At 46.0% G+C, this 142,760-nt stretch overlaps 1 protein-coding gene and 1 long non-coding RNA gene across 4 annotated transcripts in view; both read left to right on the forward strand.

Annotated features, from left to right (window-relative positions):
- EIF4E3 (eukaryotic translation initiation factor 4E family member 3) overlaps window positions 1–451 on the forward strand; it is an 18,533-nt gene extending 18,082 nt beyond the window's left edge. For both annotated transcript variants that reach the window (XM_086470311.1, XM_086470312.1), the window contains one exon: window positions 405–451. In XM_086470311.1, coding sequence (XP_086326437.1) covers window positions 405–451 — 47 coding nt within the window. The remainder of the gene's footprint in view (window positions 1–404) is intronic.
- A 33,068-nt stretch (window positions 452–33,519) lies between these two features.
- On the forward strand, window positions 33,520–100,110 carry LOC147414831 (uncharacterized). 2 transcript variants are annotated; one of them, XR_015183769.1, is made up of 3 exons: window positions 33,520–33,560; window positions 79,835–79,962; window positions 99,925–100,110. It is a non-coding gene; the product is annotated as an uncharacterized LOC147414831 (long non-coding RNA). The 2 variants fall into 2 exon arrangements; XR_015183770.1 differs by lacking the exon at window positions 99,925–100,110 and adding an exon at window positions 99,341–99,429.
- Window positions 100,111–142,760: the final 42,650 nt, after the last annotated feature.

Genomic DNA, 142,760 nt, shown 5'->3' on the forward strand with positions numbered 1-142,760 from the left:
GAAATGTAGCATCTCTCGTTGCATTAAGGTTATGGCCCTTCAATGGAAAAGTTGGATACCACTGAAAATATAAGATATTTTTAGTTTAATTGTAGAATGTATTTGGTTTCACGTTTAATATGCCTGATTTGTGAAATGAGTGAGGGCAGTCTCCTGATAACTCTCAAGACTACATGCTGTTCAATTTAAGTATCCATTTAGAGGAACCATTTGCAATCAGAATGTTAAGGCACCTCTTATTTCGGGCTCTGTATAAATGTATTATCAGAATTGTGTATTCCCAGAGATCGTTTGTTGGCCTGTTGTGCCTTCCTTGACTGCTTTATACTTTGTTGTCTTTTTTTAATCTTTTCAACCCCTTGACAGAGTTTACGTCTTATTTTTGTCCTTCTCTTTTTCCTTAGCACACAGGGAGCATCATGCTTTTGAAGGCCGACGGGGGAAACATTAAGAGCAGCCTGTGCCGAGCTCCTTTGCTGGTTTTTTGGTGTTTTGAAGTGGTCTGGACAAGGAGAAGGATGGTTGGAAGCCCTGCAGATGCACTATATGCAGTGGCCCTTCTGAGTTTCTAACACTTCAAACCGGGAAAATGAGGAAAAACCGGTTGCCTTGACTGCTAGATGGGCAATTCAGTACTTCTGGTTTGGTTGGGGTTTTTTAAATTTTTCATTGTTTCTTTGAAAAGATATTTTGGCCACTGGTTTTTTTTTTTTTCAGTCGGACTACATTTGAAAACGTTTCATTAAGGTAGCAGGCTTTCATTTCTTCTGTACTGTACGTAGGTAAATGCGAAGGTGCACGAAGGCGGTATGCTGCTTTTCCTAGGTGTGCTGTGCGTAGAGGAATAATGGCTTGGCGAAATGTGTTTTCAATTTTAAAACATTCCTGTCATGTTAGGATTTACTCACTGGTTTTGTCCCAAGAGAGAAGGAAGTTGCACTGTGTTTATTCTAGTATTCAGTGTAATCTGGTCTTGCACTGGCAACGGCACACGTCCTGTAAAAAGTAAAGTGTTCGCTGAAGGCGCGACTAAAGAGAACACGTTTATGTTGGGACTAACCCCCTGTGGGACGATGCTAACGAGCGTTTTAATTGTAGCGATTTCAAAAGAGCCCTTGTTCAGACCAGAATGAGACATCTTTCCGTCGGAAACCCTGCAAACTCCTCTCTTATTTAAGAGGGGAATAGGGTTTTTTAATGTTTTTATATTGTATGCTTGCTTCTGATGTTTTCCTGTACATTCATGAAAAAGGGGCCCGAATCATTGCTAATGTTCTGTTAGATCAGACTAACTGGATCCATCCCTCACGCTTCTGTGAGTATTTTAGGCCGGTGCCTGTACCCGCAAAGGTCAGTATCAGACTGGAAGAGATCCCATCCTATGGAGTTCCAGTTCCATCATGACTTCCTAAGTGACCTTTTTAAAAGAAAAAAAAAAAACCAAAACAGAAAAGGATTTTGTGTTGCAGTGTGAATATGAATACAACCAGTTATGAATATAAACAGCGTTAATCTTTAAATGTTTGTCTAGATTAATTCTTTGAGGTGTTGGTTTGTTTTAATACACTACCAAAGATTGCTGTAGTTCCTTTTACAAGAAGAAGCTACGAGGCAGAGGTGAACATGCACTCCACTGAGCATCACTTCATTGTTAAGAGGTTTTTGTTTGGCAACTGTTCAAGTTGCACTGATTTTCATGTCTTTAGTATATGGAGGCAGACATTAAAATCAAATAAATTTAAAAATAAGAATTGCACGTTTGAATTTTTTTTACAGCTTTCTCTGTATTTATGAATTAAAACTATGCAGTTAATGAGCATTATTAATTAAACAGATTTTCTAAAATCCAAATGTCTTGCTTGTGTAACTGCTTTCCGAGATTAAATGTTACCGGTCCTGTTTTTTTAAATCTTTGTGTTTTACTGAAAAACTTACTCTCCTGGAAGCTGTTTTGTTCATAGATTAAAAACATTTTTAAATCAAGGTGGTTTTTTGTCAAGTCAGAAAGGAGGCCTGAAGCTTATTAAGCGTATCTCTTGTATGTATTCAGTTAATGCTTGAGGTATTTTGAAGTTGCAGTTAGATTCAGGTTTCAAAATAAAAAGCATAGATACTGTTACCAGTTTAATTATGAAGTGTTTTTTTTATATATATATATATATATACACATACATACACTGCAGTGACAGTATATGGAACACTCCAGCTAGCCTTGCTTAGGTTAATTGTTACCACTGTGACTTTCCAAGACACATCTAATGCTGCAAGGATTTATTTTAATAATATTATCAATCCCTTTGGATTACCTCTAAAATTGTCTGAGATCTGTTTATCTGTTTGGGATTTTTTTTAAAAAAAAAAATAAAGTTTAACTACAAACATGGTTTCTCTTGTAGGTACATCCTCACCCATCGACTCCCATGCGGAGATACCCAGCCTCCCTGAGAAATAAAGGAATGTAGGAAGGTGCTTTCCCTGCAAGGTGAAATGAACTTGCTGCTGTGGCCCTCGCTTTTATCTGCGATTGGGGGGTGGGGTGTCCCCTTTTTCCGAGGAATGGGCAGAGGGAAGAGGGAGGCCTCAGCACACCGGCGACCCGTGACGGGCTAGCTGATATCTGCAGGCGTGACGTGTACAAGCAGCCTCCAGGTCTGCGTGGCAGAGTCAAAAAGTGAGGGAGAGGTGAGGGGGAGAAAACTTCTGAGAAAAATGTTTTCAACAGCTTGATAAGCGAGATTTCTCACTTGAAATACTTTCCTGTCTTTGGAGGCAATGCGGCTGGAATACTAATGGGGAATTAATTGCGTACCTCGCTCTTTTACTTTTGGAATCAAGCCAGAGCCTCTTCCCTCTCTTCAAGGTGCATTTTGAGCCCAGACGTTGCCTTCAGTAGAGCTGGATCTGCTGGTTTAGTGGCCCATCTGGTGATATCCCTGGAACTTGGGAATTTAAGATACTACTTTATTCATCCTATTGAAGGAAATTGTTTTTACGTAGTTTCCTTGCATGACACTTGTATTCAAGACCACTCTGCTTGAGCATTGGATAGAGATTGAGAGAGACTTTATCCTAGCCGTAGACAGGATAGCTGCGTGTTGACCACCAGAGCCCCCATCATGAACTGTTGTCAAGTTTTCATGGCTCTAAATCCCTAATCTATAAAACTAAGGATTTTTTTCTCTATGGCTTAATTCTGATAATTGTTATTATTACTTAGAATCTGGGTTGATGGATAGCTTCTGACTAAAACTCAGCATATCGTATGCCACAATCCAAAATGAGGTTTGAATCAAAATGGGTGATGCAAATTTACAGGAACATGACAAATTGCACATTGGAATTTTGCAACCATTAATTTAAAGACTTTGTCGACTTTTTGAACTGTCCTTTCATCCCTACTGATCTCTATAGCACAGATATATTTATACCAAAAGATGTTGAACAGTTAGGTTTTTTTAGTCTTTTAAATATTTGTCATTTTCACCTGGAGATCTGCTTTGTTGAACTTGAGTAAATGAACCGCCCACTACTTCAGAATCATCTAAAGTGTTTAAATGCGTATCAAAGAAGAGCCTATAACTTCCTATCAGAATGGATTTCTGTTGGCATTTCAACATAAAACTACAACATTTAACTTCTATGGTGACAGACAGCAAAGAAATTCCAGATTTTGCTGCATGAGCTGAGGTAGAGAAACCTCCTTCCCTCTTGGGGTGGTAAGGAGCCCTGGCTGATAACCTGCCTGCCCTGGGACCGTGCCCTTGGGCTTTGTCTGGTGCCGGCTGGCATGACAGGTCCCACCGAAGCCTTTCATGTAGCTGGAGCACTTGTCTGCTTTACCCAGGCTGTTTTGATCCGTTCTGTAGGAACTTCATATCCTGGATACACCTGCCCTGCCACCCAGGTCTGCGGGGTGCGGAGTTACTGTCGCAGGGGGATTGTCCTCTGTCCCGGGAAGCCAGGTGAGATGAGAGGTGGGAGGAGAGCTCTGGCTGGCTGCAGAAATGTTCGTAGCACCTTGTAAAAGGTGCTCACAGCATCTTCCTGGGGAAAGCTTTGATGTTACATGGTGGTGAGTGGAGGAGGGGGGTGAGCTGGCTGAAGGAGAGCTGCTGGCCTCTTACAGGGCCTGGGCAGAGGGAAGGAGGGAGCACGGGGATGCAGCGGGGGCACCAGTCCCGGGGCAGAGGAGGTGCTGGCAGGGCTGTGGCTGAAGCTGCTGGAGCAAATGGAGCTGGGAGGACAGCTCAGGAATGGTAAAGGGAATGAATAGCTTTTTACTTCTGAATTTTACATTTCTTGTGCTGGTTTGCGCCTTCCCAGGGCTGAAGATGGCTGCTGGCAGCAGGCGGGGGTCAAGCTCTGATTGTTCCCAGTGACTTCGGGGGCATCTCTAGTAGCTCTGGCTCCCCAGGCTGTGGCACGATTGCAGCTGGAGGGATTAGTTGGGAATTTCACTTAACGGGGATGAAGGGCTGCCTTCTGGGGCTGGCTAATTAACAGGATTCTGCTCTGGTAATTAAATAGCAGTTTGTTGCACACAGTTGATGAAATCTGTGGAAAACATAACAATTAGCAGGCAAGGAATGGCAGCTTTGCCTCAAAAGCCTGTCCCCGACCAGTTGCTGGTATGGTTTTAACCTTTCATTCTCCAGCAACGATGGTATTGACTGGTTTTGCTGCTGTCATTGGACAGCTTGTTCTCTCTCTGCGGTGGGAGAAGCTCGTTCCTCTGGGGCTTCACCTCAGCTGCAGGGGCTCGAGGTGTTCCACGTGTTGCCTTTTCAGAAGACCCTCTGGTGCTGCCGCCTTAAAAGCCAACGCTGGAGGACAGGAGTGGCTGCCGCTCCAAGAATAAACCCTTTGCCCTCCCGCTGCAGCGGCGCTGCTGGGGCTGCCGGCTCAGCTGGACGTGCCTTTGCACAACCCAATCGTGCCTCCTCTGCAGGGAGGAGGGTTTCCACCGTGGTTACTCCACGCGCAGCAGCACCTCCCTCCCCTCTGAGCTCCGTGGGTTGGAGAGAGCGCGCGAAGCACCTGGGGTTTCCTCACCAGGCGCTTGCACCGTTCGCGTGCACCGAAATGAGCTGCAGCTGCATGTTAAGGCTTCTCTCCGCTGGGCTCTCTCCCTTGGTCCCGTTGGGGTTTTTTTTTAACTGCTTTTGCAAAGGGCTCCTGGAAATGAGAGACCTACCAGAATGAATTCTTCCGGTCCGTGGTTTGTTTGCACCGTGGAGATGCTTGTGGAGGTTTGTTTCGGAGAGTAGTGTTGAAAAAGGGGGGAGCAGGGGCAAGTGGAAGGAGAAAGTGCTTTTACGTTGTGTGGCGTGCCTTAGCAATGCTGCTTGGCCGCTGCAGAGGGGCGCATCAAAGCGGCTTCGATTTAAAGCCGTTTCATGCTATGGGCTTTGCTCCGTCTGCGGTGTGCTTTTATTTTAGCGTGGCAGGTTCAGGACAGGTTGGCATGCTCTCCTCAGTAATAATTAACTAACTTGATACTTCAGAGCGAGGAACACAAAAGCTCCGCGGGTCAGAAGGGGCTCAGTCAATGCTCTGCCTTTGCCAGCGGATGGGAGTACAAAAGAAATCACTTTTTATATTCTTCCGAGGGTAGGATTGACCAGAGGGGATGAAGCTTAAGCGTTGTCTTAAAACACAAACAGGACTGTGACAGAGGAAAATTACTGATCCCGAGCAGCTTATAGAAACCTCCTCACCTGCACCCGCACATGGGAGGGAGGTGCTTTCAGGTGGAAACATTTCACATCTTCATCTCTCTACTTCTCCCTCTCTGTGATTCTCATAGGACAACGACAATGAGGAAATTAGATTAGACAAACACTGGGAGATCCCACGGCTTCCTGTAAAAGCCATCTCCGATCTTCACTACACTTTGACAGCTCTCAATTTCCTAATTTGACAAGTTAATGAAGACTGGATTATTTCCAAAGCTGTACATACCGCACCGCCGGGGAAAGCGGGGCTGTGCTCTGCACCGGGACTAACCCCCTCCCAGCACCTTCCTCCCACCCAGGCTGCAAAATCCTCATCCCTGCGAGGGAGGCACCGTGTACTGGAGCCCCGGGGCCAGGAGCCAGCGTTTGTGGCTGCGGTGTTAGTGCAGGGGTCTGCGAGGTGCTCCCACGCCAGGAGACAAGTGGACTTGTCTCGGTGGGGGGGTGCGTGTGTCACCTCTGAGAAGCCATCCTGTGGCGTTTGACCGGCTGGTGTTGGCCTCACTGGCCGGTATGTTGTTTCTTCCCACTTTCCCTGAGGTATGGGCTGCTTGAGGCAGCCAAGCTAAATACAGCAGGAGAGGTCTCGCTCGCACTTGCCAGGCACAGCATCCCTGGAGCGGGCAGGTGGGCATCCGTGCGCCCTCCTGGCCCTGCGTCCAGCCTGGTGCTCTACTCCGAGACGTGGGGTGGGAGAAAGGGCTTTAAATGTGGTGGAGAAACTACCAGCTGTTGGGAAGAGGGTCAGGGGGAAGCGCAGCAGTTCTGGAGAGGTGTCTTTGCACGGCGGTGAGGCCAGGAGCAGAGTTTTGGTTATTACTGCTCCCCCTCCAAACTGCCTGTTGGAAGCCCAGTGCCCACAATGTGCTCTGTCTCATGGAGAAACTGGGAGAGAAGGGTTTCTGTTAGTCCAGGAGGCTCCATAAATAAGCAAATCGGAGCAGGCTGGAAGCGAGGAGCGAAGTAGGTACCATTCATCATGCAAGAGAGCCTGGACTATGTTCCAGCTCGTAATGCGTAAGGGAGAGCAGTGTTATGAATAGGCATGGGATGAATCCCCTTCTTTTTGGATCACGGTTCTGTGTAATAAACATGCAAGACAATTTGTATAAAACAGTGAGGATTCTTTCCTAGAGAAGTCATTTAAAGCTATATTTGCACATCGGGGAGCAGTTCGTAGGAACAGTTTGTAGTTAACGTTTCCATACCAGTGTGCAAAGAGAAAACAACGTGGTCAGGGAGTGATGGATGGTGCGTGTAAACCCGGGCAGTGCTGTGCTCTCCCCGGGCTGGTAATGGTGTTGCGCGGCCTCCCGTCATACCGGGGAAGCCTCCAGCCTGGCACCCCGCACCCTGCCTCCCGCCTCCCCCCGCTGCAGCCGTCAGAGGCGTGGGGTGGATCGCATCATAAATGCAGTCTAAGACAAAAGGGACTTTTTCCTGCGTGCCTTTTGGTCACAAACAGCGGGGTTTTTTTTGAGTAGGAAAATCCTGACCTAAATGCATTCGCGCTGCAGGCTCTTGGCAACCTTTAAAAATAATATTTGCCTGTAAAAGGAGAAGGTGACCTGCCAGGTACAATGCGAAAGGGTCCCGCAACGGGTGGTGCAGGCATGGTCTGCGCAGAAAGTTTAGTGGCTTTTTTTTTTTTTTTTTTTTTTGCCTTTGGGATAATTTTGTGGGGACTTTTTTGTTTTGTTTTGCTTTCAGTATTTCCCAACTAGCTCGTTACTCACTCCCCACACCCTCCTGCAGCAGCAGCTGCGCCGCTCTTCTGGCTTCGTGTCTCGGATCCCCCACCCTCTCGCTGCGGCTGTGTGGCAAGGGGTTCCTGGGTGGCTCTCCCAGAGTTTCTCCCAGCAGAACACTTGACTGGAGGGCCCCGGGGCAGCCCCTCCTCTCTGTTTTTGGAGGCAATCAGGGTGATGTTTCTTCCCCCTGGAGCCAAGCTGGTGACAAAAGGTGATGTGAGCATCCTCATCGCCCTCACCTTCATCCTTCTTGCTCCTTTTTCACCCTTTCTAGCAGCTCACAGCCTTCATCCCCCTGAGCATGCCTCTCCCTCTTTCATGCGTTTCTGGAATCCGCCCGAGGTCTGCAGGGAACGCAGCTGCTGCTCCTCCCTTGCTCCTTGCAGCATCTTCATCACCTAAAACAAGGGAGCGACAAACCCTCTGCTGATGACTGCACCACCCTGCCGTGCTTCCAGGAGACCTCTCGGCTTGTTTTGGAGATCCAAATCCTACCGGACCCGCAGTCTTGAGATGGTCAAACCCAACCCAAAAGGATGGATGTGGCCCTGGGGGCCAAGCCCTTCCTCTGCAGTGTGGAAAACACCTAGCTGGGAACCACGCGGGCGGGCAGGGTGCTGCACCTCTTCCTCTGTGGTTGTTTTCCCTAATTGTTTTCATCGGGCATAGACTCTGGGTTTTCCCAAGCAGGGAGCTGTTGACCTGGCCCTGGCGTGGAGACCAACAGACCCCCTGCGGTGCTGACGGCCCATCTCCCACCCTGGCATTGACCTTCGCAAACAGGGTCCTGAGCTGGTTGGAAACAACATCTGGTTTTCTTGGGTTTTGCCCACTCAAGCGGGATCCCCTCCAAGCTGGTGGTGTGTGTGCTGCTGCTCCAAGGTGCAGAAAGCTTCCCTCCAGCGCTCACATCCAGACCTGAATCTTGAGGATTAGGCCTCCCTCTGATCCTCCTGTGAGCACAGGATGAGCCGAAGCCTTGAAGAATAGGTCTTTTCCAAGCGTGCCTTTCCCGGCACACCTACTCAGCTCACCAGCACGCCACGAGACAGGGAGCAGCGTTTAGTTTCGGTGGCTGCTCGTTCTGCTTCTCCTCTTCTGCAAAAGAACCGTCCCCAGCTGGGTGGAGGTGCTCCCGCTGCACACCCAAGGGTGGCGGACGGACCAGGCGTTGCTCTTGGTGTTTGGCATCCCCTGGGCTTTTACTGCTGGAAACTTCTCAGAGCTGTGAGGAGGTGGAAGTTCAACATTTGCAATGGTTTGTTTGAAGCCTGCAATGGCTTCCAGATTTAATTATAGTTTTTATCTTCTTTTTTTTTTTTTTTTTCTCTCTACTGAAATAAAGGAGCCATTAGAGATGGTCCGTAATATGGAAGACACATGTTTGTATAGTGTTACCATTTATATAGCAGCAGTCTGGATTGGAAAGCTGATCAGCTTCCAAGAAAATAAATTATCTCTGCTGCTTCTGCTCCATCCTGGAGCTTCCTTTGAAGGCTCCCAAGTTTTGGACATAGAGCTTTTGCTAATTAAACAGTTATTTAATCTTTAGGTTTGTGGGTTGGGTTTTTTTTGTTGGTTTTTTTGGGTTTTTTTTGGGCGGGGGGGAGTCATAAATCTAAAACCTTAACAGCTCAACAAGAAAATACCTGCAAAGGAGTTGGAAGAAAATGGGTCTCCTGTGAGAGGCCGGCCCTGGAGCTGCCGTAAGATGGCACTGCAACATAAAGCATGGAGCGAGCCTGGGCTGAGCCGCCTCCATCCCGCCGGGCTGGGCAGGGAAGCACCCTTCCTGGGGGGAGACATGCCAAGGGAGAGAAGGGACTTATGCAAGGATAATTCTGCTGTTAGTCAGGGGGAGCTGTCATGGAGCCGTGTCTGGACTGGACTTTTCCCGCTTACACAAAGCGCATAATGCTGTAGGAATTCGTGTATAAACAGTGCAAAGAAGAGGGGGGAGGCTATCCGAAGTGTGAGTGGGGCTAAGGAAATGGATTTTCTTTAGCTGTTGCTGGTAAATTCACAAACTCTTTGATTTTGGAGGGTTTCTGAGCATGACTGCCCATCAAGAATAGCCATGGTATAACTTTCTGCTGGACTTGTGTCTTTCCCTTTCTTTGAACGCACCTAAAGCTTAAAGCGAGCTGTAGGAACAGGGGAGAAGCTGTGGTGGCGGGGCGGGTTTGCAGCTGAGGAGGGGGCTGGCTGTGCCACCCAGGCGTTGTTCCTTGGGGATGGGGCAGGGTGCCTTCCCGGAGGTCTGCGCTCCTGGTCGAACAGGGGGAAAGCACTTTGTGTCCACACCAGGGCAAAACAGCGTCTTCATCATTAAGTCACGTATCGTGGTTGGTGATGTATTGGTGATGTCTCTGACACCACAAATTAAACACTTTTGAAAAAAAAACATTTTGCCCACTGTTTTGGCCAAAGCCAGACAGAAAGCGTGGGGTGGAGCATGCCACGATGTGTAATTAAATGTAATTAGAAATCCTAAACCATGGAGGGGGCCTCTATGTACTGGGAAGTGGCTTCTTCGCTCTCTTGAGCTGAACTGAATAGCTGCTTTTCCTCCTCCCCATCTAGGAATATGTCTTTTTGTGCTCAGACGGGGCCTTGGCTGGGTCTAACTCTTGGAAAGTAAAACCCAGCGCATCAAATGCATTTCTGCAGTCAGAAACTAAGAGTGCGCTGCATCTCCGCAGCTTCCCTGCGGCACTGACAAGGTCAGGAGCAACTCTGGGCAAAACTGGCAAAACTCATACCCGTGAGTGGGCTGTCGGGGGGGGGGGGGGGGGGCATGTGATGCCCTTTTCCTGCCCCACAGCACGAGGAGGGTTTGGTGACCGGGGCCAGCAGTGGGATTTTCCCGCTGCTGACGTGTTAAACCACCTTCGTGAGCTGGTGGGGTTAATACCCTGCGGTGCTGCCTGGGCGCTCGCCCGGCACGGGTGCCCCTGGCAGCGGTGGTGCCAGGGCGTTGGCGGTGCTGGGGGGCAGCCAGCTGTGTTACATGAGCATTTTTGGACGTGGTTACCACTCCAGCGTTCCCCCCCCCCGGCTGCTGCTTGCCCCACGGCGCTGGGCAGAGCGCAGCCATGCACACCCCGAAACACAGAGCACCCCGGGGACGTGCCTTTTCCTGGGCTCCCAATAGGAAAAGGGCTTTGGTAATGGGTAGCCTGGCACTGGGGCGACCTTGTCAGCGGAGAAGCTATTTCGTGGCTGTAACAGGTTACAGAAATCCAACCTGAGCTCAGAGACGTCGTTGCTGCGACTGCTGATTGAGGTCTGGTTTTCCCAGGCACTGTGTCCTGTGTTATCCCTGCCTGTTACATAAAATACACCAAATAAAAGCAGCCTCTTGTACATGACCCACATTTCTCCGAGGTCCCTTTTTTTAGCCTTCAATACCTACGTTTTAGTCCCCACAAGGAGCAGAGGCGGGACATCTCTCCTTCCCGCATCACTCAGAGCACAGCTGTGCTGAGCCCTCCAGGCACTACTCTGATGAGCAGCCAGCTACCACATAGGCAGGAGCGCTGGGTTTTGGTTGTTTTTTGTGTTTTTTTTTCTCCAAAGGCACAAAACTTAGTTTTTAAGGGTGTTTTTCAAATGGGACTTTGGGGAATAATTACCCTTTATGCTGCTTCAAAGAAGTCCCCAGCACGCTTAGCGCTACCCTCAGAGGACCAGGCCTGTTAGGAAAATATGCTGGCTTAAGCATCCTGTAAGTAATACGAACTTTAACTGATGGTACTTAGTGCAAATGGGCCAACACTCACATGGCTGAGTCTCCTAATGCCATTCAGGGTATTTTTGCACCAATTGCAGCCTATTCATCAAAATAAAATGCCAATAAGTAAAGCATTACAATGCTTTCAGAGGGGAGTGTGCAAAAGAAAGTAGGTGAATTCTGCCCCCAAATGGATATTCAATCTTATAACAAGTATTGTGTATTAAAAGAAGGGAGCACCTTGGCTCCTCGCCATGCTGCGGTCGCAGGGCTAATGCTTCATCTCCATCATCTTTCAGCTGCACTCCTGCCTCGGTTGCATGCGGACGCTGAAACGAAGTAACTCATGGCCAGCTAATCAGGATCTATTTCATTAGGTTGTCCTCTGAAAATCATTGCCTGTGTCCAGTGCCCCGGTAAGAGCAGGGCAGGATTCTGCAAAGACAGGAGCTGGGGCTGGAAGGGCTGAGGGAACACCCCGGGGCAACTGAATTTCCCTGGAAGGTGGTTTGCCTTCGATATTTTTATTCAGGGATTGTAAGGAGCAGGGTGGGAGAAGCTGAAGGTGCACGGGGAGTACCTCCTGCTTGCACGGCTGTGAGCAGCATCGCCCAGCCCGGTCCTCCCCTGCTCAGCCCCCCCCCTGGTGAATGGTTTAACTGAATATTTCTCCCTTCCTTTCCATACAAACAGCCAGCCACGGTCCTGGCCTGGGCTTGCGGTGTTTGCTTGTGCAGTGCATCCTGAGATGTCTGGTGGGGCCACCTGATGCTGCAGGGAGCGAGGGTGTCACCTGAGGGGGAGGGGACCCACAGCTCAGACCTGGTACAGCCAGCCCCCCCATAGCACATCATTTTTAAGAGAGCGGGTTTTTTTTTTTTACTGTCTACATCCTGAGCTCCTGAGTTCACGTTTTCCAGCTTTTTCTCCATGACTCCAAGGATCCAGCAGGTACCCCTCCTATTTGCACCACCCCTCCCCAAGTCTTTTTAAGGGGAAGCCAAGAGCCTCGGCTGTCTGACCCCAGGACGTGGTGCTTTAAAGAAGCCAGTTACCTGCAGCGAAGTCTGTGGGAGCTGGCAGCACCGTGGTGGCGAGTCGTGGGGCTGGGATTCACCCGCAGGGAGCAATTGCTGCGTGCGGGAGAGCTTTGGCTTTGGAGCCCGGCTGCCTGCAGGTACCTGGCAGCAACGTTCCAGAAGTCAGCATGGGGATTTCTGGCTGCTGTGGTCATCCCGTGGAGGAGCTTACAGCGCGGTACAAAGGACAAGTGTTGAAGGGCCACCAGGAGGATAGGTCTGGCGTGGTGGGGGGCGCAGACACCCACAGGTGCCCACGGCAGGGAGGCGTCTTGCAGCCCGTGGTTGCAGGGATGTGTGGGAGACACCAAAATCAAAGCCCACAAGGCTTTTGGATGGGAGGGCAGGAGTGCAGAGGAGCTCTCCCCTGCTCCAAGCCGTTTCCATCCCAGTCAGTCCTGTCCCTGCTGCCGCCACCACCTCAGCAGGGCTCTGGCTCATCGCACCCGTATCGGTGTGTATGTTTTTTTGTTTAAACCATTACAAATGTAAATGATCCTTCTCAATTACAAACGCCTGCACGAACTGGCATCTTTAAAGGAAACTCTGAAAGAGCTCCTGGCACGGCTCTTCTTCAAATATTTGGAAGCTTTGCTAAGTCTCCTGAAACAAAGGCAGGCACAACCTCCTGCTCCTCCACTGCCCTCCCTCCCGCCAAGCCGAGCACACCGAGAGGCTGCCGCTGCTGGAAGAGTAACTGGGTGACACAGGGGGTGGCAAGGGACAGCAAAGCCACAAGCCTGGGACAACAGCAAGGGCTGTGGTGGCCCCGCTGCAGCCCATCTCCTGGCTGCCCTGCTCGCGCAGCGCTGCAGAGCGGCACGTTCTGAAACATCTTCCTTGCTTCAGCGCCTGAGCTTCCCCCCCCCGATTTTCATGCTTTTGCCCTGCTGCAGTGGCCTAAAAGTTTGTGGGTTGTTTTTTTTTTTTTCCCCTTATTCTCCAACACAGCCTCTCCGAGGTAGCTGATGCTGCACGGAAGGTGCCCTGGGGTTGTGCCGCTCCTCTCCGCTCCGGCTGCGCTGCACGTGCGGACAGCACATCGCCCGGCCAGGCTGGGCCAGATGGAAGTGAAATGAATGGTTAAAGAAATGTGGTGGCCGCCTGTACGCAAGGTGATGGTACTTCCAAAACAATGAAACACGTTATTTCGGGTGTGATATCTGCTGTCAATTGAGATTGAAGGTATCGATCCGGGCTGATTGCTGGGGACAATCAGAAAGTGGAAGGGTAATTGACTGTCGTGGCCCTCATCGATCGGGCACCGCAGTTCGCGGCAGCCCACGTTATTTTCAAGTGCTTTGCAGCATCTCCTCTAATAAAGAAATACAGACTTTAAGTAACAGTGACTTACATGTGCTGCCGTTTAGAGCGTGGGTGAGGCTGCCCTTAGCCAACATGTCATTGCCTTAATCAGACTGAAAGGTTGTCAGCAGGAGAGTGCCAGGACAGGAAAACACAGATTTATGTTTGCACTTGTGTCACTGTGAGCCAACAAGGTGCTGCAGGACCTTCTCACTCCTTGCTGCTCGGCTGCAGCAGATATTAAAGGAGGGCCTCCAAGACAACAAAGGCACTGCACATGGGCCACGTGCCAGGAGAGTGTGACCTCCTCTCTCTAGGTTGTTTAAAATATTAAAGCAACAAATATTTTATACCGTGTATTCCACCAGGGCTCGCTAGCAGCTGATCCAGAAAAACTGTCCTGGGAGAGCAGCAAATTGGGAAACATCCCAAGTTGCTGCAATCAAATCCACCAAAAGATCATATAAAATTTTTACATACAATCAGAAGGATGGAAAAATTACCTTATTCCCTGCTGTGCACTTCAGATTAATATAGCCAAACATTATTCAATCCTAATACTTACGGTGACCATGAAACATCTTCTTGTACTTACTAGGAACAGGCAAATAAAATGGCTTTTCTCCTAGAGAACATGTATCTGCTGTTAGTTTTTAATAATCTGCTGTATGTGCTGTTGGTTTTTAATAATCTCTACTACCTGACATTACTGCTCCTCACCTACAAGCTCTTTCAGGTAGCGACTGCTCCCTGCAAGCAAGGGTCCAGTGAAATCCATGAGATTTAGTTGTTCAGTGAGATTCTTGTGCCTAAATACCTCAGTGAACCTGACTGTGGAGTTGGATAAAGGTCCTAATTTTGACTCCACAAAACCCCAAGGCTTGGAGCACCTCATCCTCCCCAGCTGGGATGCAGAGGGATGTCCCAGGCGATGCTTGTCCTGGACGTGCTGTGCAGCTTCTTCAGGGACACCCTCTCCAAAAACCCAAGCCTTGGCCGAGCCCAAGCCCTGAAGCAGGACTCGCTGGGAGCATCTCTAACTAGCAGTGACGGGTACAGTACCAACGCCAGGCATTGCTGGGCCCTTGGGCTCCCTTTGCTCCGGCAGCACAGCCAGATGTGCACGGCACAGGGGCTGCTGAGGTTTCTATCACAAAAGCCACGTTTTGCTGGTCCATAACGTTCAGCTCACGTGGCTGCTGTCTCCCACAACAGCCCAGCACAGCTCCCGGCACCACAGGTGTCCAAGCCCATCCCAGAAGTGGTTGCATTTCAGTTGTGGCTAAAGCAAAGCAGGCTGCAGAGCGGAGGGTTACTGTACATGCAGGTTTCCCCAGACATTTTCCACCTGAACATTGTGTACAGGCAGATTTGGAGGCTTTCGTGAGTTTGTCTCAGATTTCCTAATGTCTGGCAGCCTGTTGGGAGCTGCCAGATGTCCAGAGACGCTGACCTCGCCCACTAAGCATGCACGAACTCTTCCACAGCAGGCTCAGAGCAAGCCCAGTGCCTCCAGCACCACGGGGCCAGCCATGCACATGCTGTCTGGTCCTTTTAAGTGCGTGTAGGAAGCCCAGGAGATGCCAGGGTTTCTGCCTACACACCGTGCCAGTGGCACAGCCGGCTTCAGTCGGTGTGATGCAGCCTGAAGTCCTTGTCCTGGTGTGGCACTATTGGTCCAAGTCATTTTAGCAGTGTTTCAGGACCAACGTGTTGGTGTAAAACCATAGGCAGGACGAAGCCAATGGGTTTTGTGCACACGCATAAAGCATTGCCTCCGAGATCCGTGTCAGTGCGTAGCCTCTGCTCCTCGAGCACTTGCTCTAAGCCCTAAGGTCGGCTTCTTGCTTGTATGGACTTCTTGGACTTAATGAGCTGCCCTTGACTGTACCCAGCGTTCTGATTTCCTCCCCAGCTTTCAGATGGTTCAACTCCATTTCCGTGAGTTTTGGGCGCTTCTCACCCGCTGCAGTTGCGAAGCTGAGCCGAGCTCGCCTTGGGTTTCGGTCTGTTAAACAGCTCAGCCCAACCTGCTTTTGATTTGCTTCATCTTGACTTTTTGGCGCTGCTGGCGAACCGAAACACCCATCGCTCGCTCGCCTCTCGGGGCGCAGGCAGGGCTGCCCGGGGGAAGGCGGCTGAGCCACCGAACTTTCACAGCGATGGGCGGCAGCCCCGTGGGCATCGCTCGTGAGTCAGCTGCCGCCGCCGCGCTGGGCAGCGAGGGCGCCTGAAGAGGTTTCTCATCCCACCCAAGTTTCCGTTCCTGGGAAGCGAGGTGGCTGCGCTGGGGCGCGTGGGCTGCGCGAGCTCCTGGGGAGTCAAACCCAAACTGAGCTGACGGAAGAGCTGTAGCCTCAAGCACCCGGAGCAAAAACCTCCTGTGTTGGAGGCTTAAAATGCTGATTAAACAGAGCTGGCTGGCCCGAGGTCACCGACAAGGCGCTGGCTCAGACCATGGTGAAATGTGCAAGAGAAACAGAAAAAGTGCTGTACGAGATTGGGTCAATGGATCAGTCACTTGAGAGTGAGGTAAATCCTACAAACCTTACCCGTTTGCTGCTTCCCATCCCCCAAATTTTGCTGCTAATCCCAACAGTCCCATACTGGTGGGTTTATGGAAACGTAAGACTGTGATCTCCTCTGACTCCTCTTACAACAACTTCTACAAGGGCTCCATACATACTTCTGAGTGAAGAGCAACTGCACTCCTCCATTACATCTGCTGGAGAGAGGATGAAGAGAAGGAGGAAGGCGGCGGCTGGCAGAATGGGCAATTAGCACTTAAGGACAAAAAAATTCAAAAATCAAAATGTCGCCGCATTAACCTACACAAAATAGGAGGCATTTCTCCTTAGCGAGTGGATATATTGCAGGAATATATTGCAGAACAAGCAGGGCAAACGCACGCCACAGCTTAGTGAAACAAGAGTTAAACAACATCAAATCATTCCCTGTGATGGATCATTAAGAATGTGGAGTCTAAACGTGCGGTGAGATTACAGCATCGTGCAGATGTTCCTATACAGGCAGCTTATTTTGCATATTGCAAAGTACATTGGTAATTCCTGGTAGCAAAGGCACAGCAAAGTCTAGCCCGTCCTCTGGTGAATGCACGTTTGGATTGTTCTACCAGGTGAATTTTGTGGGGTGGAAAGGACTGATCTATACTGCTGCTTGGGATTACAGCTGTCTTTAGCCAGCAGCGGGACGTGTCTGCCTGCGACCTCTCCACCTTCGCCCAGGCGCGGTTTACAGGAGGGACAGATGAACAGGGAGTGAGATGGGTTAAATAAACAAAAGAGGGGGATTTCTGGGGGGTTTTTACATGTATATATTGTAAGAATATTTAAGGCAACATTCCTGCTGCTAATTAGTGTTTCCACGGCACTGCAAAAACTACAGCTGTAGGAAGAATTCAGGAAAAGTAATCAGCAGCACAATTAAGCAATCTGCCATAATGACAGAACACAACATTAGGGTAGAATAATCAGAAACATATATTTTTCCTTCTTGATTTTCATTTCCCACCCAATGATTTGCTTTTGCATGGTGTATATAAGGTGATGCCTGATAGAAATATTCGTATTGGTTTGCTACAGCTTGTCGATCTTGCTCCAGTGAGGATGCCCATGTAAATGTTTGCCAGTCACTTGCATCTAATGCTATTTTCGCCGTGGTTTTTGAAAACCCGATGTTTGACCTGCTTTCATCCTCATTTTGCCACCCTGTCTGTCTCACGTAAACTCCTTCAACTTAAAAAGTCCAACTCCTTTAACTGGAAGGTGTCAGTCCAGACAAGAGGTCCCTGGGTTTCTGCCAGCCATCCCACCCTAGGAAGCAGAGCAGGGAGGTGGTTCACGCAGTGTTTCTGCAACCTCCAGTTCCTGCTCAGGGGAGGAAAATGCCAACACCTGGGAGCAGACAAGAGGGAAGGGGCCTGACCTGCTTCACCTGCACAAGCTGTTCTCCCAGAAGTCCCCAAGGCTATAAGAACCCGCGAGGAAGGTAAGCTCCTCTCTAAGGAGGTGGTTTGGGAGGGGGAAGGGAGTCCCATACATTTCAGCTTTCTGCCAGTTATGCATCAAGGCTGCTTGGACTGAAGATAAGGGAGAGAGGGAAGATCTTGTGTTGCTGTGGGGAGGTAGGTCTTCTCCTTGGGCTCTGCTCAGGGGGGTTTGCTGGCTGCTGGGAGGGTGCTGCCATGAACAACTGGGGGAGAAGCAGTTTTGGTAGAGCCAGGAGTGTGCCCTGGGAGACTGCAGGGCTTATGGTGGGACTTTCGTGGTGGGAATCCCCAGGTGGCTGGGTGTTGTGGTGGTGCTACTGGAAAAGACTGTCAGGCCTCCCCTGCGAGGTGGGAGCACTGTGGTGATGTTGCAGGGCCCTGGAGATCTGCTCCATGGGTGTCAGGGGCTTGTGGCTAGGGGAGGGAGCCTGTCGTTTCGGAGAGGTAAAGCACGTGGGGTTGGTGCTGAAGGAGTGCTCAGCACGTGCTTTGTTCAGCAGGTCGTGTTGATGCCCTGCTACCTCCCACAGTTGTGTTTCCTCCCTCTCATTCACGGATGGAGCTTTCGCTTATTAGTGCCCCTTATGGAAAAAGTTTGTTGGCCCTAGGGGTTCTTGTGAGAAGCGGCTCAAGTTTGTAACCTCCGGTGCAAGGGAGGGCGTTAGGTGTTTGAACTTACATGTGGCTGCTCGAAACTTGGCTTCCATCAGAAATAAGCTTGAAAATGTAAATATGTTCCACTGATGAATCTTTATAAAGACAGTGCTCTGGTTTGCATTCTACATAACATAATGAAATGACAACTATAAAGTTATGGATTTTGAGAATTAAAATCTCATGACAATGGGATAAGAGCAGCTGGGACCATAGTACCTTTATAACCTAAAATACTTGTTTTGCCTTAAGGAAAAAGCTTAGGATAAAAACTGAGGAGCCCAAGAGCCCTTGATATGCAGGAAGATGCAGGTTCCAGCTCCTTTAGGCACTACTGAGAAGTCCTAGTGTCACTTAAATCAGTCCCTGATATTTGCTTTTGCATGGCCAGTACAGATCAGGTGTCTTGGGGGCCAGATTCTGCTGTGACTCAAGCTGGTGAGAAGCCACAACACCACTACCCCTTCCAGAAGAGCTCTTGTGAGTTCAGAGCTGCTATTATCCTGCATATTCGTTTTTCACTTGGGAGGCTGTCTTGCCAACATGCATGCGTGCACACACGGAGATGTTCTTCCTTCTCCCGCGTGCCCATGTAAGCAGAAATCATAAAGAGCATCAGATCCAGGTAGCAGAGATGCGTCTGCAAAATTTGCCCACGAAATCCCAAACCATGGAGGAATGCTGGGTTAGTTTTTCATCTGAGTATCAGCTGAAAGTAATGTACACACCAAATTAATACAGACAATGCCTAGTCAGGTCTGCAGGCCTTCTGTATCTTTTAATTCTTTTCTACGAAAACACAATAAAAACATGGGGGTGGAAGGTGCTGCTGGGAATTTGCTTTTTGTTCTGCTTAAGTGCTGTATTTCTCAGCAGTCTTCAAGTTTCTCAGCATGAAGATATTGTTACATCAGAACTACTGTGGGTTTAACACAATTCTCAATTTGCAGGCAAATGGATGTATTGTGTTGGGGCTTATCCACAGAGGACTGTGAAGCTACAAATTATAACCCAGCTGCATTCTCTTATCTGGATTTCCCCCCCCCCCCTCTGCCCCATGTGCCTGTTCACAAGTGGAAACTTGAGGAGACACTTGAGTGAGAAAGAGACACAGGCCCAAAGTCAAAAGGGACCCTGACAGTGCAGAGGATCCTGTCCATGTCTGTAGATGGTGTGTTTGGATGGGATGGGGTGGCTGGTGCCTTTTTTTGGGCTGGATGGAGTTACAGTGTTTTTCGCTAGCAGAGGATGTGGTGCCTCTGGATTTAGCGTTTTTGTGATTGCCTGGAGACTTCGTATCTGTAGGTCTCCTTAGAAAACCAAGGCAGCTGGGGTGATAGTCAACACATCTACTGAAGGTTTCTCCACCAAGGAGGAAGGAGAAAGGGGCTACCTTTTCTCTCGGACTACTAGATATGGCAGTAAAACAGGGGATCTGCCCATTTAACTTTCTCAGTTGTTCTTCATCCTCATTCCTTCTCCTTGAAGGGATTGATAACCCCCCAACAGATCCCTACTGGAGAGGCAGGGGGCACTTGCACTTCACAGTGGTTTGAGGCAAGGCTTTACCACCTCTTGCTAGCCTGGGACAGATCTTGCCTACCTTGTCACAGTTATGCTACTGAGGCCACACGATGTACCAGAGCCCTGTGCCTGCAAGCGTGGACACCTGGCTTGGAGACAGCACTGGACAAACCAAGTCTGTCTGGACAGAGGTGCTGTGCCACTGATAGCTGGGACGTGCTCTTGGCCTCCATTCTTTAAAGCAAAGGGCTGTATCACCTGATTTTGGTGATGCTCTGGACACCTGCTAGGCAGTAATAGGGTGAAAACTCAATGACCGCATGGTAACATGGTTATGTTTATTTGCTTCCTTCCAAATGGCCGTGGATACGCAGGATGCTGACAAATGGGACCTGAACTCGTGCGTTTAGCTGACCAGGAAATAAATATATTAGAGTGACAGTACTTCTTCGGAGTCTTCTGAGACTTGGGAGTTGCTGGCCATTCTGTTTGCTGGCTCAGTTTAAGCAGCAGAAATGTCCATGTGTTCTGTCAAAGCACTTTACTTGTGACAGGCAAAGTGCTGCCCTGAACTGGAAAACCATTCAGAGCAAATAAATGCATTAGTTCAACGTAGAGTATCTTATATTTGATACACACCACTTCCTAATCACTTTACTGAACATCTGGATTGCCTTGAAATGAAACCAGTGCTGGTGTCATCTTCAATTTGGACTTGGGGTCCATTTCTGAAACCTTTTTTTCCAGGGGGGTGCCTCTTGGATCTCAGTATCAGTCAGGTTGGGTCCTACAGGTCTAATCTGGAGTAAATAAAATTAAGGGTTGCTTCAGTACTGAAGGAGGATAAAGTAGTACACAGGAGCCAGCTGAGCCCTGTGGTACTTGTAGTCCAAATTGTAGAATCATGCTAAAAAGTATGGAGTGGGGATTTTTCATGTGTCTGAAACAGGCTCTGTGCCTCTTTCTTTTAGGGAAGTACCCAGTACAGGTGTGATCTTGCAGAATAAATGAGAATAATTAACTGTGACTGTTAACGTGGTGTACAAGAGACTGAAATTAAACCCATTGTGTTGGTAAAAGACGTGAAAGAACACACAGCGTGCAAAGACACTGGCTGCTCTGTGTGAGCGAGTGAAAAGCGAGAGCAAAGGGGATGACATAATGAACGAGAGATGCGTTCGCATCGCTGCAATTTGGGCTCGGCTGAACAACAGCAAGAACTATTTGCAACATCTTTTTGTCAACATCTGTTTGTCTTTGAGTTCATGAAAGTGGAACAAATCTCATTAATTTTTTTTTTGTGTTGAAATTTTGCATGATTGTTTCTGTTATTTTGGCAGCCAAAATGATGCTGGAATGTTTCACCTTCTTTTTCCAAGTTTTTGAGCTGAGTTGTTCAGTTGAGGTTTGTCACATAAATCATGAGGTTTTACTTCTGCTGCTAGCCAAATCATAATCCTTGTATCACAAGCCTTTTGCTGTTGGTTTTTTTTTTTTCTTTAAAGCTCCAGCTTCTGGAATCATGAGAATGCATGAAAATATCTACTTCTGCTTTCTGTCATGTGTTTGTTTTTCCTTGAGTTTCTAGCACTGCGAACTGTGGAGAAACTTTTGGGTGTCATCTGAAAGATGAAAAAAATGGAATTCATTAAATGTTTCTCTTTTTTTATATACCAGTTAGATAATTTTTGGAAACTATGACTCATAATTTTGAATGTTTAGATTTGGCAATACTGTAGTTCTCTGTGCCGCTCCCCCGTGACCAGGACTGTTGGAAGAAGCCATACGGGGCTTGTCTCCACGGACAAGTTCCAGCACAGAGAGCCAGGGTGTGAATTCGCAGTGCCCTAGTTCCACGGCACAGATTCCCCACGTGGATGCAAAGTGTGCAGTACTTGCCCTTTGGAAGCGTTCTCAGGGCATGCCTCTCCGTGAGTAACGTACGGCACGTGGTTCGGAAGCCCTAGAGCTGATGGCAACGCGCTCCAGCTCGTGGACCAAAGGCAGCATGGCCATATCGTGCCTCGAACCACTCTTACTAGCACGGGCACAGCTCTGAGGTGATGCCGCTGCACAGATAGTGAGAACCTCCTGGCTGTGCTGCGCCATGCGGCTGTGGTGGGTGGGATGCCTTCTGGGTGCTCCGAGTGATGCTGAGCCTCCTCCAAGGGCTGGCTTCTCCTCATAGCACCCATCCCCTATATCTCAAGGGGGAGCTGGATGGTTGGTCCATTCTCTAAGCCTGTTGGAGGGGCAGAGGGTGAGGACCTGTGGCTCTGAAGCTGGCCCTTCTGCTCAGTGGAGAGGCAGGCGTGCTTGGCACTACCTGAGGGCCACGTAGAGAAAGCAATGACACCCGTGTGACCTCTGGAGGACTCCCCAAGGCTTGGGCGACTTGGTTTAACATTGAAACTTGCTTGTGGGTTCCCCATCTCAGGTAGCTGATTGCCATGAGCATGTCGCAGCTCCTTGGAGCCATAGGGTAGGCATCGGTGGGATGGGGAAACTCTCAGGTGCCCAGTGGGAAACATATTGGATGAGCTTGGGACAACCTTGGTGGAGCAGTTTCAAGCCCCTTCTGGCTGCGCCAACCACGAAGAGAAAAGGGAAAACGAGCCATTGGGGTGGACCTGGAAAGGGGGACAAGGTGGGGAAAAAAGCCACTTGGGAATAATTCAGCCCATGACCAAGAAAGCTGTGCTAGCTGTGGGGTACTTGCTGCATCCAAGGTCAAGTTCTAGCACCTGGCCAGGATGAGCAGCTGTTGGGGTAACACGCAGGAGAGGGTGCTGGTGCTGCTAGAGCAGCTCCTCTGGCCAGCCCAGGCGGGAGGGAAGGAGCTGCAGCAGCATGGAGCCCCCTGGGAAGGGGGTTCTGCCATGGGGAAACCAGGATGTTGCAGGGTCCACTGGGATGGAGGGTGGCTGGGAGCGGGCTGAGGTCTCTGCCCCTCAGGAAGCTGTAAGGGATTTGTGTGTTTTCCAAGGCAGCAGAGACAGGATGCTGAGGGGTGGGAGAGAGACAGATTTCCTTCTGCTGTGAATAGACTGGGGGTGGGGGACGGCAGCTCCGATTTAACCCTTGCCTGTTCTTTCATCTCCAAAACGAAATGATGTCTTAGGAAACCATTCCAAGGAACTGCTGAAATTAGAGGCACAAAAAGTACAGGGTTGTTGGCATCGGTGTGATGCCATGAATTTTTATTATCCCAGTTCTCTCACCCCCAGGCATGTCTCCCTGGCTTTGGCATTGTTTTCTTTACTTTGAAGTTTGTTTGTTCAGTGGCATTGCTATGACCAAAATGAACGCTGGCGAAGCCAAGGGAGGGGCTTATGGGACAGTACCTTGTGTCAGATAGAAGCAGCTTGTGGGGGAGAGCTGCAGGTTTGGGTGCTGTAAGAGATTTCCCTCAGAAGCCTGAAAAAGATGAGATTTCATATGTCTCTTGCATCAAGGGTGGGGAAAAAAATTTTAGGACTAACTCCTGAAATGGGTCCCACTCTTGTTCAATGGTGAAGGCTCTTCTGCATCTCTTGTAAAGTCATTAACAGGACAGGCTAGAGGAAGCAGAGGAAAACTCAACTCCCACCACCGCTACCCAGTCTGAGACCTTGGAAATGCTGCGGAAACAGGGCCTGGGTGAAGACCTTTAGGGTGTGAGTATGTAAAGACATTTGGGAGAGTTACCTGGTATGAGGGAAGCCAGGGAAAACGACTTTGTTTACTGCATCGGAGTCTCCCAGAGCAGTGGAGAGTCCACATGGCTGAAAGTTGGCAGCCGGGCTGCAGGTGTGGTGAAAGAGCCGTGTTTTCTAAACACACTAAATACTTATTGCTCTGGTCTTTTGTAGATAAAGATCAGCTTTGACTTTAAAAGAAATTATAGCAAAAGTGCTTGTATCTGGGAGGATGAATACCTGCTTCCAGGTTGGGCTTTGTAGAATTGAACTTCATAAACAAATTATTTGATGTGATTAACCAAGTCAGAGGGTTGATGGAAATGTGCCTCCGACTCTCACAGTATCGGGGTGGAAGCTGTAATGTGTTGGCCAGAGAACTACCCTGCGCAGGAATAAACAGCCAGGAGGTTCTTGGGTGTGAGGTTTCCCATTGAAATGTTTTCTCCTCTCTGAAAAACCCACAGACATAATAGCCCTCCTCAAAGTCTGAAATTTTGCTGAGATTCAAAACACTGTCTTTACTCTGCAGACGTTTGATGCGTAAGGATGGCAGAGAGTGGTTGTGAACCACCGTGAGCCGAAGAATTTGCAGCAAAACATCTTGTCTCTAGGCCAACCAGATAAAGAAAGCTTTCGGTAGCTCTGATAATGTTTCTGCCCTATGATTGTGCTAATTTCACGAGGAAAAACAGTCCCTCTACTGACCTCGTTCAGTTGTACGAAGTTTGAAGGTTGGAATACAGAGATACCGGCCTACTTGTCCCTATGGTAAATGTGACTTAAAAAAGCAACAGCTTAAAAATAAAACAACGACGAAAAGAAGTGTTGATTATAATGTAGGCAAAAAATACCAAAATGGGAAACATTTAAAGTCTGAAATGTAGTGGATGGCAAGGCAAGCTGACCTTCTTGGGGGCCGCTCCAAGAGCTGAAAACTCTTCTTTGTGCCAAGTGTGCTCTGTCTGAGCTGAGCTTGCTTGGTCTCAAGTGGATGACGGTGGCTTTTGCCAAAAATAATGCAAAGGGGAAGATGATTCTGTATGAGGAGAAATTATCTTTCTCTCTTTTTTTTTTTTTCCTTCCAACTGGAATATCTGGTCCCTGCCTGGTATTGGAGTTCATTCACAAACTGGGCAAGGCTAGACAAGCCATTTCACCCAGGAAGAAAATCCTACCACAGCTGGGGTGTGCAAGTGACGAATGAAACGCTGGGTTTTGCTGTTTGGAAATTGTTTGCTTGGGGAAAAAATTGTATGTTTAGGGGGAAATTTGGCCTCCCCGGACGGGATTAGCTATGCTTTGGGGCTCCCAGAGGCTGACAAGGAAGCAATGATGGGAGAACATGAAATATGCTGTCGCCTAAAGGCAGAAGGGTGGGTGAAAGCCTTGCAGGCAGACTTCTGCCTGCAGTGCTCTTGGTTTTGTCCGCAGCAGGAGAAGCTGGATGTGCTCTGTCTGTCCTCCAGAAGCTGGGTAGCACGGTGCTGAGGTCTCAGCAGCCAGCTCGCATTGCATGGCCCCCGTGAGCTGACAGCATGGGCAGAAGCAATGCCATGTAGAAATACTCTGGAGGTGGGCGTGGGGGAGATGGAGGGTGTGGGGCACCCCCTTGGCACAGCTTATGGGCTGCGCAGAGAGCGCAAGGGGTGCGTGGGACCATCCGTCCTGGTGACATGCCTCCCTCTAAGGACTGTCCATCCCATCTGCTCCAGCCTCTGCTCCCAGCCAAAGTTCCTGCCCCATCCAATTGCTCCAATTAGTGCTGTGGTTTGGTTTTCTTTATTAAGAAGTTTGCTTTGAGACCTGCTTGTTTTTGAGCCCAGCTCCCTTTAATCTGTCCCTACCATCATTGAGGTTAACTGAGTTTCCTGCCCAGCAGCTGCTTTGGCAAATTAGAGACAACCAGCGAGACACTGCCCATAAGCTTCACACCGTATAGATTTTGTCCAGTGGAGCCCGAATAAATTAGGTCATGCTGCCATATGTAATCCCTGCACTTGAGGTTTGACCTAGCTCCTGTGAAAACTAGTGGGCAGGGCCGTGGCTGGAAGCTGGACTGGAGCTATGGCTGAGACAGCTGAATTTTGAAAGAGCTGGGGTGGAGCTGTGCCCTTCAGTTTTGTGGACCAGTTTCATTTGTACGGGAAGAAGATAGATGTCTTCTCGCGGGAGCTTTTGTCTGTGCTGGAGTGTGTCTTGAACAACATTGCCAAGAGAGCTCAGGGCTGGGCTAGGTAATTGTTTTGCGATCAGATGCTGGAATCAAATAAGTTAATCACTTTACACGTTCAGAAGAAAACACATTTATTTCATCTGAAACTTCTTCACAACGGCTATGCACAACTCTGTCAGCTTTGGCGTGACATTGGGCTAAGGTCTCACTATTTCCCACCAAATGACTCCCTGGCTTCCCGTGGCCCTGGTGATGTGAAGTCACCTGTTCAGGAGGGGGCAGGATGGTTCTGCTTAGCTCTTTTGGGCAGTCGGATGTCGACCCTGCAAGTGGTGGTGACGGGCCAACGCAGCTACCGCCATATCACAATTCATACTCGCAGTACAGAAAAGATCAGTGTACTAACAGGGGAGACTTCTCTTTTGAAAAGAGGCTTTAAATGATGTCAAGAACCACCACAATGATATGGTTTTTACATAAATAATAATTAATTACATGTAAATCAGACTTTTCCCCACCCCTTCCATTAGTATCGTCTTTGCTAAGCTCTCTGTCTTGTTTCTGTCTGCTCACTTTGACTACTTGAATGGCAGCAGACATCATTTGCAATGCTAACGTCAGATACGGGTCAAAATGGACAAGGAAAACACAACCCGGGGTTTTATCAATGCAATAACAACCAATTCTGTCTAGAGATGGCAGTGTACTGGGGTTTAACCTCTTCACTGCCACATAGCAAGAAGAAGTAGGAATTTACTTTTCTAGTTTCCTCTTCTGCTATTTCTAACTTACTTTCAGTCCTTTCCTTCTCCTGGCCGCTCTTCCCACACCCACCCCACCCCCCTCCCCTTGCTGGTGTTTACTAGAGCATCTGGTAGTGTTTATCTCCCAAGACACAGGAGACTGCTGTTTTCATAGATATGTAACTAGAGTAAAAGCTTTAATCTTTGTTGATGTTGGACTTCTGGATTAAAAAAGAGTCATAACAGTAGAAAAATCAAGATGAAATAATATTTCACCATAGTACACTTTTGAGACAGCATCAACACCAGCTTTCAGAGGAAAAAGCTGCAATTACTGCATCTCCTTTGCAGGAGATACTTAACTCATGGTGAGAGTGGGGCAGCGAGCAAGGACACCATCTTGCTGAGGTGGGACTGGTTGTCCCACTAGAAGCTGAAAGCGTGGCATGTCCTTGCGGGGATTTCTGCGTGTGCTCCACAGCAGGAGATTGATCAGTCCCAGAAATGCCAACAAGAAGCAAGAAAGCCATTTCCATCTCTGCTTGCTTCCAATACTCCCTTCCGGGAAGGGCAGGGAAGGAAGCTGCTCTGACCTTCAGCAGAGTCAAACTATGTATGACCTGGGTTTTGATGCCCCTATGGAATAAAGGCTGTCCTGGAAGTCAGAGGAGGAGACGGTGTTTTGAATTTGGTCTCTTGCTTTAGAGAAGTAAATCGGTTTTCTGTGGAAGCCTCAAAGATGCTGAGACTGGGTTAATTAGAAGTTGTCAAGGTACAGCAAGAAGCAGTGCTGACATCAGAGAGATGCAGAAAGTGCTGCAGAACTCTGGTAGCAAAAGGCAGGTGGGTGTCTGTTAGCTGCAGAAGCAAATGCAGGTCTAGGGTGCTCACAGCGAAGATTACTTTTTTTTTTTTGGCCTTCCCTGTGGACTAGGCATGTCCCAAACCTGCAGCAAAGTCAGCTAGGCTGGAAGCAGACCCGCAAAATCCCGATGGCTGCTGGTTTCATAGCAAGAATATATTCAGTTGTTAATACTGTAAATGCTTTGTGGTAATTTTCTAAAGCAATAGCATTTTATGTAACTCAGATTTTGAACTAAATACCTTATTTCAGGTGCTATATGCTCCAATTTCCACCCCCGCCCTCCTGCTAGGTAAGGCATAAACCTGCCTGAAAGGTCTCCAAACTTCTCAGAAGAAGACGCTTACTGAAACCCCTCACTTTTGGGAAGGCGGCGAGCTGATGAAAGGGAGCTCAGCCTGCGGCTTGGTTAAGGCTGTAATGAACCAGGCTAATAAATTACCGAACGTCACCTTGGAATAGGTCCGTGGCCGCCTGTCAAACAGCAGCACATCAAGCCAGATGCACGGCGGGTCCCTCCGAACCTTTGTGCCTCCTCCCGCTAACCAGGGAACTAGTTCTGGGAAAGACCAGGCCTGCCAAGTCCTGCAAACCCATCAGTAAAATATCAATAAGCCAGAGAGCTGTCGGGAAGGCTCTGTCGCAGCACAGCCATCGGGGGAGAGGGCTCCTGGCCTCTGCACAAAGGGAACAGCAAACAGGGCTGCTTGTGCAGAAAACTTTGCCGAACCATTTTTTTTTTTGCGTGCAAAAATGCAGATTCAGCAGCACCAAAACGGTCTGTGCACACATGCCAAACTTGTCATTTATAAAAACTCAAAAAAGCTCTGACAAATGCTGAAGCTGTTAGTTTTGACACTTCTGACATGAAACACTTTGATTTTTCATTTTGAAACTACTTTGTGTTCAAAATGTCCTTTAATTTTATTTTCAAGCAAGGGGGTGTGTGTCTTTTTTCTTATTCCCCCAAAAAATCAAAATTGAAATGAAATCTTCGGATTGACTCATAATGAAATTGTTCTTGGATTTTTGGTTTCACCAGGTTTTTATCTTAGATGTTTGTGTTTGGCTTTGAGTCATTTTTTTTTTTTCCCCAAAAAATTTGCCAGTTGTTTTATCAAGAGCTGCAGTGAATGTCAGCCCCTTCAAAGGGGCACAGCTGGCACAATAGAATATTTTTTGGTGGCTGTCAGTTTGCAAAATAATAATAATAATACAAAAGGAGCCTTGCTTTTGCTTTCCAGGAGACTGAGTTAATTTTCTGTCTGGGATAAATAATAAACAGTAATTTTTTTTTTTTTTGCTGTGAAGGATTTTGTTACGTTATCTGTTTAAACATTCCGTTAGGTTTCAGTAATGTGAATAATGGTTATTCCTGTGCTTCTTGGCTCCGGTGCTGGAGGTTCAGGAGACACCTGGCATTGTTGACAGAGCGCTGAACTTGAACGCCTCTCACTGTGACAGGGCAAGCCCAAATATTTTGGGAAGAGTCCTTGTTATGTTACGACAGGGGTTGGTAGCACTGATGCCGGGGACGGGTTTTGCTTCGATACGGAGATGATTACTGCTTTATTACGGGAGGAACAGCATGAACTTTGGCAGGCAGCTGCTGGGAGGAAGGAGGATTGGACTTGGGCATTTCTTACTTGTAGGATGTGCTGAAGGTCTTCCAAAAGATGCCGGGTCTCAAAAGAGGCCAGGAATAGGAGGCCCTGAAAGATGTTTTTCTGTGGGTGAGGAAGTGAAAAAACAAAGCTGTTTTGCCAGAGAGTACAAATGTTTACTGTAGTCCCTATCTGTAGACAAATACCTGGGGAAGAGCTTGTATTAAAATACCTTTTTAATCACATTTTCCATGCCTAAAGGCATTGTTTGCTTCCCGCGGTGTACATCTTCCCTCTTTCATTGGCTTCCTCTCCAGCCCACCTCCTCCCCTGAAGTCAGGCTGCATCTTGGTAGTGCTTTGTGCATCTTCAGTACTGCACGAGTGTCCAACTTGTGGTGTTTAATTGATCATAGACTTTCAACAAGATTGGATGTCTTGTGGTGTTTGCCAATTCACGTACGGCATATAATCATATTCAGGAAGCAATAGGAACTAAATGACATTAATTCCCATGAATATTCATTTAAGAATCTACCAAATTCAGGCACATTAATAGTCCAATGCTAATACAATGGCTATTCATTGCCCCCACAGGAAAAGGAAATATGTATTGCCTGGCAGCTCAGGACAAATGAAAAGTGCTACAGCAAAGTTATCTCTGGGTGGCTTCTGATACAGGGATGGTTGGAAGGACACCTCGAGGAGTAAAGAGGGTTTGGGGAGCCTTTCCCATCTGCTGAGGAATGGGGTGAGTCCGAAACTTGTATCTCTGCGCTACCAATGCAAATCCAAAGCAACTCTGACAGCAGCGGCGCTCCCCTGGACTCACGAAACAGCCAAATGCCGTTTATTTTGTGCCTGACCCCCGCTGCCCCGCGCACGAAGCCAGCCTCTGGCCTGCTCTCCCCGAACCGTGCTGCTGCAGGCTAGAACAGCAACTTCTCTTCCCTGTGAGCAGCACTAAGCAGGCTGTGCTGCTCTCTGCCTCCTCCGCCGCTGGCCCTCGGGGTGGCTGCAGGGCAGCCCTGTCCTGCCAGGCGCTGCCGGCCTCCCAGCGGCTTGGTTCTGCTCCAGCTTGTCCGCTCGGCGCAGGCCAGGACACAGCTTCCACCGCGACCAGGGAAATCAAGAAAGTCAAGTAACACAGGCAGATGGAGGGTGCAACTGCGTTTGCAAAGCAGGCAGCAGAGCTTGGGGTGCTGAAAAAACCCCTATTTTTTTCATAGAGATGATATAAACCAATATTTAATTTTAAAAACAATCTATTTCTGGTGACAGTCCTCATTTGGGACAACTTATTAGGCATTTCCTTTTGTCGGACAAGCCAACTTGAGACTTCAGCTGTGTCACACCTGCATCTTTTTGCGGGATTTCCCCCATTGGAGAACGGATCCCGCTTCCACCAAAGTTGGCGCAAGCGTTGCCAACAGCGCTGGGCTCAGCCTCCAAGCTCCAAACTTCCCCCTCGTTGCCAAGTCAACCCTTCCCACCCTTAAAGTTATCTGAGCAAAAGAAACGTCCGGCATGTGTACCATGCGATGGGCAGAGCTGCATCTTCTCCTCTGTTGAAGGGCATCTACTGCTGGACTGACCCACCTCGCCCCCAGCTCAGCACAAAGCGAGGGGCAGGGGCAAACACAACTCCTGACTTCCCCTGAATGGGTTTTGCTGTGAGCTGCGGCACAAAGGTACTCGCGGGCTCTCTTCTGCTAAGCACCGTGAAATTATTTGGCTTGTTTGAAACACAGTCAGAAAATCATAAAACCAGGCTGGGGAACCAATGTCCATTTCTCTTTAATACGTCCACCAACTTTTTGGGGCAGTACATAGTATATATCTGAACTTTTCACGCCTGATGTAAAAGGCAGAATAATAGTTAAGCACCCGCACGGGCTTTGCACCTACGCAGGAGCACAAAGTGGCCAGGAACCAGCCGTGCAGCCTGGTGATGTGTTCTGCAAAGCCTCGTAAACCAGTGACTAAAGCGGAAAGGACTCCAAGGCCTGGCTCCTGGGACATAGGAGGTGTGGCATTACAGTAGCTTGGAAAACATTCTGACTTTAATATAAGTAACACCTATAATTATGGAGGCGTCATCACCTTCATAATTTTTTTTTTTTTTAGCTAACAAGCTGTAGTCGTAGACTCTGTACACCCTTGCCAAAATCTGCCAAGCTATTGCTCTTGGGATGGTTCTGCTGGTGGTGGGAATATCAAGCATCTTTCTCCAGGCACATGTAAAACAATACAGCAGTAAACAATTCAAGTACAATTAGCAGCTACATTGGTGGAGGGGGAGGGAGAAATCCCACCGCTAGTATTGTCTATGGAATTAATCATGTTTTACGGAGTTGATGTACTGGTTTGGATTTGTGAAGTTAAAAACAGGAGATGAAGACGTTTCCAAGAAACGTTTATTCCAGGATGAAATGTAAACCAAATATTTTGTAGAACAGCAAAGGGTGGTGGTGGGGGGGTGTGTGTGTTTAAAAAATGCTCTTTTAATAGGTTCATCTCTTTTTCTTCCTACCGAACCAAAAAATCTAAACAGATGCTTAAAATGACAAGTAGGGTTTTGGTGCTAAAGCTGGTGGTCCCTCTCAGCCACACCAATCCCAGTGTCACCCGGCGTAGCCTGGCTGGGAGGACCGGCTTGCCCAAGCACCCCCTTCCAGGCGCTTTTTCGCTGCCTCCCACCTTTCCCGCAGCCCGCGGTACCACCGGAGCGCTCCCCCGACGGTCTGCGAAGCCGAGAGTGCGGCGCAAACATCATCTTCGCAAATATTTATTTGCAGCGATTTTCCCTCTCTTAATTATTTAAAATATAATGAATTAGGCGTAAGTACTTTGCCATTACTGTAATTTAAGGTGTTAATTGCTACCGGAGCGGCTTCCCGCGCCCATGGAGCGCTGCTGCCAAGAGGTGGCGCCGCGGTCCCGGTCCTGCTCGCCGGAGCCTCCGGGGCGGCCGGGCCGGCGCCGGGCGGGGCGGGACGGGGACGGGCCCGGCGCAGGGTGCGCGGGGCTGCGCGGAGGCGCGGTGCTCCCCGCGGGAGCGGTTGGCTGCCCGTTATCACTTCTGATGGTGCTGAAAACCAGCTATCCCCCTGCGGCCCGGGAGCTCCGCGGCAGTCCTGCGGGAAGGCAAAGGCGATCGCCAAAAAAACAAAAGGGGGGGGGGGGGGGGGGAATTAAAAATAATTGGGTTCTCGCGAGCGGAAGAAAAGAGGGTTTTTTTCATCCGAACAAAGTCGGTCGCTCAGTAACTCCGCGGCCGCCCCTAACTCCTGGTCCCGGGCAGGGAGGGCTCGATCCCCGCTGGGCGCCCGCCGACGGTCCGGCCCCGGCTCCTCTTCCCCGCCGCGGTCCCGCCTGGCTGCAGCGGGCCGGGATGCCGGAGATGGGCAGGATGCTGCCCGGCACGGCCCGCTCCCGCCCGCGCAACCTCCGCGCTGTTCGGCCGCCGCCGAGGGAGCCCCCGCGGCCGCCGTTGGCTCCTTATCCGGGCCGAGGCCGCCGGTGATGTTCAAACTTTCCGGTGCCCGAATGCCGGAGCCGCGGGGCTGAGTGGAGCCGGGATTCTCGCCCCGGCTCGACCTCTCCCCGCGGGAGCTGCCACCGGCCCCTCCGCGGGAGCCCCGACGGCGCGGCCGGGAGCGCTGCCGCTCCGCGGGGCCGCTGTGCGCACCCACCGGGATGGGGACCCGCGGCCCCGCGCTGCGGTCCGGGGCAGCCCCCCGCGGAGCGGTGCCGCGCTCAGCCCGGTCCCCAGGTCGGTCACTCCCGCTCAGCGGCCGGTGCGCGCCGCTGCGCACCCGCGCAGTGTTTCTAAAGCGGGGTTTGCGCCAACAGCGCCGTGCGCTGAGACGGGGAACGCAGGCAGCGCCCGCCTCGCCGCTCCGCGCAGGTAAGGCGGGCTCCGCGGACACCCGCGGAAGGCCCTGCGAGGTCTTCCGCGCCCCGCAGCATGCCGAGGCCGCGGGGGGGCGGCTGCGGAAAAGTTGCTCGGGGAGGGGGTGGCGCGGAGCTGCCCTCCACCCGACGGGGCGGCCCCAGCGCCCCCCTGCCCCCGCGCTGAACTCTCCCCGGCGGCGCGCAGGGGCGCGCAGCGCGCTCCGCGGCCACTTTCGCTTCCCCACGGGGCTGCCCCGCCTCCCCCGGCCCGCCCCCCCCCCCCCCCCCGGCCGTCCTCCGCGGAGATCCGCGCCGGCGGAGCTGCCACCCTTCAGCCCCCCCTCCCCGGCGCCGCGCCCCCCCCCGCTTTTATTATTTTTTCTTTTTTTCTTATTATTTTTCCCTTGAACCGAGCCTTGTTTACCCAGCAGGTGGATGTGACGTCAGAGACTGACAACAGCAAAAAATAACAACATCTCCCTCCGCGGGGGTGTCGCGGGCCGCCCCCGGCCCGCCCGCGCGGGCGGCGGCGCGGGGCTACGCGGGGCGGGGAGGGAGGGGGGCGCGGGCGGGCGGCGCGGGGCGGGGGCGCGGCGGGGCGGCGTGCGGGGCCCCGCGGGCGCGGCGCCGAGCGGAGGGCTCTATTGTTATTTACCGAGCGGCGGAGCACGCCGCCGCGCCGCCCGGGCTCGGCGTGCCGGAGGGACGGGAGGGAGGGACGGGACGGAGAGGCAGCCCGCGCCGCTCCGCGCCGCCGCCCGCCCCGCGCCGGGGCCGCGCCGTGCTGGGCAGCGGCAGGCCGAGTCCTGCGGGTGAGTCCGGCGCCCCCCGACACTTTCCCCGCTCCTCCGGGGCTGTTGCACTTTTCCCCCCGCCGGCCCCACGTGTCCGACCGCCCCCCCCCCCCCCCCCTTCTCCCCGACCGCCGCCGGCGCGGTAGTGTGTGTGTGTGTGTGGTGGGGGGGGGAGGTCGGCGGTGCGCGGGTGCGGACCCCCCCGTCCCCGGGCTGCGGAGGCGCCCGCACCCCCTACCCGCCCACTTTGGAAACTTCCCCCCTCCTCCTCCCCCCCCCCCCCCCCCGCCCCGCTCTGCGCGCACCCTCCGCGGGGAGTGGGATGCGGCGCCTCCAGCCCCCGCCCTCCCCCCCCCCCCCCCCCCTCCGCGGTTTCCTCGTGTTTTCCGCCGGGTCCCCCCCGCGCCGCCGCGCAAGGGGCGCGCACGCCCCAACTTAAGCACTCGGGGCAAAGAAGTTGCGGCGGGGCCGCGTCCCCCCCCCACCCCCTCCGCGCCGGGCCCGGCTGCTCCGTTTGCCCCTTCCCTCGGCACCTGTTGCGGCTTTACGCCCGCGCAGTCCCTTCCGCAGGCGCGGAGCTCCGCGCTGCGCATCCTCCCCCACCCCAGGTCCCTAGGGCCCCCTGCGCCCATCCCCTCCCCCCTCCTTTTTTTTTTTTTTTTTTTTTTCTTGGAGACTGTTTGAATAAACATCCGCGCCTCCCCAGCCCGGCGCAACTTCTCGCTGCGCGGGTGCGGACCGCGCATCCCTCACGTGTGTGTCGTTGCCCCCCCTCCCCTCCGCGCAGACCCGCGGTGCGGAGCACTCGGGACGGAACCGCGGCTCGCTACGCGCCGCGGAGCCGGGGTCGGCCGCCGGCGCCCGGTAAGTAGGGCCGCGCCGCGCTGCGCCCCTCGCACCTGCCGCCCCGCGCAGCTCCGCGTAGCGCCGCGCATCCCGCCTGCGCCGGGCAGCGGGAAGGTGCGCGCTGCAGGCGGCGTCCGAGCAGCGTGTCCGCGCCTTTCTCCTCCTCCCCCCCCCCCCCCCCCCCCCCCCCCGCGGGTTTTGGGGTTTGTGTGTGTGTGTGTTGGGTTGGTTTTTTGTTTTTTTTTTCCTATTAAAAAAAATAAAAAGCAAGCCAGCCCAGCGGCGGGCCGCGGGTAGGGCTGCGCGGGGCGCAGCGGTGGCCCCCTCCCCACCACCGCGCAACTATTAATTATCCGGCGGCCCCGGCGCGGAGAGCATCGCCGGGCTGGCTGCGGAGCGCCTCGGGTTTAGCGAGCCTTCCTTCTGCCACTTCGCTGTAATGATTTTAATTGTGTGGTTTTGCTTTTGAGTGAACTAAACCGGGCGAGATTACTTCCCCCCCCCCTCCTCTTTTTCTTCTTTTTCCCCCCCGATTTCCCCCAAAGGCTGGCAGCAGCAGCAGCGCTCAGACCTCCCGTCCCTACCCGAGGTATCTGCCGCCTGCCAGCGCTCCCAGCGCCGCTTCTCTAGAGAAGCTGGAGCCCAACTTCTGTGCTCAGAAGTTTAAGGTTTCATTTTTAGTAACTGTTCTTTGAGTGAGTAGTATGTGTATTGCTTGTAGCGCGTCGTCTACGCAATGTAGCCTGCTGATTTCTAGGGCGCTGGGTGGTTACAAATATTAAAGCAATTCTCTAAACTGCGTTTCCTTTCCATGTAGTTTTTCTAAACTTGTGTTTTACCTGCTTTGGCCAAATGTTGGGGTCACTAATGACAGCTGCTTAATTAGACAAAGTTTCAAGAACGTCGTCGAAGAAACTTGCTGCTCGTGCTGTTCATCCACGGTTTGCTTTAATATTTCGGCGGAGGGAAAATAGGCATTTCACTCGGTTTAGTATTATTTTTACAGTTTCTGTTACTGCTGAGAAGCTGCTACTTTTCTGTAAGTTGGAGCGAGCCTGAAATAATTCAAGTTGTTAGAGAAGCGACTGTAGGCAAGGAGGTACTGTGCGTCTTTGCAACTAGATTTGGGGGAAGAGAGAGGAATCGGGGCTACTGGTTTCAATTTCTCTGCTCTCAATCTTTTCCCCTGCACATTTTATTTGAAGTATTTCACAACCATATTGAATGGACCAGGGCACTGGGGGAGGAAGCTCTTCACTAGTTACCATTCAAAAGGTGCTAAAATCGCATTGCAAAAAGGTATTGTAGCTTTAACGTCTTGCATTGGCAGCATTCTTCCCCCTTAGTCTTTGGATTAGTCATTGTATGAGAGACAGAAAAAAAAAATCACTTTTTTCTTTTTTTTTTTTTTTCTGGAAAAAGTAAAGTAAACAGCCTCCAACAAGTGAACCTTGACAACCCAGATTAAGGAAGGCAGGAGAGATCAAACAAAGCTGCTGCTGGGCTGTTGTCAGGAGCTGCCTCACTGAAAGCTCTGGACTATTCGATCAGGCAGCAAGGCTATATGTTCACTTATGCAGAAATGGACCATTACAAATGCTGATCTTTGTTGTGAAACCAAAGGATATCTTTGAGAAAAATAACTACTATTTCAAACAAAGCTTTCTGTTGCTTACGATTTTGATTGCAAAGTTAGGGGGTTTTTGTGCATGGGCTGGGGTTTGGGTTTGGTGGGGGTTTTTTGTTGGTGGGTTTTTTTTTTTTTCAGTTATAGTGGTTTGGAGTGCGTTGTATAGACTTTCAGAGAGACTTAGGATTTGATTTTATTTATGCTGTCTAAAGCTGCAGGGAAGGCGGCGTTTCAGTAGTGTATAATGTTGAAAACCATAAAAGTTTTGTGGAATTCAGCTTTTATTTCTGGATCTCTGAATTGTAAGGAAACATGGATTATTTTTTTTTTCTTTGTGTGTAAGTGCTGTGCTGATGTATAATAGAGGAGTTTGGTTGTGATTAGGCATTGTATGTTGTATGTCTGCATTCCTAGAGTTTAGAAAACTTGCGATAGCTTTCCTTCAGATCTATTACCAACCAGTCAGTATGGGACTTTATTTTTGATATGCCAGGATTTTGCAAAACTGTGTGTAACTTGTCTTCATGGCTCTATTAGAGAGACTCTGTTACCGTGTAGTTTTTTGGTGGAAATAGTAGGAGAGAGTATTACAGATACTTGATTTTACTTCAGCAAACATTTATTAATCAAACTTAACCGGTGGGAGTTAGGTTATTTTTGTTGCTTGACACTTTTCATGTTTGTTTTCAAACACTTCACTGCAAACTCTACAAATATGCCCCCTCTTTCAGTTCTTTAAAGTATTCCAAAACAATGTAAATACCTATTAAAAAAAAAAAAAATCTGAGGAAAAGGCTGTTACCCTAATGTATATTAATCAGGAGGCAGACCAAGTGCACATCTACTGAAGAATTAAGAAATCCAAAACCTTTTTGCCTAAGTATTTCTTTAATTAGCAATGCAGATCACACAATAAGTACTTTATACTTTTTATAAGGTAAGGTTTCATAACCATCCTGCATAACTTATTATAAAGCCTGTAGATTTTTATGGTATGTACTTTAATTAGACAATAAAAAGTATGTGTGTTAAACATGCACATGTATGCTATTAAGCCATTTTGGGTAATGTGTAGTGTTTTTTAACATCTATAAACATTTTCTGCTTAAATCAGTTCCACCGGTAATCACAACGCAGTGAGTTTTTGTACTGGTACAAGAAGGAGCAGGGAAGTTGGGCAGAGAATTATGCCTTGGACACTATTGCACAGCATATGCTGCAATATGCTTTTCCTTGGAGTGGATCACCTTTTTTTAAGAGCTAAAATTTGCATTATTATCCTTGGTATGATATACTGTAAACGTTTGTAGCTCCAGAATTATTCCTGTTTCATGGCATTGTAAAAATTAGGAAAAAGGCTGGTAATAAAAAGGCAAATTTATGGAATGCAGCTTTGCATTTAGTATTTGTACCGCTTGTGGTCATTTATATTGAGAGATTGAACCAGATAATGTAATTCCTTTTGTGAAATATCTGTTGAGCGTGTATTTGTATATCAAATGAAATAACATATGCACACACATATGTAGGATATGTATGTAAAATACAGTTATTTCTGCAAGGCTGTCCAGTTATTTATAGGGCATAATGATACTTCTGTCATCTTAAATTTTCTCCGAGAAGCTTTAATAAATTTAAATAGATTATATGCTGTCAGAAAATAGTATAAATTTTGTTTACGATTCACTTGCTTTAAGGTACTTATACTAAAGAAGCTCATTTAACCCCAAGACTGAGTAGCATTAAGTGGTGAGAGGAGTCTGCTGAAGAGCTGCTACTGCCCTTTGCTCTCGTGATAATCTTAAATTACTACAATTTAATTGCAACTTCAAGGCACTGGGCTGAAATATTTTTATGCAGCTGAGACAGGGCTGGAGAAGATGTAGCGAGGTTTTTGCAGGTAGCTGGGTTTCTCTTTGGAAGCGCAGGCGTTTGCTCAGGCCTCTCCTGTCTTTCGGAGTGAATCCGGCACAGCTTCGTGTGTGCGCATGGACACGGCCCCAGCATCCCGGGAGGCAGCTTGGCCGGGGGACTCCCACTTCGGTGGGAGCAGGATCGGGCCCTGCAGTCGTCAGGCAGCTCGGGTGCACGAGCGTTTTGGTCGCTGTTAGTATTTAAGCTTCCTTCCGAATTAGATAGCGCATCATAATTATTCCTCAAATGAGCCTCGCTAGCAAGTTGCTTCCCAGAGCTTTTTCCCGCTGGGGAGGCAGGGTGGGAAGGGGCTGCTGGCAGCTGGAGGCAAAGACCAGGGGGCGATCGGCAGTGCGGGGGGCACGGGTGGCACCCTGCTCCGAAAATGCAGCCCGCTGGCTTGTGGCTATGGCACGGTCCCTGTGTCCCCGAAGGCGAGTTCAGGGTGCAGTCAGCCGCCCTGGCTGCCCAGGGCCTGATCCAAGGCACGCTGCCATCAACAGGGGCTTCTGCTGCCTTTGGGTTTGGCTTTTGGGCTGTGTCACTAGCTCCTATCGCCGAAACTTTTTCTCGCACCCCCCCCCCCCCCCCGCCCTCCCCCCCAAGTGTAGTAGCATGTTTTCACACCTGGCGAGCGGTTCAGCGGAGATAAGATATGCAACAGGAGCCAGAAAGCATTTGCTAAGTGGAATTTATAGACGTGGTGCACTAGAGATCAGCAGCGTCTTTGCGACGGGTCTTAGAGGTCCTGGCAACCAAACTTGACTGAAATGCTTAGAAAGGTATGGCCGGGCTCGGAGTCCTTGACTTCACGCCATTGAGGACACGCGTCAGTGCTTGGCCGTGCTAAAGCACAGCGGTGTGTAAACCGTGAGTCTGATTGTTTTTCTGTTGGCCAAATCCTTGTAAAATGTCTCGTTGCAGTCAGAAACGAAGAAGGTCTTGTGTTTGCTGGAACTGCTTGCTTGTGCAGTGACAAAAACGCTGCTCGCAGCCTGCTGCTCTCACAAAGTACCGCGCCGTTCGGTTCCCGCAGCTCGCGGTGTGTTGGGAATTGCAGCTACCGTAGGTAACAAGGTGATGCCACTGTATATAGAGGGGGGGGGGAAAAAAGTACGATGGAATAAATCACGGAGTCATTAGAAGGAAAACTTAATTGTGGGAGCTCTGTAGTTTTTTTAATTTAAAAAAAAAATATATATATATTTTGGGCTGTAGAGGCATCAGCTGTTCTATTTTTAGGAGATCAGATATTTGTTGGTGGGGATGTCTGGAGTGTTTTAACATGTGCTCTTTTTTTCTTACTTCAGCACTGGAGCTACCAAGTCAGAGAAGCTGCTGGCTCTGTTCGCGTGCAGTCTTCTTTGCAAATATGCTCTAGGGTTTTGTCTTTCTATTCTCCTGGCACCGATCTCTTCCATGCATGCAAGTGAACAGGCTTATGTCTAATGGCTGTTTGCATGTGGCAAGTATCCAGAATAATCTTGATAACTTTTTGTTCAGCGCCATCCTGAAAATGAAGATAGTATTCTATGGAAAATGAGCAAAGAGAAGAGCATGGGCAAAATCAATTTCTCTCGCAGGAAGGATCTGGTACCTGAGGACGACTAAATAATTTTTCTCCTCTCGTTGACCCTCCCTGTGCTGTTTTTAAAACATCTCCATTTTAGTGCCTTGAAATTGCAATTAAGTTGTAGTAATTTAAGATTATTGCAAGAGTGCAAAGGGCAGTAGAAGCTCTTTAGAAGTCTTCTCTCAACACTTAATGCTACTCAGTCAGGGGGTTAAATGAGTTTCCTCAATGTGAGTACTTAAAGTAACTAAATCGTAAACAAAATTTATACTATATTCTGACAACTAATAATCTATTTAAATTACATTAAAGTATGTGTGTGAAAATTTAATTAAAGACAGAAATACTGTCAAGCTCTGTAAATATATTGACAGATCTGCTGAAATGGAACCCATATCGTAAAATATTTACATATATCTGATAGGCTACAGCGTTTCTGGGAGTGCTATTCTGAAACTTAATTGTGGGCTTTTTTCCTCCCGGTTTCCCGTTCGGTTGCGTTGGTCTCGGAAAGCAACACAAATAAATACCCAGAACGTTTTATTCGGATGATTCTCCAGTGTATTGTTTACTGCTAATCGCTTTCTCTGTACAATACTTGTCACTGTTGTGTTTTTATTAGAAGTGCCTATTTCCTCCAGAAGTTAGTTTAGCGCTGCTGGTAATTCAGAGGTGCACTGAGAACGGAGGCTCCTCGTGCAGCGGGATCATGTGTAGCATTTGCAGCGTGGCAGCGCTGGATGGGCAATCTGTAAGTCAACTTTTATCCTGGATATCTGGCCCAGAGCACGGTGCTGCAGGGTCTCTTGCACTGTTGTGTCTGTTGACTTAATTGATTTTTCAGGTAGAAAGCGCTTATGAGCTTTTTTTTCCAAATTTTTGAAATACATGTGGAAGTGTTTCCTGGAGCGCTGGTGTGTGCGCTCGCTGCACAGGACCCTTCTTGCCGGCGCAACCGCAGTGTGTCCTCTTTGTGGCACGTGGTCCAGGCTGCTCTCAAGATGAGGAACGTTTTGATCTGGATAGAACTGGGTCTGGCTGGAACTTCAGCTGAACTTTGGTCCTTCTTAGAACCCACCCACTTGGATTCTGCACATGGCCAGAGGAAGGAGATTTTGCTGGGACAGTGCAGGATGAGCCCTGCTTTCTCTTATCACCCAGTCATGGTTTGAGGCAAACTCCTAGCCCGTCTTGGCTGGGGTGTCCATCCCTGGAGCCGCAGGGTTGCGGGAGGAGGGTGAGGATTTGGGCATGGAGAGAAGGATGGGGGTGGGAGCATGGCGCTGTGGGTGCTGGGGAGCCCTGGCTGGGCCGGGTGCTCGGGCGCTGAGCACCGCCAGCCCGACAGAAGGTGGCATAGTTCGGCAGGTTGGCTGGAGCCTCTAACGGCATCGTTAGTTTTCCCCTCTTCGCCAGACATTTCCTTTCATGTTGGATCCGAGTTTTAGCTGTACTTCCCGATCAGTCTTGTCATCTTGTTGCTAACAATTAGGGTCAAGTGTCTTTCCTTGGGCTCTCCGCAGTCTTCATGTTGGTGTCCCTCCCCCCAGCTCCTAGCCTAAGCTGTTTGTTCATTAATTAGTAGATCGGGCATATTAACACATCAGTAAACTGGAGTAGTCAGGCTTCCCAGACTTCATCTCGGGGAAACCCTCTCCCGTTTTATGTGACCGGACATGCACTGTTGCTGATTTAGATAGCAGAGCCGATGATGCCAAAGTGTTGTTAAGAGAGAGATAAATAGAGAGAGCCCAGCAGTAAGCAGAATGTCATGTCTCTATTAAAAAGCTTGTGATAAAGGAAGATAAAATGGTGAAGGGGGATTGCTGGTGTGTTCAGAGCAGCCGCTAAACATCTGATCACAAAAAATCGATGCCGAATTCCCCTTCCTGTAAAAACACTTGCCCGTGGAATTAATGTCAGCCTGGGTTTGATTGCAGCGAGCGATGGAGCCCTGAAAGGACTTTTGTTCTTGCCAAAAAGGCGGCTGGGGGTTCTGAGGGATTCAGGAGCTGTCTGAGCTGGGATACAAACATCCCTCCCTGGTTCCCTTTGAAGCGGCTGCCCCTCTTCTGCAGCCACGCAGTGTTCCCAGGATGCTGATGAAGTTGTTCCAGGCTCGCGCCGGGGCTGGTTGCTCCGTGCTGCCTCGTACCTTGATTTCCCTGGCGCCGTGGCCACCTGTCTGTCTGTTGGTTCCCGTCTGGAGGTCAGTCCTTGGCTTCGTGGCAGAATAACAACAATGCAGATTTTTGTATAGTTGAGTCTGTTTTTCGGCCGGGTGCAGAGGCTGCTGCTCTGCAGAAGTGAAAAATGTAACTGATTCTAAAGAAGTGAGTGGTCGCAGCAGAGGAGAGGGGAGTGGTATTAATTTTACCGGTTCTGTAATGAAACGTGCAGTAAAACGTTAAGTCATCACAGCCTTGTTTGCTGAAGGGATGGTAATCCTTCCATTAAAAAGGCTCAAGTAATTAACTGATATTTCTTTAGGAACCACTGTTGGTTTTAAAAAGCATCTTCCTAGTGTCGCACAGCGAGGGCAAAGTTTATGTTTCGCTTTCTGCTGCCGGAGAGCTGGGCGATGAGCACGAGTGGGACACCTCTTCCCAAGGAACTTCTGGGAATGCCAAGGCAGCAGAAATAGTTGTGTGGGTGGTTTTTTTGGTTTTTTTTTTTTTTTTTTTGTTTTGCAAGTAATAGTCTTTTGATTGCAAGGTGGTCTTTTATGACTTTTGTCAGCCAGGCCTGTTGCAAGCCTTATTTTGGGAGTAGTCTGTTTGGGATTAAGAAGTTAAAACCTTCTTGAAGTGTTCGTCTCGGTGCTTGCATTTTTATTTTAGTTATTTATTTATTTTTTTAATAATAGCTTCTGTGTTGTAATAGCAAGCTTGCTGACAGTGAGTCATGAACTCTGTCTTCCATGAACCTCATGACAAATTTTTGCTAGCTGGTCAGGCAGCTCGCTTAGCTCGTCCAGCCCAGCTCCCATGTTTTACACTTGCCCTGGAAAGAAAATTTCCATTAAAACCGATGGTGTAAATCGTCCTTTCCTCCTGTGGCAGAAATCCCGTTAAAAGCAGTGGCAGTGCAGGGGTGCCGTGGGGCATGACGGAGCAGCTCGCGGCGTTGGGCTGTTTGGAGGATGTCGAAGCCGGATTCGTCTGGGAACGGCCAAGTGCAGGGGAGGATGTGGCCAGTAAGGCTTTTGATGGGTGCTGATGCTCGATGAGGTCGAAAGTGCGCTGTGGCGAGGGTGCACATGCAGATGGAGGAGCAGGTGGGCAGGGAAGAACAATGACAATATTTTTCACCGGTTCGTTTTTGAAGGATCAGATGGAAGCCCTCAGACGGCAAGAGGTGCAGGGGCTGGGGAAGCATCTGTGTTAGCGCTTCTGCATCCTGCGCTCCCGAGCTCGCTGCCGTTCTTCCGCGGCTTGATCCGTTTTTTGCCTCGATGGAGATCATGGGATTTGGCATTAACCTCATCAAATTGCTGCCGTTTCTCATATAATGGCCCCAACTTCTAATATTGCGGGTAGTGATACTGAAACTATACCCAAAGTGAAATTTTGAGTGATGTGAATTCTGCCTGGCAAATAGCACAATACAGTGGCACCAATTGTGTTAGTATTGATACTTTCTGCTTTCATAACTGCTCTGCTCCTCAAATAGGGCTCCTTCAGACAGTGTCATGCGAACTCTGTTGATCAATGTAGTGCAAATTATTCCTCCCCCTCAGGTGAAATTTCATAAATAGGTGTATTTCCATGTGTAGTGTATAAAACAGTCAGATTTTCTTTTGGTTATGTGGCCTAAGCCCCAGATACCTCTGTTGAAATCACAGGAGCTGCTCTGGGTGGACTGAGTTAAAAAAAAAAAACAAAAAAAAAAACAAAAAAAAAGGTAAGATTGGCTCAGAGAATAAAATCTTTGAATATTCATGCATGTATCATGTAGTAAGAATCTATCTGGATGTTTGTACAGACCATTATAGCCTATATCTACCTTAGCAGGTTTAAAGGAGAGATTTTTCTCAGTAAGTTTTGCGATAGTAATAACGCGTTAACAACTTTGGTGATTTCATTTTAATCAGAGAGTTGTGTCAGGGGCCTCATCCTGTTTTGGTTGAATTAAATGAGTGCTGAGAGAAGGAGGCTCTGAAATAGCTTGTAGGAAATTGTTTTTGTTAGTTTTAAATGATGTGCCTGTGCATCGATGTTCGGACAATGTATATGAGCCGTGTAAAGCTCCCGAGTTGTACGTTTGGAAAAGTGAAAAAATATTTTTCAGTGATACATTACTTGAGACTTAAGAGGCTTTGAAAGAGGAATGTCCAAAGTATGCAGTGTAATTATTGTTTGTACAAGTATTTGATCGTTACTTTCTGGCTAACCCATCTGAGTTTTCTATAGGCCAGTAGCGTAAGGAATGGTCGTCTTATTCAGGAAACCTTTCTAATTCATCGTTTCGGTTACAGGATTTAACTGAGAATGGGAGAAACTCATCTTGGTATATTTTAGCTGATGTCGTGCCGTGTACATTTGTTCTGATCCCCCCCCCCCCCCCCCTTCACTGCTGTAAAGCAGTATCAACAGCACTCAAAAAATACTGTTTCATAAAAGTTGAAATGGAACATTACCTGTGAATTAAACTAAAATATCTTAAAGCTATCCAGCGTATTCCTAGCGTTGAACAGTCAGAGAAGACTAGGTATTTCCTATTTATTTTTTCAGTTTGGCTGGAATATGGCCTTTCCGGAAAAGGGTCCTTGGCCGGTTGAAAGCGAAATCGGATTTTTCAGCGAGTGCTTTGTATTTGCTGAGGAATTCTGATCGTGCAGAAGCGTGTTGCATGGAAATGGAAACTTATTAACTAGGATTTTTAGGGATTATAATAGATGCTGTTAGGTAGAGGCACGCTCCTAGAGAGGTAAACTAGTAAATCTGAACAAACTGAAAAATAGTGGCTATAGGCGTCTGTCTCTGTTATCAAACTTGCTGCATAAGCCAGAGTTTATGCACTGTGATAATGCTAATGACCAGCAGAGCCAATGATGCATGACTGGAGGAAATCGGTGGTATAATCGGAGAAAGTTATCAGGTTTTTGTCATTAAATATTAGTGATAAATAACACACTTCATTTTGAGTAGATAGGACGTATTTAATTCTGATGTGGAGAGTTTCAATTTAATAAGGGGCATTGCTGAGTAAAATGATAATCTTTTGTAATTTACAGGGAAAAATAAAAACGCATTTGTTTCAGCATAATCTCCTGGCAGCTGCCATCCACTGCTGTTTGTCTTCGCTGGTGTCTGATAGCGAGGGATAACTTTCCAGCTAGTTGAGACGGCTGTTTATAGCAGGGTGTTTTATCGAGGTTACTCGTTTGTGCAACACAGAGCTAATTACACGAGACCACAATCAAAGGGGATCTGTTTAGTATAACCTAGGTATCTTCTTTCATTTTCTGCCTAAAAATGTGAATATTGAGGCAAATCTAAACTGTGTGCTCCATGCAGTGGTTCCCCTGGAAAACAGTCCGCCTGTCCAGGCAGTGACAGGAGGGAAGGGATGAGGACAAAAGATAGATAAATTAGATCCCATTTTACAAGTTATCTTTTAAGTCAGTGGGAGAACAAGGAAGAGAAGTATAGCTTAAACTGAAGTAAGGAGGGATATTAATAGTCTCTATAAAGGACAGTTTGCACCAGGAAAAAAATCTGGTTGGCTTTTTTTAGCGAAACAGGCTAACACCCAGTGTAAATCTGTGTCATTAACAGAAGCAGTGCGTGATTTTTAGAGCATCGCTTTTCCTCTTATAAGCTTTTGCCTGCGGAGGCTCATCCCCTGGGCTAGAGGCTGACGTGGTACGGTATCTACTGTAGGGAGACTTCGCTTGCCAGCTGCAGGACCTCTGCCTGTGTCAGCCCGCAGCCCTCTTTAAGCAGATACCACCAGTTTTGCCCAACGAGTGGCTTTGTAACGTGGCCAGGATCTTCCCACCACCCCTCGGAGTCGTGCTCGAGCGCAGAATCTCAGCTCAAGTTTCCAGAATTAGATGGCACAGTGAGTAAACACAGCGTACTTGCCAGTTCTCACATCCTCTTTTGCAGCGAGTATTGCAGCAAATCCTGCAGGTTTGACTCATCTCTGAAGTTCTTCGCTGATTTGAAGCAGATCTGATCTGCCTTTTAAGAAAAAGCTGGAAGTCTGGCTGCAGCTCCTGAGCGCACAGGCCTTCTGGACATGAAGGCAGGATGCTTGAGTCAGCCTCTGCATAAACTTGGGCAGCTCAGAGTAACTTTATCTGGAGTTATGTGCCTGTATCTGAGGGTAAAATTTGGCCTGCAGTCATCCTTTATTGAAAGCTTTATGGAAATACTTTGTTCTCGCTACGCACAAATATTTACATTCTGGTGGGAAGATTTTTTCCCCCTCCATTTCTTTGGGTGTTTTGTTTTTTGAGTTTTTTTTTTTTTTTTTTTTTTTTTTCCTGCACTATGCCATAAGCACAAGGAGGGGGTGGAAGATATTATGCATAATGCCCTGCCAGTTAAAAAATAATATTCAGGTTTTCAACTGGTATTTCTCATAGGTCCAAAAGAAAAAAAAAATACCTGCCTGTATTGGAAGCACTGTCTACTTGTCTGATTGCAGCAAGCCGTAGGATGGGGATTCTTCTTCACACTGTGGGTAAATTGGAAGGGGAAGGGCAAACAGAGCAGAAAACTTTTCTGGGTAAATAAAAGTAGTGTCAGGTACAGCCCCCAGTTTAGGAACAGCATGTGTTAATGTTTCTGTGCATCGGCGTTGAATCACCTCCCGCTTGTCAACCTCTGCCTGGTGGATGCTCTTAGCAGATTGAGGAGGAGGACACATTGCTCTGCAAGTGCATTACAATGGTCCACACGTGTGCTGTGACTCAAGTGCGCTCACAACTTCATGACATGTATCAAAGGAGAATTGTTTCCTTGGAAAGCCTTTATTTCCTTTGGGTTTTTTTTCTCAGATGAAGGCTGACACTGCTTTCACAGCCTATTTGACAGGGTGCTTGGTGCTGTATGGGATGAGGGCTTGGTTCACGTTGCAGCTAAGTACATATAGATCTGTCCGCTTGTCCCTGGGCCCTTCCCATCACCACCTCTGCGCTTCAGCTGACTCTGCCTGACCCAGAGGGTGAGACCATGGGGGAAGCTGGACCAGCAGAAAAGTAACTTAAGCAGGAAAAGAATGTTTTCTGCCAGTTGAGCATCCTCATTGGACTCTTTGGAGGTCAGAGGAGGGTCCACGGGGGTCAGGGCCACCCCCTTGATAAACCTCTGGCCTCTTGGGTCTCTTCACTTCAACCTGGGCTGAAGGCTTTGTGTCTGGACGTGCTACTTCTCCCTCTGGGCAAAGGAGCCTTCCTTGCCCAGCTGCCCTGGGGCATCCTCCCCGGAGTGCCTGCTGGTGGGACCACTCTGCCAAAGCTAACGCAGGTACGGGTTTTCATTTAATTGTTCCTTTCACGGTGCTCCCAGGTACTTTTTAAGGTTGACCTGTTAACAAGTCGTTAACGTTTTCTGTGGCATTATGTTTTCTCTGGGTTTTCTTGTTCCCTGTTAGCAGCAGATGATGAGCTGGTCCAGAGGCTGGTTATTTTTGATAAGGGCACTGAGAGCTCCCCCGGTGACTTGCTGCTGTTGTTTCTTGTTGGTTTTAGACTACTTACCTGTGCGATAAGCAACACAGGACTCGGGTAAAACTCTGCCCAGCCTGCTCGTTAACTTTCGGGTTGAAGAACATGAGGAAATACATGGCGGGGGCTCTGTGACGTCACGCGGGTTTACACCGAAAAAGCCTGACCTGTAACCTCTGTTCACTCGGTGTCGTCCCAGAGGCACATGTCGGGTCTGTCGCGGCCCGGGCCCTGCCCGTGCGGGGTCAGCCCTGTGCGGGGCGGCCTGCGGGGCCCAGGTGTTGGCGTTGGGACGGTCGTTAGCGCGGCCCAGGGCTCGCTCAGGCTTATATTGGGGGTTTGAGCACAGCTTTAAAGGCGGTTCGTGCCTTTATTGCTTCTGAAATGGGTGCAGGTGCATGTGAGCGGGAAGTGAAACTGGAGGAGCCCTGAGGGAGCCTGGCGGGAGCCGTGCCGAGCAGGTACGGCCTACGGCCGTTACCCCCTCGTTGGGGCTCTGGCATGGCGTCGGCGGGCACACGCGGCACGGGGGTTGAGGCGGGGGGAAGCCATGTCGCCGGTTTGCCAGGGACTTCAGCCCTCTGCCAGGCGGTACGGGCGGGCGGCGTGCTCGGGGCCGGTCTCCCTCCCCGTGCAGGGGCATCTGCTCGGCCGCCCCGACGGGAGGGGACGGGTAGGGCGGTTTGGGAAGGGGTCTTCACCGCAGAGCCGCATGGCGGGACATCCCCGCGTAACCGCCTGCTGCTGATGAGGCGGGGCGAGGCCGCTCCGTGCCCCACGTGTATTTTTATGGGTTTTTTTTTTTTCTTCAGAGCCGACCGGTAATTTTGAGGAAGGCTGGAAACAAGAAATGGCGGCGGTGGGAGGTATAGGCCGCCGGACGGGGCTGCGCTGTGGGTGGCGACCGGCCCCGCACGGCCGGGGAAGCGAGAGCGACCGGCCCCCAGCTGCCTGCCCCGGGGCCTCGCTGGTGCTGCACAAAGTCGTCCGCGTTCTTCAGCTGATGGCCCGTTAACTACCCATTTTTGCATTGTCTTGTTGAGGAATTTGAATGTGCGGTCTGTGAAGCGAGGCATCAAAGCATTAACGCTTTTAATTATTGCCTTTATTTTTGGAAAGGAGTAGCAGTGAGAATAAAATACTTTGTAGGAATAAAACACCACCTTTGCTTCTTGGTTTGTGCCCGACTGGAGTGGCCTGGTCTCCCCAGGGGTGGCTGATGTGCAGGTGAGCAGAGCTGCAGTCCTGAAACACTCCTGTCCTCACCCCATCCCTTCACTGAGGGCTGAGGTTTCATACTCTGCATATGCAATTATACATAGTCCTAAATATTGCTCACCTCGTGTTAGGGTTATTCACTGTTTGTTCTTATGTGTCAACACCGTGTCTGATCGGAGCCTTAATTGCTCTCTGTGCTTCTATATTTTTCCCTCTCCTCCTGGACCAGTTGGAGGATTTGTTGAAGGGAGAGCCCAAGGCAGCACAGTGCTACCAGGGTATGGGCTCTCCCGCTTACGAGGCTGCACATACAGCCAGTGCCTGGAAAAGTGCCCCTCCAAGTCATGACAAATTAAGTGTCGCAGAGATGAAGCTCTGAGGAGGTCTGTGACTTGATCCAAGAATTGTGTGATGTGCAAAGATAGAGAGAAAAGCAAACTTCTCATCCAAGACAAGGAGACTGTGGTGCTCCTGCCCCGGGGTGCTTCAGTGCAGCCATCTGAAGGCTGCTGAGATCTCCACCATCCCACCCATGCCCCAGCCAGCGCCTGTCGCTACAGTGCCGTAGCCAGGAGACCCCATGCAAGCCGTGGTTGGTGGTGGTGAAGTTGCCCATGGTTGTTAGCAGCTGAAGCTGACTGTATGAGCCGTGAATTTCCCAGGAACTAGCTAGCAAGAAAATATTGTGGATCTGCGCACATTCCGCACACCTGGGTATGCCATGTTTGTTACCACCAAGGTGAGTGAGGTAAACCCCATTTTTCTCTAGTATGGCAGAACGCTCTTTATGAGTGAACTCGATTTTACTCCGTTTTCCAAAGCAAGCCAGCAGCAGGACCTCTGAAGGTGTAGCTGCCGGTGCCAGCTACTGGTGCCAGCCACCACAGGGCTGATGGGTTAGAGGGTCTTTGGTAGATGGCTTGGAGCTCTGCTGTGCAGCAGTGGCAGCGAGTCGCTGCCCGCCCACCCTGTGTACTGTGCCAGCGTGCCTGCATCCCGATGAGAGTTATTTCATGGTACCCCATCAGTAAAAGACACACTTTGGAGACCCCGAGCACCCTGCCCCTTGCCCTGCTGTCCTGGTTGGGGACTGACTGTGCATTGTATGCCGCTGAGTATATGTTACATGGGTGGGAATGTGCAGGAGGAGGGCGAGACTTCTGAATGGCAGGTATTAGTCTGAGGAGGAGAAATGAACAGGAGTAGGCAAGTGCAGAAATTTTGCGTTCACATGGCTTGTTATCCAAACCCACTGTCATGGCAAAGAAATGGCAGGAACCTCCATCGGCAGCCAGGATGTCCAATGCTAACAGTGTAGGGTACATCTTCCAGTCTGCACTGAAAAAAAAAAAAGCAAACCCCTAAAATTAGGCAGTGGTTGATTACCTCTTGGTTTTAAGTAAGTGTAGTATTGAGTGCAAATTAAAAACAACCTTGAAACTGCACAGATTCATAAAACTGTACACTGGGATTTTAAAAATTGCCTCCATTGGAATCCTGGAAGCATCTGTTACATAATTAATGCACTTAAAAATATATTCTATTTATGATTAATCCAGGACTATAGTGTGTGCTAGTTAAATGTCTGGATCCCAGGGTGCAATGCGAGGAAAGAAATGCAGTTGTAATCTATTTGATGGTTATAGCAAAGGACGTTTGCTACAAATAAATACGTTTTCCTTAGTCTTTTTATTTGTCAGGGCCAAGCTTATGTCTGTTGTGCTGAGTTTGTTGACTGGTAAATGTTTTGAGATTTATGCTGATAATTTCGTAGATCTACTGGAAAAAATAACTCAAGAATAATTAGGGAGATTGACCATGCAGTAATGTACCACATGTGTGACAGCATTACTGGGTTGATGATCTTGGATATGGTATATGTAATTAAAAGTGCTAAGGCTCAGTACCATGACGCTTTTCAGACACTCTCTGAGATGCACAAGTGCTTTAGGGGGTGCATGTTTCCCAAAGGATAACTTGCCAGAGTTACTGGATGCCTTGGGTCTCCTCTCCAGAGAAGTTTTTCGGGCTGAGACCTCCTGGGTGAGAGTGGTGGAACAGGCACAGCAAGCAAAAGTACGACTTGGCAAACCTCAGTCTGCACAGGGTTTTTTTGTCAAGAAGTCTTTGGGGACTCTGTGTAGCCTTATTTTTTTGGAGGCTTTTGAGTTGGCATCCCGCCACTGGGTCCTGGAACAGTTTCTGGCATTGAATTTCCTTTGATAGATTTTTCTCTCTGCCCTCTGTTTCTGTCCGTGGTGTGTTTTGTGGTGGTTGGTTTTTTTTTTTTTTTCTTTCCTCCCCCTTCATGTGACCACTGTCTTGTCAGGTTGGTGCAGAATCATGCCATGTAAAGACTCTTTCCTTTTTCCTTCTTATTTTCATTACTGTTTCGTAAAAGCCAGCAAGCTGTAACGATTGTCCATCGCCCTGTTGCGTTCCAGGGTGGTGTTTGCACGTTGTGATGGGCTGTGGGTGGCTGTGGGTCCCGTGCTTCTGTGCCCACCTTGGGCTGGCTGAGCATCCTGGCTGCAGCAGCGAGAGCTGCATGGTGCTGTGGAAGTCTGTAAAAAAGTCCCTTTCCAAGTGATATTTTTGGGTTTTTTTAAGCGAACAATCGAGTGTGTTGGCTCAGGGAGTATTTTGAGATCGAGTGCTGCAGGTCCCATTGCACCTGGTCTATCCTGTATCGCTGCTGGATTATGAAAGGGGTTACCTGTATTGAAGCCATACGTGCTCTTTGATGTCCCTGCCTGCCCTGCAGCCACCGGCATGCCGGGACATGACATGGTGTGGAGGTTAGCACCTCTGTCTGTTGGGCTCTGCCCTACCACCCAAGACGTGCAGTGGAGACAAGATGGGGAGGGAAAAGCAGTTGTCTCCTCTTTGCTTTTGATGGTTCCGTGCTCGGCCATGTGGTCTTTCGGCGCCGTACCCAGTACAGATGCTGGAGGCATCATTGCAGGTTGTCCGTCGCAGGGATGCGCGAGGTGTACGGCAGCCTGGCTCTGCTCCGGTGTTCTCTCCCCAAGGCTGTCTGCAACGCCACTACTGGAAGCGAGTTACTAATGAAATCAGGTTTCCACTTATAATCGGTTGTCTTTAATTGTTTCTGCACTTCAGAGAGCCTGGTGTCCCTTCAAAATGTAATGAGGGAGGAGCGAGCCTGGGTTTGTGAGACAGAGATGCTGTAGCCTGTGTCAAGAAAACTCTTACCTGTGGACCATGCTCTTGGCTCTTCCTCATTAATCTTGATGGAAACATTACTTTTGACTTTTCCCACTGTATAATGCAAACCCTTGTTATCTTTGCAGTATGAAAGTGTACTCAGCGTGGGCTTTTCCTTTAGTCCTGAAGAGAGATGGATGTTGAGATACAAGTGTGCCAGACTGTTTCTCTAGCAAATTGGGACCAAAAAAAAATTGATTACTATTGGTAACTTAATTTCCTGCAAACTAAAGAGCCCCAAAGAGAAACCCACTTCAAAAGCTCTTTGTTTCTTCTTTTTTTTTTTTTTTTAAACAAAGGGTACGTTCTAGCTGTATTTCAGTGGTCTAGGGTTTCAGCCACTTTCTTTGATACCGATTTGTGTGAAAGCAGTTGTGTCAGACAGAAGGAAATGATAAAATCTACGAATTAAGGCAAAGGATGAGAAGGGCAGTGGGTAGTATGAAATGGAGATGTGTTTGTATCTAATGAGTGTTTCTGTGCATGGACCCCGATTCCTCTGCTCGTTACGGGTCAGGTTGGTGATGTTTGGCAAGTTTAATGGATTGGGGTGGGTGGCTGATAAAATCAATAAGATTTTTGGGGAAAAGCAGAATCTGGTGACTACAGTAGTACGAATTTATTTTTAGAACTCGATTGCATTTGAGTCGCTAGCATTAGAAAAACTTCTTAGCTTACATTATACTACGAATTTCTTTAATTTATTTTTAAAGTGGAAATTTTGCAAGCTGACGTTTTGCAGCATGCGTAGTACGATTTGGCTGACAGCATTGTCTGGCAAAAGAAATAACCAAATTATTATTCAGTCATGGGTTTTTAACAGCCGCAAAGCAAGTGGATGTTAACTAAATGATGCAATTTATTCCCTTCCTGCTTATTGCCAGCTTGCCTATTACAGAGAGACTGCCAGCTTTAAATAAGTGGTACCCAGATGGTAGTCGCATGACGCCCACTTGGTTACAGAGCCTAAGCAGGGAATAACTCGGCAGCCACTACAAGCTGTGGGTCAATTGAGGGGGAATGCCTGTTGCTTCACAGTTTTGCATATGTAAATCTGTTAATGTTATGTCAGTATTGTGCGGTCTAAACACAAGCATTGCCTTTCTCTGGGGCCCAGATGAACTTGGATCGCCGCCCAGTTAATGAGGAGCCGAGTGCGGAGCGGCAGTCGGAGGCTGCCGCCGCCGTTCGCTTCCTCGGCGTGAACTCCCGCATCCCGGATGCTCTGCCCGGGGTTGGCGAGGCCGGCCGGAGCAGCGGGGCGAACGCCCCCTCTATTTTTAGCCCCGACGTGGAAGAGGGTTGGCTTGGCCCGGCTGACGTTTTCTTTTCTGTCTGCCGCACTTCTGCGCTCGCCTTCATTGACTGCAGATGTGGCGCGCAGCCGCCTCCGAGAAGTCATGAACTGTGTCGTCTGCGCCCTTTAACAGCCAACATCTGCTGCGGCCGCCTGATGGAAGCGGCATGGAAACAATTTTGGGGAGAGTGCTGAAGTTTGGCCCTATGGATGATTACTTTATATTAATTGCATCGAGATAGTTACTGTACGAGTGGGGTTTGAAGGCCCCCCCCTCCCCTTTTTATTATGGTTTTAAAAGCAGTAGTTAAAATTGTTTGACATGGGAATGCTTTTTATTGTTGATGATTTCTGGTTCGGAAAAGTTTATTACAATGGGTGAAAACAACAACCAAAAAAACCCATAAAAAGCTGGGGTTGTAATATGCTTAAAGGCTAAAAAAGTACCAATAGTGTTGATTTAACCAACGAAAATGTTCCTGGAGGTATTGTAAATTTTATGTGCCAGATGAAAAGCATTAAGTATGTTATTTTTCACGAAGGAAAAACATTCTGAATTTTAACCATTTTGTAAATTATATTAATGCTGTAATACGGCTTAAAAAGTCTTGGGCCTGTTCCAGGAGCGCTTGCCCCGTCAGCAGGTCCCACGGGGGTGCGGGTCGGGGGCCCTGCCTGGAGCTGGGTTGGGTGCAGGGACTCAGCGCTTGTGTTTTTCCCTTGTCGTCTTTTTTTGGAAGTTGCAAGAGAGTATTTTAAATGCAGCAAGAGTAAAACTGAGGGAGCAAATAAGCTGCTTTGGAATGTAGCGGAAAGCTGAGATGCTTCAGTATTTTATCTTTATTTTGCTAATTATTTGTCATGGAGATCTGAGTTGATTCCCTGAGATTTCTTTTAAGCCTCTTAAGAGTAATTTTTTTGCCTAATGGTAATTTTCCTCCGCTTGATGTTTCCCAGCTAGAGTGTTGTGGTGCTGCTTGCTGGCACGGCCGGGGAAATAAGCTCAAGGTTCAGAATGTGGACCAGCAAGGGGGAAAAGTGATCAGGAAAAGGCAAAGAGCCTGTAAGCACCGTAGGGATTGCGTGGAGGGTTTGTAACTTAGAGGCAAGTCTGTCATCCCCATCGCTTCAGCTGTGATGGGAATTTGTCTAGCAGTTGTCTTTTTTGATGGAAAATTAGTTAGCAGTTGTTGAAGAGCCTGTAGCAAATTCTTATACAATAAAGGTAGATCAAGCTAGGCGTGGGTTTATGTGCGATTTTTTTCAGTTCCCTATATTAGTGTGAGAACTATAGCTTACCCTACTGAAAACTTAAATTAGGCAAACAGAATGCTATGTTAGCAGACACTTACAAACCCAATGTGCTCAGGACTAGATTCAAATAAGTTAATAAGAGTTATATTAGGTGTTTCTAATGGTACTTTACATTTTTTAAAATAAATGCTGTCTTTGGTAATAAGGCACCCACACCTTTTTGGCTAATAGTTTAATTGAAAGGCTTGATTGTGTCCGTTTAGTCGCAGAGGATCCCTTCTGCTCTGTGGTATGTTAATGCAGGTGTCTTCATACCTCTTATATTTCGATGCCAGATGTAAAGCCTCTATAGGAGAAAACTGGGATGGGAGAAGGGAAAAATCTGTTGTGGAGTATGCTCAGAAGAGCCAGCAGACGAGAGCAGAACAAATCTTCAAAGTTAGTGTGGGTGTAGGGGTGCGTGCATGTTTGTATGTAATGTATTTAAAATGCCAATAGCTTATGCCTTTTGAAGGCTCCAAATCATAGCTGTCATATTAGTTATACCATTTCCAAAAATAATGCCAGGAACAGACTGATACTGATTGTTCAGAAAAGCATCATTATTCTGTGATACTTTTTTGGGGCTTCTAACATCCCCACTTAAAACAGATGTTTCTATGCAGTTCCTCAAAAATTGTTTGCTGAAAGGATTTTGATTCCAAACTGAAGATATTTTCTTAGGTTTCTTTTCCTCCTAGAAGACAGAATGACAAGAGAAAAGGGGAGGAAACTTCTTATTTTCTCTCTTACTCATTTCAGCAAATAAATTTTTGGACACAGGACACTAATTGAAAGCCTGTAAATTTTAACTGCCAGTCAAAAGTTTGGGACCTTGTTATTCCATACCTGATGTTACACCATTTCCTCCATATCTGTGTGATTCTGTGGGAATGGGGAAAAGTTGCTGTGTTAAGTGGCTGCTGGAGGATTTAAATAATGCTTGTGAAGTGCTGAGGTCATCTAATTTAGGGCATTTTTGATGATAAGAAGTGTCAGTGTCTTCAGCCAGTCTCAGCCTCAACATGACCGCTCTGTTGGTACGATGCAGTGGGTCTGCGTTGTTTCTTAACAGTGATTTTGTACCATTCTAGCTGAACACGGCTGGTTTTGTGCCACCAAACAGAATTGCCAGTGGTTGCAGACTTCAGAAAATTTCTTCAGCCTCGGTAAAGCAGCATTTATTTGTTGCGGTGTTGATACAGATGATGGCATGTGTGCCTCCTTAACATTTATCATAGGCTGATGTTTACATGTGGTGGGCTCAGTAAAAGTGTGTGTCTGTGTTGGGTATGGCAACCTTTTTTGGCAAAGAGAGCAGAGCCTGGTTACCGATAAGGATAGTCTTGCCAAGAAATGAGTGGTACAGCAGTGTGCAAAAAAAAAAAAAAAAAAAGAGGAGAATGCTGTAAAAATGCTGTTAGTTTGTCATCATTTTACCCCATCCCTAAACAATGGAAACCTTCAGTGCTCAGAGCAGAGCTTGAGAGGTCCTTTCAAAGCAGGGGGATTCCCTGAGAGAAGATCAGATAAGATAGCAAGTGGAGGATTCAGGCGGAAAAGTGGTTTGGAATTGCAAATCAGTGGTTTGCCCGTAAGTGCTTTGGGTTGTCTGCGGTGTTTTCTGATCATATATATATATATATATTTTTTTTTTTAAAGATCTCAAGTCATTTTTCAGCCATCTTTAAGCTCGCTCAAAAGGGTCCTGATTTTCAAAGGCTGAGGATGGTTGTTCACTCCAGAGCTCTGTGGGCTGATGTGAAATTGCTGCTTGTTCTCTGAAGGCTCCTGATCTCTGTCTCTGATAGAGCTTCTCGCTTTCAAATGCTTTAGCATAATGCATTGCTTTCTTGAACATTGTAGGAGGTTGAATAAATATGATTTCTACAGTATGTATGTATACATAGATATATGTATGTATATATAAAGCAAAGAAACTTGGACATGCTGGGTGTTAAGCAACTCGCCAAAAGCAACAGGAGGAACGAATGTCAGAACAGGACTTAAATTTATCTGTTGCTCACTGGTGATCCCACAGCTGGGCAGGATCCAGCTCAGCAAACTGTGATGTGGTGGCTGTTCCGCCTCTTCCCACACAATGTACTTATATTGTAAAATATATATTAAAATATTTAGGGAGTTGGACGTATTTCATCTAATGGCTGGAGGATGATAGCTTTTAGTGCATTACGTGGATCAAGCCTTCTAGACCTTGGGCAGTTCTTTCCTGATGTGAAATGTAAAGCCTCCATCTAGGAGGAAAAAAAAATAAAATTTATAAGTGTAATAAACTACCAACACCTGGCTGCAAAGAGAGGTAAGTGGGTTTTGGGGAGTTTTGTTGTTCTTACCTATTTGTTTAGCTTGAAAGAAGCAGGAGCAGGATGTCTGGGTGGCACGGGGCCGTGTCCATCTGCACCACTGATGGCAACGTGTGAGGGCAGGCACAGGCAGGTCCCAGCTGCCTGGCCATCTGCATGGGCTCTGTGGGGCTGGCTGCCTTGGGGGACATGGCAGGTCACCGCAGCAAAAGCGGTTGAAGCTGCATAAAATGCCCTGTTGATGCTCAGGTCTGTAGGAGCCTTGTCTGATTGTTCTGGCACCTTGTCACCTTCAGCTTGTCTCTGAGTCTGGTCCTCTCTCTCTTTGCACCTTCACTGCTCTGCGTTCAGAGAAGCAATCATCTGAGCAAAGCTTGGGCTGTGCTTTCTGCCCCAGGTAGGAATTGTGTGGTTTTGCAGGCAGCACCAGTATCCAGCTGATGTGCTCGTCCTGCATCCCCAAATCACCTTCAACGCCTCCTGTCCTCTTTCTACTGGCCTAAAACCTACAGCTTCATTTCATCCATGAGGCAGGCGAGCTATCTCAAAGCACTGGCACTCTCAAGACTGAAGATACTGTTGGCATAACACAAGTATAATTACTGTCAGTACAAGGTTTACTGGATTGATTTCTCTCTCTTTTCTTTCTCTCTCTTTTTTTTTTTTTTCTTTCCCCGTCAGATGTAGAAGAAACCCCAAACTTGCATAAGAGTACAAAACTTGGTAGAGTTCCCCATTGCTGGAGGCATCCTTCTGAGCTGGAGCTCAGTTTCCCCTGGGAGACGTAGGATCTTGCATGCCATCAGTCTAGATTATGGGTACAGCGTTGCCAAACCATAGGTATAATTAAAAGGAAAAGATGACATTGATCACACCGTCCTGTCCAACAGGATGCTTCTGCAGTGGTATGTGATGTGTCGGCTGGGGAGCCTGCTGCCTCCCCTGTGGCAGGCAGAGAGCTGCTGGTGCATGGGAGCAGAGAGAGGGAGCATCAGCAGCAAGGAGGGTGCTGTGAAATGGTGATAGTGATCTGGAGCTTGGGAGATGGTTCTCTTGAATCCTCCCTTGATGTTAACTTCACTGCAGTTAAAAGCTCAAGAAGGTTTGGTCTCCTTGCTGATTTGGGTGAGGGTGAAAATGGCTTTAATCTTTTTGGCTAGAGTCTGAAATGAAGGTATAACCTTCTTAATGCACCTGGCAAAGAAACATGTTTCTTACAGGTGCAGCTTTGTTTTCTTTTGTCCTGTGTTCACTTGCAAATGAGCATCTCTTTCTTTTTTTCTTTTTTAACATGCATATGCCTTCTTTTGGAAGTTCTCGTTTCCACACAGGCACCTGCATTTCAAATCTATGTCATGCAGATTAATTTTTCTCTTTAGACATGTGCCATGCTGACAGGCCTAAGGCTAGAACATGCTTTTTATCTGTGAAGACTTTTTCTTGCACTTTCACTTAGAGTAGGTGATACTTCGAGGTGAAGGCGAGGGGCTGTGCCATGCTGTTGAGAGCCAAGACCTGGGCTGCTGCTCTGGGTTGAAAGTCAGACTGTTCTGGACTTGTGACTTGGGTTTGGGAGTACTAAAAGGTTTGCATGTCGGAATGAAAGGAAAAGAGGTGTGGATTTGGAAAAAGCCTGCTTGAAGAGAGACTTTTGAGCTTAATTTCTGTATTTAATTTATCAAAATGCACAAAATCTCAAGAGAAAGGCTGAATTTCAGGGGCTGTGTCCTCATAGCCCGTCTTCTGGCTTTTTTTTTTTTTTTATGCTGGGCTAATAGACAGGCAGTGATCCTGAACATCACAGGAATCCAGATGAGAAGAGCAGCCTAAAAATCATTGGTTATGCAGGCACCGAAGTTGCATCAAAAGTTCTTTTTGAGAAATATGGCCTTTTTATTGAATCCTTATGGTGCAGGCGCTATGCCTTGCCGTCTTCTGGACTGCCCCGGGAGCATGTTCGTTAACTCCCACTGTCTTCTGCATTAGCATTGGCTTCTGTGCTCCATTTAGATTTTCTTTAAAGCATTACATAAACAACTATCGTGTAAATACAAGAGTTTGTAATGATGCCTTTAAATTAAAAAGACTTTTGGATTCATGCAAGTAGACACATGCTTGCACAAAATAACTTTTGGCTTCCCCCTAATGCTTTTCAGAATAATTTAAAGGAAGAAAAGATTTGCAAACAGTTATAAAAGAGCCATAAAAAACTGTCAAATACCAGACCTTCAGCTAATTGTAAACTGTTTTGCTCTTGGAAGTAATACAACATTGATCTCATAGCAGCTTCATTAAGAAGGTGCTTCTCTGTAGCACGGGAGCTGCTTGCTCAGGTAGCCATGAGCAAAACCAGCAAGAGATGCTGGGCTTCTGCTATGAATGCCCAGTGTAAACTAGAATAGCTGCAGGCAACTGAAGTATTCTGTACCGAAAAGGAAGGCAAGCATTGCAGGGAGCTGAACAGGAGAATGCTGCAGGGCTGAAAACTTTTTTTCCTCTTCTCTCAACTGCTTCACCCTAGAAAAGGCACATCTCTGCAGGCATGGCAGAGGTGGGGCATGTTTTGGGAGGACCCACTGGCACCAGAGGATGCAGCTATGGGTGAATGGTGCAGTAGCGCCTGTAGGCTTGCTTTCTGACTGACTGTCCTTATGGAATATGTTCTAATCTTCAATTTTCAAAGGGAGACATGAAAAAAATGTTTCCTGGACAGAGAATTGGCTGACATCCTCAACCAGCTGGGTAGTTGCATCTTTTTTTTTTGCAGTGTAGCAGGGAAGACAAGCACTCCTGGGTTGGGATAAAAAAAAAAAGTCAGTAGTCCACTAGACTAGATTGGTGGAAAAACTTTCCTCTGAACTCAGCTTTAATTCTGCAGGTGGGTGATGTTTTGCTTGAAGAACATGCCTAGCTTTTTGAATTGTGTCTTCCTGATGGTGCAAATTGGGGTGTCAGGGAAATATTAATAGCAACCTATGGGGTCTGATCTCTAGTGTGTTCAGTCTCAGTCTCTCTCCTTTAACCAGTTTCTAAAGCTGTGACAGTGAATCTCTTTAAGAAAAGAAATTCTTGCCTTTGTGTACCTTCTCTGTGTCAGAGAGATGAAGCTGAAGTCAAAGGGACTTTATTTCAGGCTTCTCGCCCTCCTCTGCATTAGCTGTGGAGTGCATTCTCTTCCCATCTCTTCCTAAACCAGAAACCTCCTGTTTAACAAGAGGGAGGACTGGGGATTTTATCTGGCCCGGCCATTTCCTTCTTGATTTCCTAATTTCCTTCCCCTGCAGCAATCCTGTGCTGATCCCTCACCTCCCTTTTGTAAGGATTCTTCCAGCTGCTAAACAAGGGGAGGGAAACCAGAGTGTCGTTGCCCACCCCTGGTGAATTTGGGCATCACCCATACATGCCCTGTTGCTGTACGTCCAAGTCCATACTAGCAGCTGAATGTCTTTGTTTGCGAGTGTTGACGTGTTACTTGGAAGGTTAAAATCCTGCGTGTGCTTCTAAAAAAGCGTCAGCTTTTCTCTGAAAAACTCATGTGTGAGTTACATGACAGCAGGTCTCTGTGCTTGCAAAGTCTGACTTGGGTGCACTCATTAGCGCGAGGTGCGCATACAAGGCTGTTCAGACCTCTTTCAGTAGAGGATATATGTTGGGTAATTCAGCCTAAGCATACAGGCAATATGGTGTTTTCCCCCACCCCAGAAGTAACTGCGAGTAGGGATTGAGTTGCCAAACCTTAGTCAGGGTTGGTTTGCAGATTATTTAGTATCTACTAGGTACTGAATTCCTGGCTGAGAGACATTATAGGGTAGCAGAGTCTTCCAGAGAGTGGATTGCTTTGCTGGTCAGAACTGGACTTAAAGATAGCTTTCAGGAAAACCTGTTAACCTCAGTTTTGTTGGTGAGTAGGTGTGAGCCAGGCTGCAGGCTTCTGGATTTTGAAGTGTGCTGGTACCCTGGTGGCATGTTTAGCTGGAAAGGATGAGCCCAGAGAGAGGGACCTGGGAGAGGATGGGATGGACAGGAGGTGGCCTACAGCGCTACCGTTGCAGTGCACAGCAAATGGTCAGGGAATAGGCCGGCACTTAATAATTCAAGAAGAAATTCCTGAACATACAAATGAGAAAAAAACAAATGAAAAAAACCAACAGCCTTGAAAATCATCTGTGTGCCCAGATTCATACCACGTACCATCACCGATGCGATGGTTTGGTGGTCTGATGCGCTGCTGTCCTTGCTAGCTTAGGTGTGACTTACTTTTCTGATCTCATTCACGTTCCTCATCAGAGGCACGTCAGAGAGGCATTGAAGCATCCAGTAGATTTTGGCCTGGCTGACTGTAATAACTCTCCACTTTGTATTTTTATCTGTGGTATGCTTAAATGGTTTTGAAAGCATTAGGAAAGGAAGAAGAGCCTATGCGTTGTACAGCTTGGTCAAGGAAGCCCTGGTGAACAATTACCCCGTGACTCTGTGGGTGGTAAGAGCAGTCGCTGGCCCCTGCTTGATGTCTTACAATCCTGCCCTTCCCTGACTCAACTGGTGCTAAAAGTGAATTTTCTTGCATCTTCTTGCCTTTTTTATCTTTCTTGTTGTGTGTGTGTGTCTTCTAGTGCTTTCCCCATCACAAGGACCATTGGGGGTGGGGATGCTAAGCACCGCTTTGCCTTGGGAATGTTTCTGCATCCCTTCATGGCTTTGTTCTCCCTTGCAGTGGCATACAAAGTTTATCCCTACTTTCCCAGCCCTCCTCAATTTTGCCCCATTTTAACCACCTTCCCGTATCCTGGAGTCATCGGTACCTCTTCACTGCATCAGCGCAGCAAAGTTCAAACAGTCCTTGTCTCCCAGTAGCTTGGCTGCTTGTTTCCCGATTACTGCCCTCTCTCAGTGAGAGAATGTGTCATACTTCTGTAAGTCATCTTCATCCCAGACCCGGGTGGGCAGAGGTACAGGGAGACGTGCGGCTTGGCAGAAAGTCCGTGAAGGAGTGGAAAACGGAGCGTGGACCTCTCGATGAAATCTCCAGCTGGTGGCTGAACTCCAGAACTGGTTTTCCCCACGGTGGCAGCCTTAATTGGTTGGTCTCCAGGTGCTGCCACAATATGAATGTTCGGTGCCAATAAGATATGCACAATATCATAAGCCTTGCCAGGGTGAGGATCTTGAGGGCTCGGTGAACTTTGTTACAGCATTACTCAGTTGTAGGGGCACGGCTGATGCAGCAATTGATTTCTCGGTTCAGGCTTCACCTTCTTTTGAGCAGAGTTCATCCCTGTTTGCTTTTCATAATAGTGTTATTACACCTCGCTGGCAGCAGGACAAGAGAAGCAGCCGTGCAGCTTTTCATTCCTCGTGTACTCCTGTGCAGTAATCAAAGGTGGTGATCGTATGTCTGTCAGGCTTGAATTTTGCATATCTTCTACGTTATCAGCTGGCTATCGTGGTATTAACTCTAATGTAAAAGACTCCTGTTTTAACTCAGAATTTTCCAACAGCTACAGAGCAAAGGCCCAAAGAGTTTCAATATTAAAGATAAAAGCAAAGGCGGGGGGGGGGGGGGGGGGAAGGCAAAGCTATGCTGCAGTAGCAAGAATAGAAAAAAAAAATAAATGCATCTTTAAACTTTTTTTTCCTCTCCTGATCTACTTTCTGTATGACTCACGAGCCAGGCTCTGAAATGGCCTCCAAACATGCATGCATAATTTTGCACATCCAAGTGTCTGCATATGCAGTGCTCTTAAATATCCCCATCCCCGAGGCGTTGGCTTTGCTGCTGCCGTGGTGTGGGGAAGGGGTGAAGGAGTTCATCCCCAAAAGGGACCGAACTTGGGTTAGCATTGCTTCCCTCGTGGCCTTACCCCAGCTTTTGGTGGGCACCCGTCACCACCAGCATCCCACCAGCATCCCTGCAACCTGTTCTTCTCCACAGGTTTATGCTGGGCTAGTTAGCTTGGAGAAGTCTTGTCTTTCTATGTGTTTTGGATTTTTTTTTTTTTGTCTTTTTTTGTTCCTCTCCTCTTATGAAAGCCTGTGAAAGAAGACATGGGCTTTCTGAATACCGGCTGTTTACCAGGACTAGGCAAGGGAGGGTGAAGGAGAGCCAGGCTTTCTCCAAAGTTACGTGTGAAGCTATAGCAGTGTGGCTGAGACTACCTTTGGGCTGATGGTGTTGCTCTTTAGTTTGGTGGGACCTGCCTCCACTGCTCATGGAATCCACAAATAAATAGGCTAAAAGTGAAATCTACCCACCTAGGTTTTTTTTTTTCTTTCAGTGGTTCCTGACAGGACTGCCTGCATGCCTCTTTGTGCTTGCCATAGCTTTTGTAAAATAATTAAGAGCTCTTAAATGAAAAGAGGTGGCTCTTTTAACGGCTTATTATACTATATCCCAATTTTAGGGGTTTAATGTACAGATTGCATCCCCTTTTCTCAAAGTGGCTTGTGTGTGCAGTGATACTCGGCACGTGTTTTGGGTCCTTTCTGTCAGTCAGAGTAGGGTGAGCGTACCTGACATAGCAGAAAGGTGTTGGTTTGATTAAAATCTGGCTCTATTGTCTGGCAGAAGCCCTGAATCCCCCTTTCACCCTCTCTGCAAGCAGAAAGAAGTGCAATTTTCATTCAGCATCGATGTTTCCCTTTCATCCCTGAAGCTAATTTTTTTTTTTTTTTTCCTGCAGCAGTTTTGGTGAAATTATGTATCGCTTGTGATAATTCATTTTAAAAATTCCTGAGCTGTGTGGCGTACTTTCATGAAAATTCATTTAGATAAAATTAGATATTATTGTTTAATGAGGTGGCATTTCAATTTAGACCTTGCATCATGCATATACCAAGAGTTTTTTATGGAATAGTTAGGTTCATTTGAGTAATAAAGGCTGAATCATGGGGGCTTTAATTCTTAATCGCTGTGAGGATTGTTATCTGTGGGATGTGAGCTGTCTTAGTGGTATTCAATCAAGTGTCCACTTAGCCGTGACCAGAAGTAATTGCTCCCAAGTGGGTTGCACAATGACCTGTTAATACTTGCTTTGACCCTCTGACCTTGTCTGCCCTATTGTTTAGGATTTTATAGTGAGCGAGTCTGCATTTCTGTGGGGTCAAGTAGATATCTGAGGTCAAACATTTTCTGATTACTCCATAGTGTACACTGTAAGTCTGCGGAGTCGTTGCATAGCAATAGTCACCGCTTCAGAGCAGGACGCGAAGGGTTGGGAAATTGTCTTCCTGAATGCATGTAAACAGTTTAATATTTTACTGAAAGAAGTTCATCTTGTAAATTAGGTATGAATAATACATTTGTAATTACTACTCATGTCTTTAAACACTTGTGTCTTAATTGGCTTGGGTATTTTTTTAATGTATTTGCATTTTGTCAGGGAAGTTAATTTTAACTTGCAGAGATGGAAGGCGAGTTGCGTGGACTGGGGATGGCTTCGTCCTGCATCCCTTCAGCGCCTGGGCTTGTGTCAGTGCTTCTAGGTGAGTTCAAGTGGGGATTGCTTCATGCCTGCCTCGGGCTGCTGCTGTAGACTATTTTATGTGCCTCTCACAGCCTTCCAAAATTAATTTGACCTACTTGTCAAGGACTGCGACCTGCAGATGGTTGGGATGTCCTGTATTAATTTATTGGCCACGTTTAAACGTTGCTGAAAGCGTGGTCGTATTGTGCACTGGTTTGCAGGGGGACTTGCTGTGTTGTGTAACTGAAATGCGGTATTTTCTTAGGAGTGTATCTGGCAAAATAGCACCGTTGTACAAACAGAGCCCCGGTATTGTTTGTAGCACTAGTCCCTCTTTTCATGTTGTGTTTACCGAGTCCACTAGCCAAAACACTTCTGCGCACTCTTCAGCCTTGTAGGTCAGCTTTGCTCTAAAATAACATCTATGCCCATCTCTCGGGATGGCATCCTAGGGAAAATATTTTGATCGTCGTTGCCTGAGCGGGGCTGGTGGGATGACACAAAGCAGCTGGATCACGATACAGTTTGGGGACAAACACAGTTAGCATTCCTGTGAGAGAGGCAGACTATAGTCAACTGAGTAAGCAAGAAACGGGTGCTAGAGAGAAAACTATATAGCATATGTGGGGGAGGAAAACAAAACAGTGACTCTTTCCACTGCCAGAATATTTAAAAACAAACAAACAAGAAAGCAAAGCAAAGCAAAGCACGGCTTGCAGTGAAGCTGTGGATTTTTCTTACTATGCGTGAGGCCGTGTGTGGATTTCCTCTTGCTAGAATGTCCTCGGGGAGGTGAGACCACGCCATGGTTGGTGTAGGACCTCATAAGGCCACACGTGGGTTGGCCATAGAGGCTCTTGAGTGCTCCTTATTGATTTGAATCTTCGTCTTTAAAACTGTGGCCTCTTGTGCCAAATCGTCTCTGAAGCCTTCTCTGTTGTAAGGGTCTGGGCATGGCTGGATTTGTGGAGACTCCTTTCTTCGCAGATGTTGGTATTTCATCACCCAGCACAGTCCTGTTGTCCTTCATGGGCTGATGACATGTCAGTGTCACCTGACGTAGGCGTGCTGTGGTCTCATTTCTACCTCAGGCTGTGATCTGGAGGCACTCCTGACCTAAACCAGCCCTGGACATTGTCACTGTCTTTCTCTGGGCTGTCTACCTCTGTCTCCCCACCGCAGCTTGGCTTAGGAGGGAACGTCTGCTCAAATCTCCTCATCCGCTCTGCAAGTTTAGGAGAGCGTGTGGGAGATGAAGGGATTTTCACCTCATGTTGCTCAAGGTCTGGTTGCTTCAGTGGATGGAGCAATCCCTTCTTCTGGGGGCCTGCAGAGACCCCAGGTAAGGTGGATCAGGAATTGGGAGCTTTAGCCTCCTGGCGCCGCAGAGCGAGAAGGGTGGTGAGGCTGAGGGGGGGAGGCACCAGAAATGCAGAAGTTCTTGCCAGGTGCATGTTTGAGGGTTGATGGTAGTGAAACAAGTGTATGATCCTTCTCTCTTACCAATTAGTCAGGACTGGGGCATTTCTCATAAAGACCCTGTGACTAATGTTACTGTGGGAAATCCAGGAGGCTTCATGAGCTTGATTTTGAGGTTTTCACTGTGTTGAGATAAAGTTTTCACCAGAAAACGGTGTGCTTTTGACTCCCCTTTCTGAAAATGTGCAGCTTGAGAAACTGAGCACGCAGCATCTCTCAACATGGTACCCCTTGCTTCTTACCAAGCCTGGGCTCTTCTCTACTGGCGGTATCTGCAGCACAGCACTAGGAGGAACTTGCTTTTGGTGGAAAGATCTTGTGCCGAGTCCAGAGTAAACAGTATTTCTTAACTTTCCAAAGGAATGTGAGCGGATGCCACGGAAATGAAAGATCCTGTTTAACACGGATACTGCAACCTTGATCTATTTTTTATTTTTTTTATTTTTTTTTAAATTGAAATGTGGGAACGCATCTAAGATGTTGCAGAGGGTTTTTGGAAAGCCTGCGTTTCCCACATGCTCGGGTCTGTGCAGTGCCTTTGTAGGTGGTGTGTGGTTTGTGTCAATCATCAGTCAGGTGCTAATGGTGATGGAGCCGCGTTCAGCCTCTGAACCCGAGGCCGAGCGCATTGATCTTTGCAGACACATTTATACAAGCTGCAGGAACTGCAGGCTTGTAGCCACAGTTTTCAGCCATCTCTGGAGTTTCCTTCTGTAGCTTGGGAGGAGGCAGAATAATACCACTTCTGTAAGAGTCTTGGACGTTGCTGCGACGAGCCCTCCCTTTGCCTTGGTATCAATTTAGCCACTTCATCTTTTCCTCAGCAGACTAAGCAGCAGCACAGATTGGCCGTTGTAATTAATTTTGTACAGGAAGCAAGAGCTGAATGTTCCAGCATCTCCTGGTTTTCACTCTGGTTGAAGTGGGCACCCTTTGTACTTGCTACTCATCCAGTTACAGTCCTTTCAAGGAAAGTATGACACTTTTCATGGGACGGGGTGTGGTGATGAAGTTTTAGGGGATGAGTGTAGCATCCTCATTGGATGCAGATTGGGGCAGCTGTTGATCCAAGTGAACAAGAGGATTAAAAAAAAATAAAAAATTACTTTTGTCGGGGCAATTTGTGCCTGTGGCCTTTTGAGCTCTTCCTGTTATGACCGGTTGCTCTTGCTGCTTTTCTGAACCCACTACCAAGAGCGCATCGTAAGAAAGTGAAACTCCAATGTCAGCCCAGTCACGTCAGCATGTGATAATGGTGCCGTGCCCTCTCGGGGCCGTATGCCTTTTCCAATTAGTTTCTTTTTTGAAAAGGACTTTTTTCAGAATTACTATGTCCCTATTAGCGTGGTCCTAGGACGTCTTGCAGAGCTGCTCCTGCCAAGTACCGAACAGCCCTAAGAGTTGTTAAAGCTTTAAATGAGAAGCAGAAGCGCTCAGCAATTCTCGGGAGCACTCGGCACCTTCCAGGATAGAGCAATTTAAAAAAGAAAAAAAAAAAAAAAAAAAAAAGAAAAAAACCACACAACAAAAAACATGAGATGTAGTTATGCAAATTATGACCTTTAAATGCATTTTATATTTGGATTGAAGTTGCTAACGCATTCTTTCCAAGTTCTGTTTTTCCTGCGCGGTTCTACTTTGGGTGCATCTCTTTGTATCGGTGGAGCAGAGTGGTGCTGGCCCCGCAGGGGGAGCACGGGACACGATGACTCGGAAAAGGAGCCACTGCGTTCTGGGATGGGCAGTGCATCGGTTAGTGAGGAGCCTAAATAGGTGGATTTTAATTTCTCTGGAGGCTCTGAACACGTTAACTAGATGGCAGATTCCTCATTAGCGAGATGGATTAAAATTTGTATCATGGCTGATGCCCATCCTGACTAATATGTAGAAGTAACAGCTCGTTCTACTAGAGCTATTGGACGTGGCTTGGGTGGAGGAGAGGAATTGGCTTCTGCGGAGGATATTTGCAGAAAGTCACATTTCCACCATATGTTAGCAGGAGTCTCTTTGGATGCAGGTTTTGGATGAAGTCCTCTGTGTTGCTGTAATCTGGTTTGTCCTTTTTCCACCACTAGTTCTGAATCATACCAACTACTTGGACCCTTCTGCGTGTTTCTTGAAGGACAGTGGGAACATTTCTGCTGGCTCAGCTGCCTTTCACTTCTTACTTCATCTCGATGAAGTAGTAAGGTCGGGGGAACGGAAGGAGAAATTTTGTGTCAGTCAGGAGTGAGAAGGGCTGCAAAAAAAGCTGAAAATTCTGCCAAATTTTAAAAAAAGAAAAAAAAGAAGGGTACCATGAACCTCATCAATCCTGATTTAGGTTTGGCTTGTGGCAAATTATTATGTAGGAAGGGAAATAACCCTTTAATTTTTAATAGCTTTGCAGTGAAGTTTTATTAGGCAATAATCTGGTTTCTGAGTGGATAAAAGATAAGGTTGAGGGCAGTTGGGAAAGGGAAAGAAGGGTCATGGCGAGACAGCTGTCTTCTGAAGCTCGAAACAGCATCCCTCTCTGTGCCACAAGCACACCGAATGCTTCCAAATGGATATTTACAACATAAATATGTTCAAGATGTGGGTAGCGAGAGAAGTGTGGGAATAGACGCGAAGGTGCATGGGAGTGGGGATGCGAAGGGGGAGGTGTGAAGAGAGCCAGGAGAGTGTGATGCACATTTTGCAGATAAGTTCTCTTCGGGTACCTCCTTCCAAAGCCTGGGTGCAGACTTTTCCTGCTCCTGCCGGTGTGTCCTGGGGCTTTATGTTCACTGCAGAGAGGTTCTCCTACCCGTCTCTGTTAACGTCACCGGTTTCTTATTTCCAAAATGGTTTATTTTCAGGGGACAGCAGCTGATAAAAAGTCTGGGTTGGTCAAGTAGCTTCATTTGTAGTTTGGTTGTTGTTGGTTGTTGTTTCTTAGAGTATTTCCCAGGCACTGAGCGCAGTAGACGTTTCATTGGCACTTAATAAAGCAGTGTAGGGCACTCCTCGATAATATAATCCTTATGCCAGCCCGGTTGCTAAACCCACGAGTCCCTCAGGCAGTAGTAGACAGCTACACTTGGCGTTGCTGCTTGTTTTACTGTTGTCTCGGATGACTAGGCAGCATTTCTGCGACTTTAAGGCGGCGCGTTATTGCAGTATCTGGGATGAAATTACCACTTACAGATGTATAGGTGACAATCTGACTCCCTTTGGCTGTTGAGCATCGGTGATTTGGGGAGGCTGGTGGTGCGGGGCGCCTTTGTACTGTGCTGAGTACCAGAAATGAGCATCTGGCCCTCTTTTAATTTTTTTTCCTTCATTTTTGAACATCTGCTTGCCTGATTGTTTTCTGTTTTGTTTTTTTTTTTTTTTTTTTTTTTTTCTTTTTCTGTGGCTCTTAATTTGCAGTGAATGTGTATTTAATGTAAGTAAGATGTTAGCTTCTGTCTAGTTTTTCAGCAAGCATTCCAGTAATTACTGGAGTACCTCTGAATGCTACAGCTATTTCTAAGTTAAGGAATTGCATTTTCCAAGCATTTATAACTGAATTCACATGGGTAGAACTTGGCATTCAGGTTGCCGGCCCACATATCTTATTTTGTCTTGATCCTTTAAGTTAGCACATCAGCTTTGTTTGATTAAAATGGAAAAAATGGCTTTTTGCTACTTTGGGAGGGCTTGTAGTAGTGTTATTTTATGAAATTGTTTTAATTAAAAAAAAAATATATTGGTTTGGGCCCTGAAATTATTTCTTTGTAGTTACTACAGAGGGCTGGTGTCTTCCCCCCTCCCTGTCCTCCTTACCCCTTATTACGGTGAAGCAGTCACTTTTATTTTTAATATTACTTGTTGGTACATCTATGAGGAGCTTCTCAGAATGTGGTTTCATCCTTTCTCTGCTGATGTCAGACAATCCCTTTGTGCCAAAAGTTGCTGGCTAAGGCTGGGCTTCCCCCTGCACCCTCAGCGATGTTAACTGGGCTTTTCCAAATGCTCCTGGGGAGCGAAGCACCCAGTTCCTGTTGATTTTTAGAAACCTAGAAAACAGCAATGATGATTTTTAAATTCACAATATCTTTTCATCTCAAATAGTAGCGTTATGCCGCAGGGTTGTGATAACCTGTGGATCGGCTGCGGCGGCAGCAGTGCTTTGCTTTGCTTTGCATGATTTGAATGCTGGGTGGTTTTGAGGATGTCCCAACGCTGTCATCCCAGCTCCAGCCCCGTGGCTACTCCGCAGCGCTGAGTGACTCTCTCTCTCCTTTTTTTCTTTTTAAAACTGTGAAGTCTGGTCCAGAGGAAATGTGATTTTTTGCATTTCACTGCCCAGAGAGCTAGTTTTTTAATTTTTGAAACTTTTCTGCCACTTAGTTGAAAGTGGCAGAAAGCAGGGGGGGGTGGGGGGGGGCAGAAGGGGAAGGAAGGGATCTGAAATTTGACCTCCAAATATACTTAGTAGATGTGGTGGTAATTACAGAGCTTTTCTTTGGAGGAAAAAAGGTACAGTGTGTGGTTTGTTTCTATGGGCAGATAGGGTAAAGGTAGGGCAGATGAGTTGAACAATAAAAACCGAATTGATGGATCTGGTAGTGCTAAGTGCTTAAGTAAATTATATTATTTAGTGACATGAATTTTGTGAAAAAACCTCAGTCTTCCAGTAAAAGTCTGTGAATACAGCTGGACTTAATTAACTACCAATATTAATTTATGTCATTGTTATCAGCAGTAGTTTTACTCACATTTTAATATTTGAGCTGCTTAACTCTTCTTTGCAGTTAAATGTCCCTTTAACAGGACATGGAAAATGATGTCTCACGTGTAATTATGCTTTAATTACATATATTCAGGAGAGAAAAATATCTAATCCTGTATGTTAGATGCTAGACTTCATCTTGAACTCAGGTTTTATTTGCATGTTATAGGAAGCTGATATTTATAGGCTCTGCAGTACTTGGTACCCTGTGCCGCTCACTTGCACTCTGCACAGCGCTTGCCCTGGGCTGCAAATGCGGGTGCCTGATGTTGCCCAGGGTCACTGCTGGTTGATGCAGGGAATGACTGTCCCACGAGCCGTCTGCAGGGCTGCCCGGGGCGAGCAGGGGCAGAAAATGACCCAAAATGCCCTTCCCGCTCCTCCGCACAGCGCCCATGGGTGCCCCATGGGGTGGGCTCCCCTGTGCTGCCCCGGCGCTGGGACCTACGGGGAGAGAATCCAGACAGGACTGTGGATTTTGGCTCGGCCGTGTTTCAAGAATTGCTTAAACTCGAGGAATTCATAACTTTGGAATTCAGCAAATTTGCACAACTCCGTGCATCTGTCGCTCCGTCAGCGTTGCGCCGGCTTTCTGCCTTCCTCGCCCTGTGCGTCTTGGGCTAAATATCTCGTGATTAACGACCCAACTCGTTGGCTTGTACTCGCGAGCATCTTATCAGTGGCCCTGCAAGATCCGCCGCCACGCGGGGAGCATGCCGGTGAGGGAACGGCAGCGCTGGGCGAGCTCGGGCCGGGCCGGGGCGGCTGCTCTGTGGTTTGTTGTGTCTGGTTTGGTTCCTACTTTTCAAGTTGCAGTTGCATTTGGTCATTCGAAGCTTATTTTCCTAGTCTGGCCAAGCCAGCAGGATCCCCGTGCGCTGCAGGGGAACATAAAACATCAGCCTTTAAGCTGGAGTGCTCAGTAGATAAGGATTTTAAGACTCTTGCATCATGCGCTGTGTCTTATGGGCTTACTTAGTATATTCCATTTGATTTAATTTAGATATTGAATAAGGAGAAACACTTTAATAGCCAGAAAAAGTACTGTACGTTGTAGTGCTTCTTCTTTCCCCATTGCCTTAAAGACAAGATGGCTGGGAGGGCTGACTTCGGCTGCAATTACATTTATTTAATTGTAGGAAGTAACAGGGTGTTTTCAAACTGCTTGAAAATGATGTTACGCCTTATCTGTACTATGAAGTGTTTCAAAAAGCCAACAAGAATTCATTGGGCTTTTGTTTTATTTCTTCTTTTCCATGACTAAACGTAAAGAATAGCTTTTCAACCGTTCCAAAGATTAGGAAATGTGCAAAATCAGTGGATTATTTCAGTTGGGTGGCTTGGGGAGGGCATGAAAATTCAGTGGGTGGCTCCGTCAGTGGTCTCCCCCTTCCCTTCCCCATCGTATAAATGCAAATAAAATTCGTAACTGAGTTGCTCTGAATGTTAGGTAGCCATTTATCTTGCTAAAAGGTTTGGTTTGCTGCTTGTTTTTATTGGCAGGATCGAGGATGGCTGGGGAGCAGGAGGTGCTGTTGGATGGCGTTCCCGGGAGATAAACCTCGGGGATGCGGTTTGTTCGGCGTGGGGTTTGCTCGGCGTGAGGCAGCAGCGCTGCCTGCCTGGGGGGTCAGCCTCGGTGGCTGTGCTGTTGTCCCCGCTTCCCAGGAGGCTATGGCAAGGGGCTGCTCTCTGTGCACAAGGTAGATTAAAAGGATAAGAAATAGCAAACCAGCCACGGAAGATTTTACTGTAGCAGCGAATAGGGAGCTGGCAGGAGAAGTGAAATATTTGCAAGTTGTAAAGGCAGCGGGTTCAGGAGTTTTGAGGTGGGATTGGGGTTGTTTGCAGAGATCCCTCGACTGGCCAAGATGCGCGTGCTGGATATCATTGCTGTAGCAGGCTTGTGTACCTTATATTAAACACCACAAAAAGTGCATTTGTATTATAATAAAGTAGCATTTATTTATTTTTTATCTGCATGTGTTATTTTTTATATTATACACATTATATAATACATATTTGCATTTATTATTTATAGATAATCTTTCCTTTGAGACTATTAATCATTGCATGAGTCTGCACCACCCTGGAGTAATCACAGTTGGGTATTCTCTCTCAGTTGGTGAGAGCCCAGAGGGTCTTTAGAGTGGGTGAAAATCATCCCAGACTTAGGTTTAAAAAAAGAAAGAGAGGGGGGAAAAAAGAAAAAAAAGGCAAAAGAAAAGCAGGCCTCCCAAAAGCTGTGGTGGAACCCGGTATTAGCAAATGCTTCTAGGAAGTTTGACTGAGAGCCATATGGCAATGTGGGGAGTATTATCCATCGCTCCAAAAGTTGGTCTCTGAATCAGCCTATTGACTTCAACAGCACTTCATCATGTGTTTTAGTTCTTCTTTGAAAAGGCTTGCATTCCTGAATCATGTCCTCTGATTTTAACCACTAGACAGTACTTTGTTTTGTGGTAGCAGACAAGTTCAGTCAGATTTCTGTGACTAAGTTTGCAAGTTTTGACTGCATCACTAGTGAAGTATGCTGATGAATATTCCCCTTCTTATCAAAATCCAAACGTTTGCCACTGTCCTTGAATTTTAGGGTGAAACTGAGTGTCTTTCTGGAATGGAGTTGGTGGGATGATGCAGGATACTCTGTTTTTATATGTTCATCTGCAGAGCGTTGTGGATGCTGTGATGGAAATAAACTGGGGTGAAAACAGTGATCTCAAAATACTTCCTTGAATTCTGCTTTCAAAAGCCCTGAGTGTTGGTGGTGATTGAACCTATATATTAAACCAAAAACCGGTCGTGTGGGTCCAAATTTGGATTGTATTTGGATGCTGACTGACATCCTGGAGCCTCACACGTGGCTTTGCTGTGCCAGGGGTGATTTGGACTCTGTGTTTGGTGAAAGAAAATGGTGGCTTTGTGCATCTTTTTGGGATGTACCAGTTCGTGTCCGTTGCATCCACAAGTCCTCCCTACCCTGACGTTATCACACAGGTAGAGTTTCCAAGTACCAGCCGTGGGTTTCGGGGAGGCGGGACGTGGGTGCTGGAGGGTCCAGGTGGGCTCCACTGACAACTGCCACAGCATCAGAAATGCAGGGGACGTGGGTTCCCCTCCCTGCTGAGGAAGTTCCCAGGGATTCTGCTCCAATCTGTCCCTTATTAAAAGGAAACTCTAGGCAAACCCCTGTGCTGCTACCTGGTTTGGCACAGAGAGAGGAAAAAATCCTGTCCCAGCCCATTCCTGGGGAGGGGGTGCATGGGCTTTGCTTTCATCCCTAAGAATCGTTATATTTCAGCAGAATTTTTTGTCTCACCTTTCTGTGTTTTTACAGCTAAAGCAGTTTTTACTTCCCAACTTTCAACATCTGGAATTCGGTTTCAGTTTATTAAAAAAAAAAAAATTCAAAATCCACAGTCTGGATGAAACACCAATGCCTTTGTATTTGCCCACAATTTTTAGCTTTAATTTTGTATCCTTGGCAAATGCCAGAAGTCCCAAGTAGTTACATGTTCAGTAGCTGCCATTTTCTTCTGTGTCTTAGTCTTAACCAGTTGGGGTTTTTTTTGATTATTTTTCCTGTTAGACCCTTTTCTAATTGGGGATAATACCAAAACGATTAATCAAATTAAGCATGAGCGCAAAGTGGCTGATGCACAAATCTGTCTTCTGCAGCAAGGTTGTCTTCCTGTAGCTGAAGTTGCTTAATGAGCCTCTTAGGCTCTATTTTTTAATTTTTTTTTTTTTTTTTTTTTTTTAATAAGGTAGTGTGTAGATCGTATTGACTTCAATTGTTGATTGGGATGCCTGACAGCCGGGAAATTAAGCCCCTTTGTGACCGAGTTGAAGGCCAGATTTTCAAGGATTTTCAAATGCTTAGCACCCATAATTGGTGTTAGATTTTTTTTTTTTTTTTTTTTTTGGAAGAAGTTCAATTCTCATTTGGACATCTAAATAAGGGTGGGAGATTATGATACTTGTAGCGACTGGTGTTACTGGGATATGACGAAGATTTTTTAGAAGAACCTGGCAGCTAATGAGCTAGTTACTTTACTGTCCAAATAAGAGTTTTGTTCTTCTGCATTTCTGCTTTGTTTGCAGATACTGAGCATTTCTGCAAATTCTGGTCTTGGAGGAGAAACTTCCTTGCCTCTGCCTCATTTTTCTGTGTTTTCTGTAGTGGTTGTTGGGGGCAGGGGGGAGAAATGAGTTGAGTAAATTAGACAACTGTTGGAAAAAAGGGGGACATGCAAAATCAAGTGTTTTACTTGCGTAATCTGTTTAACACTAGTGAGCCACAGAGCCTTGTGGGACACGGGAATAAAAGGAACATCTGTGCAGGCCACATGGCATGCTCCAGAGGAGTCCTCCGTCCCAAGCAGCTCTGCTCTGTTTGCAAATAAAAGCTCCAACCAACATCAAAAAGTTGAGGTGGATCCCAGCTGAAAAGGGAGAACAAATGTTACTACTTGGTGCAGAGAAGCTCCCTTTGCAAAGCAGCCTTTGTGGTCTTTTTAAGGATGCTTTGGGCATGTGTTTCTAATGGCAATTTATTTAAAGAAAAGAAGGGGGGAAAAAAAAAGGGAAAAAGGTTGTTTATTTTGGAAAAAATTATGTCTATATTGAAAGATTTTAGGAAATTGCTGAGCCTCTCAAGCTACAATCAAATACAGGTATATGAGGTAGAAATAAGAATAGGGATAGTAGTTTTTTTGGGGGGGCTGGAGGTTTTTGTTTGTGTGGCATTTTTTTCCTTTTTTTTTTTTTCTTTCTTTTTCCCTTTCACCTGAATATAGACTTCCTGAGATCCCAAGGCTTTGCAGGCTGATCTTACTCCTCTTCCTTTGCTGCCAGTGGTGGTGGTTGGTAAACAGCTTCATCGTCAGGCAGGGCCCTGGGGAGCTGCAGCTGCTCTGCTCCTGCTCCCCCAGGACACTCGCTGGAGGGGAGGATAAACAAGACAGCAGTACATTTATTTCCACTTACAACCTGTTAGAGTGCAGTAATTCTTGCAAGGATGCATCTAGTTTGGGGCTTTGCGTTTTCTAGACAGGCTGTATTGTTTTTAACAGAGTTGTGTATCAGCAAGCTGGGTAGTCTGTATCAAGAAGGCACGTATTTTTTTAATATGTAAATAGGAAAGGATTGTGTTTCGTCTTTATTCCAATGTACCCAGGGTGGCAATAACGGTTTTTAAATCCCTGCGAAACAGATTGTATATGGCAAAATTAATGTTTCAACTCTCCAAGTATTTTCTCTAAAATATTTGAATTTTTGCATTTATTATGCTGCTTGTTTAAAATAGCGAACGATATCAGCCGTGCATTCAAAGCTTAATTGGTGGAACACAGATTTATTCTAATTTAAAACAGTCACTTAAAAACAGTTTTGTATATATGTATACATGGGCACAACTTTTCATACAGTTGTCTGTTTTGGAGCGGTCTCTTAGGCACTGATGTACAAGTTGAACCTGTTTTCTTTTGTGCAACATGGCTTTGAGAAATCATTAGTTAAAACAGTGTTCTGTAGTTTCGTTACAGTCAGTAAACAGCCTAATGTGAGCGGCGCGTAAGATGGCTGAAGTTCTGCCTTTGATCAGGCTTTGAAATGTATTGTGCCAAGTGTCGTCCCAGGGTGTGTGTGCACCTGCATACGTATGTGTGTGTGTGTGTGTGTTGGTGAAAGCTGCTTTAATGAAAGTCTGGCCAAGTAACAAAACAACGTGTCCATCAGCAATTGCCGCTGTAGGACGGTGATGGGAGAGCAGCAGCAGAACCGCAGCGGTGCGCTCTTCCCTGTCACCCGCCCCAGGCAGGGCATGGGTATCTCGAGATGCTTTGGGTCGTTTTCCTCTTTTTCAGTCGCGTTTGACATTTGTCTTTATTTCCTCAGCCTCTTTCCCTCTTGTCCCGCTCCTTGCCATCATTTCGTAAAGACTTTGCCGCCCGTTTTCTTCTTGAAACTGGGCTCTGTTGCGATGCCACATCTGGCAGCAGTGGGGTGTTTGCAGCTGACTGGTGGCTTGGGGGGTTTGCTGCTCTGATGAGGGTCGGGCGCAGGTACCCCGTGCCAGATCCACGTAGCAATCCCTGACTTGCTCTGGTTGGAACATGGGAATTTCAGATACTTTCTTGTGCAGCCGCTTGCCGCCTTCTCCCACCTCACCTCATCTCACCTCTTCTCATTCAGCTGAACACGTGGTCGTGTATCTGCTGCTTGTTGGGTTTGTCCTGCCCCTTGTGGAAAGCTCACTCGTACCCAGGGCAGCCCTTCCCGTGGGGTGGCATTTCCAGCCTGTGCCACCCAAGCATTGCTGGATGTGGCGCTGTGCTATTCCTTAGGTCACAGCATAAAGTCTGGACAACTCTTTAATTGAATCAAGTGCTGCAGCCAGTTTTGCAGTTTGATGTATGAAACGATGCTCTTGGCTGCTTCAAAAGCCCAGGGAGCAGCCGAATCTTGTGGTGAAGAGGTGTGAAGAGGGCTGAGAGCATTAGGGAAAGGTGAGGGTGGTAGGGCTGACCTCACATGGATGAGATGAAGTCCGTAGTGGTCTGCCAGATCATCTGAGCTGTGTGCCTCTGCCTTTGTGATTTAAGTTGTGAAATATTAAAACTTGTCTTTCAAATCTGTTCAATATTACGAAGATTAGTTTTTGTTGGGGGCAGATTAATAGGTTTCCTATTCTGATTAATACAGTGATAATAAAAACATTGTGATTGCTGGAATTAATGAAGCCCAGATTCCTATTTCAAGGTTTGATTGACTTGGTACTTTAGTTATGCTGAAGCTGCTGCATCTCGCTGCCCGTTATTTATCTCCAGCCTTTGGAGAATCCGTACGGGAGCAAGAGAGCACAGGAGAAGGTCTGTGTTGGAGGTTTGTATTGGAGGTCGCATCAAAGAATTTGTTGGGGGAGAGGTTTTGTCCAAGAGTAGTCAAGAGTTTTGCTCATGTTGCAGGATTATTAGAGTTTCTCTGTCTTTAACCCAGCAGACTATTCTTGTGAAAGTTGTAGAAGAGGAGTGCCCAACTCAAATGTGTGGGCGCATCATTAAAAGCTCCAATTTGTCAATGCCAGATCGAACTCAAGTGCGTGGGTAGATCATTAAAGGCTTCAGTTTATCAGGACCGATCTATTAGCTGTTCCTCTCACTCCTCCACCCTTCCCCTTAGCAGTACGTGTGGGTTCCCCAGGCTCTCCAGCACTGAGGTCCATGGAAGTGCCTGAGCTGCCTCCGTGCTATGCTGGGCTCCCTCCTGGCAGGGCTCAGCCTGGAGCTGGCAGTGCGCCGGTGAGCCAGCTGGCTGTTGCAGACAGCTGATCAAATGGGTTTGGAGGCCTCCAGTGGTGCAAGCCCCAGAATTAATGCCGTGAGAATTCATGTCTTTGGAAGCTCTTTGCTCCTGTTAATCCCAAGGGATTCAAAAGATGCAGGTGGGGCTGGGCACAGAAAGTACATGGTGATCACGTAAGCCTTGTTCCCTTGGGAAACCTGGCTGAAGAAATGTTTTGTGCAGTATTTTGGTGAGGTCAGTTTTTGATGGCGTAAGAAACATCCGTTTTTCCTGGTGCACTGTCGGAATTCAGGCCAGGCTGGGATGGGATGTCTTTATGTACTCCCAAAACTGTTTCTCATTCCTCGTGCCGAAGCTCTCCCAGCTTTCAAATCTGCTTGTTGGCACAAAGATGACGAGATATTCCGTATGCTTGAGGAGGGATGTGAAGGAGAAGAGCAATCTGGAGGTGAGCACAGGGCTTCTGTACACCGTAGCCCTCACCTGCTGCAGACCAAATACATCATTTAGACAAGCATTTTGCCTCAAAAGTCTCAAAAGAACACGGACATCTTTTGAGCAAGCATTAGCCGAAATGAGCCACAATTCCTCATCTTCTAAACTGAGCTAATGATACTTCGCTGCTCTATGGATAAAGATTACTAAGCAGTTGAATACTAAGGTGCAGCAGGTCAGCTGGAGAAATTTTGCCCCAACATGTGTAGATTCAGCTTTCTGCACAGCTACGTACCCACCTGCATATCTGTCGTCAAGTGCAGCAATAAAGCAAGCCTCGGATGTGTTCTGACACTGCTCGGTTGCTTCTCTCAAGTGCTCTGCTCCTCATGAATAAAATGCAACTGATGCAAGATGCAGGTCACTTTTGGTTCGCAGGTATTTTGGAGTCTCTGAGAAAAGACATGTTCAGCATAAATGCTGTTTAAAAACCCATTTTGGATCTATTTTTATTGTCTAGCACAGTTTTATAGTAGGGTCGCGTAATCCCTATATTTAGGTTTCTGAGCTCTTATGATCTTGAGCCGTTGCGTTGCATTCAGCAAAGAATGGGAGAAAGCCCCAGGGCCAGAGAAGTACCTGGTTTTTGTCTTACGAAATTTCATGCAGTTGTTGCTAAGACAGAAGCTTCCAGATGTTCCTTAGCAAAGTTGCAGTGGGCTGCCAAAATAATTAACTCCATGAGGTTAATTTGGAGATGGCAGTTCTTGCCACTGCCAAAGCGCTGGTAGATGTGGAAAGGCTGGGAACAGCCATCGCCCTGGGGATGCTGTGGAGGGAGAGGACTGGGGAATGAAGAGGTCAGAAGCACCACACGTGGTTTTTGCTTTGATATTTTTTCCTACCCCGGTCCCTCAGGACATTTTCATCTGTTGCAAAGTTTGTTTTCTCCTCTGGGGTTTATTGCTGCAGGTCCCTGTTGTGTAGTGGTCCAGGGAACAGAGGCGCTCTCCTGGGTGTTGGTGCATCAGCTTAGGGCAGCGAGTCCCCTTCCCCAATTCGGGCAGGCACTGGAGCTGCTCTTGAAAACCCATGTGGTTTCACAGGCTCGATGCAGAACAGCCCCGGGAACATCTCTGTTCCTATTTCTGAGTGTGAGTTTTCACTCAGTGTGGATACTTTGTCAGTGAAGAAATTATACGTCTTATTTTAAAAATAATACCCGTGTTAGTAAAATGGATGTTTCATTTGTGCAGCGAGCAGCTTCCTCTGAGCTAAGCTTAAACTCAATCTGTGTTACTAATAGCTGGGGAAAAAAACCATACTAATTGGTATTTCTTAACTGATGTTTGCAAATTTTGCCTTTTCACCCTGAACATCAAATAGTTTTTCTATGTGTTTTTCCTTATCTCAGAGGAAAGATTATTGCTAACAAGAGATTCTACATTTTGTTAAGGTTTTATCAGGATGCAGGGAGTAAATATTTCAGAAATTCAGAGACTGTTATATTTTGATAATGCAAAGTAGGTTAAAGTAGCTGGATTTTGTGCACAGTGCAGTGTTTTCAAGCAGAATACGGATTTGGATGGTGACACATTTCGGTATTTAAAAGGAACATAAGCTCGCCTGTTGGAGGAGCACGTTTCAAATGTGAAATAAGTGTGTCTTTAAAAACCTTTCTTAATATTGTAAGTTTCAGTTTTATTTAAAGCCAAATAAAGTCTGCTGTGTGATAATGTTGGATATGTAGAAATACTCCCGTAATGCTCTCTCCACCTCCAGCATTTGTAACCACCTTTTATTTTCAAAGGAAAATGGTAGGCTTTGATATGATTCTGAGTGAAGTTTTAAAACATGTTTTTGTCTTTCAGTCTCCCGAGAACATTTTTTCTGAGTGACTCCGGCTTCCAGACACATTTGCCATGATAAGGGTTTCGATCCTTTCCCATATTTGCCCTGAGTCATGAGTGGATATGTGTGATGCCTGCAAGTAAAACTGGTGAGTTGTCAAACCTGAGTTTGCAGTAACTCTCACATATTCTTTCTCACAATCTCTCTTTCCCTTGCCCTTTTCTCCCCTTTTTAATATGGTGGGGTTTTGGGTTTCCTTTTTGTATTGTCTGTGCTTAAAAGCAAGTCACCGCTATTTTTTTAAAACAAAACAAAACAACCAAACCAAAACCAACCGTCATTGTAATGAAATAGTGATACCAAAGACTATCGATACAGAAAAAATACTCTTTTCCTTTCTTCTCTCCTTCCCCTCGAATGAGCTATGAGGTCCTTGGCGGTGAAACTGGAGTTGTGATGCAGGCAAAGCTACTGTCCGAAACTGAAGCCTTGCGGATAGACAGGGTCTAAACATGCTTATGTGGGCAATTCATGTCGTGATTAAATATGGATACGGAGAGGTCTGCTCTCTGTCATGTGTCACATGATGGACTCTCAAAGGAGCCATTGCCAACAAATAATTACTCCACTGTTTGCTGCACTTGCATCACAGTGACAAAATGGTGTCACTGGTACACAGGAGAGCTGTCTCGTCGCATGCGCTTGCCCCGTTCAGTGGCGCGTTGGTCCTGCGATGCCCAGCCTGGAGGAACACAGGGACAAAGCCTTTAACAGGAAATTTTAGCCGGGGTGCACGTGGTCAAGCTTGAGGGGGTGGTGTGGGGCGACCCCTTCTCTGTTAGTTGCCAGTTGCCATTTCCGCGTGGTGTTGGCCGGCCGAGAAGCCCGTTGGTCCCTTTTGTGCTGAACGAGTGGCGGTTGTTACTATCCTGGCTGTCCCTGTCCCCCGTCAGCCTGGCATGAGGAGCCTGCCCTTGACCTCTCCTCTTACCTACCTGCTCCTGCTTGCCTCTCTTAATAGCTGGGGTGAGAGGAGGGGCGATATTTCTTCATTAATCATAAGACTGCCGTTGGAAGTACAAGAATCATCTGATTTTACAGGAAAATTGGAAGGGCTATGTAAGAAATCTTTCAAAATGAGGAAATACGCATAATTAAATTGTGGAGAAAATGGGGGCACAAGTTGTTTTTTGAAAAAAATTCAGGTTTCTATTATATATTTGATATCCCTCTGTGTTAGAAAGTGCATTTCAATTCAAAGATTATAAACCCCAAGAAATTCTCACATCAGTGAATTGTGATTTTTTTTTAAGTTTCCATTTTTTCTTTTTTTTTTTTCCAGAGGTAGCATAATTACCATGTCATTTAGCAAAGATTATAATAGCTGTTCAGTTTTTACCGACTGGTGTAGTAAACAGTTGAATAAACCCATATGGCAGCTCCAAGTGTGCATGCAGGAGAGGGATTCTTACCATTTTCTTCACGTCTGAATTACCAACCTCACTGATATGACTGAGATTCCTCAAACAGGGACCAATTCCAGACTTCTCCAGTGATGCAAAAATTTCTCAGTGCTCTGTCACATATGAATCAATTGATTTTTAATCACAGTGGTTAGCTAATTATTTCTTTGTGCCTATGAAGCATGCATGGAAGACTTGGGGTTATATGCAAGGTATGTGCCTCTATTTAAAGTGGTCTGCGCATTTGCTTAATACTTCTTTAGTAGCTGTAAATAATGTCTGGAGTCTGAGTCTTGCTATCCAAGTCACTATTGAACGTTGAGGCCCTTCTAGGGCTGGCATAGGTTAAGTGAGGCATTGCTGGGTATTGTGATAGCCCTGGGGCACTGCCTGTAATGAGACTTTGTGTCTGGTCTCGGCAGCGGCAGTGGCAAGTGGAAGGACGGGAGTGTTTTGAAGCATCCTCTTGAAATACCAGGTTGAGTTATGGAGGTACGGAGCTGTGGCCAACCGGCATCTGGAGTAAAGACAAAGTGTTCGAGTAGCGTGCCCTCTGGATAGCTTCAATATTAAAAAATAAAAGCAAGGAAAAGAAGAATTGTTAACTCTCTCCAAATGCTGGCTTCAACAAAGAAAAGGACTCATGCTATTCCTCCTAAAATTCATTTACTTCCAGTTATCTTAAAATTTTCTTGTCCCATAATAGCTTTAAAATACTTTCTGAATGCATTAGACTCTCTAGGTGCTTCGAAAATACTGCAAAATAATAATATGAAATGACCAAGGGTTGAGCAGTCCCACTGGAAAGGAGCAGTTGGCCAAAACTGGTGCTTGTGTTCATCTTAACCCTGATGTATGACCAGCTCTCCACCATAATTCTATCAAGAGATGGTAAGTTGCCTAGCAATGTGCTGACTGCAGAGGGTACGTGTTGAGCTAATTCAGTTTTTGTTCTCGTTTTCCTTGAGAGTTCAGCTTAAAGGAGTGATCCTTTCTCTGGCTGCAGCAAGAGCCACTTCTCGGCGGTCTCTCTTGTTCCCTACTTGAGTGTCCCTGGTGATGTCAGGAATTCATTCACCGCCGTACGCGTTTTAGAAGTTTCCAGCTTATTGAGTAACCAAATGTGGTTTCTGCTGATTGTGTTGGCTGAATACGTAGGGCCTTTCGAAGAGACAAGGGTTTTATTTAAAGCAGAGCGTTTAGTTGTATACCATTTTATGGCAGGCAAAGGTCATCTAGGGTAAGCAGCCAGAACAGTGAATTGCCTCATTGCAGCACCTAGGAAAATGAGACAGAAAGATACGGTAAAAGGTTTTAACAAATTGCCCATAGTTATAAATTTTTAAAGTCGGGGAACTGGTGCTGTGTACGTTTTTAAATTGGAGATAACCATGCTTGTACGATAAATTGAGTTAAGAACAGAACAAATCAAAATAATGGGGTGGCACTAAACACCCGGTTGTGCAGCGAGTTGCTGGCACAGCGCGCTGACGGCGGGGCTCGGCGCTGCGCGCGCCAGGCTGACGCCGCGTTAGACACCTGCCGTGTCCCTGCACGGCCGGAGGTGTTTCTGCTGGGCTTCGTGGTGACCTTTTCTGGCAGGGATGCCCTGCTTCTGGTGGACACAGAAGGCTTTGTCTGCCCGCGATGCTTCTTGTGACAGCCAGGGAGCGAAAGCCGAAGGGGTTTGTCCACAGCTGCGGAGCAGGAGTGGGTTTCCCCCGGGTCAGCGGGTTGTGCTAACCCAGATGTGTGTCGGTGGGACGGGGGGGAGTGGGACGGAGCTCCAGGAGCTGAGCCTGGTGTCCCCCTGCAGAGCTGCACGGCGGGAGAGGTGGCGGCAGCCCGGAGATGGCACTTCTGTCCTCGCAGGATCTCCCTTGTTCCTTAAAGCATCAGTGGCTACAGAGGGACTCTGTTTTTCGGAAACTTTTCTGTTCGTGGAAGTTTGCGTGGCGAGGGGGAGGAGAGAAGAAGTAATTTTAACAATTTAATATACTACATAATATGTTTTATAAGCTGGTGTGAATGCTCCTAAGTATTTTGGTCTTTTTTCATAACACAATGAACCTAATATTGGTAAAAATACAGATCTTAGCTGCCACCATAAAGAGAGGCTAGATTTAATAAACAGTTATGAATGTTGGCAGCTGCCTATCAGATTGTATAACATCGGCTATAGCACATGAAGACAGTGTCAACTTACATTTTATCTCAGAAGTATTTTCAAAGCATTTATTTTGCTTTCTCTTGAGTCCTTAACCTAATTCAAGTTATATAATTGGCGGAATATTTTTCCACACCGCTAATTGGCTGGGTGCCAGCGTGGAAACCATTGTCTGACTTGATGATGATCAGGAATTAACATGACATTTGCGTGGTGGTAATGGAATACATTAGTAATGTAATTCATGACTGTAAGAAAGAGACCATCATCTCCCACCTCTGATCAGCAGGAGGGGCTGGGAGGATGATGAAATGCTCCCAGCAGGCACCTCACAGCAGTGGCTGGCCAATCTCGATGTCAAATTTAGTTTTAAATTCTTCAGACAAAGCTGTAATGCTTACCAATTAATTACTACAAATGTCAATTAAAAATCTACCAAATAATGCAGTAAGATTAAATTTCAATTAAAAAAATTACATTTAACAAGGAAGATACAACATTATTTTAATGAATTCTGCTGAAGGTGACAGTGCATCTAGATATATTTATACCGTGTAGGTGGATCTAAATTCATTGGATGATGTTAACAATGTTACTCTGCGTACATATTAGTTTTGAATGTTATTTCCACTTTGGCTATGTCCTGGAGGAGTTGGGGCATCAAGGGGCATTTCTCGTCACTGGAGAAAGGGGAATTTCACGCCTTCCAAGTACAGAAATCTTCTCGCACCTAAAACGAGGGCTTTATTGTAGACTTCTGTCCTGGCCGAATTAGCGGTGTTTTTCCTGGCTTTGTAATTATGAAACCATACACAGAATTTTTGTTGCGATAGTAGAACAAGCCCTGACTTTGCTATGACTATAATGATTGCTTGGGACGATTTTTCAAGTAATCTGTTTTGTCGTGCAAATAATATCCATTATTCTGATAAATCGCTTAACAGCAAAGGATTTTGCTGTGTGAAGGTGGTGAACTGCGAGTCCTGAGCAGAGCTTTTATCTGCAAGGCTTCACCCTGGCTTGGTAGAGTGTTTGAATGCCTGATTAAAATCCCTTAGTTGACACTTCGGATGCTTTATAGATGTATTTTGGACTAGGAGTGGCATAGCAGAGATGAGGTTCTGGGTTTGCGCGGATCGCGAGCGTACGTATGACAACCTCTTGTAAAACCTGGCACCTCATCGGAGCATTAACAGCGGAAAGTGGGTTTTGTAGCTGGAGTTTTGTGTTGTGTAACTGTGTTTTTATTGAACAGGGCAGTTCTTGCGGGGCTGGAGGTGGAGATGCTGGTGCTTTGGGAAGGTGTGAGAGCCTGCGCTCGCTGGTGTGGCGCAGGGGCAGAGCTGGGGTGTGCAAGCAGCTGTCCTGGTATCGAGGCATTTGTGAGCCAAGCCCTCTGTGTACGATCTGAAGAATACTTTCTCAGCTTGCTTGCCTTTTTTTTTTTCCCATGAGCTTTTATTATGTTTTCACACCATCCTGCCTAAAATAGGTAAGAGGGGAGACGTAATTGAAGAAACAGATTTTATGTGTCAAGCCAGCACTGAGAAAAGTCGCGCTCAGGGACCAGAGGCTCCTTCTTCTTGGCACTGCTGTGTCTGGAGCCATTGAGTTTCAGCAGCTTTTAACTTAAAATATGTATATAAAAAAAAATACAATGCATATGGAGAAAATCAGAAAAGCCAAACAACTGCTCATGGCGGGTTAAAGTAATGATACGCTCTTTAGTAGACGGGCCTTGCCGGTCCCTTGGTTGCTGTTCAGGCTTTGCCCATTGGTGGGTGAACACAATGAGCATGATCTCTGTCTCACTGCTGCAATTCAGATATCTTTGGGTATTGGTAACAGCTTTACAGGATCATTCCTGCTTTGTGTTATTATCTGATAAAACTATCATCAGCAGGAGATGCAAGACAGCCTTTTTTTCCATAAGGGCCTCAGGAAATGGATACTGTGGAAGTGTAAGAGCAGCTGAAACGTTTTCTCACCAGCCCTCACAGACGGCAAGGTGATGGAGAGAAAGGTAGAGCAAGGCAGACTCATTTCCTCACCAGGAGCCAGAAAGCTTTAAACAAGGAGGCAGGGAGGGAAGAGTGGGAGCGTGTAACGTCTTTCTGCCGGGAGATAATGCCGTGAGGAAGTTGTGGGTTTGGGGCACCCACTGCTCAGACAATTAGGTGGTGGCTGGAGGTGCTGCTCTTAAAAACCCATCTTCCCAGGGGCTTTCAGCTCTACACAGGGTCAGTCATTTCTGATTTGAGCACCGGGATGAAGTTCTTTCTTTGGTTGTTTGAGAAGTGGTGTGTGTGGTATGGCAGAAACCAAGCACCATCTGTATGCCAGGTTCTGCTGTGTTGGGGTGCTCCGTGGGGAGCTTGTGCCCATTCTAAGCGCTCATGGTGTCTCATCTCCTCATTGGAGTGTCCCACATGAAGCTTGTGCCTGTCCTGAGCACTTGGGGTGGTGTCCTGTCTCCTCCTGAGTTCTTACAGGTAAAGATTTCTGCCTTTGGTAGGGAAGTGCTTTGCTCTTTCTGTAAGAGTTGACCAAACGTCTTGAAGGAAGAGTGTCTTTGGCTTTGGGGGAAATATTTATATCTCTTTGGGTTGGTTTGTTTTTTGTTTTTTGTTTTTTCCTTAGTGTAGGGTTGTGTCAGCTATATTATACTGGGGGAACACTGAGCCTGAGGAGGAAACTTCAATAAACTGCCCTCGTATTGCCAGTTTATTCCCAGCTTTCATCCACTGATTTACATCCCATCTGAAGTAAAAATACCCAGACTTCAGTAGTTTTGTTTACCTTTGCTCATATCAGTCTGGGGCGACCTGAGGAGATGTAAAAACTGTTCTCACTCTGACATTTGCGTGAGCCGCGAGGTCAGGTGAGAGGAGACAGACGCTGTGCAAAGTGAAAAGGCAACAGGGTTTATTAAGTCATCGTTGTTCCATGGTTTATAATATTTAGACAAAAGCAAACCTCTCCAGGGAGGGCTTATGAAATGAGAGACTGGAGAAAGCTCTCCGAGCTGATGGCAGATCCTGTCCTCTTTGGGTGGTTATGAGATGGCGGGATGCTGGCCCTGGGGAGAGGGCTGCAAGGGCCCTTGTGTGGAGTGTGCATATAGGGGGGTCCTCAGGAGCTGCTTCGGGAGGAGGACGTGGACTTAAAGTACTCATGTAGGACAAAGTTGTCATATTGTCATTGTGATAGTGCTCTGGGGAGAAATAGTCCGAAATACTTTTTATCTTCATTAATACTCCTTCCCGGCAGAGCCTGAAGAGATCATTCTCACTTTCAGATATACAAGGAAACCAAATACAGAGTTGTTTGTCATGAAAATCCGATTTATATACAGCGGCTGTAAAATCCCAGATGCTGAGCATAGAGGGAGGCTGCTCTGTCACCAGCCAGTCGAGGGGAGAGGTGACTATAAAACCAAGCTGCAGTTCCCTCTTGACAGGGGGGTGGTGGTTGCGTCTTCAAAGAGCTTCAAGAGTCTGCCATGCCAAGCCTTTATGGATTTTGTTCTCACAAAGTAGGTAATAGATAAGTCTGATCAAGGAGATAGATATAGATATGAAGGGAAGATCTTTGCTCAGGGAAATATCCATCATTGCTTTTTACAGCATGGTTCAGGACTGTAGCGCAGAGCAACTGAAGCATTTGGGGTCCCTGTGTTGTGAAGGAGGTGCCGCAGGTCTGAGGCTGCTCTGGATGTCTCACAAGCGTTCAATATGCCCTTGACTCCGGGGCAGCAGGATGTGACCCTCACAGAAAGACAGATGACGTTTGCGGGCTTGATGCTTATTGTTTTCAGCAGAGCTGTACTGGATCCAGTAAAGTTGCTGCCGTCGCCGCTCGGAGCAGAAGTGGCTACAGCTGAAAGAGACACAAAATTGTCAGTTAAAAAAGCCAACTCCAAGCCCATTATTCTACTCTTGAAAAATATCTTACTTCCCAGTCTTTTTTTTTTCCCCACATGGAGCGAATCTTTAGGATATTAATTTTCCGCTGCCTTGTTTAGTATATTTTTTTGATAATGCCTTTTTAGGGTCAAAGCCAGAAGTTTTTCTCTATGTGTTTCAGGTAGGCAAAACTCCCAGTGCCTCAGTGGGGGCCTCTTCTGAAATAAGTGAACACTAATTCTTCTCATCTTAATTGGGAATTTCATCTGAGTAAACAGAGGAAAGGTCCAGGCTTTGTTTTTTTAAAATACCATAAAGTGGTGCCTGCTGAACAGCTTAAGTTGCTGCGGTGGAGGGGGGGGGTGGCTGGCTCTCGCCTCCGCATTTGGTAGCCAGAGCCTTTCACGATGGCTTGATGCTCATCTGATGCCGTGGGCCACCATGACCCCATGGTCCCTTGCCTTACTGCCCAACCCTGCCTCGTTCTTCACTTTGCCTGGACCACTGCAAGCACTCGAGTGCGGCTCAGCGAGCTAAAGACAGTGTCGTTTTCGGAGATTTGGCCTTAACCCGGAATTTCCATGTTTTTGTGGATTTAAGTCAAACCTTAATACTACTTCAGCGTAATGTTTTCATAGTTTAATGTTCTTACAGCTTTTTACAGTGTTTCTTTTAAATTCTGTCACTGAAGTGTATGAGAGTTGACAAGTGTAAATATGTAGTTAGACAATTTCAAAAGTGTATTATTTACTGATCGACCATAATGGCTCCAAAGGAGCCATTATACTCAATCATATCATGTCACTCTGTGGCACTTATTATGATGGTAATATGGATATGCATATTATTTTTTTTAAAGCATGAGAAGCGTTATTGTGCATGTGTAAAAGCTGCTTTTAATTGTCAATAATGCTCCAAGCTTTTTTTTTAATATCAAGATTTTAAACCACCTATGGCTACCAGCCTGCGAATTGTCATAGCAAAAATCCATGTCTACAGGAGGATGGAAGAAGGCACGCTTGATATTTACAGCAACATGACTATGAATCTCTTTAATATGGCTCTCCTATAGCTTTGTTAGATCCCAGGCCAACCTAGAACCCTAACCAGAGCGCTTGGCAGGTAAAAGCTTTCCATTTTATCTCTGCAGCTTTCATCTGCTCCTGTAAGCTCTTTCCCTGACTTCCTAATTGTGTTTGTGACATTAGCAAATGGCTGGTCTGAAAATACCACGCAGTGCAAGTCATGTTAATTCAGCGATCTTTTTTTTTTTTTTTTTTAAGGTGTCACAGAAGATGTCTTTTTGTAGCGCTGGGGTAGAGAAAGAAGGAGAGAAGGCAGAATGAGAACATTGAACGATGTAAAATAAAAGAAAGAGACAAGCAGAGAGCTGGGAAGTGCTAAATATGCTTCAGCCTTTTGGTAGAGCTGGTGTCAGTAGAGAAGGAGGTAAGAGAGGGTAAGCAGTAGCTCGCTTGCTAGAAAACGTCTTTTGTGGAGAAGATGGGAGGAGAGTTTGAGTTTTAATGACTAGAGGTGAGGAGCTAAGGTGCGAATCTGGCATGGGGTACAGCAAATCGATTGCGGAGCAGTAATTAGAGAGAGGAGGAGGAATCAGAAGTGTTTCTTAACTTAGAAACCAGGATGTGACTGGCTGCTGGCTGTTGCTACTCAGAGGTAGGTAAAGAAGAAAGGAATCTTTTGGGCAAAGTCCTTACCACAGAAGACACAACCAAGGTGAAATCCAGTTTGTGGTTGTCAGAGAGATGTGGAAGAGGAGAACCCACCGTTGACAAAGAGCTCTCCGCCGTCCGGCAGGGCAGTGGTACATCTGCGGGAGCTGCAGGGCTGGTCTGGGGGCTGAGTCCTACCTGTGTGTGTCGGTGGGAGAGGTTCTTCCTGGCGTGTGGCTTGGGCAGGAGAAAGCGAGAAGGTTGTGGCTATTTGTGGGTTTTATTTTGGTTGCAGAGTGTCAAAGCAGATGACTGCTTTGTCTTTTCTGTTCAGACTTTAGGACTAGTTTTGCTTTGTTGCTCTGTTATCGGAGCGGTTATTTACCCTGGTCTGAATGAAATTGGGCTAATTACTGAATTACCATTTTTCCCCCTTACTCTAAAGAACTTTCTGTTGGAAATGCATTTTGCTTTAAATACGGAAGATTACCCGTGAGATGCTAGGCTGAGCTGATTTTGAGTAGTTCAGGAGTGGAAGGATACATACATGTAATATTGCAGATCTTGAACTGGTAACAGTCCTATTTCCTTGCAACAGTTTTTAAATTAATAGAAGTAGCAGGTTTGGGATTTTTTTTAGCCAGTTCTGCATTAATTCTAACTTGTCTCTCTTTCTGAAATTGTATTAAAGCTGTTTGTCCTCTTTTGAGATACTTAACAAGGAACATAAAAGCAAGTAAATATGCTCTCACTGTTTCCGTCCTTGACCTACATAAACAATTGTATATTCAGGCTTGGGATTGAGTCTTGTATTTGTGAGAAAGCTAGGGCGAGTAAAGCTTAATTATTCTTTTGACGTGCTTCCTATTTAGAAAAGTTACTTGTTGAAGTCTCATCACCCAAAATATGAAATATCGGTGCTATTTCTGCTGGGATCCTTAGTTTAATATTCCAGATGAATGGTGTAACTGCTCATTTGTATAAGAGGATGGGGATTTATGAAGCTACTGTGCATTTGTACACACACGCATGCACTAGCACACAACACTTGTTGATGATTCAGAGAAGGAGTAGAGTAATTCAGCTCTTGGACTGCCTCACGTGTGATTGGCTTCCTTTCTGAGGGACTTATTTTAGGGAAAAATCAATGTCAACTGAAAAACATTCCATTCTGAAAAGACAAAAATTCCCCTACTTGTGAAAATGTGTCTTGGCAGCTGATTTAACTTATGATACAAGATTTAACACTTTTCACTAAACATGAATATTTACCATGGCAACAGCTACGTTACGGGCCACATGTTGGAGACTTGCACATTGTTGCAGAAACTTGTAGCTCGCCACATTTAGCCGAGTCCTTGTTTCCACCGGCAGAAGGAGCCCACTCCTGCAGCTGTTTTGGGCACGGACCTCCCGGCAGGGTCGGTGGCGTTCCGCACGCTTCCAGCAAGGTACAGCGAATCGCTCCGTCAGGCGTTGGCTGGTGATCGGCCCTGCGGAGCTACGTAGAGACAAGACACTCGGTGACAGAACAACCCGATAAGAGGCGTGCGTTCGCCTCCGATTCGCCTTTCCAGCAGCGGGGTGGGAAGAGCTTTCTAAAAGTTTCGCTTCTCCAGACTCTTTTTGTCCCCCCCTGCATCCCTCCCCATCGCCCCCCCCGGACGTGGCAGATCAAACCCGCTTTGCCACACGCAGCAACGGGTCTGCCGTGTCCTCCGGCCGGTCTGCCCTGTGCCGTGCCCGCCTGCTACTGTCACAACTCCTTGTCACCTTTCATTTGCGGTGTAGTGGCTTTTCAGGCGATGTTAATGGTATTGTGCTCGTCAGGGGCTTGGTAGAAGCGTGACGGCCAGGATGGAGCCCTGGCAGATGGCGGCCCCGGTTGAAAAGCAGCATGCGGGGCTGGGGCTGGTGCGCCGGAGGTGATGGGCTGGGTCTTCTGCAGGGGCAGAAAGTTTGTGGCTTTGGAGTTGCGAGAAGAGCAAGCCAACGCAAGCAAAATAAAAGATGGCTTCAGATGATCAAGGTTGCAGTTAAATATGTGTGGTTTTTTGTTGTTTTTTTTTTTTTTTTTTTTTTCCCCTGAAACAGAACTAGATAATCATTCAATAAAACTGTAAATCCTAGCTAGGAAGGACTAGGTGTGAAACAATAAGAAGATTTAACTTTATAGGTGATCACAAACACCTGCAAGTACCTTGAGCAGGAGCAGTTTTATTTTATTGAATTTTACAAGTTAGGAAGAACATAAATTCTCTTGTTCTAGGACAAAGCTGTGAAGGGTTATGCAGAAACCCCTTTTGCCAGAGGTGAAAACCCTCAATTTGGGTGTTTCTTATACCTTTCTCTGAAGTGTCTGGTCTTGGCCATTGTTAAGGAAAAGGCCTTGGTCTGGAGGGGCTCAGACTTTTCGTCTTCTGAGCACTGGTAGGACCTTTGCCCTTTTTCTTTCTTTTAAGATACTCCAATTTAAATGAAACTAACTATGCAAAGCATAAACTAAGCATGCAACCAGGAGCATAGCCTGTGCCAGGCGGGGTCCTGGTGCAGGGATGGTTGGGCTGGGGATGCTCATCCCCCTCCATCAGCCTTGGGCTGTGGTGGCACGGTGGAAGGTGTCCTCTGCCCGGCCGGTGTGGCTGGTACAATGGTCCCGCTGCGCAGGTGCTGCTCTGGGCTGTAAGGCTGGTTTAAATCTTGGCCTTTACTTGGTGTGAATTTGCCAAGCTGCGCTGATCCAGAACTTAAATAATTTGCTTCTCTTTTTAGCGTTGTGTCTTTTAAAGGTGTTATATTTGTTTCTATTTTGCGCTAAATTAAAATTAAATGGTTCTGCTTTGTACATTTAATAGTGTACAAATGTCTCTTTTTAAATCCTTTTAGCCTATGTATATGAGACTAAGAAAAAAGCAACAGAATAGGGGCCTCTGATTTTTGTTGTACTTCAATCAAATACCCTATTGGGATTTCAATTATAAGTGAATGTTAACACTTGTTTGTTACTAAGGTGACTACAGTGTCAAGGTTATATGGATGTTGTAGTATTATAAACGCAAAGGTAATGCAAAAAAGAAAAATAGTTGTGTTGGCTAAAATCATCCTGTTCCTATGGCATAAAGTTGCACACTGTCCTACATTTCAATTCTCGTTCTATTAAATTACCTGTTTAATAATTTGAATCCAATGTTATTTTTAAATTATATTGCAAGTGTGTGACTGAGGTTATTTTTAAGATATATTTATTAAGGGAATGAATACAATAAGACAAGTCATTGCAGCCCACATACAGTTCCTTGACTTCTCATTTTATGATGTTTCAATTGCATATGATTACCGAATGTAAGTTTTAACTTTTATGGGGGTTCATTAGAGATGCAGCTGTGTAGAGAGAAATTCAATAGAATTTTATATATATATATTTTTTTTAAGCTCTAAAAGTGTAGTGAGATGGAGCAACTTGATGGAGCATAATTTCAAGCTTCCTACTTCGAGCTTGAATGCACAGTTGTGGGGTCTTCAAGGGCTTAGCTGGGCTGCAGTGGAAATCTACTGACGATGGGGAGGGGAAGGGCACTAGCACGAGGTCTGTGTGTTGGGGCTGCGGGAGAGTGGAGCATCTCAAATCGAAGGCGTTTGCCTTTTTTTCTGGGTAGGACACAGAGAAGAGGTGGTGTCCTTGGTTGCGGCCAGGACTAGCATGAAGTGCTTTTTGCTCCTGTGTGAACGTTCTGGTGGAGAAATACGGTTTGCGGGAAGCTGTGGTGTTCTCTTCTAATAGAGAATCTAAGTAAAATGAACTCCCCAAAAGCCAATATTGAAGGCAATCTTAGTGAGCAAGTGCTGAGAAAACGAATTTTGGGGCACATTTAGAGGAATAGATGTAGTAAATGAGTAAATCTATCCTGCAGTTAAATGCTGCGGTGCTTTGTGTGAATACTAAACAGGAGCATATCCCGTCAAGTGTAGTTTAGTTGCATAATTTATTAGCATAATGTGTTTGTTTTTAATGTATAGGAATGTAAACATCTGTAAGTGAATGATCATGTCTTTCGGTAGGAGGAACCCCATATTCAGAATTAATAGGGCCAGCAGCTGTTCGGAGAAAACTTGTTTCACAATACAGACTAGTTCTTTCCAACCATCGGCTTCTCATAAGGTTGCAAACCATGTTCCAAAGCAAAGGCATCCTTCTCCGGGCATAAGAAGGGGAAACATTTTTGTTCTCAAGATTTTATTCAGCGATTCTCAGCCTTGGACATGCTGGTGCGTTGCTCTGCAGCCCTTCCTGCTTTCCCAGCTGGCCAAGTCCAGGCCGAGCATCTCATCTCCATGTCTCTTGCAGGAGTCTCTTCAGTAGCTGTAGCAGCATGTGGATATCATCTTGGCAGCATCTTTTTCTCTTTGTTTTCCTTTCTTGTGGGAAGGGGGAAGATTGAATGGTAACTCCTGGAGTGTGATCTTGTCAGGGTGAAACCCACTGAATGTCAAGGGAAGCAGAAGAAGTGGGTGGGGGAAGAGTCTATTTCTGCTTTTGGTTTTGATTGGCAGCTTTTTGTTTGGGCTGGGATCTTTGAACCTGTGGGCAAATGGCTCCGCAAGTGTGGGCGTGTGGAGCCCTCCTAGGAGATGGCTTTGCCCCTGTGGTGGGCTCCTGCGCCTGCCCTGCTTGCTGCCGCCTGTGTTGGGTGAAATGTTCAGCATGTGCGTGGGAGGAAGGATCAGGGGTGACTTGAATGTAAGACTTCAAAAATCTCTTCTCCAGTGATTAAAGCTGCTTCTGTGACTGGCGTCCTTGCTTACTTTAAGTTCTTACTTCTGGTGGTGGCTTCTCTGAGTAGGGACAAGTGTTGTGGGGTGGAAAAGCTGGGTTTGCCTTGCCTCAGACCCCGAACTGTCAGCTTACTGGGAGTCTGGTCTTCGCCTGTGGGGAGTGGAGAGGAGGGAAGGGTTGTGGCACTGCATCCGAGTGGAGCACGGGTGGGTTGGTTTCTGTCTAACCGTAGAACATCATCCCTAGAAAAATGGTGTTCCTGGGCTGTGCCACCTCCCACAACAAGGAAAAACAGATGAAAAGCAATGAAGCACACAATTACATAATGAAAAACAATAAAATGCGTCTTCTAATATGTACTACTAGTGGCCATATGACTTTGCTATAAAAACTAAATGTGATTACATTTTCGGGAATTGTGCTGTGTGATAAACTCTGGGGAAAAAAGTGAGCAAGAACTTAGGAGGAGACTTCTTGTTTAATATAAACCTCAGACCTGGAAGTGACACATAGCAAGGAATAAATGTCCATCATCTATCAAATGAGGTTTGAATGGTTTAGGTCACACTAGACAAACACTTCTCACCCTAAAACCTTCTTTTCATCTTCATTCATCAACAACACCTTAAGCTTGTGCCCCTCTTTCTCTTTTCCACTCTCTCAAAAAATAATAATCTACTTGATGCCTACAAATCACTTCTGGCTGGCGTTTGTTAGGCGAGTTACGAGCTATGGCTGCTGCTGCTTCCATCATCACTACCTCCTGTGTGGAGAGGAAAGAGGGTTGGAAGTTTGTGAAGAGGCTGAGGAGGGAGAAATGCTGCAGAAATGGTGGTTGTAGACATGGGAGATGGTGAGCAGAAAGAGATGAGAGAGGTAAGAGGGTGGTATAACTGGCAATGAGGATTGCTGTGGGGCAGATCCCTTTCTTGAACTGCACTGTGCAGTTTGTGTAGTTTGTGCCTTGTTTCTTGCAGAGGTTTGTGCTTGCAGAGTGTAGAGCTATGCGAGGCAGCGCATCCCAGACCCTGCAGACAGGAATGAACCCGTCCTCTGAGGGTGCTGTTGCTGTATGTGTAAATCCCAGCAGCCAGGTTTGGAGCTTTAGAATGGAAAGGCGAATCTCTGTGGCCAGGCTGGAGAGGATTGTTCTCTTCTGCAGATCCCTCAAGGTGGCCCTGGCTGCCCTGGTGGGTGCTCAAACCCAGAAGCTCATCTTTAATTTGCTTTCTTACTCTGCCTTGTAATTTCTTCCTGCTGCCTCCTCTGAGGTCCTCGGCTGTACTGTGCACGAGCCGTTCAATCTCCATTTCCTGGTAGGAAACTACCCCTCTTACACTAATCCTTGTCCAATAACCCCTAATTTTTATTGTTATCCTTTTCCAATTTATGGGACTCCTCTTGGATTAACTTCCCTATGGTACAGTTTTTCCCATTGCATTGCTTGCTTGTTGCTTCCTCACCGGTTCTTCTTTCTTTCAAAGATATTTTTCTGGCTCCATCCCCAATAGCCTGGAAGTGATTTGTTCAGCAGCGCAGTCCCCTGGTTTTCAAAGGCCACAGACTGTTTTCCCTTGTTTTCTGCCTGCCTTCCTTCTTCCTGTAGTTCTGGGGAACGGCCTGACAGACATGGCTTCTTCACAGCCGCCAATTATGTTAATCTGTGTGACTGCAACGGGCATGGGTAACAGCAAATATCTGTTTGAAGGTAGAATTTTGTGTGAGTGGAAATTTCTGTGAATCTGGCAAGGAGAACTTGTTGGGAGGGCACAGACAGGCTAGGGGAGGGAAGTCAACGTTTTAATTGCAATATAAAGGTTGATTTTTTTTTTTTTTCCCCCCCATTTTAAACATTGCTTCGTCTGATTCTGATGTATGGTTTGGAGGATACCACTATCCATAGCAATGTGGCCCAGCGGGGGGTGTGGGGTGTGTGTCTGTCACCCGCCCAGTCCGTGGCTGGCATTTTGAAGTTGCTGCCCCGTGCTCAGTACCCCCTCGAGGTATTTTCAAGAGAGCTTTGGGTATCGTTATCCTTTGAAATTTGTCACAGTGATGTAAAATTGTGAGGGCACGGTTGTTGGTGGGGTGGGCTCCTCGCGCCTTGCTGTGCAGTAGGGAGCTCCAGCTGGGCAGGGGGGGACCAGCAAACCTCCAGCCTCATTAACGGGGAAAGGAGGATTCACCCGTTGGTGGGAACTGGTCACACATCATAGAGTGTCACGAGGTAAGCCAATTTGCTACCCCAATACCTTCCTCTTTTCCACTTCTTTCCTTCACAGTTTGAAAACCATAAATCACTTATTTGAAATGTATTTAAGGAGAAGAATATTTTCCCCTGCATTCCCACTTAATGCTTTGTAGCGAGTACAGTTGGGATCATTCATGTGCTAAAGCACGAGAAATACTCTTTTTTGATACTGTGTCTTCATTTTAGGCAGTTTCCTCTTTTACTTTGTTCTTAGATCATAATTCTGAGTCCTTAGGTGCTGCTCATTCTGCCAAAAAAAGAAAACGCAAACCAGGATATTTTAATATTATTAATAATGAGTGTTTACATAATTAGCTCAATTACTCTGTTCACTTTGACATTTTGTCATTGTGGACCTGTCTTCCTTTCTCTTTTGAAGCGCGTTAGTAGTGATGGGAAGCGCAGGGGTGGTGCTGCAATCCTGGTCGTGCTGAGCATCTCCCCGTAAGGGCAAGGGCTGCTCCCCACCTCGCGGCACCTGCCAGCTGAGGCAGACTTACCAACATGTGCCCTTGCCGTGTACTCTTAGGGACACTTATTCAAACCTCATTAAAATACAAGTCTTCAAGAAGTTTTACCCTAAAAAAAAAATACGTATTTTGCATGTAAAATGAAGAACATGCTTTTTCCATGTGGCCCTTAAGGTCTGTACGAGATCGGGTCATTCGCTGGTCTGGAAATTCTTCTTTGTGAATCAACACTATGTTGTAAGGGCGGGTTATGCATCCGACCTCTAATTGCTGTTGTCTGGCGTTTATTTTACAGATTTTGGGTGTACGTAGTTAGGAAAAGTGCTGTTCTGCAAGGATATTTTTTGGCCAAAAAGAAAAAGACAGTGTGGAGGTTCTGGGAAAAAACTAAGAGGGTTTTGTTGTTGGTTTTTCTCAAAAAAAAAAAAAAAAAAAAAAAAGGCAAGGATAACTGTGTTGAACAGCAGGGTGCCAGTGAATGATGGGGAAGCTGAAGGAATGGCTCGTTTTCCTGTTGTGTCACTGCTTTGGCTTTCTCATTCTTGTTCCTCTGTTTCTTGAGAAAGGCCCTGCAGCCTGCAGATAACAGAAATTAAATTAGTATTGATATAACATTAGACACTCCTATTAATATTGACAGTCTGTCGATACTGTTGTGCTACTTTTGTAACACGGGATGTTAACGGATAATACTTTAAATAAAAACACACTAATCTTATAATCACTGAACATGTAGCGGAGTCTCAGCTCGTCTCACTCCTCCTCTGAGCTCCCCCATCCTCCCGTGTCAGCCATGCCTGCCTGCAGCTCCCCTGGAAGCCCACGAGGGCTGGACACGTCGCTCCCTCCGGGCTTGAGCCTGTGGATTGGGAGGTGCGGTGGGGCAGAGAGGATGGCTGTAAGTGGCAAGGCCGGCGTAGCGATGGGACATCTCCCCACGGCTGTGATGGTTTTCCCCCTGTGGTTGCTCCTGATTTTTGATGGGGTGCTGCCTGCCCTCACGGTGTGCGCCCACAAAGTTTGGTGCAGGTAGGAGCGCAAGGATGGGGTCAGAGTTCTGATGCAAGGCAGCAAGCGGCCAAATCCTTGTTGGACCGCGCTGGCTGAGCGTGCCCGGGCTGAGAACACGCGAGGTTAGAACAGTGCCCTTCATCTGCAGGGCTTGTCTCAACACTTTAGCACATGTTAGCAGCTCCACATTTCTTAGGAACTTTTTCCCATTTAAGTCTATCATGAAAATCAACCATGTTCATCAGAGCTAAAGTTATTTGTTAAATGGTGTAAAAAATACGCATTAAACAATAATGATTACTTTGGTAAACACAGATGTCTTTGTATTATGCAGTGGGTTTTGTACGCGAATTTGTACATGTCTGTGAAACAGAATTTGCCGTCTACCTTGAAAAATGGGAAACACAATACATGTTAATTGCTTCTCCCTTAGCCCCTCGCTCCACCTGCTGTGCTGCTGCAATCTGTTGATGTAGTGCTGAAATCCGCGGCGCACAAGGACGGGCTCGGCAGCGAGCAGGTTGGCACTTGCAGATGTGTGCCCGTTGTAGGAGGCAGCAGGCAACAGTCTTAACTTCTGCCTCTTTGTTTTCTGACTAGGAGGATATTTTTAAAAGGGGAGGGAAAAACCTTTATCTTGCTGAAACCCATCTAGTGATGATCAGTTGTTCACCGCATTGTTAATGCTTATTTGGATGTTGCTTGGACTGCTGGATTAAACAGCTTTCCCGTTATGTATTGAATAAAATGAAATACATGTCACAACAGCGGTGCTATGATGCTGACAACCGTCCTTGGCTGTGCATCTCATTAGGAAGATATACATTTTTCTTTGTTGTGTATCTGTGAATGACAGAAGTTGACAAACATCTTTTAAGAAGTTGCTGTTGGGAGAAAGTTACGTTTGTGGCACAGAAACCCAAGAAGTAACTGCTTTTTATGATGGTAAATAATTGTTTCCTATGCTTGCGTTTTATAAAGCACACCCTCTTCTGCCATAGTAATTACTTTTTTACTTTATTATTGCATACATGTTGAAGGACATTCTCCTCTGGATCACTTACTCTTAGAAGGAAATCCTGGAGGGTTCAAAGTTCTGTTTGTATTGAAACTTGCACTTAAAATAGGATTAAAATCCTTGTATTTCACTGTTTTAAAGACCAAATTGGTTCTCCAAATGTACCCCATTAACACCCGTTTTCCAGATGCATAGTTTATATCAGCCTGCATTTCTTCAGGTTGCTGGTATTGGCCCGATTTAGTGCTTGCCTAACTTCAGAGCAGGGGCAATGTCTCTGCTTGCGGTAACGGTGTGCATGCGTTTAGGGATCTTTGGGCCATTTTTGGGAGAACTGAGAAACAGTGGGAAGTCAGGATTATTTTTTTAAAAAGAATACTTTCCAAATCTGAGAACGAAGTTGTTCACCATCCTGGCTAAAATGGCTTGTGCCTATTCATAGTGAATCGGGAAAGCAGACATTGTGTATTCAGCTGTGTTTGCATGACTCCCCGGATTTTATAGGTGTTGTATGGGTGCCGAGTCGGTGCCGTGTTGACCCACAGAAACTTGAGAACACAGTTGAGAAACCAGTGGGAAGAGGCAAGTGTGGACTTGCGGGAGGGAGAAGAGGAAGCAGGCTGGAATCCCCTTTTCCCACCATCCCTCCGCCTCCGACGGGTGACGGAGCGGTGGTCGCACACCCTCTTCGGAAAACATCTGTACCTGGTGCAGGGAAACTTTGCTGTTGCTGGGCTCGGTCGGCAATGCATGATTTAGGGTTTTTTTTCTTTTCTTCTCTTTTTTTCATCTAGACCCATTCACCTTTTGCATCCTGAAACAGAGAACGCAATCTCTGCAAGAAATCATGTGGGGAAAAGACTGTATTCAAGGAGTTCTCGGCTTACACTCACCCTTGTGTCTGAAATTGTTTTACCTCTGTTACAAGTAACACCTAAAATTGCCACTTAACCTTGCAGGCACTTTGTTAAGTCCGTATTTATGATTGCAGCAGCTGGGGTGGAGTTTCCTTTGGGAATTCAAGGAGTAGGAAGTGTTGTTTGTAGTTTTTTGTTGGGTTTTTTGCTGACTGGTGCTAATGTGTAGGTGGGGATGTGCTGCTGTTTTTGTAATACTTTTATTGTTTATGGAATTGTTAGTTAATTGATGGTAACAATGCCTGGAGCCTGGGAGAGGTATTCTTTTATGTTTGCTCAGATCAGAACAAGTAAATAATTTTATAACTTAAAGAGAGATTCAAGATTATTCTCCTTAGTTTATTTACCTTGCAGCTTTACATCTATTATTTCCATACCTTGTTATCAAAGTTTCCCCAAATTAATTAGTGTTATTTCTAACAAAACAACAGATGAGAAGAATGATTATTTTTTTTTTTTAGGATTCAGTAGGAGTTAGCTGGACCCTCCCCAGACGGACCCGAGAGCTCAGGAGCAGGTGCTGCACCTGAACTTGCTCCCGCCTAGTTGGTATGGACGTGGCAAGGTCCCAAGTTGACAGCGTCCCTTTTTCACTTGCAATAACTTTCATATGAAATCTCAAAGGCAGTAGGGTATGTGGTGAATGAAAATATATCTTTGAACTCCTGTTAATTGCTTCATGGTTTACTCAGGCTAAAACCTACTTGGTAACTTTGTCTTCCACGTTTATCCAATGAAGTAAAATTCAAACCAGCCCACAAACTAGAGAATGTTTCTTATTTATATGTGGTGTAGTTCCATCTGGTCCACGTTAAGGACCCCAAAAATACATGTGATTATCTTTATAGTTCACTGCTAAAGGTAGCAAAGCTGGCTTTTAACATTTTTCGAATTTTCAGCTAGCATCTCAAAACATTTGCTGGTATTTCCTGACTATGATTACCAACCAAATATTTTCCTGGTTGTCTATTCACTTTTTAAAGTATGTTGCATAGTTTTTCTGCTTAAAATACCACTGAAGCCTCTGCTGTTCCCTTTATAACTCTTAGGCAAACTATCCATCTCTGTCAAGACTGGTCAGTCTCAAATCCCAAAGCTCGGTGTTAGGAAACGTCAGATAACATATACTATTAAAGTAGTCAAATTTATGGCTATCGCCAACACTGAGCTCATGCTCAATAAAATGAAATGCTGTGCATTAGAAATAATACGAAAGGTGAGCTGTTCTGCTTTACAACAGTTAAGGGGAGGGTTTGATGTATTTGCCAAAAGCCAGCTCAGAAATGCCTGCTCAGTGCACAAGGAAGACTTAACACCCTCGACTTACCCCAGTTTAAATTTCAGGCATTTGCTAATCAAAGTCTTGTATTCCCACTAAACGAGTGGCTGAGACCTTGGAGAGACACAAAAATGTCTTTTTCTACTGCATTTAAGCCAGGTTGTCTCCTTGTGCAGCATTTTTGCCACAAACACATATTTGTATCTGGAGTTACTCCTCACTGGAAAACACCCCGGTGCTCCCAGGAGGTTTTGGTGCAGCCTCAGCACCAAAATAACCCCCCAAAAAGGTCAAGAGCCCCAAATTTGTGCACTCGCAGGGTTTTTCTGCCCGTGCCCTTTTTACTCTTGGAATATTTGGAGATGAAGTGGAGAACTGCTGCCAGTTTGTCTGCAGCTTGTCCCGAACGGCACCGTGGTGCAAGGCTCTGTGCCTGCCCGTTTCTGAAATACAATTTTAGTAGCAATTTTAGTGGCTGCAAGTGTTTCTTTCGTGCTTCACCCGCTCGTTCGGCAAACCCGTGCTGTCAGCTGGCACTAAAGGCCTAGAAAACTGCCGTGTTCTCTGCAGAGATGCAGGGTATTACCTTAATCCTCTACCTGTTTGCTGCACTTTGATGCTGCTGATGGAGAGAAAACGTAAGCACAGGGTGTGGACTTCACTCTCCATCCCCTCACAGTAGCAGAAAATGCTCCCAGCATTTCCCACACTGTGTCCAGCTCGTCTAACAGTCTGGGAGAGTATTTTCAATATGCAGTTACCCCTGTGCATAGTAGTAATTTGGGAAAATTTCCCTAAAAGTGCAGTATTTAGACCTTGAGGAGGCTGTCTCTTAACCTCAAGTATGTCCAGAAGTGCCAAGGATTTTCAGGAGTTGAGCTGAAGGTGTTGTTTGAAGTTAACCATATTTTATTTTCTCAAACACTTGCTTGGGACTTAATTTATATAGCACTGTGATGGGCACGTATAAACATTGTGATCAGGTTACAGCATGAGTGAAATAGGTAGACTCGTTTTCTTTTTCTCACAATAAAAATGTAAGAAATTCAGTTGCTTACCTCATAAAATGCACATTTCTGTTACGGATTAGCCTTATTTTAATGAGGCTGTTACTTATACAGTAGTGCATTAGCAAAGTGTCCTTTGATTTTTATGTAGCGAATGTTTACGCGCCGATTCAGAGAGGCCTGACCGTTATCCCCCCCTCCCAATTCTTAAGATGGGGTATTTGGGTCAAAAAGCTGTCGATACAAGATTGGGACATTTCTGGGTTAAACGCAGGTGCCAATAAGTTGGGGAGCGGGTGTGTTTTCGGCCGTGGGGGACCGCGATAGCTGTGTCTGAGCTGCTCCGCAGCAGCAAGGTGGGGGCTGTCCCCAAGCCGCTGGCTGCAGGGCCAAATCCTGCACACAGCCAGGGTGTAAAGAGGTTTATAAGTTGCTGGCACCCTTTTATTGCACCTTTTCTGAAAGAAAGTGGGTAGCAGCGGTGAAGCGGAGCAGAAAGCCCGGCAGCAGGATGAAGACATCCTCTGTCCATCTCTGCCTGTGAAGCTGAACTGAAGCCTTCCTGCGCTGCTTAAAATTGTAATTTTGGATAAAAGGCTGTGTAATAACTTGAGAAATGTGAGAGAAGATCTCGTGTTAATACTGTATAAACCTTCTTTACCTTCAGGAAGCTTAAAATCAAATTTGGCAGAGCTTACAAGGGCAGTGAATGTGGAGCCACTTGACTCCGGCAAGCGAGGGAATCGACTGACAAACCCACAGTATTTTGATTTTTTTTTTTTTTTTTTTTAAACAATGCTACCTGAATTCTTAAAAGTATTTACTTCCTCATGAACATGTGTAAAAAAAAATATGTATTTGACTTTACCTATATGTTAAAAATTTCAATCCCATGTTGCGTGCAAAGATTTTTCCCATCTCTTTGGGAAAACTGAGTGGGGGGAGCATTACAGTGCAATTCAGGTTCTCTGGGTTTCAGGTTTTTAAGAAAAGAGGTAATAAGATAGGTTAATTGTGTAACTAGGAGGCTCCACTGACTCATCTTCTGAATAAAGAAATTCAGATGTGTTGTGACCTCAAGAAAGTGAATTTTTAGAGCAGTTGAAGTTAGAAATCTGTGATAAATTCGGGTATTTGAAAGTCATGGTAACAACCATTTGTAAGAGTGTATCGTGCTCTATAGTAAGATTGTGTAAGGGCACAGGATGAAGCATGTGATTTTTAATTTTTTTTTCCCTTTGGCATTCTGTTTGTGACAATTACATGACTCTCTATTAACTGTGTGTGGAAGAAAGCAGTGTTATGAAATGAGGAGAGATTTCCTTCATCTGTTACTCTGTAGGTAATTTTTGTGCTTTTTCCAGTATTTAAGTACCTCTTAACTGCTTGCTGTCCATCTGTATACCATTCATAGTACTGTAAACTAGTATATGTAGCATGACCTTGTAACTTGCTTTGTTTGTGCATCTGCCAGTACAATATGTTGTCTTTCCTTAAAATGCAAATATGCTCCTCGCAGTACAGAGCTCCTTAGTCAATAAATAAATGGAGGTAAAAAACTGTACCTAATACCCATTTAATTTAAATTCATTTTATAAACATAAAGACGCCTTTTAAGAGAAGCTTTAATTCAGACTAGCACCTTGATTTGTGGTTGCCATGGAGAATCAAATCTGTCATTTGACAAGAAAAGTCACCCATTTATGACAGCACTTTATCTTGTCTCTCCAGGGGAAGAAAATGTCAAAAGTGAGAGCAGAAAAAAATAAAGCCTTGAAACACCAGAATTTCTTGATTTCATTTTTATTATTCAGCTATCATATCCTTTCTGATAATAGCAAGTTGGTGAAAATAAATAATGTTCCTACAGTAAAATCAAATATTTCCTATTGGAATGGACAGGGCTCTTTGTGATTGTCAGTACTGTGAAGTCTGGCAAGAAATAGTGTTATTAGATAAACCCACAGTGCCCAAATCCCATTTTCTTTTCATTACAGTGTCAAAATAATTATACCTGTGTAATTTGGGTAAGAAATTGTAGAATAAGTAAAATGGTCCATTGGAAGAGATTGCTTTAAGCTTGTGTTCATCATAGGGTGGGGTTTTTACATGCTGAAGAAAAAAAAAAAAAGATAAAAAAATGTGTGTAATTTCGTCTTAATAAAGATGTCTGGTTACTCTTTCATGTTCTTTGCAACCAGAGGAGATGGTAAGTGCTGTGTTCTGTTGAGGTTTTTACATCCATGACTCTTTTGTAAAAGAGAGTTAAAAGAGGCAGGAGTTTTAACACTTTTTGATTCTCAGGTGAAAATCTCTGAAGAGTTTCAAAGACGTTAGATAAAATTTATTATTATGTGAATTTTTTTTGAAGTGTTTTTATTTTGTAGGATTAAGAAACGGTAAGAATCGGGTGTTTTCAGGAATATAATTAGCTATCGCAAGTGTTTACGCATGTACGTTTAATCCGTATAGACACTAAGGTGCCCCCAGGGGAGAAACACTTACTGTAGCATTGCATTACTTTTTACATAAATCTAAAAAGTGCCGTTGAAATAACGAGACTAAAATAATCCACTCTGCGCCTCTTTCTTCAGACGGCGTTTGTGCCTTTCACAGGATTGCGGGGTTTGATGTGGTTCAGGAGTAATCTTGTATCAATGAGATAGCATTGTAATAGAAAGTCCTTTAGTGGTTTAGTGTAAATATTGGGCTGGTAGGGGAGCTGCTTGCTGGAGCGGTTGTGCCTGCAAGAGATTACAAAAAGGGAGAGAAAGGAAAGGGTCGGAGGCTCTTTTTATTTTTTTTTTTGCCTTGAAATTGGCTGGCGGTGCCGGATCCATAGCCAAAGCTAGTTGGGATCTGCTGTGAGAAAACAGGCAGCACAATAGTTCCCTATTCCTGCCTTCATGCGGAGTCTGAAGCCAAATCCTGCTCTCAGATACTTACGTGTAACTCTGCTTGCCTTCACCAGGCACTTACCATGCCTGTCCGGTGGAAGTAAGTGATGTGTTGTATCCTGGGGTTCTTTAAAAATGTATGTTGTTGCAAATGTCACCTTAGTGGGGAAATAGTCGCAATTTGGATTTTTTTTCTTTCCTTTTTTTTTTTTTTTTTTAAAAAAAATTATTTTGGTTTTTAACACGTATTGACATCATGTCATAGGATGTGTGTTATCATGGGCTACCAGAATGTGATAACGTAGGGGTTTTTTGTGAGACCATGTGGAATAGAAGAGGGAGAATTAAAGATTCTCTCTGGGGTTATGGAATCTTAAAGATATTAAAGGGTTTGATTTCCATAATGTCTGCCTCTCCTTTTGCCCAACTGTTGATATAATCTGCTTTAAAATCGATTTGCTGTCATCATGTAATCAAAGCCTTAATTGCATCATCATTGACTTCAGCATTTTTTACTGATAGATTTGTGCGACTGGTGGTGAAAATGTTGTGAAAAAAGAAACAAGCGTTTGAAATAATTTCGCTAGATGTGCTGTCTTTTGCGTATGGACAACAGTTTTCAGAAGTACCTAAGTAATCCACGAGTCCCTGAATTTTAGTGAGATGTGAAAATGTTTTCCTCTGTTCACAACCTGGTGGGCTTGATACCACAAACTGTTTGACTTGCTGAAGTCAAGACTGTTCAAAGGAGTAATAAAAGGTTGATATTAGCATGTCCTTGTCAAAACTATCTTTTAAAGTATCTAATCCGCTTCAAATTGTAACTTTCTACAAGTTGTTCTTAAAAAAAAATTAAAAAAAAAAAGAAAAATAGGGATGGTGGGGGTAAAGCTGGTTGGTTGCTGTGAGGTTGTTCCTCAAAGCACTGAATTCTCTCCCATAAGCTCTGTCCGAGGGAGGACCGAATGGAGTTTAAATATTTTTGTAAAACAAAAAATTCTGAGTAACTTGTCTTTCTAGTTTCCGACGGGTGCCGTCTGAAATGGCTGATATCCTGTCCTGAAAATCACAGATGGAAACTTCATCTCGGCACGGTGCTACGGCAGTAATGAAATGAAAGTAGCAGAGTCTCATTTACATTTCAGAAATAGTTCCCTGCAGTTTCCTCTTCATGTACCAGATTTGCTTGTGTTCCTGATGTTGGTTGTTACCCACATTTAAAGGGCAGCGCTTTAGGTTTGACCCTTGGAGAATTGCGAGTACGTAGGTGATGCTCTTCCGTTACCGAGGGATGCTCTTTGCTGCAGCAAGTCCCGGTACAGCAATAACTGAAGCAGCAGCGACTGTTTGATGCTGTTTTGACAAAGGTTAACTCCTTCCTTTTGGCTTTCGCAGTTCTCTCTAGTCACAGCAACTGCAGTGCTAGCTTTTCTCAATTGATTTTTTGCTGATTTATTTAAATTACATTTTTGTTTTAATAACCTGTTTCAGAGACGTACTTGACTCTGAAAGTGTGATGTAAAATGGCAACACTCGCATGGTGTTTCTGTAAGGGGGAAGTCGAAGTAAATGCATGCTTTGTGGAAGTGAATCACATGCTTTGTAAAAGAATATATACCGGGTGCTAATAAGACTGTGTATTGACTGTAAATGCCTTTTATGGGTGTCTTTGAAGGAGAATAAAGTGCAGATTGCTGGGGAGGATGGAGAACGCTGTAGGTCAGGGTAAAAAATGTGATCCTTGGCAGTTCCTGTGTATTAGTGCAGCCCATTCCCCAGCACAATAAATGCAATTTCAAGTATTTAGCAAAACTGAGATACGCCACTTGTTTTGAGCACCCCCTGTGACTTGCTCTAAAATCTAGAGGGCCAGAAATTAAGCTGCTGGGCGTGTGGGCAGTCTTCTGAGAGCACCCGTTGATCTCACCCAGTCTCTTCAGCTACCTGAGCAAAGGCAAGCAGGCACGTAATGGCCAGGAATGACAGCACAGCTCGTCGCCGTGTAACGGATTCTTCTTTTTTAACGTATGGATGCATATGTATGTGCGTATGTATTTTTAACAGAGCTGCCGTGTCTCCGTGCGGGCGGTGCGCAGGAGTTGTCACTAGCGAGGGGAAGCCAGGGCAGCCGTATGTCACCGTGCCGAGCGCGGAGGGTCCTGCTGCGCCGCGCTGCGGTGGGGGAGGACGAGTCCCACGGCGCCTCAGCATCCTCCTCGTGCGGTGCCACACGAGGAGGTACCTTGTATGAGCCCACCACCTCGTGTGGTGCCTTGTAGGAGCCCCTGCAGCGCAGAGGGGAAAGTCTTGCTGGCGGATTTCTGGCAGACATCAAGGTTTTTGCAATGGTGACGCCGCTCGTTGGCCGCCTTAGCAGCAGGTATGTCAAGGCACCTGCTACCAAGTACCAGGTGGCAGCGGGTGCCCCAAGGAGCAGTGGGAGCTCTTGATTTCTCACTGGGCCACGTGTTGCTTTGGAATTGGTGGAGTTGTCAAGGCACTTTGAGTTGTTTGAAGGTACCAGAGTGCTCCTTGCGGTCCCACTGTGGGGGAACCTCAGACTTACAGCTGTTGGAGTCATCTTCGCTTCGGAGTTTGGGGTTGATACCTCCACCCTGCCCTGACATCAGCAGCTCCCAGTGCCACCCAGCAACGTGGTGCAGTGGCTGGTTGTGATGTTAATTCTGGTGGTGGTGACTCGTGTGAGTTTCTTGTTGGCCAAAGCCGCATCATGTTGTCTCCTTGCTGCACCTTCTGGTTATAGCTGCTTCTTGCTGCTGTTGTGATTCCCACTTCTTAAAGGTAGAGTAAAAAATTCTCAAGAAGTGACATCTATTGAAGACAGATGTATGTGGAAACAACCTTCAGAATGGTGTAGTCTGGCACATGAGTTTTGGGAAACAATAGAGTTAAGGCGGCATAGGCCACCTTAACCGAGCCTCTGGGCTGTTATACGTTATGACAGTCTCTTGACATGATCATGTAGTTTTGGGTTTGTTTGTTTTATTTTTTCTTCCCAAAGAGCCTTGTTAGGGCTTTGGCGTGCCTTCCAAACCCGAGTGCTCCACGCTTGCCACATGGTTCCCTGTTCCTCGTTTCTGTGTGCCCACCAAGAGACACCTGGGGCCAGTTTTGCAGAAGTGATCTGGGGTTTGCAACCACAGCTGACACCAGTTGGGGCTGCCTGTAGCACATGGGCTTGTTAGTATCCATAAAGACTGTGAGTCACGGTGAGCTCAGATCGGTGCCCCGAGTTATTGGGTAACTCAAACCAGCAGCTGTCAATAGCCTCCCTTTTGCTTTGTCTTGGTTTCTCACCAGTGGGATGGTTGTACCATCGAACTTCTCTGCGAGTGGAGGTGAGGAGACTTTCATTAATGTCACAACCCCTGGTACTGTAATGAGGGAGCTGGAGACATGGTCAAGAGGAGCTTGGTAGTTCTCTATTCGGCTTTGGGTTTGGGTAGTATGTGCTGAATGAGTAGTTGTGCTACTGGGAGTACAGATTTTTATAAGGGTAAAAGTAAATGCTTAATAACTACGCATTAGATGGGAGTCCCGTAGAAAAAAATATGATTGTGTAAGTGAGGACTTGATTGTAATGCTCATTCCAAAGGTGTAAATCAAGATTGCGTGTTGATGTTGCCAACTTTGTTGCCTAGTTTTTGCAACCTTAACGTTATTTTAATATAGCTTTGGATGCAATTCTATAAAGGATGTACAGCAATATGTTAACATGCTGTGCCATCCTACATTTAGGGCTTGTAATAAGGGTTTTTTTTTTTGTGTATTGTCTTTGCCAAGAAAAATAGTGACTTTTGAACACTGAAGTATGTGTTCATATTGCTGCATTTTTATTTGATTCCGAGTCCTGTGTGCCCTGTCTTATCACAAGATCTCAAGGCTGTTAATCTGTTCCCTATGTAGCTGGGAGAAGCAGTCAGAGTAGTCCATGCGCTTCACCAAGATGCCTGCTCAGGGCAGGGTACGTGGTGGTGGTGGGGGGAAGGGCAAGCACGCAGGAGGTTATAACCACTTAAGTCAGACTCTTGTAGCTAAAATATAAATATTTGCTGGGGATGGGGGGAAGATACACCAGGACTGGGTATTTTTGCCTAGATGTTATGGGTCTGTTTTTCGAGGGGGAGCCTTGTGAAGCTTAATTTTTTTATTGTCTAAGGGAAACAGCAATTCTCATGCTATGTGAAAAGTTTATGATGATAAGGATTTTTCAGTAATTGGAATGATTACATGCATAGAATAGACATTCCCACCCCCCTCCCCGTCACTGGTGTCCTTTCTTCTATTGATGGACGTAGCTACAGTAGTCTCATCCAAGCTGAAGTGAAGATGGAAAGAAGTGTAGAATTCATTTCTCCTATTTTGATGTCCAAATATACTGGTTCAAGTGGACCCACAGATGACAAAATTGGTCATATTAGCTGGCTTTCAGGATGATGGGAGATTGGTGTTATTACTGACATTCTCACTGGCACTCTGCACATCTTGGGACAATGTGTTTCAACTCTCCCTGCCTAAATTTCACCGTATATAAAATTAGATAGCCTTTACCAATTTTACAGGTTTTGCAGCTGTTATATGTGCATTCAGGTGTTCCTGGAGTACCAGCACATTGCCCTGCTTCCCTTCTTCCCCCTGTTCCAGCTCTGCTGGCTGGATGGGAGCCGTTCCTGAGGACTGGGCAACCTGATCTTGGTTTTCTTAATGAATTGATTAATGGTCCTGATTGAACAAGCCTGGGGAGGCGTTTTCAAGGGTGGCTCAGGGGGATGTTTGCCTCTATAGAAGCTCACTGACCCCCTTGCATGGGGCAGTGTGTCCCAAGGCAGTAGCTGGTGTTTCCCTCACACCCTGGGACGTGCCCGCTCAGGGCTCCCTGTGCTTCTGCTCTCGTGGCCTCAGGGCTTCCTCTGGGTTTCTTATGCTTCTTTCCATGTGAGGTTGAATTTAATTATTGGGGATAAGGTCTTCCAGAGCAGACCTTTAAAAGTCCTATATAAAGATGCTGCTCTTAAGTAATTCAATATTTCAACTGCTCTGTGCTGGATTGATTGATTGATTAATGGAGGAGTTCATTTAATTAATCTAGGGCTTCACTAAGTCACATGTGTTACAGTAAACTCTGCGATGGTGGTGATAAAGGGGGCGGCTGGAGCCGCGGCTCCTCGCTTGCCTCTCTCGTCCCTTTGGCTTCACAGCGAAGCGCCGGGTGCAAAGTCACCGTGAATGACTGGGTGCGTGTGCCGGGGCTCGTGCTAGATGGATCTCGCTGGTTTGCTATCTATAGGCTGCTAAATATATTTCGGATGGCAGGCAGACGTGATACTTTGTCACTTCCTACAAGTGTGCATGTGGAGCGAGACGGTTCTTCCCCTCCTAGCCCCAGCACACGCTCGAGTGGTTTGCCTCGAATTTTGGCTTCTGCAACGTTGATATGTCGTTGCATATTGACAGGGACAGCGTCCGCTGTTCCTGAGCGGGGTCCTTCCACTGAGTGCCTACTTGTGTTTTGTTTGCAATTTTTTTTTTTTTGGCCAAGTTTGGCCCTTGAGGAGGACCCAGGGACCTCCCTGTCCTGGGGGCTGGTGGACGTGTGCCTGTGTGTGCTGTCGTGGTGCATGCAGCACTGTGATACTGGCTACAGAATACCCCAAAACCGCAGGTTTCAGCCCGAAGCCTTGTATCTTGGCCACAGAAGAGCTGTGTGTGGAGCTACAACGACTGGCCTGCAGGCTGATGGTTGTTTTATTGCTCCTTCCCTCACCCTCATCACTCTTGGTAGCTTTAACAGAGGGAAGTTGTGTTTTCCTCTAAGGGTTTTCCGTATTGTCTCTGACTATGTGAGATGTTTGGGGACAGGGCTGTCGTGTGGAGCTGTGCAGGAACTCCTCCAGGGCTCTGGTGCTCTGGTAACCCAGTCCGCCTCTCATGGAAAAGCATTAGTCTTGTGCAGAAAGATGCCTTCAGTGGATTTGGATGGGAAGGGGCTGACTGAAATGGCTGTGGTCCTGGCACCCTAAGATTTGATACAAATGTTCCCAAATCTGTCGTTGTACAATAAATAGACATAAAGGGGACGTGACTGGCCTGCCACAAATCACTTGGCAGGGATGGGAACTCGAAGCTGCATCTCGTGGGCTGTATCCCAGTGCCTGAGCTGGGGGCTGTGCCTCTGTACTGGAAAAGTGACAGTTGGTGACTCCAGGATCTGTCACCACTGTCACATTTCCAGATTTCCCTGTCCAGGCGTTGTAGAAATAGATTAATAGACACATGTATGATGCACATGCAATAATGCACACTACTTTTGAATGAAGGCTATTAAAAGCCCAAATGCTGGACAGCCTCACGACTGGGTTTGCTTCTACATAACCGCCGTGTGGGCAGTTGCACAGCAGCTGAGTGCGCTTTTTTTTTTTTTCCTCGCTCTATTTTTTTTTGAAAAAAGAAATGAAGCCTTGATTCGTGGACAAGCAGTTTAGTGCTGCTGTCATAGGTCGGCGGTTTGTTGTGTGGTTAGCTTGGTTCTCAGACCTGTGTGTTGAAAGGTAATGGGGTTCATCTTGAAAAGAGCTTTTTCTCGGCAGGATGTCTAACTATGTGTTGCCTCTGTTTTCTCACTTGCTAGTCTTACAGAATTTAGTCACGGTAGAATATTTGATGAATAGCCTTTGATAAAAGGCTTTTTTTTTTCTTTCTTTCTTTCTTTTGATTTTGGTCACTGTTGTAATACTGTGAAATGCTGATGGAAAGCCAAGTGAAAATGATCACTAAACACTAATGCGATGGGCGATACGTTAACCTGTAGGAGCATCGCGTTGCTCCTGCTGCCGGTGGGGTTTCGTACATGCTGAGAAGGATGCTGCCGCCGGCCGTGGGGGGTTTGGGCGAGGTTGCTGGTACCTGGCTGACCCCTTCCCGTCGGTTTGTGGCTGTTCCTGCTTCCCAGCCCTGGTCATAGAATGGGAGGGAGCCTCTTGGCATTCTCTTTACCTCCAGTCCCCAGTGAGTGTGGGGTGGAAATCCTGCCTGGTTTTGATGCTATCTGTCCCTCCGGCCAGGCTGTACCGGAGCTAGCCCTAGCAGGAGTTTTTTAAGCTAGCCCTAGCAGGAGTTTTTAAGCTGTTGGATTTAGAGTCGCTGCATTGTTCGTCTGATTAAGTTGTATTTAATTAGCTTTGTGTTTAGTCCTTTTGTTTCAGTGCGAAGATTGGGGGGAGGAGAAAAGATAAAAACTGTCTAAATGAAGCTTCATCATTTAAAACACATAGAAAAACTCTGTGAGATGCCTTTTATTCCCTGGTCCTTTATCTTCCCTCACAAGCTTTCTGAGAATGAGTAGTGCATGTTGAGGTTTATCTTTGCTTTTATGTGCAGTAGCCACATGCTTAACATTGAGCACGTTTGAGTTGCATTTCATAGGGCTTTCGCAATCCCTTTATAAAGGGACTGATCTGCTAACATCACCCTCTTTAGATCTAGCAGGCAGGATGTTCCTCCATACAATGAAGTGCTCACAGTCTCTCTTGCCAGACCAGTAAGTGAATGATTTCAAGCCTGGTGGGCAATACTTGTGTCCATGCGTAACACAGACAGACCACAGTAGTAGGCAGCTGCATGTAATTTTGAACTCCACTCATTGAACTGTAATAAAACAATATAAGCACTGCTTGGGGGAAAGATTGGATGCAGTTATCCTTACACAGGGCTCGGGCATATGAAAGCAACGCTGGCTGACAAGAGGATTTTGAGATTTGATTTTGATTGAATTGCAGAATTGAACAGGCCAGGAATGTCAGTGGAAGGCTAAATGCCTGTAGTGCCATAAAGTTTTATTCATGTGAGGCTTTCCAATATAAAGTAGATGGATTATTGGAGAAGGTGTCAAGGGACATGAAATAGAACTGCTCAAAACATAAAATGTGGGTATAAGGATAAAATTACTTCTTGCTTAGTACATAATTAGCTCACAAAAATGTTTTGGGTAGTTGTTTGTTTATTGTTCAACCTTTTAAAGCTGATTCATTATACAATATAAAATAATAGTCTTTGGTTGTTACTTCAGATTTCTGGCTGGAATTTGTATTGCTTTTAAGAACAGGTTTAAATTTCACTTTTTTTTTTTTAAATTAGAAAAGAAGGAGTTGCATTTAAAAAAAAAAAAAAGGAGGTAGGGAGAAAAAGTCCACAGGATAGAAAGGAAAAGGAAAAAAAAAAAAAAGGAAAAGTCCACAGGATATGAACACTCAGCAGACACTGAAAACTATTATGCTCAAAAACAAGAGCGGGATGTGTATTCACATACCACAACACACTGACTTATTTCATAGCTCAGTAATGCATACGTAATTAGAGTCAAATTTGCATAGGACAGCTGATATCCAAATTTCTATGGCATTAGAGACAGCTTCACTCATTTGCAATGAACTATGAACAGTAACTAAAGTGCACAGAAGACTGGATGCGGGTTAGCAGAAGTGTGCTGCATTTTTGTGCCCAAATTCTTTATTCGTTTACAGACCTCTGTCTCAGTTAAGGTTTTCCCTAAATGTACTCTAAATCACATATATTATGACTGTAAGAAAATAATCGTAGCTTTATGCTACATCCACTCACTTGGAATTATAAAATAAACAGTAAAATGGCCTTCCTATTACAAGCTCTTTTTTTCCTGTTTTAAATTGTGTTTTTTGGAAAAGGGCTTGTTCTGTTAATCTTGCTTTAACCAAGAACACAAATACCTTTCTATATGTGTATTTTATAGGAAGGTAGTGTGTGGTGCATATGAGATTGTCAAATTGGGATCTCAAATTACTACAAAATATATAAACTTATGAAATTGTATTTAGAGGTGTATTTAAAGAACACCATATATTTATATTCTCTGAACTAGTTGCCTGTGAGCTGTATGTTCCTCCATTTCAGTCCCTCCTGATTGAGCTCACATGGATGTTTAGGTAGTATTTATATGTAGTTGTCTTTTTTTTTTTAAAGTCCGAAGGAAACACCCAAATGCTTGTTACTGTGCGGATTTTAATTATTGGTTTTGAAATCTTCTGTTGAGAGTCTGGATTTGTGAATTCTTCAGGGAAGAAATGCCACGTTCAGTGTTGGTGGTAACTCTCCAGGGATTTGTTAAACTTTTATTTACCACATGTTCTACGTATCATTCCTTCACGGTATTTTGGGTTATTTTGTTATTATTTAGATTTGCTGAAAGTAAATGTGCTGAGGATTTGCCTTAATGAGTAGCAGTTTTTCTGATAAGTTTCTTTGAAGAAAAAGGAGAAAAAAAAGCTCCCTTCAACACCACACCACACCCCCCCCCAATTCATACTGGCTATAGTCCTTGAATTATGTGTGGTACAGATGCTGTGGTCAATAGAGCGACTTTTCTTTTCTTTTCTTCCTCCCCCTCCCTTTCCCGCCCTCTAGCTTAATTTTTTTCTTTTTTTTTAATAGAACATAATTCAAGATGTTGGTTTCGGGGGGGGGGTGGGGTGGGGTGGGTGGGATGGGGCTGTGTGTGGGTATCTTGGGATTCCGGCTGTGAGGACGGGGTCAGAATTCTGGGGCCTTTTTGGAGCTGATGCAGAAGTTGGGAAAGCGCTGCTGTCCCCCCTCATCCCCGCGCGGCAGCTCTCAGTCGTGAGTTAGAAGTAGCTGAGCAAACTCTGACATTTCCTCGGAATGAGTCGTGTGGCCCTCTTGAGTTTGGGGTTTTTTTTTTTTTTTACTTGTGGGCGTTCTGGTTGATTTTACCTCGATGGCAGCTCCTTCGCTGGCAGGCGCACGCTGCGGATGGGGCTGCCAAGGCTCGTGTCGCCCGGTGCAGCAAAGCCAAAATATTTACAGAGTCACCCAGCAGCAGAGAACCAAGAACTTTGAACCCAAGATAATAATAATAAAAAAAAAAAGGCTGGTTTACTCTCTCCTGAATGTTAGTAGCTTCTTAAAGTTGAAGAAAGAAGTGAGGTTTCTTCTATTCCTTTTTTTGATTTTTTTTATTTGCTCTATTAATTATGTGCAGCTTAATATTTAGGCAGTTTTTTAGAACTGCAGGTTAAATAGGCAGGACAAAATTGGTGAGTTTTAGATGTTTTTTAAATACTACTTTTATTTAAATTCTGTAATGTTTACTTTAAAAGTCTTTTTAAAACACAATTTTAAAGTGGTGATACTGAAACCTGCAACAAATGTGTTCTGTTTTAAGAGATTAGATGAAAAATAATAAAAAAATACATTTTTCTGTTGACGTTTTAAAGCAAATTAGCCCAAAGACCTAAATGAAGTTAGGTTTTTCAGTTACATTAGAGTATGTGAAAATTGATAAGCTTTAGCTACTGATGACCTCTTCTGTAGATGAAGAGTTTGGTTTCAATTTTCATTAGGATGGGGCTGAAGAGTTAGTGTTGGTAATTCCTTTGGTGATTCAGTAAAAACTGAGAGACTAGTATGGAGCTGAAAAGAGGAAACCTTGTTCTCCTTTTCCAACCTAAGAATGAAATAAAGGTGCGAGAGGATGAGACCTAGTGCCACTGAGATCCTAATATATTCAGTTTTCTTACAACAGATCATGTTCAGTAAATGTTTTACATGCATAAATGCATAAACTTATTATGTATCTGGAATATTTAAGTAGCTTTCATTTAATAGATAAAAACTTTTTTCATTTTGTTTCAGTTCCACTTTTTAAACAAGTGAAGATCAATACAAATATCAAAATTACCAACTAATAGAAATAGTCATTGTTTCTAATATAGTCATAACCTAAAACTTAGGGATACAAATGAATGTGAAAATAACCTATTCTCTTGTTTAGCAGGGAGAAAAGTGAAACTTAATGAAAAGGTTGTATTTTATTAAGTTGCTAACCAATTAGAATCAATCTTTCTTTGAGAAAATAAATACAAAAGTACAAATGTAAAGGAAGATTAAAATCAGTGATTTAAACCATGTTTCCTGCTTTCTGATATAAACCGTGATTAAAATCACAGATTCAAATCGCTTTGATTTAAATCAAGCTCATGCTTGGGGTGGATTAGCTCGTGGTCACCAGCGTCATCTCTCTGAAGATAAAGGCAACGAGTCCGAAGTGCCTCCTTGGCCTCAGCTGGGGACAAGAGAGATCCACGCTAACTTAAATGGGCAGGATTCTTGTTATCGCCCCTTGCAGCCCTCTGCTCCTTTCTGGGAGGATCTGCCTGACTCTGAGGGCTTGGGGGCAGGTAATGTGGAGCCAAGTCCCCTTCTGGGGTGACTTTAGCTCATTGGTTATGGAAATGCAGGAGCTCAGACCTCTTTTCCCCCATGCATCCTGTGCAGGCAGCATCCCCACCGCTTTCTGGCCTCCCTGCTTGTTCCTGGCGGGGTTTACTCGCCATTCCAGTTGCGCTTGGCTTCCACAGTGCTTGGCTCTCCCTGTGCCCCTCAAGCCTGTTAGAGGACCTGGCACAGGCACTGATTTGCATTACCTCCCAGAGAGTGTTTTTCACATCGGTTCTCCCAGGTAAAGAGCAAGTATTAAGGCTTCTGTTATCCTTTCCTCAAAAGCTCCTGTTCCAAGGGTCTGTCCCTTGCAGTCAGCTCTCTTTTTTTCGCATGGGAGCCGTGGTCATGCTCTTGTTCAGACCATTGTGAAGCCCTACCCTTCCCATCAGCTTTATCGCAAACTCTTTCTGGTTCTCTTTTGGGCATCCTGCAGCAGGGGTAGGAAGAGAGCGAGCTTGGCTACGCAGAGCGGTCGGGAAGAGTAAAATAGGCATTTTTTGGCCAGAACGTTTTGGCACAGGGGCAGCAGTGGGGGTCGGTAGAGCCCTGCCTTGGTGGCTGGTGGAGAGGAGCTCATCTCATTAACAGTGTAGATCACACCTTCTCTTGACAGGGTCTGAATGTTAAAGAAACCCAACATAAACCTCGATATGCTTTGGGTCAGAGATGTCAAGTAGAGCAGATTGCATTAAAGTTGGACATAAATTATTTAAAATGGCCATAAAGATGGGTCAACGGTCCTTGCATCGGTAGAAGTCAATTGTATGCTGTAATTGTTTCCATATGACGGCCTTTTTGAACACACTGAGTGGAAGTCCTTCGCAACGTGTTGAAGCCGAGAGAAACACGTGGAATTTATCGTAATAATATTTCTAGTTGGAAATTCTCAAAATAATTAGCTTGATTTAGCTCTCTCATTTCTGCCTGTATTCCAGACTATGTCCAAGTCTTTTATGGAGCATAAATAGTTCCTTCGTGTAGTGTTGGCAGCCAAATACCCATGCTGTAAGAATAAGGGAGACAGACCTTCCACCAGCGCTGGATGAAGTCAGCTCTCCTGAAGGAGGCAGATGTTTTGGCAGAAGAACGTGCCATGTGTTTCTTGAGTCAACCATCGTAAATTTGCAAGCAGTTGGTTCTTAAACAGAAAGGTTATTTTCTTTCTCTTATTTAGGGATAACTAGTAGTGGACTGATCCTATTAATTAATGGTATTTAGACCATATGACTTGCTAAGCTGCACAATTACAAGTGAGTGAAGTTAACATTGGTATGTGTGTTTTAACACAGTCAAGTTTCCTCAGCAGGTTTTCCCAGGCTTAATCCATGCTAATTTATTCTTCTTACATTCTGACTGCAGTGACTATCTTGAGACAAATCAGATGAATGGGGTCAGATTTTTAGCTGGTATGAACTGACACAGTTCCTTAGTTCTCCTGCAGTCAGTGGAGCTGTGCTGATTTATGCCAGCCGGGAGTTGAGGCTGGGGTGTCTGCCTGGATGTCTGCTACTTGGCTTAACCCGGTACTAGCTGGTAACGAGGTTTGAAAAAGCCCAAATATGTTTGTACTTCTAATATGCTGCAACAGGAGAGCATCCAGGGAAAAAATGGGATGGGAGGTCGAGGCGTGTTTAGGGCAGAAGCTGTCTGGACTGTAGGATGCAGCGACGTAGGCCTGAGTCCCAGGGAAACATAATTCATAGAGCTGTGATTTGTAACTGGAGATCACACGCTGCTGGAAATATTGGTGCATCCATTAAGGTATCCACAGCTGATATTTCGGATTTGCTGTGGAAAATTTAATATTTCTCTACATGAAGAACGAATGCCGCTTGAGGTTTTCCTGTATGTATGAGTAGACATGTAAAACAAATTCATACACCAAACACAAAATACAGAGGTATGGAGCAGGTCATAAGAGACGGCATGAGAGAGCAATCTTGCCTGATCAGGGTGTGAGCCCACGTGGTCTGTGTCTTGGGATGTGTCCACTTGGGGAAGATGATGCCCAGTTGTGTTGTGATGTGCTGTGGCCTTCCTGTTGTTTAAGAAGGTGGTGGTACGTGCTTGGCCGTGTCAGAAATATCACCCTCTGGCAGGTTGTGCGCTCGGAGCCTGGAGACTCTTCTGACTTTCTGGCTTGGCTGATATCTCTTGATTCGTTCTTGAGCGTGTTGGTGCTTTCCTTGTTGCAAACGGCTTTGTGTGGTTCAGTCTTAGCATGGAGCTACTGCTGACTGTTGGGATGTTCTTGCTGTGACATCTGTTATCTCCTGGGTTTTTTGGTTGGTTTTTAGGTTTTGTGGGTTTTTTCTTTTTTTTTTTTTTTTGGTTGGTTGGTTGGTGTAAAGTTTGAGGTGAAGCTGGACAGTGTCGTGGAGACTGTTCTGAGTTTTCAGCTCTGGTGAGATGTGAAATGTGTCAGCCTAATCAGAGTAATAACTTCACTGTGGTTGCATTGGGAGGCAGGCCACTAGCTAATTTGTGTGCACGGTGAAGGATGGGGTGGGTGCGTGTGGGTAGTAAGTGATTTTTGGCATTCGCTCTTTGCTTTTGAAGTGTGTGGAGCCCACTTTGGTTCTGAGTTCAGAAATAATACACCTAAGAATAAATAACCACACTAAAACCAGAGATCATTTGAAGAAAACTTAAGGCAGCAAACCACACCAGGTGAACTTTGCAAAAGGCAATGCAGCACTTTTAGTGCTGCTCTTCAATATTCACGATTTTATCTTTAGAAAAATAAATGTTCTCTTGGAATCAGCTATACAAAACCTGTGGTACCAGCTGCAGTATGCTTATTTCTCCAGAGAGGCTGTAAAGAGGGCGACGATCGTCTGAGCAGCTTGAGACCCCCACAGTGTACGTAGGTCTGATGCTGCTGGTTCGTTTGCTGAAACAAGCTGAAAACTGCAGCAGAGGAAAGCCCTGTCTGGAATAAGTGTGTGTTTTTTTTTTTTTTTTTAAAAAAGAAAAAATAATAAAAGAAAAAAATCAAACTTCCCCTTTATGATTTATGATCCCTCTAACAATGCCACTTTCTCAAAACCATGCATCATACACAAACAATGGGCCACATAGAAAAGCATGCTCCCCAGAGTATTACCAAGCATGTAATTTTGTCTTTAAATTCTTCAGAGTGAATTGTAAGAACATGACTTCATAGGAACCTTTGAGACAGTACAGCTTTTAATAATGCTTTGCTGCTACATGTAATGCTTCATTTTTACTTTTATTAATTAAATTGCTCCTTGTGTGCGTGTGCAGCGGGGAGGGGATCCCGTGCATCCCGGCACGCCCAGGCGGGCTGCGGCTGCCAAGGTCTTTTTCTCCCCTCCTGAAGGCGAGGGGGCTGCGCTCTGCCTTGGTCTGATGGAGGTTCATGAGAGCGTTCCCCCAGTTTTTGGCTCCGGGACAAGCGCACCCCTGCAAACCACCCCGTCCCTCCGGCCATGGTGCCTGCAGGTGCTGGCTGGCGTGCCCACGAGGGGGTGCGCACGAGAGGCAGCTCCTCTTCTTCTTCTTCTTCTTCTTTTTCTTCTCCATCATCAGCTTGTTCAGAATACCGTGGGGTGCACAACGTGCCCACCCCTCGCAGGGCTCGCGTGCACGGGCTGAGTTAGCTCCCGCTTGTGCTCCTCCTGCCTGGGATTGCTATCCTCTTGCATCTTTGATCTCTCCAAATTTATATATATGTTTTTGTAAGTTTTCAGGAAAATTGAGGTCAAACTTATTTCATCCTGTAATCCCTTTGCTGCCCCCCCACCACGTACGCCTTATTTTTTTTTTTTTCTTTGTAGAGGACATCTTGCATTATGTAAAACAGAGGTGAAGGAACATCTTTGGTAAATCTGAGTTGCCTTTCTGTCTGCAGCAGTGGGGTTTGGATCTGGCTGCTTATCTAATAAAGGGTGGAAGCTGCACTTTTTACAGCTTTTTGTAGCAGTTTGTGGGCTTGCCCATAATAATACAATTATGAAGGTTAACAGGAAAAAACTGGGTCCAGGAGTGATTCCAGGCAGCTGGCAATGCCGTCGAATTGGAAGCACACCACCAATGAAAACTGCAGTGAAAAGCAAATTAAACCTCATATCTGCCATCTCACTCGCTTTTCTCTGCTTTCCTGTTTGGACTTGAAAGGTGATTGGAGCCAAGGCAGTGACAGTTGACGGAAGTGCTGCAAGGAGAGAGTATTTATTTACAGTGAATCGTGGTGATGCTTGTTCAGGATGCGGTTTCACGCAGGATGTTCTGTCCCCACCCCCGGTTTGATCATTTCTCCAAAAAAAAAAAAAAAAAAAAAAGCCAAAAAAAAAAAGAAAAGCTCCTTGATTGTTTGAGGCCGCAGCTAATGCTTGGAGAAACGTTGTGCAGCATGCCTGTACTTGGAGCGGGCGGTAATGTGCCGTCGGAGGAAGTTCCTGTATTGGGCACAGAGGCAGCTCGGGACTAACTCCTGCCCAGATGTGTTCAAACCCAGTGTCAGCCCTACGAATTTAAACAGGGAAGTGGGCTGGGCTGGGTCCCTGCGCTGCAAACGATGGCTGATGCAGGCCACCCGCTCCATTGCCAGCAGTGCTGCCGGCTGATGCTGCTGGACCTTTTTATTTTTTGGGGGAGAGAGGAGAGAGCAGAAGTCATTCCTCTCTGTAAGTTTTAATACATCAAATAAATGTTAATGTGGAATTCAGTTTGCAGAAGGTTTCTGGGGCCTGGGGTATGTTTAGCATTTGGATGGGGGGTTTCCCCCCCCCCTGCTCTTTTTCTGCCGTAACCCCACAGTGGGTGAAAAAACACTTTGGGAAATCCCTCTCTTGGGTGGGTGAATTCCTCATCAGTAAATAACAAACACCGTGCTGGTCCAAGGATGCTAAGAGCAGGGTTTATCTGAAGTCCTCTTGCCGTGCCAGCAGGGGAGAAGTGCCTGGCTCGCCAGGACGTCGGTTTGGGTTGGGTGCTCACCACGGCGTGTCCCAGGCTGTGCAGACCTGGCTCACGAAGCTGCTGGCGGGCTTTGCAGCCCTCGTACCTCTCCTGCCCGTGTCAGCCCCAGCCACCGACTGGTTTCGTGCAGCTCCTGACAGGCAGGCAGAGATAGTAATTTCTGTTGCTACAAGACAGGGCCGGTGATTAGATAGGGAGAGTTTCTCTATCTCGTTTTTTTCCAGATAGAGCATAGGGCTTAGGGATGTGCTCTAGCGTATACGTTTTCCTTCACGGGCACTGAGCGGGGAAGCTATTGGAAACTTGAGGGATTGGGGGAAGGAGTGAATATGGGTTTTTTATTTATTTACTTTGACATTTTCTTTTAAACTATTTTTAAGAAGTACGTTTTAACCAGTTTTTCTGTCTGGAAGAAGGAATCTAATGGGGTTTTTTTCCACTCACAGCTTTTAATTACATCATTGCCATCATCGGGCCCTTTCTACAACTCCCACATTGTTCAGCAGACACAGTGAAATGTTTTTAGGAACCTATAAAAGCCAGTAATTTGCATCCAGAGGCCATGGTTGTAGTCGGCATTCAGGCAAGCGAAGCAACTGCCTGGATAACTTTATGGCCGGTACATGTGCTGCATTGTGTAGTGCGTTGCCGTGCTGCAGCCAGAGAGGAGCGAGAGCGTGGCTGCTGCGTGCCTGTGCCTCCCGCACAGATTGCATTGCCTGTACTATTTAATTAAGTAATGAAGTTGTTAGGGCTCGTGGCTAGGAACTGAGCTCCCCAAAGGTCCGTTGTGCCAGGGAGCTGAGCCGGAGCCAGCTGCCCACTGCCGAGCCTGCTTCCTTCCCCAGCTCTGCGCTGGCTTTCCTCAGTCCTCCCCCTGGCTTTTGCACCCCTGGGGGTACGATTTGTGCCTCCTTTTGGTGTTGGTCTTCTCTTAGTTGTCGTGTGGTGTGGGGAGTTAAACCTTAAGATAAGTTTGTGTCGTTCTTGGTGCGGGATGCAGCCTCGCAGAGTCACGCGAAGTGGTTCTTGCTGCGGGTGATGACTGACTTGGCGTGGGGCATCAAGGGCTTCCGCTTGTCCACGGCTTTCGGGAACTATTTGTTTCTGAGGCTGACAAGGGCCTCGTGTTGCAGAAATATGTTAAGATTTAGGATGAGATTTGCAAATTGCCAAAGAGATTTTTTTTTTTTTTTTTCGAATCTTGTTTGAATTCAGGCAGTCAAAACATCTGAAGTAGCTCTGAAAATGTCACTGTGGAAGATCCTGCTCATGGCTGGTCTAGTTGAATGAAAAAGGCTAAGACGCTCCGAAAAGGAGAAAACATTCTCTCTTTTTAAAGGTGATAGGATGGCTGTGGTTTGGTATTTGTTGTGTAAAAATTGTAAGTAATTTCTTAGCAAGAAAGAGTGAGCTGCCTGTTGTCAGCAGGCTCTGAGGCTATGAGATACAGGACCTCGGAGCATTCAGGGGCCAGGAGAGGGTTCTTCAAGTAGCAGCTAAAAAATCAGAAATAGTCACCTCAAAAAAAGAAAAAAGAGCAAAAAGATATTTTAATTGAGTTGGGTCTGATTTTGGGGGAACGGGGGAGGCTGCTAGTTCTCACTTGGGCTTCCCATCCATACAGGATTTGCAAGCATTTTTATTTTAATGTCACGTGTGTGGCTTTCAAACTGCCAGTCTTTTCAGTCAGGAGCACAACATTGTTTTTTCGTTATTGCTTTGTACACTTCTGCTTCCTGACCACCATATATTCTGCCCATTTGAAAGCATAAAGTGCTGCTCTGCTCCTTGAGTGAGAAATAACAGTAAGGGTGGCGCAGGCTGTGCAGGATGCCTCTGCCCCCCGCACGGGCCTTCTATTCCCAAGATTTCCCAGATTTCAACTATTTCTGCTCCTGAAGTTATATCAACATCAACGAAGAAATAAAGCCAAGTCCTTACTTTTAGTACAGACACCATGAACAGGCTATTCAGTGTGTGCTCGGCTCCCAGCAGGCACGTTTCTGCCAGACAGAGGACTTTTTGATTCCCCCTTTTCTTCCTCCATCTGAATAGGCTCTGGCTGGGGGTGAGATGCCTGTTGTCAGAAGAGGAGCACTGAATACCCGGTGGGCTTGGGCTCTTCAGTGCTCACTGATACTTGTGTGACCTGGGGAAGAGAAGATGGTTTGGTGAGATTGGGGGGAAATGTTTGTCTCTGGGAGGGTTGACCCGTCCCTCTGACAGGCACCCCGAATTTAGGGGGATGCAAGTGCCATGGGCACGTCTGTCCCATGGGGCTGTGGGGGGAAGATGCTCTCTTGGGAGGAAGGGAGCTGGGGAAGACAGTGTTCTCTCTGGCCTCGGAAAGTTGTCTGGGAGTCAGAAATGTGCAGGGCTTGTATGTAACCCAGGCATGTCGTGCCGAAACACGCTCCTTGAAAGGGGGCTGGGGTGAGCCGGCAGTGACTGACAGTGCCTTCTCCTGCCCAGAGCCTGAATCAAATTGCTTTCCATGGCCTCAAGTGTTTGCTGAAGTGGTTCCCAGCCAAGACAGGAAACTATTTGACTTAGGGTGCTAGAGAGCTCCTCTCATGGTATTTACAGATAAAAGGGGAGGAGTTGAAAACCTTAGTCCATATTCAGCCCAATCTGATAACCTCCAGGGATTTTATTAGTTCAAAGAAATTTTGGATAACAAACTTGTGTACTTAACTGGAGCTGAAGCCCTAGCCCTTGGAGGCATCCAATCCTTAGTAAAACCTTAAAATAACAGTGCCGCTTGTAACTCTCTTCTTTTTTTTTAGAGAAGTTTTAAACTACTAGGCCAGTCTGAAAGTGAATACTTAGGTAAGAGTATGTCCTTGATCTTTAAATTTAAGTGTCTTTCCTGAGCACTGATGGCACAGAAACCAATTTTGTTCAACAGACTCCAGTCTGTGAGGGGCTAAAAATAACAAAGGTGAATTATATTCAGTAACTAGATGGGCAGAATGTGTTTTATAGGAATAGATTAGGAGAGGAATAGTAAAATCACTGTTTTCTAAGATACCTTACTGGGTTATCACATAGCTTAATGCTGTGTCCTGTTGTTGGCTGGAGATCACCAAGACCTCTCTGCAAGCAATGGTTGTGTTGTAGATGGAAACATCTAAAGCGTGCAAGACAAGGAGACCCTGTGCAGTTCCTCCACCCTGGGGTTACGTGTGCCCCGGCAGCTCTCCCAGTGTTGGGCCAGAGCTGCTCTTTGGACAACTTGTATCTGCTGAGCAGAGCTATCTCTCGCCCTTTGAAATCAGATGGAAACTCCCCTATGCCCTGCTCCTTTCTGCTTCCTCCTAGCTCTTAACTTTCTCCTTTTCCCTTGATTTTTATTTCGTCACCACCACCACCGGCTGTGAGAGACCTTGGGCAAGGAACAGGCTCTGTTGGAGGCGGTAAAGAGGGTCTGGTAGGACCATGAGTGCATTGCCAGGTTTCCAGCTTTTATTCCTGGAGACTCTCTTTGCAAGCCTAGAGCTACCTTCCGCTTCAAACGGGCAGATTCACTTGCTGATTAAAAAGCATTGTTAATTTAGAAGGAAGGCCGCATTCTTTCTCAACACCATCATTAATTAAAGACTAGGAAATTGCCAATTCACCCAACATTCACATCCTTACCAGCCTATGCTCACATAATTTATTGCCCAAATATCTTAATGCCCAAGTACATGCTGAGGCCCGTACACAAAACCTTAACTCCAATCTCATATATTTTTCCTATGCATAATTAAGATGATTGCCTCTTAAAACCTTGGGTATTTTTGGTAAAACACCTTTGTTTTTCTGAGGTTGAGTTTTTAGATTGTGCCCGAATATGGGCACTGGCTGTGGCCACAGCTTTATGGAGCTATGTATAATCCTGTGTGTAGGGGTGTGAATCATAACCCCCAGATGAAAATAGCTCCTTCGGAGACCTGTCTCTGGGAGGAGAAAAAGAACCCATGATAGCCCACAGTCCTTTAAGTCTCACAATTATAAACTGAACGTAATAAGAAAACAGAGTTTTTCCTTGGTTAAGGGTAATGTAACTATGCAAAACCCACTTACAGCTTAGACATATCATTCATGAGTTACACCATGGCTCCTAACTCATGGCAACGACGAGTGTCTGGCAATCCCCACCATCTGGTGAACTCTGATGTGTATTTGAACAGCACAGTGTGTTAGTGTGCCTATATACAAGACATATTCGCACACAACATATAGTGGCAGGGGAAAGAGAGAGAAATTATGTTTCAGCTGTGAATGACTTATATTTACTCGAGCAGCGAAGAAATAGCTGATAGCTCGTGAGTGATCAAAGCTCGTGGTGAGTTATAGAGGTCTTTCCTCACCAGTGAGGAAGATATAGCACATTTCAACCTGCTGTATATCCTTTTAGTCCAACACACACATTTTAATACTTATTTTTATTTTGGTTTAGAGGCCTTTCTACTTTGCCCAGCAAGTGATTTTTTTTTTTTAAATTATTTTTTTTTTTTTTTTTGTGTGCTCTGTTCTGCCTCTTCTCTGTCTGCTGCTGATGCCAGAGACAGAGCAGGTTGGGAAGCCTTTGAACACATTACTGGTTGAACTCGAATGAGATTTTTGCATTGCTTCGTTGCAAGCTCCTGTGATGAGCATAAGGATTTTAGTTTTGATTGACATGATGTACTCTTAAAGCAAAAGTGATCTATCAGCATTCAGGCACCCACAACTTGTTTTTTCTTTTGTGACAGAGAATACTTATGTTGCAGTTGTGCTGCAGCAATGAAGGTTGAATTGCAGTTTCCCTTTGAATCTTCTGATGGAGGAGGTAGAGAAGAGTGACTCAAAATGGGGCCATTTTTAGGTCACTCCTAACAAGCTAGACTTGAGGATCTTCTCAGTTTCTGTTGCTCTGACTGTTTTGTGTTCAGCCGTATCTTCCTCTGGTACACCAGAATTCTCATTCCAGTACAGATGACACAACCATATTATCTTCAGCTTCGGTCACTTTAAAATGAGTTTTTTTACAGTTAACACACCTGTGATCTTCTACCACAAAGAGAAATAGATTGGAGAAAAGGTATGATATATCCTGAGATGGAATCTGAATATGAGACATCGTCTCTCTCTCCTCCTTGTGTTCGTTGCTAAATGTGAAACCTCTTCGAAATAAGTTGGTCTCCAAATGAGCTATTATTTGGCCTATGGTTGGTATAGAAGACAAGTGAGTGTCCTCTAGGAGGAAATACAATTTTTGTAAATTGACCTTCAAACTTGGGAGAGCTGGATTGTGGTTTTTATTCGGCTGCTTTGCAGGGCACTGGGCAGGTCGTTTGGCCTGTGTTTTCCAGGTCTGGGAAATGGGTACAGTGCTCCTTACCCCCACCACTGCCTTGTCATCGTATTGCCCTCTTTCTGGGGACCCGGGACATCAGTGTGTGAAGAGCCATCAGAATAAAACTATTTGTTGTTAAGGATCTTATTATTATTTGTAAACATTTGAATCTGCACATAACCAGTTGCAAGAAACTTCTTAAAAAGCTTCAGCGTTTTGAGAGTCCTGTGGTGCTGAGGCGCGGTGCTGAGCGTCTTTGCAGCTCGCCTGTGCCGCATCTTTTTCCAACGGGCAAAACCACCTGAACAGGTTATTAAGGGACAGATGTTGTCGTAGTTCCCGTATGAAGTTTGTGTGTCTGTTTAAGGGAGATTCAGAATTAGCTGGTGAGCAGTCACAAAGTCTCCTTACCCCCGGGGTGGGTTTTCCTCTTCTGTGGTTGTTGTGGCAGGTCCGTTTTTTTGGGGGGGGGGGCTTGCTGTGCCACTTCCCACGCCTGCCTGGCATGGAGGGAACGGGCTGGCCTGAGTAACGGGTTTTATAGCCTCTCAGGTAGTGAAGTTTTTTTTTTTCCTGGAAATATAGGTATGTGGGGTACTGACAGTCCATGCCAGGCTTTATAGTTCAAAATGAATTATTACATAATTTGTAATTAATGTAGTGAGCATGAAAATAAACATCTGAAGATGGTGATTTTCAGGAAGTGCTTTTAGGACATTCAGTTTCGTATTTGCCATTTATTTGGGAAGATTTGGCTCACTGTTACAGGAGAAAAAACAGTTGCATTTCCATAGGCAGCAAATGCATCTCTGCCGGGCCTGTCCTTGCTTATCCAAGTCTCCTTCGAATCGTTCGCTGAGGGAATAGTGACTGAACATGTTAATTCAGTATCCCCCTCTTTGTCGTCCTGCTCCTGCATTTTTTCTTCCCGGGTTCCACTCCTGGCACTCTGCAGCTTCCCATTTCTATTTCAGTGTTTCAGGCACGGCTCAGAAACAGATGGATGGCTAGATTTCAACCCCACCTCCCAACTTACACACAGTCCACATCTCGCACTGCATTCATGAGCACATATGAGCAACAGGGCGCATGGTGATTGCTTTTTAATAAGTTCATCCCCAATCAGATCTTCTCCATTTAGGTCAGGTGCTCTACCACGAGCAATTCCCCCCCTGACCCCCCAAAAAAAAGAGCAAAAAAGGGATAGTAACGCGTTTGAAGCAGAGGAGGGTGGGGCACACCGCGCTTTTCGGAAACGCGCTGTTTCCCAATGCCTATTTTGATGACTTTGAGCAGATTTTGTTTGCAGGTATGCCTGGTTACCGTGTGATCGCCCGGGGAGCGATGCGATACGATGAACAAAACCTCAGCTCTACATTTGCTTTTCCTCCTTTGCTTTGCGGCGCCCGGGTTTTGATGTCTTGCTTCTCAGAAGGCTTGACGGTAGTAATAACGGAAACAGCAAAAAATGTCAGCTTGACTACTGTCTGCGTGTCGGCACTAGTCCAGGGAGTTTCAAAGGGATGTTTTATTGATTCTGTAATTGCACAGTAGAATGGACAAACTGAACTGTACCTCAGGGCAAGGAAAGCCCCTGTCTGAACGGCATCTGTTGGATGTATGCGCTGCTGTAATTTGGGCAGGGAGTGCTCGCTGGGCGGTTTGAACCAGGGGACTGAAATCTTGGCTTAACCCTTTCGTTGTAGGCGATGGGAACTCCGGTTTTGCCTTCTGATCACAGCCTATGCGCTTTGGGGGTCCCTTTCAGCGCTTTGGGGCTTTGCTGGGATTTACGCCAGCGTTCCTTTTAAAGGGAAGTTTGGCCCGTGGTCTTTTCCTTGGTGTTACCCCTCCGAGTATTCCCCTCCTCTGGGATCCTCAGCCCACAGTATTATAACTTGCAGCGTTGCCTCACTTGCAAAATCCACTTCTTAACTGAAAAACTGGTCTTAATCTCTTATGAAATAAGTCTGTGTTATAATGCTCGTGCCTGGGAGCTGGTAACTTCCTCTAGCACAAGCTGATTACTTTCCAAAACTGAAGGAGTGGACTGAGCTGTTTTGCTAAAACAATCGCAAATTAAATTTGTAAACTTTTGCTGTTGCCATATTTTTTCACTGGCATGCTGTCTGCGTGCTGTGTCTTTAATTTGGTGAGAACACAAATCAATTAGGCTAACCGACCACAATTCAAAACTGGGGTGTGTGTGTATGTGTGTGTGTAATAAAACACACTGCCTTGACTTGATACGTGGGTACCCAGAGTTTCTGTCCCAATTATTCTCTCTCACACCTTTTAGCCAGCTAGACCTGGGTATCCTACAAAGAGAGCAGCGCTTTGTCCCCAGGGCAGATCTCACAAGAACAAGGGGTAGAAAGGCAGCGCAGGGGGAAACCTTGTCCAGCCTGCCTTCTTTGGAAGGGCTGTAGGTTTGGCTTCTGGGTTTCACAGTTGCAGGATTAAAGGAAGAGCGAGCTGGAGCAATGCAGAGCTGGGGACGGGGATGTGCTGGGGATGGGAAGGGGGCAGCACACCCAGGAGCACCCAGCTGGAGCTGATGCTCTGCAGGCTTCCAGCAGATGCCAGTGGTTTGTGAACCAAACCCTGATCTTGGAGGTCTCGCTGCTCTTAATTATGGCCCTGATTAGGTCATTGTCTTCCCGAAGTTGAAAAGGCAACTTTGAGTTTAGAGGGTGAGGTGCTGTTTTATTTTTGGAAGTTGTGCAAACCTTTAATGTGTTGTTTTGAAATCTTGATTTTAAACATAATGCTCTTTCAAAGCAACTTGCTGGGAAAACCTCGGTGTAGTTCTGTCCTGTACTGGATTTTAGTAGATTTTACAAGAAAGTGTTGCACTTAACTTTATGATATTTTGCGTTGACGCTGCTGAACTTCGTTACCTGGAGCCTTGCCTGTTGTAATAACATTCATAGACAAAAATAGGCAGTTAATTAATATTAAGGATGTGGAGCACTCTGCCAGTTCCACAGAATGAAAAGTGAAGCCCATCTTCAGTAATGTGCATTGCAAAAATCAACTGGGGAAGATCCTGCATCTGGGATCTGCTAGTTCCCTTCTGGTGGTTCAGAGGAGTGTAAATTGTATACTAGCAGCAACAGCTGTACTTTGGGGCCTTTGCCAACGGAAGAGCAGCTTTATTCTGCATTGGGAAGAGAATGCCAGAGATTTTTTGATTAGTAGGGGAGGGGAGCACTGCCCAATGCAGCTGATACAGTGGTCTCAATACATAATGAATCACAAGTACGCTTTGATCAAGTCCAAAACTCAGTCCTCTGAAAAGAGCAGTGAGATCTTGATTTGTCATATTTGGTGGTACGAATTTTAATAGGTAGGTGAAAGATAGCTTATCTTTATCTAATTTTATATTAAAATTCATAGCCAAGGTATCGAAAGTCTGTGAGATCAGTAGCACTGAGATTCGCCTGCACCCACCGTGGTGTAAGGTGAGGGGGCCAGCAAGCGCAGGTGGCATTACTGCAAGTCTTGTTCTGCATCAGCCTCCTAATGTGGAGTTGGGTTTAATAAGAGCCAAATGGAAATTAAAATATCAGACTATGAACTAATAGTTTTAACGTTTGGCTGAGTCCTTATCGCCTTCCTCCCCCAACTCTGACTTTTGTCAGATTGCTCATAATTTCAGTCTCAGTGATCTGACTCTCCGTTGTCTTTTTTATAAGAATGGTGAGGTGAGTGTGACTGAAAATACAGAATATGCACTAATATTTCCTGTGCCACATCAGATCATCAAAATGACTAAAGAACATCCTGAACGCTAAAATTCTCAGCACATATTTTCTGTCAACACTTAACGCTGAAGTGAGTTGCCCCAGCTAATCAGACGTGGGAAAAACACTGACTTACTGACCCAGAAAAAGCTGTATTTCCCAATTTTTGCAGCATCTTGGCTCTGGTTGGCAAGGAAGGGTGGCCAGAGTCAGGATCCACGGTAGCACAGTGTTTGGAAATCCCAAAGGTGCTCCAGGCACATTGGTGAGCATGTTAGGAGAAAGGGTGCAGAGTCGTACGAGTAGTAGCCATGGGAAGCAGGCGTTTTGCCAAAGCTCTGCTGAATATCTCTCTCCCTTGCCGATAGAAATCATTCATGCTTTTTGACAATGACTGTTGCAATAGTATCTGTAGCTGATTTTGTGATGCTCTGAGTCCATTGATGACTGCTTGCAAAAAACAGAAAATATAAAAGGCTTGTGGAGTTTACCAAGTAATTGCTTGCTGCGTACTTAACAGCTGCTCAGTAACGTTTTCAAGAGCATCCTAGTCCTGCTTTCAGAAAGGTCTTTGATGGAGATGTAGTTCTCTGGAGTTGTTGTAATTAACTGTGGGCTCCTGACAGCCTACGACGCTTTGGAAACCCGCGCTTGGATGCGCAGGAGGGTCATGGCCGAGAGCAGCCTGTGGTGTCGGGAGAGCTGCTGCTCTGCTGCCTGGGGCAGGAGGTGGCCCGAGGGAGCGAGCCAGGAAAGGCTGCGTGGCGTGCGGCAAGAGGGCACCATGAGCTTGGGCGGGCTAAAGCGTGCAGGGGTCCAGCGGAGAGGAGACCCTGTGCATTTCCCCAAGTCTAAGATCTATTTTCCCTTCTTTATTCCCTTCTCCCACCGGCCCAGCGCTGCCAGGCAGCCGGCTGCGTGTGCCGAGGAGCTGGCGTGCCTTGGTGCAAGGGGGGTGTGGGTGCTCTGAGCCGTCCTTGCTCGCCTCTGGAACCAGAGGTGACCGTCATGTGGAGCATTCTCATCGCACGCCGTGGGCATCTCACTGCCCTGGGGACACTGATGATGAAGGAGATTGCCAGGCAGCTGGAGAGGTGATAGCTGCCTTTGTGGGCAGCATCACCAAAAGCAGCAGAAAGTGGTGGGTTTTGGGCTGGACCCTGCCGGTGGGACAGCCGCAGGTGTCATCGTCTCGGTGCACAGACCTCAGGTCGCTGTTGGAGCTTGCTGCTTTTGTGTCTTGCTGCCTTTTTAAAAAAAAAACAACAACGCACATTAATTATTTCTGTTCCTGGAAACTTCTGTCCAGGATTTGAGTGTAAGAGCTGAGTGTCTGGAAGATGAATTTGCCCTTTTGGACTGGAGATGGAGCGTTACTATTTTGTAATCATCGACAGTGGTTGTAAGGAGTGAGGAAGGATGCAGTAAAATACAGTGATGCTGACAGTGTAGAAATAGTGCATCTTCTTGCTGTTTGATATTTTGATAGAAACCTTTTATCACTTTAAAAACTGGCTGTGTATCAATACGATATGTTAAAAACAGAAGTAGGAAACGGCAGGCTTTTAATTTGTGCCATTTGAACCCTCTTACCTTGGATGAATGCAGCGTGTAAATTATAGTTCCCATGAGGTAAAAATCAGTCAAATGCTACTTAACCTTTACTCTGCCATGTTTCGTGTTCCATTTGTGCTTAAGAGAATATGTGCGTGCGCTTTCATCTCGCTGTCATGTGAAATCATCCTTAGGGTTCCCGTAACGACACAAAATGTCTTTAAATTCGGATTTAAGGTGAGCAAAACTGCAGTCGTCTTAAGAGATCTTAACAGCTGAAGTGGTTTCAGAAATTTTGTTTACCCTTCAAAGGTGAGGAGCTGGAAGAGGTTATTTTTCGTTCAGCGCAGCCACAGCGATTGCTGCTGTTGACGGTGTACCTGGTGGATAAGTTAATGCTATGGTTTCTGTTATAACTGGTTATTTGCACGGTTATGCTTGTGCTGGCTGTGTTTGTGCTGGGTATTCCTGTCTTACATTGATATTTTCCAAAGTTGGTCTCCTGCAAAAATATGTTTATGGTGTTTTTTTTTTTTTTCTTAGTTGTTTCGTGGAAAAAACCATTCAGCTATTTGAGTTGTTTAATATAGAAAGCCATTTCTCTCCATGATAATTTCCTAGTAAAAGAACTGGAAATTTGTCAACTTTGATGCTTGACATGCAAAATACCTGACTCGGAACCCACTAAATTTCCTAGAAAAAGTTTTCTTTTGACTTCTGTGTTTGGATCAGGTTTATGGTTCTCAATGAAGCTTGTGCCTAAGACTGCACTTCACGTAATTTACTAAATGGTATTTATGAGAGTCTGAAAAATGTACCTTGGCACTATTTAGAGACGCTTAACTCTTCGACTTTCAGAAGAACAAGTTTTTCATAATAAAAAAGCAGAAAAGAAATTCAAGATGTTTTCCCAGTGAACATTTTCATTTGAAAAAAAGCACAAGAACCCACCAGCGAAAGAAGAAAATTGGGGAAATGATAAATAGGTTTTTTTTCAAAATAGCAGACTGTAGGGTCTGTACAGTATTTGCATTCTGTTAATTCAAGGGTTCTTGCAAAGTAATAATAAAAAGAAAAAGTTATGTCTTTGTTGGTGAGCTGTAGTGATTACAGTGGAAACAGATGTGCTGCTACGCTGGGAACCCAGCTCACAGCAGACTGCCGCTGGCCAAACAGTAGCTGCAGCGAGAGGTGGGTGTTACACTCTCACCCCCGACACCCCTCGTTCTGCTCACCTACCTACACCTCTAATTGAGTATTTAAAAATAATACTTTTAACACATGCTTTTTCTTTTTTCTTTTTTCTTTTATTTTTTTTGTTAAAGGAAATTAAATTCTTCTAACATTACATGGTTGGAACAGCAACGGTGAAGGGAAATGCACAAGTTGGCGTAGTTTGTAATGCTTAAGCTGGCTGCACTGAATATGTTATATATTTAATTATATACTATACATTTGATACCGTATAGAAATATTATTAAATTTCACACTTAACAGGGACAAACAATTTAAGAAATTTATTACATATGTTCAGTGTGGCAAAACAAGAGCTCGTGGAGGAAGTTTTTGCTTTAAACAAGCTTAATTTTAATCCTAATGATTCATGTATACAGAATCAGATCCTGTGTGTTTATTTTAATTCCTTTTTTGCTCGTTCATAAGGCAGAATTCCTGCTGGTGTCCATGACTGGGAATCTGCAGGTGTTCACCTGAGTAGAAAATGAGTAAAAACGGAGGAAAGACCATGAGAACTGACACCCTCTTTTTGTCTAAATGTGATTTGAATAAATAAAAAATACTTTAAGCTGCCTAGAAACAGGGGGTGAGAACAGTGTGCTGGATTGCATTTCTCCTCCACAGCCTTTGTATGCTTGGAGAGCTTTTGCAAACAGTCCGGCTGGTGTATTTTCTCCCTAATATGGAGTGAGAGGGCTGATCAAACCACACGTTCCTTCAGGCCAGAAACTTTTGTTGTGCCCCAAAAAAAAAAAAAAAAAAAAGGGAGAGGAAGAAGGAAGGGACTCGGAAAGCCTGGAGTATATTCGTATAACCCTCGGGGAATGGTGCTGAGATGAGTATACTTATTTGTAGAACCAAGAAGAAAAGTGAAAATTGAAGGTAAATGGTTCAGAGCCACCTTGATTTAAGGAGGTTTAACTAAATGCAAGCTCCATTTAAGAAAAGCAAAATAAAAAAATGCTTGTAAAGTGTGTGTTTTCAGGATTTGTGTTAGAAGCAGAAGCCTAGCTGACTCCATGCGGTCGTCAGATGTGTAAATAATGAAACTACAAAGTATGACTTTCACTTGTGGACAGTCCCTAATTTTCCCCCAACCTCTCCAAAAGCCTAAACAAGAATAGAAAGAAGTTTCAAATGTGAAAAAATGAAACTTGGTATGAAAACAGACAGCAATACGGGGAAGTAGCTGGCTCTGGGGAGCGGTGTGGGACTGAGTTGTCCTATCGAGGGCAGCAGCTCAGCCGACCTGCTTTTAGCAGCAAGGGTAAACCATGACCATTGCTGGCCGTGTTGGTACCTTCACAGCTCAGTCCAAGTCCTGTTCTGTGCAGGCTGGCGCAGCACAGGGAGCATTGGATGATGCTGTTGTCAGTGATCTTAATCAAGGACTCGGTAGTTATGAGAAATCCTTCATTGTGGGGAAAAAGGCAGCAGCTGACGGAGGGTTGGGTACCCAGAAGGTGCCACAAGCATCAGGACACCCGGAGATCCGGTCCGTGACTGTCAGTCTGTGTCTTTCTGCATTGCTAATGACGTTTGCAAATGGCAAAATCACTCACCAAACCTTTCCAGCGAACCACACATCGGGCACTGATAACAGCAGGGAACTGCTGAGCTTGTGGTGATGAGCTCTTTGAGGGGGGTACTGTACTGAGAGAAAGGTGGTCTTCAAACTGCAGTGGACTGGGAACCAAGTGCTCTGGGTTCCTTGCAAAACTGAGTTTAAACGTTTACTGAAGGTTTTAAGAACCTTTTATTGGGGTTGATGTAAGAGTATAAAGCATTTTTTGGATGAAGACCTGTCAATGGATTTTTTGGAAAAGTATTCTTGATTTTAGTTGTCACGTGTCTCAAAATAACTCTGCAGTGGAACGGCTACCTTAGCACAGATCAATGATGAAGTGAACAACTTCACTCGTATTATTTTTCTCCTGTAAATGTTTTGTTCCACTTTGTTGGAGTGCCAGTTCAGCTGAGCTTGTTTGTATGCACAGACTGGATAGTGGTGAGGTAGGGAAATCATTTGGCCTTCTGAGCTGTGTAATCACCAACAGGGACACATTGCGATATTGGTATGACATGGCTTTAGGAGGTTTAGTAACGTAAATGAGGCTGGTAACATGAGCTTACTGTATTTTTCAAATATGCTTATTTTTTCTAGCAGCTTCGTAAGTATTACACATAAGCCAGCTATGCAGGTGGACTGGAAATGCCTTCTGGAGCTTTGCAGTTGACTGTGGATTTTGTACGTTAAAAAGCTGAGAGATTGTATTCTGAATAACACCCCCCCTACGAAGGAATAACTATGCTCTAACTTTTAAAGAGCCTTTCGATGGCTTGAAGAGAAAGGTTACGGTGACAATTCCAGGTTCTGTGGCCAGGGCAGTACCCCCCGGCGGAGGTACGTAGCCACGTATGTACAGTAAATGCAACGATCTTTGAGCATCTTGGTTGTTTTGGGAAAATGTTCAGACAATACATCAGTCTAGTTTTGAAACAGCTTCAAACATTTTACCACTGAAACCTCTAAAGCAAATGTTACAGAACATGCAGCTTGTCTGTTTATCTTCTCTAAGACTATGTGAAATCATATGTGAAAAGCGATAAGAATCACAGTATCTCCTTTGGTTGCTCAACATGAGAAGCTGATGAAGAGACAGTCATCTAGAAGGCATTCTTCAGAATAGCTGCAGAACAGATAGGTTTGCTGGTCTGTCTCTGTAGAGAAATGAAGGTGGGATTGCAACCCAGGTAGGCAGGCATGGTCTTTCTTTGAAACCTGGCCTAGCAAAAGTGAGGGCTTTGGTTCAGCGTAGCCATCAACCCTGCATCTCCAGCATTCCCAGAGCCTGGTTGCTGTCCTGTGCTGATGTCCGTGCTGCTGTTCCTTTATTACAGTTGCTGTCCCAGGGGCTGGGCAGGTTGTCTTCCTTGCTGTGTGTCTGGCAGCAATGGGGGGCAAAGCTCACTGGTCCTGAGGGTGTTCATGCTGGTGCTTCTCCACCCCAGCAGCTCGTTGGGCTGAACGAATAAAGAAAATTTACTTAAATGTAAAGAAAAATTGATTCCTACTCCTTAGATGGTTCCTAAGGCAGACTAAAGCCCCTGTCCCAGTAAAGTGGTGTTTTTATGGATGAAGTGGGCTCTGCGCAAATCCCATGGCAGAACCTGGCAATAGGAAACCGATACATTATTCTCGGTCGCTGCTGTTCCACCAGAGAAGAGATCATCATCTTCTCTTGTTGGGAGCTACAAGGGTCCAGTGAACTCAAGTGGAAAAAGGTCCCTCTGTTTTTTTTTCCTACCTTTTACACCATCATAAAGCATCTTTTGTGTATGAACTCACTTCATTCCTGTGAAGGTGTGAATACTAAGGATGTGTATAAGACTGAAGCGGAAAAGAAGAGCATGTAAATCATTCTTCGTAACAGAAATACAGAAAACAAATGTTCTCGAGTGCTCGGGTGTGAACTAAACTGAGGACCGAGTTTAGGCATAAAGCTGTACTCTCCTTCTCAAGGCAGAGAGAGCCTCAGGGAACAGGTTTTTTTCCATCCCGAGAGGTGCCTTGAGAAGCTTTGTGATCCCACAGAGTAGTGGGAAGAGGCAAGTGCAGGGTGTCAGGTCACTGCTCAGCTGCTCCCTTTTCCTGGCAGGGAGAAGAGGGCAGTGATGAAGCTGAGGTTCTCCAAGAAACCCCTTAAATCACAGGGTAACGTGACGGATGGGTTGTACACAGGCAGTGGGGAAAGCATCTAACAAAGGGGGTGCAGCAAGACAGATAGTCCTTGCAGGAGCATCCAGGTGACCGTGAACCTTTTCCTTCTGGTTTAACCAGTGCTGTAGTGCACTAAAGCCAATGGGAAGTGCTTGCATGGAGACCTCTCTTTAATGGTGTGTTGTGATGGTGGGGTGTGTGTGTTGTGTGGCTTTTTTTTTTTTTTTCCTGGAACTGTTTCCCTGGTGTTTATGATCTGACAGCAGTAATGAGTCACTGTATCAAAGTCACGGCCAGAAAAGGAAAAAAATTGTATATACCGAATGCTGAATGTCGTGGACTGATGCTGCGTATAGCAACATAAATTTAAGCACTGTGTGTTTAATGGTGTGAAGTTTGGCTCTGTACCTGTGTTTGCAGAACATGTATGCTTTTAAAAATCTTGACAAGTAAGATGATCTATTATTATTTCATTTGTAGGAGTAAAACGAAAGTGAAAAAAAAGATTCCATTGGTTTTATCCACGTGTTGAATTCCGTAGTAACCTTCAAAATGATGAGTTGGGGAAAGATGAATGTTTTTCAGTTTCTGAAGTTCATAAGTATTGCCTTAGACCTAGGATTTACAAGTAGAGATGTCTTTACTTTTTGTTGGCATGGCTGTGCATGTGGTCACTGTTCTTTTTTTTCCACTTCTCCGCCTTGTTGACAATCGGCTGGCAAAAGTGGATTCAAAATTGGAACAAATACTCCCAGGTGTTACAAGCTTCTCTGATCCTTTTGTCCATATTTAATCTAATCTCAAATTAAATGGATGCTATTGATTAGATTCCTTTCAAACGTGCACGGGTTACTCAATGCGTGGCGAAATGTTATTCTTCTCGTGTGAGTGGAGCATAAAAGGTGAAAGTATACAATTAATTTGCCTGCAGTTTCTTGAAAATTGTATGCTGGATTTCTGTGAACGCACTGTATGGAACAATATTTCCAGCAAATTATTGTTATTTACTGTGGATTTTGCCTGAATATTTAAAGTCAACAATTATGCTTCCTATTGGTGTTTAATGGCTTTTTATTTTTAGAAACCTGGCCAATTCTTTCTCTTGAGTTGGTGGACCTTCTGCTGATCTTCAGAAAGCATTAAGTCGTGTGCAGAGTGTAACTTCATAGTGCTGTTCTTGTACTGCATCAGTGACTCCATACACGGAGTTGAAGGTGTCGATAAATTTGGTGGGGCCGTGAGTAGCAAGTGGCAGAGTCCACGCCACGGGTGAGAGTCCGTAGCGGGGTAGTTGCTGAAGCTGGATCAGTCAGTGGGGGCTGACGTGAGCAATGTGGGTGGTGTTGGCTCCCTCCTTCGTGGCTGCAGCCCATGGGGTAGGTACCGCTCTCCGAGGAGAGCAAGATTTCCAGCTGTGGCACAGCCAGCTTTGCAGGCAATCTGTTACAAATCCCAGTAGAGCTAGTGGTGTTCCCCACACCCCCCCCCCCGCCCTCCCCACAACTGCACAAAGAAAATCCTGAGCTCTTTGCAGGCACGCTGCTTTCTTGGGGCCCCTTTCCCTTTGCATTTTAATTGAATAAGTGCCACCAGTTGGATGGTCCTTGAGCGACGGAGCGTTGCATATTGTGCTAAGAAAACGGAAAGGCTGGTGCAGATGGGGGTCCTTGTGTTTTCCTCTGCCTTGCCACTATTATGTGATTTTTTTTTTCCCCAATCCCAGTCATCTTTGGATCTGCGTGGCACGTGCCTGCCCCAAGGACGTGTGAGCTGCAGTGGTGACCATCTCTGGTTAAACATCACCACGACCTCCTTCAGGACAGCGTTACCCTCTGCTGGGTACTGCCCCACCAAATTAAATTCCCTGAGAAAGCCACTGGAGCGGCTGTATTTTGGTGTTGCTGTCAGAGCGAGAGTCTCTCGCCTGTTTTCAAGACAAAAGATGTGAGATAGAGGGTTATTAAGTAGGTGTGTACGTTATAATGGATGATTTATCTGCTTAGTATAGACCATCCCCATGGTCACTTAACTGCTGGTTCATTTAGGCTTTTGTTACATGCATTAATTGGAGGAGGGAATGTCCTTGATTCATTGCATTGGATTAGACAGGCAAACCTTGAGGTAGTCTTGTCTTTATTTCTTGATTACAGTTACATAATTAAAGTTGCAGTGTCCTTCCTGCAAACAGTTCTTTTCAACATGAACTCTCTTCTCCTGATGTGCAGAAAACTGTATTTACGGTGAACTGCAAAACGAGATTTGGTAGGCGAGATCTTCTCGACCTGGAGACTCGATCTGTGTGTCAGAAATTGGTTTTCAAGGCAAGTAGCGGAATGTTGGATGGTCTAGGAGTCTTGAAAAAGCTGAATGTTGCAAATCAAGAAGTAAGAAATAAGTGCTGTCTTGAAAGACCTTGGGTTTCGGTTCTCTTTTGAAGGGTAAAACGGTACATGCAAGGCTGAAAAATGTCAGAGCAGTCACCTTTATCAGCAAGTAAATTGGAAACCAGTGGTGGTAAGATATTCAAAGAAGCATGGAAGGTACTGTCCTGGGCATAACATGGTTTATCTGACCTGTCAGTCAGGTTCACCAGGTGGTTTCAGTCGTGAGGTGGGACTAGCTAAACAGAGAACAGATTTTTCTGTGAGAACAAGACCTTCATTTGAATTCTTCAGCAAAGCCTGGCAAGCGCTGCAAGTGTCAGGGCTGCTCCTTGCTGCTTCTGCAGAAAGCAAGAGACAGTTCTTGGGGGCTGGAGTCCAGGTTGACAAGGAGTTTGGACAGGGCCTTCTGGAGTTTACTTCTGTACAAGTTTCTTGTGCAGGATACCCAGAGCTCCTGTAGGGCCACTTTTGCTTCTTACTTCTTTATTTAGTTGTGTTTGAGAAGCTCCAAGGCCCTGGAGGAGCTGGCTTGGTCGATGTTCTCTTTCCCTCCCTTTAAGAGAGTGCAAGATATAATAAAATCTTTGAAGTCTGGGGTGAGGGCTCAATCCAAGGAATACCATGGAGCTGGCTGTGCTCCTCACTCTGCACCTTCTCCCAGTACAACCCCTCTAGGTCTGGTCTGTATTTGGGTTCCTAAGGAAAAGAGGGGAAAGAAGTGGCTCCTCAAAGGGGTAACATTAAACTATTAATACTGGGAAGTTTAGAAATGATTTGTTTTTCTGGAGGCTGGTGGTAGTTCTCAGCAGGGTTTCCCTAGCTGCACGTGCATGCCTTTAATCGATGGCTGTGGCATTTTTGGAAATCGTCTATGGCTCTGCACTCCAGGTCCCTTGGGCTGTCGTGCCAGGTCAAGTGACAGTCTGTCTTTTTACTTTTTGAAAGTGCCTACATGTAAGCAAAAGGTTCCTGTAACACTTGTTAAGGATAAAAATCCAGCCTGCATTTTCCGGTGGAGGCAGGTTTCTAATGGCTTTATTAGTAACCTAGAGCCGTTTGTCTTGAAATCTTCCTGTTTTGTCCAGTACTGTTTGCTCACTTCACGTTTTTCTAGACAAGGCGTTTGTAGGTGGTTCCGAGCATAAGAGGCAGTTTGAGTGATTCTCCCCTGCTTTCATACGCTGTTTTATTTAAGTTTGCAAAAAAGAGAAGAATTTAAGGAGGGCAAAAAAGAACAAAATAGGGTTGAAGCATTCCCCGGTTTCTTTCACTGCATAGTTTAGGTGAAAGGCTTTCGAAGAGTAGTTCCTCACTGCCTTTCTTCCACCATTTGTGCAGACCTATGGGAGATGTGTCCTACCTATGTGCTCTACCCATCAGCAGTGCACGTTGCCAGACACATTGCTCCCAGGTAGAGACAGCCAGCTCCGCTGATGTCAGACTATTGAATGTCTCCATTATTTCTTTTTTCCCCGCATCTCTCCTCTCCCATCTCTCCTCAGTCCTTTTATCTCAGCCTTGCGATTGCTTCTTACCAAGCCTTGGGACAGTGAGATCCCTAGGAGGTAAGGGTTAATGTTGTTTGTTTGTAGAAGAAGGGTGGGGAGTGCTGCAGCTAGGCTGAGATAAAAGGTACCACCGGGAAGTGGTTTTCTTGGCTGGGGAAGGTAGAAATGCTTTTAGCCTTGTGACCCAGTTGACTGGCTCCAAGCTCCACGCTGCTGTGAGGTAGCGAGCCCAGGGGCAAGGGCTTATTCTGTGGTTTTCAGTGTGGAAGAGTTTCCCAGGAGCTAGTGTATAATTTTCACTCAAAGGCTTGTCTCCGTTGTTTGCACAAAGAAAGTCCTTTTGTTCCGGCCCCTCGTCAACAGGCTTTGTCTGAAGTTTCCCCGCAGCGCTCAGCCAGTGCCGTTCGGTTCTGTGGGCCCGTGGCTGGCAACATAAAACTTGCATGATTGGAAGTTTCTCTCCAAAGAAAAGTTAATTATTTTTGTCTAGGTAAGCACCATGCAACATCACATACTCCTCTTCCTTTTGGGCAAAGGCATAGTTTTTTCTCCCTGGGACTCTGCAGAATTCCAGTACTGAATGTGTTTTCACTGCACAGGACTTGTGAACACAAAACGGATGAGATATCACCCAAGACACTAACTCGGGGGTATTTTGGAAGTATAGGAATTGAGCTCCGTCTTTTGATTTGACTGCATGCCATCAGGCCTGTCCGTAGCTCTCCCATCCAGCCTGTACCAGAGCAGGTATTTAATCTGGGATGCATCTGCAATCATTCATAGCATCCCTGCTGCCTAACGGTCCCCAGTGAGAGGGATGGGTTTGGTGGAAACTTCTTCCTCCAAGTTATGCTATCAGCAAGCTACTTGGTCTTTCTAATGTGAATTTTGCCCTGCTGGAGGTACCTTGGCCAGGTAGGGAGTGGAGCGATGCTCACCAGGATGACAGCTAAAAGTAGGTGAAGTTTTGTAGTCACGGTTAACAGGAAACGGTGGAGACTGTAATAAACCAAGAACGAAAGCAGGAGTGGGTGTTTGGATATCTTGAGAGATGGTTTTCCTTTGGCGGGATGAGGGGGTGGGGAATACACCGGGCAGAAGAAGGTTCAAAGATTGAGAGATAAACTTTCCAGAATGGCACCTGCATGAATACGGGGCACTGTAGCTCTGGCTGGTGTAGCAGAGCTGATGTGATGGTGCTGTGCGTTCATTCAGTGCCGTTCTTTGGGGTCCTTTGTGCCGCTGGTTTTCACAAACGCCGAAGGGAAATTGGACCTCTCTTTTGGGTAATACAGCAACGCTTTCTGAAACGGTGCTTAAGGAGCCGCACGTTTATTTTGCAGCACAGGGATTCAGAGAGCTGGTTGCCAAAATACGGTCTTTCTGAAAAGTGCCCGATCCTGTGTTAGCTTCCTTGGGGGACAACCTCGCTTAGTGTTGGAGGGGATAATAATCCTAAAGCATGCGTGGCAAAATGAGGAGTGCTTTGGTTTGGAAACGTAAATAAATCTCATTATTGGATTGGTGACCCAAACATAAAGCAAACCAAGTATCCTTTTGAGTGCTTTGCAGCTTTCTTGAGCTATGTCTGCCTTGCTCAGCCATGTGCAGCGAAAGCAGTGGGTCTGCAGAGGAAAGGAACTGGTGCCGTAGATCTGGCATCCACTCCGTGAGCTTTCCAGGGGTTTTACACTGGCCCAGACTTGATAGAGTCCTGTGGATTGAGAGCCCAGTATGTGCAGGGCCTCAGAGGGATGCCTCTGGAGCTGGTCTAGTTTCATTGGAGAGGAATCCAGTTGATGTTTCCTGAGACTGCTCCGTGATGTGAATGAAAGTGCATTAAGTGCAGCTTAGTGCACTTTGTCCCAAAAGCACTCCCTGGATTTGAACTGAAATGGTGAGAGCATCTTTGGAGCCTGTCAGTGCAGTCAGACTCCAGTTGCTCTTCACATGTGAATATTCCAGCATCTGAGCTGGTTTAAATGACACCTTTGTTCTGAGTGAACTCTTAAACTTCCCATGTTTATACTTCAATCGCTTTAAGAAAATTCCTAAATGGTAGAGGAGCTATTTCTATTTGTGGTGTGCTGGTTTCCAAGCCATACAGGGTACAGAGATGAGTTTCCTATATTCTTTCCAATATCAAAGTTTCTTCCTCACTTTTTCGTTGCTAGTGTAAATGTTCTTCTCCGAGATCTTTGAGGACATAATATGTACTTACATTTCAGAAAGAATGACTTTCATGAAAAGTTTAAAAAAAAAAAAAATTATAATCAGTGAAGCATCATAAATAACTTTTATGTCTAAATCAAGTTATTAAAAGCTTTTTTATTTTTAAGTAGATAGGGGAATAAAATAGCTGCATAGTTCATAAAGTGGTATACTATTACTGCCTGCTGTGCC

Source organism: Leptosomus discolor, chromosome 9 (assembly GCF_034619465.1).
Source record: "Leptosomus discolor isolate bLepDis1 chromosome 9, bLepDis1.hap2, whole genome shotgun sequence".
Taxonomy (NCBI): Eukaryota; Metazoa; Chordata; class Aves; order Leptosomiformes; family Leptosomidae; genus Leptosomus; species Leptosomus discolor.